The sequence below is a fragment of the Sylvia atricapilla genome, chromosome 9, assembly GCF_009819655.1.
Source record: "Sylvia atricapilla isolate bSylAtr1 chromosome 9, bSylAtr1.pri, whole genome shotgun sequence".
Lineage (NCBI taxonomy): Eukaryota > Metazoa > Chordata > Aves > Passeriformes > Sylviidae > Sylvia > Sylvia atricapilla.
The window spans coordinates 16,684,230-16,828,408 of NC_089148.1; the positions used below are offsets into that span (position 1 = coordinate 16,684,230).

The window sequence follows — 144,179 nt, forward strand, 5'->3', positions numbered from 1 at the left end:
ATTTCCCACTTGTAGCAATAACATTTAGATCAATCCTTAGCAAAACTATGTCAGCAGGGAATTTGCTCCCTAACTTCAGTACTTTTGTGTGTTTAACATTTACTTTGAATTTAAGTTTGTCTTTTGTTCAAATGATAAATTAAATATCATGTAAAAACCCACCTGCGTACAAAGGTTATTGAGGGGGCAGGAAGGAGAGCTCAGGAATGCAGACCTGGTATTTCCATGAGGATGTGGAAGGTGCAGCAAATACCACACTAAGTCAGACAGCTAGACTTTATCCTCCAGGAGGGGAACAACGATGCTGGTGCTATTCATCAAGCAGGAGAAGGGTGAAACCTAAATCCAGGTCCTGATGTCTTCACCTTCAGGCCTGAAGACACATTTACTGCAGGCCCCATCAAACAGTCCTTCACATCATTGCTTCATTTACTTGGAGTGATACCACCTGACTGAGGAGTAATGGAGTTCATAATTGTGGTGCCAGGGCACCTGAGCTGGAGTCAGGGATGCAGTTGTAGTGTCCCTCTACTCACCATCATCATCATCATCATCATCATCATCATCATCATCATCGCTCCACCAGGAGTCAAATGAGGGTTCCCTTCCTTGGGCTCCTTCACCACTGAGACCTCCTGAAATCTTGAGGATTGTAATATTGCAGCTTTCCTTCATGGAGGGTGTGATACAGAATTGTACGGGTAGTCAGACCTCCCCTGAAATGAAATCTGTCTAGTAAAATATTTAAATGTATAGCAGACATATGAACCATTAAAAGAGATTAATAGTTGCATTTTTGGTTCAGTGTGAGCTTAGGTGGTGAAAAATTAGAGTGCACACAGATTTTCCACCATATTTGTGAGCCCTGTGAAATTCAGCAGCATACCTTGGTGCAGTTAGATGTAGTCAGAAATTCCTTACAAACAGTTACATTTTTTGCAGCCAGGATGAAAGTAAATGCACAGCAGCAAAATAATACTGTAAGTGATAACATGCAAAACTCCTGCTTCGATCACCCTGCTTTTATGACACTGCTCATCAATGCCACAGCTTGACCTCTGTAGTAATATTGTGTGCTATCATATTGAGCTCAGCTAGCTCCATTCCACAGGACAGAATGCATAAGATAAAGTTTTTATTGTATACAGAACTGTATGAGAAAGGGTATTTATTTAAACATTAATAGCTCATTGAAATACTGTGTGAGGGACACATACATATTAAAACAGGACTATAGCATTTTTCAAGTTTAATAAAAGGTCTTATAATTAAGGTGTCACATGAATAAATTTGTTCTAAATGGGTACTGAAAATAATGCATTTATTTTTTTCTAATGAAGAACACTGAATCTACACTTACAATCAGCATGTGGGTACCTGATTGCTAAAATAACAACTGTAATAATTAAGATGGTGCAAGCTGCCATTTTCTCTTCATTTGCAGCATGAACTCTCTCTTTTTAATAACTTCTCTCTGCCAGGCTTGTTTTCTTGGGGGAAAAAAGAAAGTGATCTCAGAATTGTTGTACCCATTATTACTTTAAAGGAACTACCGAGTAAATGCAGTAAGTAGAGAGGAGACACAGCTAGAGTTTGAGGGTCACAGCACTGAGCTCTAATCCTTTCTTCAAAGTAGACACATCATTCCAGCTTGTTCTGAGGGAATAAACAGGAGATCTATCACTTTAAGGGTATGGATAAAAGGAGGAAAGGTAAGAGCCACACTTTTTAAAAGCAATTCAATTTTTCTTAAACATTCAACAGGTCATGTTAGTGAGCAAAAAAACACATGAAAAATAAATAATCCACAATCAAACAGGCCCTCGACGATTTCCAAGTGCCTAATTTGGTTGCAGAGGAAGGAAATTTAATGTGGGCAGAGGCTTTATACACAACCTATATCTCTTCCTTTTTTCTTCTTTTGGGCACAAACAATGAAGAAAAGGAATTGTTAAAAAGCAGTGGGAAATATCTTGGGATTTTTTCTTTTAAAGAAGAAGATATATGGTGTTGAGTGTTACAGGGAACGTGAGGGCTGTATAAGGAGTGCAGTAAGAGGAGGTAGACTGCTTTAAATTTACAGGGCACTTGCACCATAAATGAAACATGAATACAGCCTAATTAACCTGATTAGAGCTATTGCTTCTACACAGCAATTGTCTTTACATAACACATTCTGCTTGAGTAACAGAGTCTTATTATCTGCTGTTGTACTGCCGCCGATAGCTGTGCACTCTCCTGGCTCTGTGTTCACATTGCTGAATTATGGTGCAGTGATGCCATTTCCATCCTGCTAATGGATAGCCTAATGACAAAGCAGAGATTAGCCAAACAGCTCCCAAGCAACCAGAGAAGGTTAAAATAGATATGATCAGCTGGCTCGGTGAAGGGCTTTTTAGCCTTCAGTTTTCCTCATTTCAGAAGATTTTCAAAAGAAAACTTCACACCTATTTCATACTTAGCATTCACTCCTTGAATTTTTTGCTCCAAACATTCAGCATTTGTAAGTGTGGCATAGCCTGCAAGATAATGTTTGATATTCTCTCCAGAGACATCATCTAATGAATAAGAATGTGTTCTAGGCTGAGCTAAATAGCCATATGCTGGTTCTAGTACATTCACAAAGGGATTTTTTTCAATTAGATTCCTTTAAAAGTGCTTTTTATGATTTTTTGACTGTTATCCCAGTTTGATGCTGGCACACCACCAATGGAGTGATAACTGTGGGAATTGGATACAAAGTTTGAAAACAAAAACAGGTAGAAATGCTATTTATATATTGTCTAGCTTTTGATGCATGCATGGTTTGAAAGATACTGTTGGTCTAGATTTACAGAATAGCTGTAAAATTTTATTTTGATGAATTTGCTTTTTGCTAACATATGCTACTAAGATAAAGCCACATTATGGTGCATTTTGTGAACTAGTTGGTGGGACTAGGCCAAGCACGCACTGCCTGTCATTTCCAGATAAAAGAATAAAATTAAAAAGAGGAGTGTGGAACCTAACTCTGACATTCTCAATCTGAAAACAGATTGTTTTGATACAACTAAGAAGCTCAAATACTTTTATTAGTATTCACATATGGAAAACGCCTGATGGTCCACCGCCATGGCTATCATCATTCGCTCAGCAGCCAGCATACTGATCCAGTGGCTTCAGGGTGTCCCCTCCCCTTCCAGGGTATACTATTTCCCAAGTCATTCAGTAGGGTTAAATGTTAGACAACTTGCATCTGAGGTTTGAGTCACGTCATATTTGAGGATTGGTGTTTGCTATGTAATTCCATTGCACTAGAAGATAACTAATAAGTTTATCTTAACCCTTAGACTTCATGGTCACAGAGTGATTAGCTCTTGTGGGGTTGGTGCTGACAGGAAATCAGGTAGCCCTGAAATGTAGCTGTGCCAGGAGTCCAGCTGAGTCACTTTGGAGATGAAATGGTGATGGCACAGACAGGACACAGGGAGCTCTGTGCCCTGCACTGGCAGACCTTGCTCAGCAGGCTGAGGTGCTGCTTGTGACTGCATGCTTGGCTGCAGTGGTAACTTATCTAAAGGGAAGATAATAAAATATAAACTTGTATAATGTTTATTGTGATATTATGAACTGTGACTGTATAAAATGTGGGCACTGCAGCAGGGAGGTGAGGAGAATCCAGACCACCCTGTGTGGCTCGGGGCAGAGAGGGGAGAGGGAGAGCACTCTGTTTAGCTGACTCAGCATCACAACCCTTTTTCAGGAGGCACTGGGAACACACAGAACAGCTGCCACTTCAGAAAACAGCCCATGACCCTCTGCATGAGGATGCCTTTCTATCCCTGGAGGAACATTGCCCAAGTCAGTGGTGGAAGAATTTTAAAAAGAAGAAAATTCTCAAGGCTTTCCTTTTTCCTTTTTTGCATCTGTCCAAGCATATTACACTGCAAACCTTCAGAATCTCCCAAGAAAGGAACTGGGCTTATTGTTTTTTATTTTCAAAGTGTAGTCTTGTAAAAATATATAACGATTTCTCAAAATTGTTACTTATATAGTGGTCCCACCCAAAATGTGCAAAATTTTTTAAGAATGAAGGGGAAAACACAGATTTTTTCTTAGAAGTCAATATTCTCAGGTATAACTTGTTTTGTTTTGTTTTTGTTTTTGTTTTTGTTTCATGGACCTTCATCTTAGTAACATATTCCTTTATATCACAGAACCACTGCAAGAACAGTGGTCTTGATCATCCCCTTCTAGTGCCAGAGTAAGAGACAGGTTTCTAGTGTCAGGAGGAAGCTCACCATGAATTTACTCTCAGTACAGAATATATGAGGTGAGTGATACCTCAGTTTCACAGCACTAGGTCACTGTGACATTAGGTCATGGGTCAGATAAGATAAGCTGTGTATTATTCCTAAGGAAGGAGCAGATAATACCCAGCCAGTTTAAATAACAGGCATTGACTTTACCCTCACAAAGTAGGTAAAAAAGGCAAAATCACCTTCCAGTATTTAATGAATGACTATGACTTCCAAAGTATAAAAGGCCTAATCATATCCAAATAAGAACACATTTTGTTTTTTAAGTTAGTGTGAAAGTTAGTTCAGTAATAAATTGAGCACCGTAAGTTTAAAAGAAAGTTGCTACATGGTTATTCCCACAACAATATGAATTAATCATCATATTATCTGTATAAGACAGAGATGAAATATTAAATGGAGCACTGATTTTCATACCTGCTTATCAAGGACTGCAGCGTTGTGGTTCAACATTGCTCATAAAAATCAGAGGGCAAACTAACTCTAGAACACACCTTTGGCTTAGGCCATTAAGATTTAATTTAGTCCCCATAGTATAAAGAATTAACAAATTCTTTAGAAGACTGAACAAATTTAAATATCCAGGAGAAGTTGGATCTGGATGCAGATCCAGGCCTGCTTTGTTACACACTTGCACAACTGCATTTTCTCCCATCCTGCAGAAAATCTCTTATCCATTTGACTGGGAAGAATTCTAACACTTATGATACTGTCTTTTCCTGCAAGAAGAACATATATCACTAAAATTCTATTCTCTGGTGTGGTATGTGCTGCCTTGATGTGTAACTACTCAAAATCTATTAAATATAAATGTAGGAAAAAGTTAAAGGCAAGTCCCTACTCTCTACTCTCTGTATCCTGCACTGAAGTTAATGGTATCTGTTCCAGGAGTGTAACTGGAGCTGTATCTAGTATATAGTGTATGCTGACACTAATTTGCTCTTTGAGAATTCACTGTAACTTCAGTGCAAACACTCAAGGAATAAAACTGTTCTCAGTATGAATAGGGCTTGAAAATCTGCTCTAGCATGGGTAGCTCTCAGAACATTAAAAGGAGAACTTTATTTCAGAAACTATCCAATTTTTTAACTATTCAATTATTTTTAATAATAATACCTAAATTAATCTCCTTTTGCTCACCTTTGGAGACACACTAGGAAGATTGTTATTCTCTATATATTCAAAGGCAAACAACTGGGAAAGGAACATTTAAATTTAATTTTCAAGGATGCTTGCACTGATCAACAAATGATGTCAATCTCAAAACTTAAAATGGACATAATTAACCATTTTTCAATAACGGAATGAAGCCAGAGAGATCCCATGGATATCTTCTGCAGTTTTGTCTTGTTGGCTTTCCTTTCCCCTCCGAAAATTTATTTGCAATTCATTCATTGACTAAATTTCTTCTGGAATAAACTGATGTAGCTCAAATTAAATGGAATTGGATGAGTTTACTCCAGCTGTGTATTTAGTATTTTACAGTTTTTAACATAGGAAGATTTTGGTTGATGCTAACATTTTGTTTTTCTAGAGACTTTCTAACAGTCATCTAAGTTCCCTTGAACTGATTATTAGTACATAAACCCTCTAATTGAGGACTTATACTCAAAGAACATGAAGAACCACAAGTATAATCTAGTAAATGATTCAAGCACTTCTATTCATCCCAGAATTTCTGGACACTGTAACACAAGTGAATGGAAATTTGTCTTCCTCTTGATTTAAAGATTAAGATCTTTCCTACAGCAAATAAAACTATTTGCATTCATATATCTGTGAGTTCTCTGAAGTGAGTGTTAACTTTACCATTCCATTCTATATTTGTGTACTTCTAAATATATGGAGCATATACCACAATCAGGTGTAATATATATGTGCATTTAAGCATATATTTTTTAACTCCTAATTAATTATACAAACATTTTGTACCACTCGTGTTCTTGGTCCAACTATCACAGGCATGTACACTTCAGGGCAGGTGCCAGTGGCTGCCACCTCACACAGAGTCACAGCAGAAGGGCCTATTAACACAGCCAAGACTCTTAACACAAGGTTTTCGGGTCAATAAAACACAACTATCTTTCTTAGTGCAACTATTATTTATATAAGCACTAAAGATTTTTTCAGATCTGCCCATGTTTAGTCTCTCCAGACCGCTCCTGGGCTTTCTGTAGCAGCAGTGTGCTTGAGCAGATGACGGCAGTGCCACTGTTGAACTTGGAGTTAAACGATGCTATCCTTTTAGGTAGAAGTGGTGATGCTAAATAATTCAGTGTCTTTCTGGAAGGTAGCAGCCCCATAACCTTTCAGCTCTCCTCACCAACCAATCTACAAAGCAATGTTACTAGGAGAAACTATGGAGGAGTGTGGGAATAGCTCATCTTCCAGGCATAAAAGTAACTGCTGGTATCAGCAAAGGAAAATTAAAATATGAGACACACAGCTGTAAAAGAAAATATGCTTTACATGAAAGCACATCAGCAACTCCATCTGTAAATTTTCACTCACTCAACATGTTGGGAAATGTATAGAAAAAGATAAAAGTGCATGTGCAAAGACTTGGGCAATGTCTGAAGAGAAGGTAACAAATGTTCTGTCTTAATGAAGCATGGAAAAGAAACCAATCTCACAGTACAGTTTGAAAAGCCAGACCAGTCACCTGGGAAACAAGAAGAAAAGGCAAACCAAGAAAATAGGCTATCAGCCTCACAAAGCATTCACAAAATATAAGTACCACAGACTTGTAAGTTAGTGGTTAATAGGCTCTAAAATTATAGAACTGTCTATTGCACACGTGGAACCACAGGTATGTGAGCCAACCTTATCACTGAAGATCACTGGAGCAGCAGGCTCAAAGCACATTGAAATGAAGACCATTATAGGAGTTTCTAGATACCTTTCTCTGACTCCTAGGAGCAGTTTAGCAATGGGTTTGAAACAGTCTGCCTTTCCATCCTGAAGTTACAGCAAATAAGATTTCATCGCTTTTTAATGGCTAAAATTCCTCATGCAAGAACAGTTAGACCTGTGGACAGTTCTTTAAAATGGACCTAGACCGAGATGATGAGCCTCTAGCTATAAGAAATAAGGTGCAAGGACTGAAGGCAAAAGGAGGCAGTGAGATTCTTCAGAAACAGTGGGAAGAATACCCCTGAAACAGGCTTGAGCTGCCTGCCATGAAAGGTGGCACAAGCTATGAGAAGATTTGTGACAACTGTATGGAAATGCAGGTTCAGAGAAGCATCCAGGTTTTTCAAGAGGGTATTCCCTGATCACAAGAGACAAGGAGAGTCTATTTTGCTAAAAAGCATGAGGCACACAAGAAGCTGACAACAGCTTCAGATTGATCTGGGGAGCGGGAAGGGACAATGGACTTCTCAGGGAAGAAGTTGTTCGATTTCTCATCAGAGCACTTTGCCCTCACTGTCACTCATTTTGCTCTAGAGCCTTATAAGAGCTTTAACCCAAAACAGGTGGTTTTGTCCTACTAATGAGACTTAATTGGAAACCTATTGTTTTTACAGAGAGACTCTTCGGTCTTCTCAATAGGCAGATCGAAATAACATGAGGGAAAAAGGGATTTAAACTGAAAGACAAGAGTGACATTTTGTCCATGTTATTACCTCAGTATTAAGTAGTTTATTTCTGTCTCTCTGTCTTGGGGAAAAATGATTTGGATTTGCCCTTGAATACAAAAGATGATAGAGAGGTTTTAAACAGTTTAGATAAATACACAGTAAAAATTACTCTGGAAACAAATGAGAATAATTTGAAGCTACACAATGAAAAAGATAGAGATATATAGAGAATACTACTTTTCCATTTTGAAGTCCATTTAAGATACTTCAGATTAGAAGGCTGGAAAAAGGTGTCTACTTCAGTCTCTTATCTGAAGCCAGGAGCAAGTGTACAATGCAGAAAAAAAGGAACCAAGGAAAACTTTTTATTTTTCTCTTTGATGCCTTCAGAGATCCTTCCGAGCAAAATAAGAGAGCCTCAGATATTTTTTTTTCTTAGTCTTACACTTCTGGAAGACGCCTGAATTTTATATATTCTGTTTTTTCCAGTTAGCTTTTCTTTTTTATCTAGAAACTTTATTTTAACATCTCTCACCATTTTTAGCATGTCTTTTGTTTTGTCACTTTATAGACACAGTGACTGTCTCAAAGTCAAAGGAGGGCAACAATATTCCTCAAATGGCTTTTTGCTCTCTGGAAAAGCCCATCCTGCATTTCTCTAAACCTCTCACTAATATACATTACTTCATGGGGGATTCAGGAAAGACTGAGTAAAGCCAGAGAGAGATGAGTACTCCTGTTAGATGTCCAGACAATGGGAGCTCCATTTAAATCATCCTTTAGGTACTGCTCCCTCCTCCTGTGGTGCTCTGACTATTCCACTGTGACAGAGATTTGGACCTTACCACTTCCCCTCCCCACTTTGGGAGCTCACACAAGCTGTGTGAGGCTCTGTCTTCCCAGACTGCTCACAAGACTGGTATTGTGTTCACCATAGGCATTGCTAACTAATGAATAAGCAAAAAAAACCAAAACCCAACCCCAAAAACCCAACCAGAGAACCTCCAAAAGACCAAAGCAGAGTTGGCTTCCATGTGTGTGTGCTGGGGTGTTAATAGCTGCCACAGAGATGCTAAAAGGCAAAAAACCCCACCTCACCTCAGCATTATAGCACAAGGGATAAACAGAAAGTGAGTTATATAATAACAAATATATAAGAAGAGAGTCCAAAAACCTGATTCATTTGCTGGTGGTAATTCATGTGCTGTGGTGGGAGGAAGGTGCTCTAAGCAGGGGTGTAAGGAGAGAGAGTAGAATGCTGACTTCTGACCTCCACTCCTACAAATACATCAGTTTGCCTGCAAAGTACCACCTCACTACTTGAGGTATATCTGTTGAAAGAGGTTAACAGGAATGCCATCTCTCCTCACATTTCTGTTTCTCAGTCTATTTCATTAGGTAAGATCTCCCCAGCAACAATTTATCATAACCCCATTAGCAACCTCTGACAACTGCTTTCTCTCCAGCTTTGTCTTCTCTCAATTCTCATGATGAAGAAAGACACAGTTCACAATTTTCTCTTCCCTGGTTTTCTTAGTTTTTCTTTCCTTTTTTTTTTTTTTTTTTTTAAATGAAAGCCTGCAGTATATAATGAATGATTGCTGCCAGGAGCACATTGCAAAGTGTCTATGTGATGATTATGTGACTGGCTCACAGTCTTTCACGTTCCATAGTATAGAAGTGAGCCTTTGGGGCAACTCAAAAAGTTTTAAAACACTTGATTTCATTCAGGGAAGAATCAAAGAGTTTCACCAGAAGAAATTGTCTTTGCACATATAAAAAATGAAGGTTTCTAAAGGTATCTTTTGGTTAGATGACAGAAAACCTGCATTTTGTAATACCGCAGGGGTTCTTTTAATAAGTCACTGAAAAGTTCCATTTGACAAGTCAAACCTTGAATTTTTTTTTCATACTTATTATAGCCAAGGAGGTGCTAACCTAATACAATGGGCAAAGGAGTGTCATCACAATACAATAGACCAGACAGAGTTAGTACAATGCTGGGCAATAAGGGATCTCACTATAATGAGTGAGAGAAGCAGTGTCTGCAGCATAAGAAACATGCTTCAGAAAAGAGAAAAGAAATGTGTTTGGTTTGTTACTGGTCATTTATAGCTGCATTTGTAACCCAATGCAATGACCTCTAGATGCTTGAGAGTCTTTAAAAAGCAGAATGATCATTTCAAAGGTTCACAGTCCAAAAGAAACCATTATGGTACCTAACTGGGGGCCTCAGTAACATAGCCTTATAGATTTCTGCACAACGTTGCCTCTATCTAACTTGATAATTCAGAGTTACATCAGTGGTGCTAGGCTGAGGCTCAGTTTGGCCCTCTATATTGCTCACACTGATGCACTGTGAGAGCTTCAAAAGTATTAGAGGATGAGATGAGAGAGTTTTCTCTTGACTTCCATTTAATATTTGACAAAAAATTGCATAAATTAGGTCAGAAATCTCCTCTTTTCCTGTACTTTTTTGGTATCCATTTCCAAAATTGTTATTATATTTTTGGCCCTCAAATCACTTTATTCCATTTATACTCACTTCCCAGCTCATGTTCAAATTTCCAGCTGCACTAGCTCTGGCATCAGTACAATCCTATAGACAGAATTGACACATAACTAGAAGAACATTCCCACTTACCACACCATTCTAAAGCACAACACGGGCAAAGGATGTTCAGAACAAATCCATACAGTATGCTATATGTAAATCTCCACAGGTTTTCAGCAAACTACACTCTGCAAATTTATGTGACCCACTTTTTCAGATTGCTTAGAGCATAATAGCATCCTTGCTGTCAATCACATGGCAACTGCAAGTATAATATATGCCCTTGATATGGAAGGAATAGAATGAGGCACAACTGGAATAAAACTTGGGCAAGGTGTAGAAGAAAATGACGTAGGTATGAGTTCAAATTTACAGCCTAACAATACAAATGCTTGGTTGGGGAAAAAGTGCTGCTCATTCACTGGAGACCAGAATGAAATACATGGGGTAGAATGGAGAAATTGTAGTATACAGAGATACAGTTTGGATCACTTAGATATGCATATGACAGGCATCTGAAAGTCCAAGCAACATCTTTCCTGATAACCCAGAAGCTCTGATGCCAAGCTTCATGCAAAAGAGTGACATTACAGAAACTCAGCATAAGCTGAGTTGGAAAGCACCCTCAAGGATCATTGAGTCCAACTCTTGCCCTGCAGAAGAGTCACACCATGTGCCTGAGAGCATTGTCCAAGTGCTTCTTGAGCTCTGTCAGGCTGGTGCTGGTTCCACTTCCCTGGGGGAGCCTGTTCCAATGCCCAACCACCCTCTGGGTGAAGTACCTTTTCCTGATATCCAGCCTAAACTTTTCTGATGCAGATTCGAAGAGAGAAGGCAAACACAATGTGTTGGAGTTACTTGGTACAGTACAGTTTAAGGAGGACTGCATTTCTGGACCTGATTTTTAAAATATTTTTAATAGTTTAATACTAATGAAAAATGGCATTCTCATGTAGCACAGAAAAGCTGTAGTGACGCATAAGCTTTAATTCAAACATGGAAAACACAGCCAAGCTGTAAACATCACTAGAATGAAACAACACTTTTGACTTCAGTAAGACTCAATTTACAGCTACTAAGAAAAAGAAACTATGAAATATTTCTGAGTTCCAATTGCTAAATGGCCTTCAGGAGTCAGAAAACTTGGTTTTGTGGTTCAGGCAGTAGATAAAGCCTGAGAAGAACTGGTTTCAATTTATGGATCCGTGTTGGTCTTGAAGCAAATCACACTTAATACGAAATGTGGATAGTATGTCATGCCTGTTGGACTATAAACGTTTTAAAGCAGGGAAAATCTCTCACTAGGTGAAGACTCGGCATCTACCTCAAAGAAATATCTATCTTGACTGAGAAGCTGAGGGATTCCTATATTAGAAATACTGATCAATAACAAAAACAAATATTGCTGTCTTTTCCCAACCTCCCCTGGTTGCTGGAGCTTATCTATGATGTGAGATTGGGTACACAGATTTTCTTCTGCACTTAGCTTTGTTGGGGGCAGACAGTTCCTGCTTCCTGATAAAGATCAAGAAGGCTGGCAAAGAAGAAAATGAACCAGAGTTGTGAGGGAAAGCAGAAAGAAGGAGGAGCTGATGGAGGAAAATATACTGGTGGAGATATTCTGGTTGGCAGATGGTGAAGGGCTTATCCCAAGTGCTTTCCACTTCACCATCTGGCACTAGCTAGAACAGAAAGTTCTCAGGGAATTAGAAAAGGTTGTTTTCACCTAAAAAATAACCCAAATATAGGGCTAATGATTAAGGGAAAAAAATGATTACGCAGCCAAGTATCCAGAGTTCAGAATGCAGGGAGAAAGCATAAGCAAGATTTCATAAGAGAGCTCGAAATCTATTTTTTCTTTTTTTTTTTTTTTTTTCCTAGCCAACATTCAGGGCAAAACCTAACCCTTGCTCTGAATCCTCTTCATGTTGTTCCTGTGTTTGATGCTTCATCCATCCTACTTCTCTCATCCATTACTTTCAAAAATCCCTGGATCTGCAATATCACTGTGACTTGCTTTTAGGACATAACCTGGCACATGGGATGAGGGCTAATGGTTTCAGTAGATATATATGCTTTTTGTTCTTAAGGGAGATGGCATAGGTTAGAAAATGAACTGCCCCCTCTCTATCAGTGTTATATTCTTGCTTCTCTAAGGGACATTTGGGGTATAATGTGATGGGAGGACATGTTACAGATGGATAAAACATGGTGAGAAGTTGGTTTTATCTGCCTCAAATTAGACATGGAGACAGAAAAGACAGCAGTTTCTGGACATTAGGAGGAAAGTTTGTTTGGCAGGGTTTTTGAAACTTGGTCACATACTTTTGTTTAACAGCTTACAAGATAGTGTATAATAAGATTGAGTGAGTGTTTATGATCTGTGTTGGAAAAGGACTATGGGATGTAAGTTGTTGGTGAATGGTTTCAGCTTATGTCTGAAAGGCTGGCAAGGGTGAAGGAGGCACTGTTTAGGGCCCTGAACCCTGGAGGAATGGGTGCTGACCACCATGCATCTGCTCCATGGCTCCTTCTGGGAAGGAATAGTAGTTGCTACCATCCCATGGGAGGATTTCAGCACACAGTGATTACTTCACTCTAGTGTTTTTGGAGGAGGACAGCAACTTCCTTCAGTTTATACCTTCTTTTGTATTTATTGCTAAGGGAATCTAGCTTCCCATTAAGTGCCTCTGCACTCAACTCCAATTGTTCTGCCTTCCTTTTTGTGAAAGCATGTAAGGAAAGACCTATACTAGCAAAGACAACTCTGCTTCTTGTTCTGTAAAGGTTTTGCAAAATGTTCTTATTAAATAACAGTTATCTTTATGTAGTAGCTGGATCTTTTCATAAGCTAATAGTTGTAAAGCATTGTCTGCTTTGCTTAATGATACTATTTTCCCAATATAAAACAGGTCTAATGGGTGTCAAATGTGAAAGCAATATTCCTGCAATTTATCACTTAAGCCTTCTTTCACTCTTTTGGGGTGAATTGTTGTATTTTTAAAAGGAAATTGATTGCCTTGAGTGAATTCTTTTGTTCTTCTACATTAACAATTCATGAATGAAGCCAATAGCTGCAACACAATCTTCAGTTCCTTGTCCCACCAATAACCTCAGCTGTATCCTGGAGGGTAAACTCACACTGCATCAATCAGCTGTCTCCGTGGTCTGTAGCACAGCCGTGTGAACTGTGCCTTACACTATGTTCTCTTTTGCTCCCTTGACTTTTGGCAGTAGGGAACTCCACAAAAATGAATTAAGTGCTACAAAGTTTTCTGGCGTGCTGTACTTTACATGATTGGAAAGTTACGCTACTAGAAAGAATATAGACATTTACTCTGAAGTTCAGAACCAAATGCCAATGGTCAAATGATCCTGTGCACCTTTCTTCTCTGCTCTCCTCCTTTCTCTATCATTGTTAAGCATTGGGCCAGTCCAGTTAAAAAAATTCTGGGAGATTAAAGAGGTTCCTCTTAGGGAACATTTTGGACCACTTATTTTTTTAAAATAACCCAATGACAGAAAAATAACCCCAAAACAGCCCTATAAAAATGAACTGGGAAAGGCGAAGAGGGTAACAGTTTAAGAATACATTAAGATTGCACCTGCAAATGAGTTCATTCACTTCTTTCCATGAGCAAACCCTGTGCTTCTATTCCCAAATGTGAAATAAACACCCAGGGCTGGTCAGGCAAACATCCAAATGCCCAGACTCAGTGTAGCTGTGTGCCCACGAAAATCATACAGACAAAATGGAAGCTGTGAATGTGGACTTCAGCTTAACTTGTAAAGCAGAGATCTTGTGCAGGAAAACTCATCAAAGTCTGCTGTCCTAGCTGGCCTTCAGTCGCTGATAAAACTTCTCTCTGGCATGTCCTTCTCCTCACTGCTGCTGACTCCTCTCTTGAAAGTCACCTGTACTTAAACACATTTTCCTCCTTTACCAGCTTTTATTTTGGCTCAGAGTCTCCACATAAGCATGGATGTGCATGTGCCTTTTGCTGTTTTAGTTCCTCTGCAGCCAGATTTGGTGTCTCTATGCAACAACCTGTACCCACACACAGCTCTGCACACCCCAGGCTGGAGAAGGGCAGGTTTCACCCAGGAGTAACACCTTGGGCTCCCTGGACACACTTATTTCTATCTCAGTTTTATCATGGCATTTGGTGGGGCTGGTTATAACACTCTGTACAACAATAACAACAACAAAATCTCTGCTGGTTATCAAAAAAACAACCAACCAAACCAAATGTCTTTCACTGAAAAAAAAATTCTTTTTTGTGACCAAAACCCAATAAAACTTATAAAACAGTTACTTTATTTCCTCAAGAAAACAACAGATTAAAATTCAAATAAGTAAATCCCCCTTTGTTGTTGAAACTATATTTAAGAGAAGCTCCTTTGGTCTAGTTGCTTTAGCATTTTACCTCAGTGAGTTAGAGGAGATGCAAGATCATTTGTTTGCAGATTGCAAGACAACAAGCAGTACATCTGAAAATGCAAAGCTGAGATGACTCTTCTAAGAATGATCCGGGAAGAAGGTGAACAAGTACAAGAAAGTGGAAAAAAAAAAAAAAAAAGAAAGAAAGAAGCAGAGAAATTAATGACAGACCTGCAGGTATGAAGAAAAATCTAAGAAAAGGCCAGTGAAAATAATTCATTCTTCTGATTCAACACAGAAATTTCTTAAAAATCTCAAGAAATCTGATGTCCACCTGAACCTAAATTTTTTTTTTGCTAGAATTATCCACATTTGAAACGAATGTTTCCTGGGATTAAATAAAAATGCATATTTTAACTTTAGTACTTTTTTTTTCCCTTTAATGCCATTTTTCCAAACAAACATTGAATAAGAGTTTATTTACATGCTCATTATTCAACGTGATACAAAATTATATCTATAGACCCAAGCTGCAATCAGGGTCCCATGCACACCAGGGTGAATTAATGAGATGACCTTACATGGTGGAGAGAGAAGATCTCTGTTCTTAAGCTGTGGAAAGACACAGAAAGGCTAAGTTTTCTTGTTTGTCCAAAGCAATCCCTGGAAAATGGGATCAGAAATTCCAACTCCTGGCACAGTGGCTTTTCTAAAAAATGTTCCACAAGACACACTATAAAGATTCTCTCTAATGTCCCTCTGCCCCTTCGCTCCCTGAACTGGTTGTGCTGAGACTCCAGGAAAGCTCTGACCAGATAACCTTGATCGACAAAACATTTTACAAAGACAAGGGCAAGGTAAACTTCCCTGGGCTAGTCTGCAGTGTCATAAATGTTTGCAGAATTGACTGTTCCCTCCAGAGGCAGCCCCATGCTTCACTGTCCCTGCTGCATACAAATGAAGTCACTGCACAGCACAACCAAGTGCATATGCTGTGGTGTGACCTCCTGTTTGGTGACATCCATCAGTGAATTGCTCTGTGGTGGTGGCTGTCTGAAAATCAGCTGGTACATGAATTTCTACTCTGATTTCACTAAAACCCAATCAATAAGGGCACATAGCTTTAGTGTTCTCACATACCTGCTCTGTGAATAAAGTAAATGAAATATTTGCACAGACTTTTGTGATTCTTTTTAAAGGGCCTGACCAGAAACTGGAACATGTCAGGAGCTCTAAGGAGGGGACTACAGACAAGCAGCATTGTATGAACAGGAACAGCAAAGTCCTCTCTTCTAGGTGGAGGAAAAGGAAAATCAACCCAAATATCAATGAACACATAAAAAATCCTGAAAGATTAATTTAGTATACATTAGTAGTGCTGACTCTCTGATGCCGGACCCTTGTGAACAGGTAATTCTGATACAACTAAAGAAGCATTATGTTAAAATATAAGCACATATCACACTATATCTGTACTTGCATAGAAATTTGTGAAATAAAGTTCTCTTGGCATGATAATTGCAAGGATATTATGGGAATTTTTTTTTCCGGTAAAAAGCAAAACCATTAACCAACCTGATTATTTTGTAATTGTGGAAAGATTAGGTAGCAAGTGGAAACAATGGCCCACTTTGTATTCTAATAAGAAAACTTATGCGAAACATACAAAAGTGTAAATAGCAGTTTCAGAATGAAAGGAGATTCCTGTGTACTGAGTGTGTCACTAAGCACAACACGCCCCAGCTATTGAAAAATATCCATGACTAATTGGAAATCTTCTGAAACAAATTGCTACTAAGGCTCACACAGAGCTATCCCTCTTGGGCTAAAAAAGACCCAATGCTCCTGGTGGCAACACTGAGAAAATATAAATACTTGTTATTTTCTGAAGTTCATTCTAAGAGATTGTCTTTTAGTTACAGACAGTACGTGTGGCTTTGTGAGTAAGAACAGCAGTGCCAGCATGAGACAGGGGGGTTATTATTCCTAAATGTTGTGTTATTGTTTTTAAAACATTCTTTTGCTAAGAAACAGTACAGCAGGATAAAAAACAACGGTATTTTTCTCAGGAGTAAAAAAACAATGGCTCTAGAAAAAGCCAGCTCTGGGAAATAGAGAGGAGGCTTTGCAAAAGAGCTCTTGTTTTGCTTTGCAAGGGTTTACATGGGACTGAACTCACAAAATGGCTAATAGCAGACACCAAAACATTTAAATGAGCTTTTCAGAAGTTTACTTAATAGATACGTCTTACATCAGGGACAGGTGATAACAACTTTCCTTGCTCTGGTTTTTCATTCCAATAAAGGTGTGGGTAAAAGATAAATATATCTGCTTATGTTTATTACTGTTCTAGTGAGAGAAAGATATTTGATTAAAACTGTTATTTACTTTTCAGCTACAGAAGTTATATGCTAGGCTTTCGTGTTCAATAAGAATTTTGTTATGTCACCTCAAGCATTAAAATTGGTTGGTGTCCTGTCTTAAAATACTTCACCTCCTTCCAGTCCTCTTAATTTTTGTTCTTATCTTATTCCCTAACTCCATTTCCAGCTGTCCACAATTATAAAAGTGAATGAGTTCAATATGATGCAAAAGAGTAAACAAACCCTTACCCTGCAATTGTTCTAGGCACTGTGAAAGAACAAATAATCATTTTGACAGGTAGACAGGAGACAGGTCAAAGTGATCTGCTGAAAGTCTGCGTTTAAGAAAGGGCAGCAATGCAAAGCTTCTTTCCCTTTCTTTTCTTCTACCTTTGTTTTCTTTCCTTCCCTTCACTCTCCTTAATTTCAGGGTGACCCAAAAGCATTCATAGGTGCTGAGTTAAAATAGTGACTTTGTTCAGAGCAAACCATTTCTAAAGCAGACACTGCAGAAATATATGATCTTTTCTGCATCTTAAAGTAGTAGTATGAGATCCCATTGCTTTTGCATAATGGTATGGAGCCATTGCCATTTTCTCAATCTATTAAAAATATAATAAAATATACTCTAAACTTTCTTTCAAAAGGAAAAGTTTGGACATGGGAATGGGAAGGGTGAAGTCAGCAACTTTTTTTTTTTACTTTTCACTGGAAGAGAGATGTCTATTTCTACTGGAAGAAGACATCCCATCCTGTTAAAACAAGGCACATTTAAAATAATAATTTGGAACTCTAAATTATGGACCTTAAAAAATCATGCAAAATCTGTAAAATATTTATAGAGACATCTCTATATATTACATATATATTATATATATGTAACATTATATATATTACATATATAAATTACATATATTAAACATATTTAATTACATATATAATATATTAGTTATTTTTATATGAATAATGCATTTTAAAATTCTTTTTAAAGACCTCCTGTGTCTTTTCCTGAAAATTTATTCATGTTCTCAAGCTTTGGCCATCTCCCAGGCTACGGAGATTAGACTTTTTTTCCCCCTAATGACAGCTAACACCAATCATCACTTTCCAGCAGCTACTCTGGTAGTATGTGGACAGCCTTATCCTGCCCTGGGGACAAAGGGCAGTTGGGACAGCAGTTCTGGCACTCATGGCCTTGTGTGATTCACGAGGGACTGCAGTGGGAGCTGGGGCAGGGAGGAGGCAGGTCCTGGCCACAGTGTCCTGGAAGCAGGGTGGTGGCTGCAGGTCCTGATGCCCGTGTGAGCAGGGCCATGTGGGTGTGGAGGTGTCAGGGTGCAGTGGTGGCCCAGGGCTGGTGACAAGCTGTTTCTGCCTGTGCAGGGAAACGGGCTCCAGGAGCCACCACTGACCCCAGCAGAGGCTTTTGTATTCTGGTAGCTCTCAACTACACATTTTGCTTGGGTTATTACTTCTCATGCTGGCAGGCTTAAACCACCAAGGGTAATCCTGGGACAAGCTACAATTACAACTTCTTTCTGTTTTGGAGACATGACCTTTGACTGTTTGATTGCAGCTGGCTTTGGATCAGGGCCTGTAGCCAAAGCTGTGTCGCTAGCATAACATGCAACACTCTCTGCAGAGCCTCTAAGTATAAGCCATCACTTCTCTGATCTAAAATACACATAATTGCAATGAGCTGTGAGATCCTCCAGCATTTCACAGCATATAGAAGAGATTTATTAACAAAGATTTTCTGTTTCCAGATAGAGAATTATACAGAAAGCCAAATTTTTTTGCTTTCATGAAGAAATGGAGCCGAGTGTGTGAAGAAGGGGCAAATTCTGGGGGGTGTGTGTCTGCACATGGGGACACACCTTTTCTATGTACCACTTGGTAGTTCTGCGACAACAGACCTTCAAAGGAGCCAGGAAAACCTGACACAATTGTAACTTTCCGGTCCAGCTTAGGTTAAAACACAACTACTAAAAAGGTGATATGGGCATTCCACATTCTCTTGCTAGATAAATTTGGTTCATGCCTTTTACATACAGAGTGATGGGAAATTATTATTAGTAATCCATGCACACAACAGAATTATACTCCTGAGTTCATGAAGGAATTGTGGTTAAGACTAGTTTGGCAGTCAGACTGCTACAAAGGTTATGTTAACATCTCAGCTTTAGGCAGAACACAGGGCTGGTCTGGATCAGTGAGATTCTGCCTTCTGTGCCATACAAGCTGGGACCAGCCTGCTCTGACTCTGACAGCAAAGGGGCCCATGAGAGGAGCACTGCAGCTACCAGTGCACTGAATATCACTGAAGCTTCCAGCATCAAAAAACAGCCCCAAAAAACTTGCCTTGTCAATCTCTATATAATCCAGTTTATCTGTCACACATGTTTTATAAAAGCATCAGCCTGTTAAATTCAACAGACTCGACTTCAAACTTGCTAAAAAGGGAACAGGGCACAATGAATATATTTTGGTCAGGCACAGTACAATATTTGTGGCCTTTCTTCCCCACTACAATTATGCTACAGATGCATTTTATGTGAGTAGATCTTGTTAGAGAAGCAGGCCTTTGCAAAACATTACAAATGCAACAAAGAATAATGAATACACTTCCAGAAAGGATCTTCTGCTATGCTCCAGGCCTTGATTGGGCAGCTTGTTTAAACATCAGGTTAAATCCTTTTAAAATGAAGTGCCTTATAGGGATTGTGCAGCACTCCTCTTAACGACTTAAAAAAAAAAAATTCTCAGGAAACAGAATAAGGCCAGCTCTCATTTTCTTTCAGCTGACTATTCCAACAAATCTACCCCAAATATTTTTTTTTTCACACACATGATTTCTGCGTGGAATTAGCGGGAATATGTGCGTCCTTTTTCCTCCCGATGCTAGCCCACCTCCCTTGCCGTCGTCCCCGGGCTGTTTTGGGCCGTGCCGGCTGTTTCCAGCTGCGGCCCCGGCAGGTGGCACTCGGGCTCCGCGCCTCGGGCTGCGGCCGGGCCCAGCGGCTCAGCACGGGCCGGAGCGGAGCCTTTCGGCCCTGGGTCGCCTCCAGCGGCTGAGCCCCGGGCTGAGCCCCGGGGAGGTGACAGCGCTGCCGGGGACAGCCCACGGGCCGTGCCCTCCCCGCCCCGCAGCGGGGGCACACGCGGCGGCGCCAAAAACCCGCCCGCGAGGAGGATTTAAAGCGCTCTTATTATCCCCCGGGGGAAATGCTGCACGGAGAGAGGAGTATGTATGTGCATACTGGAACTCCTACTAGTGTTAATGGGCATTATGTGTGTAAATCCCCAAATTCCAGCGTGCAAAGATGAGAGTGTCCCTGTAAGGGTCTGAATTATGCATTTGAATTAAACCTGACTGTTGGGAAACTCGTAGTGCTGTGGCTCTTATTATAAATTTATACTTAGTAGGACTAAGTCTCACCTGAAACAACAGAGCCTGAAGTGTTATTTGTTCCAGCACGTTATTTTGTTAGATGTGATAATCAGCTCACAGCAGGACTGTGAGAGGCTACTCATCTTGTTGACAATTTGGGGTCCCATCCAGCTTCAAGCAGCTTCTGAAGCAGCTCCAAAGGCTACAGAGGGGGATCCCAAATCTGACTTTTCAGTAAGATGTGGCCTGGGTATTGCTGACTGTCCACAGTCTCTTCCCAGGACATCCCTTTCCCAGGCACAGAGTTACCTGTTCTGTTCTGTTTCTTGTGCACTCCCACCCCAAAGCCAAGGCTAAAGAGGAGGCTCAGCAGAGGTGCTGCTATTCCCAGCCCCCTGTATTTTGCTGGACGGATGAGATTTCTTTCTTATGAGCTAAGAGCCTGAAAAAGCAGTCTGAGGTGGAGGAGGAGCTTCAAATCAGTTCTCCTTGACTTACTGGGCTACTTTGTAGATGATTTCAGGAATTATGTGACCTAAGGGTATGACTTCCATTAGCATTACCTTTGAATTTAGAAGGTGCCTTTCACAGGAGCTTTTGTCCCACATTTATCATCTCAGCCTCTGATTTGTTTTATTCCCAAGGTATCCCTTCTCTCAAGGCTGCACATTTTCCATCTGGTCTGAAAAGAAGGAAATCCTGTACTGACCCTCACGTGTCAGCAGCTGGATTTGGTGAGTAGCCATGGTGCTGCAGGAGGGATGCCATGGAGTTGGGGGAGTTCCTAACAGGGAAACATGTCTAAAGAAGCCATGTCCATGGCTTCAGCCTTCCCTATCTTACCCTCGTTGCTTATTATATGGCCCAGCACCTACAGGAGGGAAAACAGAGGAGCACAGAGGACAGCTGAGGGGGGCCTGAGGCAGCAGTGGAGGTGTGGCAGGGAGAGGTTCCCTTTCCAGGGGTGTACAGGTCACGCACCTCAGGGATGCAATGGGTGCCAGTGTGATCTCTAGGGCCACTGCATACAGGGATGGCCACAACCATGGAGCGAAACAAATGCCAAACTGCCCCTCACCCCTCCCAGGTGGTCATATTTTCTCCTCCTTCCTGTCTCTTTTTGTTCAGTGCTCAGACACTTCATTCCTCTCAGCTACCCCATGCGAGAGCAGCCATGCGTGCACTCTAATCCTGTGCAGTCCCAAGGTTAGGCTGAAGCAGACCAGCACTTAATGCCACCCTAGATTTAAATACCAATCATGGAGACAGGGAATTGCTTCATTGTGAGTGAATCCTTAATCTATCGAGTTATTTGGAACAGCACGGTTAATTATTTTTAAACCTCGCTCTCCTACCTTAAGCCTGGGTGTGTCTCCAAGAAATTCACTTTCAAATCTTGTAATGTAATAGAAGTATTGCCAGTCCTCATTAAAAACACCACAAAAGCCACAGCAGCAGTGCTGTGTTCCTTGTAATGATTTGTTTTACTGATAGATCAAACAGCCTGTTGACAATGTTTGACTGCAACCGACAGCCTCTTCTAATAAGATAAAGAAGTTGTACATTTTATTGATTATAAAACAAATTGGGGTTTTGTCCCTTTAAATTTTTTATTGACTAAAATTGGGGAACTTAGGCCTTTGAAACTGCAGCTTGCCATAACATTACAATGAATTATAATCCTAACCTATTCATGCTTCCTCAAAGGACTGACCCGTTTGCCTGCCTTGCAAGCATGTTGTAAAATGCCCTGCATTTACATACATATTTTCAGGAACTTTTTATTCAAGAACTGTGGCGGACTGGAGAAAGGGGCTGAACGGGCAAGAGTCCTCGAGATCCTGGAATTTTAAGAGTCTTGCAATATTTTGTCACAAGCTGAGAGCTCGAGACAGACATTTTCAGATAAGGTTCTTAGTTTTTCATTACACAGAAGTTGAAATTTTTAATCCTTTCTGGCTCTGAAGATCTATGTTCCTGAACATCCTGGGGATGGAGCCCATATTGCTGAAATAAATCTAACACTTTCTAGATCAATTTTTAGGGTCAGATCTTACAGGAGCTTAAGGCAAATCAAGATTTTTAAAGACCAACTGCCAATATCAGGATTTTAAAGACCAACCCCCAATCTGCTCTCAGCATCTTTCTTGCAACCCCAGATGTCTCCCTGCCTGAATCCAAGCTGTGCCTGTCTGTTTTGCACAGAGTGGAGCAGGTAGATGGGGATGTGTGACTGAGTGGCACTCAAGTCCCCTGTGTGGCATGATTTGAAGGGGGAAACCAGTGAACACCTATGACCACCAGCACAGAGGGCCTCAAAACCATCATACATCAACTTTACTCTTCTAAGAAAGAGAAAGGGAAGGAGAAGAATTGCTTGTCCCTTCCCTGACACATCTTTGTGAGTAGGAAAGCTGGAGCATCTCTCAGTGAAGCTGCACAGTTGAGTCAGCAGCAAGAAGGAGCCCTGACTGCTGGTCTCCAGTCTCAGGGCTATTTCTGTTCTGTCGCTCTTCCTGCTCTTTTCCTGCTCACCCGTAGCAGTGACAAATGAGGAGCTGGGGGTGGGGTGGGGGAAGTTTTGGAAGGAGCTGTCAGAGCACAGGCTTCCACCTACTGTCTCATGCACTTCCAAAGGGAGAGACATTCAGACCCCTCTCGGGCCCATGATTTCTTGCTTCAGTTGCTCAGATTTGTCAGGAAAATTTCCCCTACTGTGATGAGTGGCAGGTTTCTGGCAAACACTCCCAAAAAGTCAGAGATTTAGATCTGAATCCTTACAGGATCTGGAGCACATGCTACCTAGACCCACTGCCCTGGTTAGGAGGCACTTCAGGATAAGTGGATCAGTGTCACCATTGCAGTCTGCTATGAAATAGGAGTGTAAAAAACAAGCCTTGCTGTGTTATTATGCAACTGGATGTAGGTTATATCTCCCAGAAATGCTGAATCTAGCACACAATGATACCAATTACCTTCCTAATCATATCTCTGTTAAAAGGACAGACTACTCCTGTACTCCTCTCTTTCTAAACTAGTTCATATATATGAGAAAAAAATACAATGTATCAGATACCACACCAACCTGAAAAACATCACTCTGGACTGAGAATTTTGTCCATATGACCCTTTTCGTGTTCTCAGCCTCAACCTCTTTCAGTAAGGAGGAAACACACACTCACACACACACACACAGAGCCCACAGCAAGGGACAAAGGAAAAGTGAAACTCAGTTTCCAGTTGCTTTAGGGTGAGCAATCTGTGAGCTGCTGCCCACAAAGTGACGAGGCACCTCAAACCTCTGCTAGTGGTCTGCAACCACGGTGACACTTTGACTTCTGATGAACCTCTGTTCCCCGTGTAAGGACCAGCTCCTCGCTCTGCACGTCTGGTCTGTCAGCCTGGAAACTGGATTTGAAACCCGGTATTTTCACGAATGATGACCTACTAATTATACCCACAGTTTGGTGCTTAACTCTTATTTTTTTAAAAAAATATTGTCTGAAATGATTTAGTAACTCCATAATAGATTTCAGTGAGGTGCTTGAGCTTAGGAGACAGGTTTGAAAATTTTGACCCAAGTATATGGGTTATAACCAGGTACCATCCATTACTTACAGCGAGGATCAGTTAAAAGCAGCTTGCAGTGCAACAGTTCATGCTATCTCTGTCCTACAGGGTTGAAAAGTACTTTGGTTTCCTGTTTGTTGATCGGGTGCTTTCTCCAGTGCTCAAGTCAGTCAAAGGAAGAAAAAAAAAATTAACAGAGCTTTATAGAAATATTACATTTTTTCCCCGGAGTGGAGGCAAAACAAACAGAAGTTTAAAGTAAACAATCTCTACCAGCAGATCTTTTCCCCTTTTATTGCATGAATTACAATGCCCTTCAGCCAGCAGAAGGCAGAGAAAGTTCTGCCAGGAAAAAGAGTTATTTGAAAAAGTTTCCTTTAAACTTTTGTTTGCTTTGCTGCACGCACACACACACACACACACACACATAAATAAAAAAAAGGAAAAAAGAAGAGAGAACCTTTCTTCTTCCACTTTAGTGCTGGGTAAAAAGAAAATGGATTTCTCTTTATCGACTGGTATGTGATTGGCAGAAGTAAAGGCAAGTTTCCTCATGGTCATGCCTCTGTGCTCAACCATGACCTGGAAGAACATTGTGAGATATAAAGCAGGTTTGTCCTGTTCACCAAGGACATGCAGAGCAGTGGAAAAAACAAAATGTGAGTATCTCTGATCATTCCACTGATATAAACAAGCACAAAGCAACCAAAGCCAAACAACACAATTTTATTCTAATATAACTGCTCAATGACTCTTTTTCTTGTAAATCTCCGTCCCTTTTGTAATGAGGACAAAAATTGCACTCTGTTTTCATTCTTACTCTTGTAAATCTGGAGTAACTGGGAAAGAGATAAAAAAGCTCTTTGTTGGCTAGGACAAAAATTCTCACTAAAATGTGAAGTGTTCTCAAAACAAAAACATCATCTTTTGTGATAAATGTTCCCATTTCTGATCGGTTCTAATGTTTCCATTTGGAACAGACTTCTTGATCAGAAGTTAATAAAAGTGTGTTGTGAAATAGTCAGAGCATTTTATAAAATGTATAACAAAAATAAGTGGTTTCGTGAAGACTTTATAAGAGACAGAATAAGAAAAAGAGACAAAGGGAGATAAAAAGACATTTCTAGCAATGTATAAGCAGAGGAGGATAAAGCTGAATAGCAGTTGGATTAGTGCAGCGTGAGTTTGTTTTTAAAGTACATCCCTTTTTTGTACTTCCACCCTCTCCTGTTTGCCCCACAGCCCTGACCTTGTTCCTCCCCATTTCAAAAGAGCCGTCCCTTCTTGTTTCCCTTCTGACCTGCATTCCTCACTGCTGGCTGTAATGTGGTGATAAAGGCACCAGTAAACCCAGCCAGCTTGCCTAAGATCAGAAGATATGGAGGGTGATGTTAGCAAATTAACTGATTGGTATAAAACAAAGGGGGGAAAAAAGTTGTCAGGAAGCTGAGAACTTTTGAACCCATTTAAACAAATACGTGGCAGAGGAGCAGGCTTGTCTGTTACAGGAATAGCGTCTGCAAGAACCAAGCCAGAGCTTGGAAACTACAATCAGATGCAGCCTCAGAGAGCAGCCCCTGGTAGGGGAACAAAGCTGTTTAAGAAAGGGGAGTTCCTGCCTTGCAAAAGGCGGGACACAATAGGATGCTCCTCGCTGCCGTTTGTGCCCTTGCAGACCTGTGTTCCAGACCCTCCACTCTGCAGCGCCTGCAAAGAGACAGTGAAGCCTCTTTGTGCACTCGCCTTGTGACTGTGTTCAAGGGCTGGTAAAGAAAGCGTGCTGTACTGAAAATAATTGTAGTTAAGGCTTTGAGACACACCGAGACTCATTTATTCAGTACTGTTAACTGGCTTTCATGCTTCTACACCAGCACCAGGAGGGTTAATACCTTCCTCCTGGGCTGGCCTCCAGAGATACTGCTCTCTGTGGCTCCATCTGGCTTTCAGAAATCTCTAAAGTTTGGCTGCCCTCATTAGGGACAGATGTGGGAGCTACAATTCGAAATGTAGGGTCCCTAAAGTAAAGAACAGTGAAATCCCAGGAACACACGGAAGCACTCTTAACTGTGCCAGTGGTACAGATCAGAGAAAACATGCCCTCAGCACCAAGAGTATCACTTTCTTTCCCCCCCTCCACTTTGTCACAGAGTTCCAGTGCAGCTTTCCCTGGGAGCCTCCTGCTTGGCTTTTGCTGCTCTCCCAGAGCCCGGTGCCTTGCTGTGGTGGCACACTGGGAATGGCCTGAGCTGCAGCCCAATGGCCTCCCTCTGTCCTGACAGCACAGGCACAGCCACCTGCCCCAGCCAGAGCTGGGCACTGATTCTCTCCTGGAATCAGCCCTGCTATTCCAGTGCATTTATTACAACTGGCACCTAAAATAACCTGAACCAGAACACATTTCAGCCACTGCTTTTGTCATGAAAGTAGACAAAATTTTTCATTATCTTCATTCAACATACTTGAGAACCGCTTCTGGAGCATGCCTTTGTTACAAATTCCTTTCCTCTCTTCCTGATATGGAAATGGGAGGCCTGAAATGTGGCTGCACTCCTGGAGAGGACATTTGCTTTGTCAATCAGTTATATGCAGAACCTGACAGGTAAAGCCTCTGAGGTCAGCCTGTACTGGCACTGTACAGGGCCTGGAGAAGAGGTTCATTGTCACCACACACAGCCCTTCATCAGCAGCTCCTGGGCAGAAAAGAGACTTGGTACAGCTGTCAGTTGTACCATCCTCTGTTGGTATTGCTTTGATTTTGGTCTGGAGAGGTAGCCTAAAATAGCCAAAAAATATGGGATCGCTTCTGAATGGGCTTGAAGTAGACAGTACATAGTAACGAGAATCAAACTTTTTAGTCTTTCAGATAGTTGAGATAACACTGACCACTTGAAAGGATACTTAACTTGTACACTATGCATGACCAGAGAGCACATTTCTGTTCATCCTTCTCTGCACAGGCATACAGCTTGTGCAGAGAAAATATCTCTGAAATGGATGCAGCCTAAGGTTGCTAGGTTCAGAAGGAATACTCATTTGTAGCTCACAACACATGTATTCTATGTACACAATGTCTTTCTGAAGAAAACAATTGTTTTAAAGGAGAATAAACAACTAAAGATGACCACTCAAGCCATGCAACAGTATAAGCAGATGTTACAGGCTCACGTGGTTTCATGAAAGCTCTGCAGAGCCACAGGGTCTTTCCCTTTTTCTCTCTTACAATAAACTTTCCCCTGATTTTCCTGCAAGATTATGCTGTCTGATTCACTAATGCATAGTATTTTTAGTCTAGAGTTTTTGCACACAAATAATTCATTAAAAAGATAACATATGGGATGTAATTGGGAGTTGCTTCAAGGATCAGTTGATTTTTTTTTTCACTTTTGTTTAGCTTCAGGGAAGACAGTCTTACAAAATTACCATTTGATGCTTCTCTCATTTTCCCAATAATCCATAATCTGTTTGTGCTGCCCCCACACTGTGAGCCTTGTTTGAGTGTTACCACCTCCTCTTCCCCAGCACTACTTCCCTTTCCTTTAGGCAAATACAATTATTCAGGTAGGGAACCATGAGATCTTCTAGATGATAGCTCTCAACTATCTTTTTTGTACCAGAATTTATTCTCTTCCCCCTCCTCTTTGAAAACTTTACATATTAGGGTTGGGGCACATTCATGCCTTTGTTTTGCTGCTCACCAAATACCACTGTTTTTACCTTTGTTTCCCTTTTGCAGCACTGGTATCCCTTACTCACTCCAAAGCCAAATGTTGCACTCCAGCCTTCTCAGCTGTGCTGGGGGCTTAGACTGGGGCTGGAGGACAACTGCAGAGCAGCTATGGGAGCTGGGTGCACCACAGAGGGAGAGTCCCTGGGTATCTGTGTCCTCATCAGTACCTGCCAGGGAAGGGTGGACACCTGGTCCTGCCCCATCCATTTAGAGAGAGAGAGTAAATGCAGTACTGCTTCTGAGAACAAGGCATCAAACCCCAAAGTCTCTAGGAGTTGTATTATAGGTATTAAGTGCTAATTATAATGAAGACAAAGCAGAGCTGAGCATCAGAAGGGAGATTATTCTTCAGTAGGACATGCACTGTAATTTCAGTGAGGATATACTTAATTTTTTCTGCTTCAATGCGACCCACCTGCCAGAGAGGAGTACAAGCTGCCTCTCCCTGAGCTGCCTTCTGTAAAGGGGTTACAGCTGCTACTCACTTCATTTAGGGCCTAACCCCTTGACGACAGAAGCCATGACTTGTGCACAGGATTTTGATGAGTCCTAGCTGGGTATTTGCAATTGATATTTCTACAGCTCTCTTACACAGCAAGGAGCATATTTTCAGCTTAAGAAGTGTGACCTGATCTTTCATCTTGAGCATAGATGAGCTCATACTAACATGGCTAAGGTGGGCATTTGTAAGTGGAGGTAAAAACTCCCTCATATGTTAAGACAGGGACAAAATAAAAAATGGCTGAGGAGCGGTAATCAAAACAACTTGGAGTTCACAAAAACAAAACAAAACAAACAAACAAAAAAAAAAAAGAAAAAAAAAGAAAGAAGAAAAGGCTCATAAACATCATGAAATGAAAAACAGCTAAATTAATTCCACTAGTGATAATGAGCAGGAAGCCCAGTGCTTGGGATCATGAGTTTATGCAAATCTGTTATTACTGCAAATTGGCATCCTAAGACCCTGATCATACAACACTTGCACATATGCTTAACTTTATGCACATGAGCAGCCTCATTAACGCCAAAGACTTAGTCGTGCATAAAACTGAGCAAATACATGAGTGTTTGTAAGATTGGGATTTAAACACAAGGGAGAGAAAACAAATTTACTGTATCATCAACAATTATTTCTGAAACCCAGCAGAAGACAAGGTGATGCCAGAAGTCTGCATAGTGCAGAAACATTCAAAGAGAGAGAGGAATAGGATTTTGAAAAATGTTGCCTTTAACTCAATCCATTTCACCAAATAATGGTGGGCCAGATGCAGGAGGAAAACATCCCTGCCCATATTAAAAGATAACTAATTTGAACAAAGTAAACTGGATTGTCTCTCAAAAAACATAGTTTTCAAACTTAGTTATTATAAAGAAGAACAGTTTATAATCAACTTGGATTTGACTAATTTATTCAGCAGAATCTCACAAAACTCTTACAAAATTAATTTAAAAGGTGTTAGGTTTATGTGGATGCAGAGCTGACTGCAGCAATTATATAGATAGTTGCAATAAATACAAAGGCTTACATTGGAGGGTGGTGCCTACTGTGTGCCTGCAGTGAAGACTGATGGTCAGTCTTAGAGCTAGTTTTATTAGAATATTCAGCAGTGCTTTGGGAAACAGAGGAGCTTCCCTGTTTTTGATGAAAATACAGTTTTTCCTTGGGAATCCAGAAGAATAAATACAATAAAATTTGAGTACTTACGAGCAAGGCAAGAAAAAATCCAAGGAGCTGTAAAACCACATCTGTAGAAGTAAAGATTCTGCCAAATTTAAAAGAATAGTTCTGGAAAAGGAATTCTGGGAAAAATGCAACCCTGCATTGAGAAGATGTAAAATAAGGCCTCTACAAAACAAAATTGTTATCATAAATGGAACCAGTAATAATTTTTGTTTCATGATCATTTCAGTGTGCTTTTAAAGCATTTTTTTTTTCACTTAAAAAATAAAAAAGGCTACATTCTCAAAAGTCATCTTTCCTGTTACTCTTTGATGTGTATGGATTTTTTTTATACTTTCTGTTCTTCTGGCCCAGTAGGACTTTCTGCTGTCAATATTGCTGTGTAGCAGTAAAGCTGATGGAATAATTGTATTTCATATTAGTCACATCTTGCAGTTTGTTTTGAAGGAGCAGGTCTGGAGCCTCCAGGTTCCATGAGTGGCCATGGACCTGACTCCTGGCAAAGTTTGGATGTGTCAAGGGCTCTTGGTTCTCCATAAGGTTTGTTCAGGAGGGTTGCCATGGAGATACAGAGTCTGGGAACTGCAGTCCCCTCCTTCTGTGAGTGCATCTCCATGGACAGGCTGCCCACAGCGATGGCCGTGAGGGCTGAGCTGGCTGAGAGCCAGGCAACTTGAGAAAAAGCTTTAGCACATTTGCACTTGACAATTTGGTTGTGTTTACATGGACGATCAGTGCATTGATGATCAGCTGTTTTCAAGTCTGCATCCATCTTAAGGGCTTAATTTTCTATAAAAATTGCATGGGGGTGACTTTGGTGAGTGGCACCGTCGCTTCTGTAATCTGAGAGCACAGCACAGAATGTATGAGAACCCAGGGAAAAGAGTAACACAGACTGCAGGAAGTTCTTGGCCAGTGGCCCTCCTCCTACTACCTCTTTTCCCAGAGGAAAGAAAGTTTTAACTTTCTTCACAGGTTTTGACTTTTTAATCTCATCTATAGAGATTTCTAAGAAGGAGGTAGGGCTTTTCCTGGGATTAACTGGCACATGGAAAGATTGTGACTATGAACTGGCCTTTAAGGAACTATTATGATAAATATATAAAAAGTGATATTATTGATGAGAACAGTGATGCTGGAGGTGTAGCAGCTGGAGGAATCAGCCCTGAAAATATTTGTTCTGATTCGTGTAATCATGTGCAGCATTGCTTTTTATGTGTGGTCAACAAGGAGCACAAGTGTCCAAAGTCCTGGTTTCTAAGCATCACTGTGACCTGAGCTGAAGGTCTGGGACAACTGGAGACTGGAGAAAAGTCTGAAGTAAATTTGCACTATATTTATCTTGTTTTAAATGACTACTTGTTTCATGCTAATAGCTAAGAGCACAGAAGGTCTGTTTATTAGCACAGCTCCAGCAGATGGAACCTCCCAATGGCTATGGGGATAATATAGCAGTTTCTTTGAAGTACAATTCTATTTTTTTTTTAGGGAATATTTATTTCAGAATAGATGAGTCTTTGAGTCTTTACCCTATTTATTTATTTATTGTGGTCTGAAACACACCTTGAAATGCAACACTCAACACAATTGTCTGTTTGGTTTAATGGATAAAAATTCTTCATCAAGCATTTACTTTCAGAGTTTAACCTTAACATTTTACTCTTTATCTCTCTGGTGAATCACTGATTTGATTTTGCTTTTTTTTTTTTTTCTTTTTTCCTGTTGGCCCCACTGGACATGTCACATGCCTCTAAAAAGTGTGTAATCTTAAAAAGTGGTGAACAAAGTTCTTAGTTTTCAAACCTGTCTGCTAGTTGATCTGATAAACAGCTGAATTTACTTTTGGAAAAACCGTTTGCATAGCACTTGAGTGCAAGTTTTCATAACAAAATTGTGACTAATGCCTGATTATTATTTATCTGATTTGTTACCATAGACTAATAGAACAATCCAGGCTGGAAGGGACCTCAGAGGGTCATCTCATCCACCTTCCTCCTCAGAGCAGGGTCCAGTTGAGATCAGGTTGCTGGGAATTTTATACAGTTTTAAAATCCTCTGAAGATTTTAACACAACTATACAAACTTCTGGGCAGTCCTTTCCAACACTTGACTGTCCTCATGGTGAAAAGGTTTTTCCTCATATCTTGTGGAAACCTCTCTTATTTCAATTTATGTTCAGTGTCAGTCTCTCTGCTGGGTTGGGGTTCATGTAACTAAGGGCTGTGACAAATAAACCCTTTAATTTCTTGTCAGTACATCTGCATGCTCTAGGAAGGACAATTGCAATGTCCTTCAGGGTCTGAGGCAAGGAATCTAAAAAAAATTTTTCTGCTCTTTATGTACTGTATTAAAAGATGAAAACTCATCCTTGTTTGTAAGGAAAACAGAGTTTCAATGAAGATCTGACCCAGAGACAGGAGAGCAGTTTTCCTATAAAAGATGTTCTTTCATTACAAAGACTATTGTAGGCTAAACATTTATGATGTATTTTCTTTCCAAGGAACTATTTTCAATCTCCCTGAGCATGCTGAAGTCATTATATAGTTACTAAAGATGCTTTGTCCAGATCAGCTTACCATAGGTTACAGTTCTGCAGGAGATTAAAAATGATGGGCTGGTAGATATCCTTCTAAAAATACTCTTTTAAGTAATATGTATCTGCATTTCTCAACCTTAGAAGAACATACACAACAGCAAAGGAAATACAGCAAATAATTGAGGGCAAATGATATATAACAATAAGACCTTTTACCACTGTATTTATTTAAATGAATGGAAATGTCAAAATGTGAAAGCAAAGCGCTCCTGTTTATTCACATTTTACATTCAAAGGACCAGGAGATTTCTTCAGTACTTTTTGAAAAATAGACTACTCTTTTTTCAAAAAACTTGACACAGGCATGGAACATACTTAATGAAGCCTACCATTGCAGTGCAGACAATGAAACCCTTGTGTATAAGGAAAAAAAGATAAAACCCAAAGTTGACCATTACTAAAAAAAAATTTCCTTTAATATAAATAAAATTCAGACTAGTGCTTTATTTTAACAGACAACACAACAGTGGGATTTATTAACAACTACATATTTACAGTGCCTCACTGGCAAAAATACTGGGCTTCATCTGAGATCCGAGACACTTCCTGAGAAGGCAATGTGGACAGGAAATTGCTCAGCGTTTCATATAATTTGGGTGCTAAAAGGGTGAAATTACAGCATACCTTTCAAATGAGTCAGATGCTATTGGTGGAATGGTTGATTGGTTGTGTTTATGGTCTGATCATGCACCTTGATACTCCCTTTGATTTTAGTAGTTCAATACATACTCCTAAAGTCAATTGCAGGATTGTTCCAAAGCCAGGAGCCTCTTAGGAAGACAACTGCTTAACTTAAAGATGCTATGAGAAAACTGCAGTAATTGGAATTTTACACAGTACAGAGGCACATCAGCTTGAATTTAAAACTGTGTTCCTCTGCATGGGTGATTTCTACCACTTTAATTTGATCCTACAGAGTCTGGATTCCAAGTATCTCTATGAAGTGACAAACCTGTGAAAGCATCTTCTTCCCACAGCCTCCAAAATCATAGTGTCAGTTAAGCAGATCTCAGTCTTTTTGGCAATTAAATAAAACAAGAACCAGATCTTTCTCAAAGTATTCACAAAATAATCTTTCAGTTATAAAATGACTGTCCCACCAGTCTTGTATCAGATCTGACCTCAGCTCTTTAGATCTAAACAGTTCTTTAGAAGTTATAAAAATAAAGGCTTGATTAATATACAAATATATATATTTCAGAGTGATAAGAGAATAATATTAAACAAATTCCTTTTTTAATCTACTTTAAATTAAAAGAAATGTTTTCAAAAGTCTGGGCTGAAGCAGATCTTTATCTATTGACTCTTTAATGGAACCCATTCCCTGCAGATGGTCACATACAACTAAATGTATGAAGTTCATTACTACAAAAGGATGGTGAACTTGTTTCCACTAGCAAAGCACTTCATAAAATCTGCTGTGCTGGTTGGTTTTTGGTATTCTGCTTTCAAGAGCTGCAGATATTTTTAATATTAGAAACAAAACCTCAGTCATGAAGTCTTGAGGTTCTTTGGAAATTTGCTTCTTTCCCTTGTCTTTATTAATATTTGTTTTGCAATGATCCAGTTTGTTTTGTATACTGTTAGTATACAAAATAATACAGATGTTTCGCATGAATGCACAAGTATGTACAAAACCAGTAACTCATTTAAGAGATATGCCTTCTCACTGGGTCATGTCATGCTCTCACAATACCATATTTTGCAGTAATATCCATTACAACACCACGTACGTTGCTTCTTTTTTTCTGCTGAGGTGCTTTTGGGTGTTTTCCTTCCCTTTATCTCAAGCAGCCGAAACAGCAAGGAACATTTTTGAACAATCTGTAATACTCTTCCTGAATCTGAAATAAAAATATTGAATTTGACTATGAAATAGATTTGTTAATAGGTCTGTATGTCTTTGAACTCATTCTGTACTGCTACTGGCACTAGATGTTTTAAAGTTGGGCTGACTTTTTCTTTAGGACAGAACACTGAAGGAAGTATCATCCCAGGGTAATGAGGGCGAATCTTGCTCCTAATTGAAAAGACTGGAAGGAAGTTTTATTGCACACATTTGTATCATTTAATCAGGTTAATGACACTATAACTAAGCAGTTTTACAGTAAAAAAGCCCTATTTTCCCTTGTTTCATTCTTCAATTTTAAAGCTGGAGAAAATATGTGAGAAAAACTAGACGGAGGTTCTGCCTCCACTGAAGGCAGAAGCTCAACTTCAGGGCACCTGGACAGAGTAGGGAATGAGTCACTTCCCACAAGGAATAGGATACTTACCTTCCTAGACAATACACAAAGAAATATGAAGATGAACATCCCCTGGAATGCATTGAAGATTGTAAAAAGATAGGCAGTAACCACTGATCCCTGGACCACATGGAGGACCCCAAAAATCCAGGTAGCCCCAAGGAGGAAGAGGAGAGCAAGGGCGCCTCGGGCACAGGATCTGGACAGGAAGAAAATATTGTGATCAACACACAGACACATGCTACTTGTCTTTTTCTCCAGTTTGGGTGGTGAAGGCTGCCTTGGAAATTTTTTCACAGTTGTGAAGGTCTGAGAAGTGTAAGTGCAGGGGCTGCTCTTCAGGGTGTGCTGTAGCACTGTAGCATGAGCAAAGTCACATAATCACTTCAGAAGAGCAAAAGAGTAAAACTGGAGGGCCTTAAAACACTGGCTTCTTTAATCTTGAGATATGTTTTCTCTGGTGTACTGCAGCACCATATGATTTGATTTAAATCTACTGTTAGTGTAATTCCCCAAGGAAAAACATATGTCTGTTATGAAGCATTCCCCCACTTTTCCTCCTCCCCCTTATCTTCCTCAAAAAAATAACCCAGAAAAACGTTCAGTACGCTCTTAGGTCAGTGCATGTGCATGACATCAAAGGATTCCCAGGCTGCCTCTCAGGTTCACTGCAGAGGACAGTGCAAGTTGTAAAACTAGACTCTTTTTTAAATTCTGTCTCTTAAAAATAAAAGAATAATAATAATAAAAAAATTAAAATTGTTTTTGGAACAAAAGTACTCTCGAATAGTTCCTGGGCCAGCATATTGCTGCCTTAAAATTGTAGGACCTGATTGACTATGATTCTTTTTTTTTTCCAAGATGCTGTAGAGCAGTGTTCACAGACTTGAGCAAATTACAGCATGTTGTCTTGGAAATGAAGCCACTGATTACTTTCTTATTCATTCTCAGCTCAGTCCTTGCAGGACTTCCTTTGAACAGCAGACATTTTTAGCACTGTTTCCCTGAAAATGAATAATTTTCAACTTCATTAGAAACAGGTCACCACAAGAAGCTATGAAAGGTGAGGAATAAGAGAAAGTAATCAATCAAACAATTGCTAAATCCTAACTATAAATCTAGTGCAATGTGTTGAAACTGCAGGAGTGTTCCTAAGCAACACAAACAGTAAGTTGTTTTCAATGTTCCCTGTAGTACACTTCAGCTTTTCCTGCACAAACGATTTTCAAGGTCTCTATAAATCAGTTTTAAAGAGAGTGAGTTGATGGAAAAATCATAGCAGCATGCAAAGTAAAGAATCTGCTCCATCCCCCCAGTGCCACAGAAGCATAATGTCCTATGCAGACTTTTCCCAAGTAACATGAATGGCTCCAATCTCTTTTCCCTTACTACTTCAAGGTAAATATTTTGGTCCCATTTCAGGCATAGTTTTGAATTCTGTTTTGCTGTGTATAGAGGCTGTGGAAAATATTTAAGAAAAAAGGACAATTGCTTCTTTACTCTGCCATCAGCCTTTATCCTCTGGTTGATATGGGCCACTTGTTTTCTTTGTGCATCTTTCACACACCACACACACCTTATCAAGGTATTGCTCAGTGGGAATAGTGACTGCAAAATTTGCATCCGTATATATATATATATAAGGTCATAACAGAATTTTTTTTTCTTTTTCTTTTTCTACAAATGTCAGGATATTAAACTGTTACTTTTGAATACTCACTATCATCTCTGTCTGTATTTAAACCTATAGAAGGTAGAATTTGTACTGAATGGCAAACTTACCTTATATTTTCATAACAACTGACTTCTGGCTTTAGCATTGCAGTGTGCCGAAATACTTTATAAATAATCACTCCAAAAGCCAACAAATTAACCTGAGGGGAATGAAGAAAAAAGCTTTTCGTTCAAACCAGGATACTTTTTAATGCCAATAACTGTTAAACATTTAAATGGAACAAATCAGATAAAATTTCTGTGTATCTGAAATCTGTAGAACCCCATGCCAGGAGGGGAAAAAAACCTACCCTGTTCTGGTTCAGTTCTATTAAAAAAATATGAGCCCTGAAATAAATATTGATCAGACAGGGGTGCAACCCTACCTTATCTCAACAGTATCACTACCAACAGTCTGAAAATGTTTATTGATTTTATTGGCAAATCTTCTCGATTTCCTGCTGAGATTATTTTTCCTAAGTAGAGATGAAGAAAAGGAACAGAATGCGGAGGAAAGGAAAAGAAAGGAAAGGAAAGGAAAATTGAGAAACTCCCCCAAACCCCTCTACGCTGTGAGTTTTCTATTGTACTGTATCATGTTGATCTTGAGATATGTGTGTGTTTTGTTGCTAATAACATTGCTAATAATAATATTATTAACATCATATGTTTTGAGGTCTTTGGGGTGTGAAAACTTTCAAGTGACACAAAAATTTTGGAGGCTAACACAAATAATTTTAAAAAATCTAGCTTTAGTTGAAAGGCTTCTGGCTGCATATCTTCTCTTTTATGTTTTTTCATAGATTAATAGTTTTGGTATTTTTTAGTTGATTTTTGTACAATGACGTTGCTTGATTTGAGTTTGAAACAAAGAAAAGCAATTAAAATGAGCAATTTTGCAAATGAAGCTGAGTTATGGTTCTGATCCTCTCTTGGCTTGGCTAGGTTCACTGATCTTTTAGTTACATTTATATTGCATTTCTTTAAAAATGTGGGTGGTTGCCTCCTTACTTTACAGCATTTAACATCAGAATATATTTAAAATGTTAATAAATGAATAAAATTTTAGCTGCATGTCATTCAGGTACTATTTATAAATACTTGGTTGCAATCCTTTGGTCAGTTCCTGTGGGCTTCTAGCTGTAGAATGAATAAAATTAATGCCTTCCCTGAGTTGTTTCTCCAGAAAGCCTGTATGGTTTTCCTCCTTCTTCTTTTTCTTTAAAAAACCCAAACCAAACCCAAAACCCAACCCAAAATAAAAGCAAAACAAAAAAAGCCAGTGAAATATAACCAAAAAGCTGTTGGAGTACAGCAGCACTTGAAAAGGGGTCATTTTCATTTGTTAACATTTGTAAGGTATGTCCTTAGAACATTTTTGCTGTGTCGAGAGGGGAGTATCTGATATTAAAGCAGCTTTAATTAGCTGCATGCTCATAGTTTAATGCAGCATAATATATTTACAATTTGATAAGATAGGAGATAGAGCTGATGAGCAGTTTAGGGAATTAATCCTTCATTGAATACCTTGTACTAGTGCTGATAGTGAGAGCTATTCTGAAGCTCCTTATATTTAAAATTGTAATCTATGATACCTCCTAAACCAGCAATTTTTCAAAGTTAATTATTAGTCAGTCAGCAGTTGTGGATAATTATATGCAGAATTACTTTTTATCTTATATTTGTTGGTGAATAATATATCAAATAACTTCGTGCATACACTGTAATCTGCATAACCCACCTAATGTACTTATTAATTTGAAAAAGGTAGCGGGAAATGTGATCAAAGTACCACAAGCATGGAGAACACACTGCTGCTTCTTTAGAAACTGCCAGAAATAGGTTCTGTGAGAAGCTCTACGGGCCAACCCCCCTTACTCACAAAAACAGCTGCAGAACTGGCAAGGTTTTGCTGAACAAGGATGGGGTGGGCAGCAGGCTCCATTTCTCCTCGTCCCAGTGGGGCTCCTTTACACAAATACTATTTGCACTGTCCGTTTCACAGGATAATAGGATTTGGCCTTCTGCATTAGAGTAATACCCATTAACTATGATCTTTTCATTCACCAAGCCATTCTAATGGGAATAATCTGTATGTATCAGGGGAACAGGAGAGGTTAACACCAGCTTCTTGGAGTCAGCTGCCAGAACACAATTATTGTACAATATGTCTCAGGTAGCCTCACAGGAGGTAGTGTTACAGGGTAATGAGGGTGAACTTAACTTCTGAAACACCCGGTCATTTCCAAGATTTATTAAAGTCTTAAGTCAGCCTTTGCCCCACTTTTAAGCACTCCATTAATAAAAAATTTCTCTAGCAAAGTGGAAGTGCATAGACTGGCTTTACACAGTGCTTCAACCTAACATAGAAGCCTCTGGAACTGCATTTTGTCCTTTGAGGAGGGATGAAATGGATAACAAGAAAGTTGTAGTATCTATCTTGTGACACAGAAATGAAGCAAAACTCGAGGGAAAACAGTAGCATGAACTCATGGGTAAATCCAGGAGAAAAAAACTAGCTAATGTAAACAATGTGTCAAGTGTGGTCTTTGGAGAAAACTGGTAATCCAAAAGATATCCCAAAAGGTATCCTAAACTTAATGCATCCTGCTTCAACCTGATACGCTGCGTGTTCTTTGCTATGAACATACCAATGGCCTCAACTATTTCTGGGAAACGTAAAGTAAAAAAAGTTCATATTGGATGGTAGGACTGAGTATGAACACTAATAAATTGGACTTATTAGGACAAAAGGGGAAACAGAACTGATATCCCCCAAGAGCTATATGGGTTCCAATAAATGGAATGAAAAGTCAAATCACTTAAAATTCCTGGCCAAAGATACAAGCACTTAAGACATTTGAATTGGTATCCAAAACTGAGTTTCAAACAAGCAGAAACTGAGGTAGTAGGCTGTAAAAGTAATCTAAAATATAGATGTACACAAGAAATCCTGGATCCCCTAATTTTCCATCTGTCACAGAGGGGCTTCTGCATGAGAGATGCTGAAACACCTAAAAAGTTTCAATTGCTCCTTACAGCCAAATATTGTTTTATACTTACTTTGGTTGTAATCATGTGTTTTCGTTTTTGTAATTAAACCACAGTCTTAAGATCTTGTTGAATAAACCTTCAATGATATTGTAATTAAGACTGCCTTAAGGTGACAGGCAAGGTGAATGAGAGCGAAATGGCAAACACGAGGCATGCTGTCTCCGGAGAGGGAGCGAGCTGCAGCAGAGCAGGATGTGCAGGCAGCTGTGAAACCGAGCTCAGGACAGGCTCTGCTCGGGGCTGGGGAGGGCCAGCCTGGGGACCAGTTACCTGAATAATGAGCACAGTTAGTCTGCAGCTTGGGGCAAACCCGGAGCGTGAGATGTTGTGGCATGGCCACGGTTTTATCGAGTGAATAACGATGTTACAGTGTGACACGGCAAGTTCTGGTGCCTTTGTTTTCAGTGCTATTACATGGCTGAGCAGTCAGAGAAACTGCTGCGTGTCCTGAGAGGGGCTTCTCAGCAAGTCTAATAGACTAGAGGGGAATTGCATTGATTCCAATCCCTGAACTGAATAATTTTTTTTGTATTTTATTTATTTAACAAACCACCCCAGACTGCTATTGGGCAAAGAGTGCACTCAGTCCTTGCCATTTTACAAAGCAAACCTCTGACTTTCTCCCTACCAGGGCAATTCTCTGAAGTGCATTCTCTGAGCATCCTCAGCCCTGCCTCCTCTGCAATTCAGTGGGAATCATGTTTCACTCATCATTGCTCAGGTGCACTACAGGACTAATTTTAATAATTAATCTATTCCTTTTTTTTTTTTAAGTGGTTAATCAAAGTCAAGGACTGATACAGAAAAAAGCTTCCACTCACAGCATCTTCAGGGAATCAAGGCTCCCTAATGATATTTGTTAAAGTATTTTTAGCCTTCTTAAATTCTAGAGATGTTGTAGTATATTTATGGACAAATGAAAAACTTAAAATACATTTGTATGAAATAGGCAGTGGACAGGAGCAATTATTAGGATGCCATGAAATCAAGATTCTGTAGATATGGGCAGCTACATTTACTTAGCTGCATAACCCTGGATAATTCCTAAGGAGACACAAACCTGCATGAGCTGGGTGATATTGTACACCCAAGATGGAGTTTAAAGGAAGGATGGTAAGTGTTTGGTACATCTCTCTCCAGGACATCACATATGAAAAGGGTCAAAAGTATTTAGAGTTTTGGAGTGACTTCTGGCCCCATTAAGCTAATAAGCAGAATGCCAGTTAAATGGTAAAACTCCAATGGCACCACCACTGTCAAGGCTTTATCAGTACACGCCACAGAAAATGGCAGGCCCAAGATGTTCATAAGCAATAGTGGACACTGCTGCAGGTTTTGCTCTGCAGATTAGCACTTAGGTGTGTCATGGATGCAAACTGTGGTAAAGAGTAGGACAGTGAAATTTTCCTGCTGCTGTTTAAGTCCATGATACAGTTCCCCCATTCAGAACTGTGATGGTGGTGGGTTAGGTCCAGCAGACACACAAAGAAGAATTCAGAGCAATCTGGAGTGGTACAAGTGCTAGGGTCAGATCTGACCCACAGCACTGATCTGGATAATTTCCTCTTGAAGGAGAGAAAAACCAAGCTAGAATTCAAAGAAAATTCCTAGTGCTCTTCTAATCATCTTGTCAACAGTAGGGAAGCTTTGCCAAAGGAATTAGCCTGGGGAGCTCTGTTCAATCACTCATATGTATTTTAGAATAGGATGGGAAAAGCAGTGTGTGGAGTCAACCTACCTCCACCTACATCTAGGATAGCTCTGAAGATCTGCTTGTAGGTTAGCATCCCTCCCTCTGCCTCCCTACTACCATGGCTACCTGAACAGGTGCTTCTGCAAGAAAGGAAAGCTGGGCATGGACAGAGCAAGATGCTGTTTCTCTGGCTGCTGCTCCCATCAGCTCTGCCCAGCAGAGAGCCCTGAGGAACAATTTCATCTATTGTCTAAGCAAATCACCAACTTCTCTGTTGATTGCTAGTATTTTGGAAACTAAGTAATAATATAAAAAATGAGCATGTAGGTCCTAAAATTCGAAATGTTCCAGGCTGCTGGAGTTCTGCTAATAACACATTGCCTAGCAACAGCTATATTTAAAATAGGTCCTTAATTCCACTCTTAAATGTACGTATTTTACGTACTGGAAGAGTAAGTTAGTGTTCTGTCCTCAAGTAAATATGATGTTAGTGCTTCACAATGCATGAAACTCTCTCTGTGTAGATACAGAATGATAGTTTTTGTTAGTTGAAGACTGAATAGGATAAGCTACACAAAATTTAATATAACTTGCAAATAAAAATATTTGCACTCATGTTGAAGAGCTGTAATTTCTTTCATAATTAATTACAATTAAATTGTAAGACACTGAGTGAAGTGTTCTATCATCATTTTGCCCCATCAAGGCAGCTGAAAGCTGTCAAATTTGACAACTAAGACATCTTTTTTCATTCTTCCCCTCCTTCCTTTTTTACAGCAAGACAAAGAGCACTTGAAAGCTCAGAGGGGAATGGTCTGTCTTTCATGGAGGTAGCTCAGCTAGCACCTGGACTTCTGATGAAATTAAATAGATCAGGACAGGGCATTCCAAAAAATTTAGTCCAATACATTTTTTCTTGGAAAATGTCAGTTCATTAGCACTAAAAGACATTTACTGTTTTAGACTGTGTTTTCACCGGGAAATGCTTCCTGACTAGGATGGCTTTTCTGAATAAAACCAGAAAGGACACTGCTGAACAATGAAAATCCCTGTGGACAGCACATTTATACAGGATGTTGGAGACGTGGGGCACAATTTTCTGTTTTACTTAATATTCAGACTAGGCTATGACCCTTGGTTTCTCCACTCTCTGTATAGTTATTCACTGCTACTGCTACTGCTGGATCTATTCCATGCCATATAAATAATTAAATATTCACTGGAACAGAAAGACCTGGATTTCCCTCACCCCCCAGTTCCTCACCCAGGGTTTTCTAAAGACAGTTTTGTTTTTTAAACACTGCTGTAATTATTTAATATGACACTGAGGTTTTGAGACTATTTCCAATACACATTATTTATAGAATGAAAAAGGAATTTGGAATTTCATGTAGGATATCTTTGTGTAAAAGATACACCCCAGCCTTTCAAAAGTTATTAAAAATTTCAAATACCAGCCTTTAAAGGCTCTCTAGTGTTACAAAGAAGAGAAGGTATAAGAAAGAGGCAGCTAATTCTAAAGACTCAGACATACTAGTTCTGATTCAGTCTGAGCACTTTACATTCAAACTTCAAAAATGAAACCCCCAAATCATTCCCTTTTCCTTTCTTAGTCTCTGTCTCAATAATTGATGAAACCATCTATATGCTGATGTCAGATCTCACAAAAAAGAATGAGAAAATTTCTCCTGCTGCTCTCTTAGGCATATACTTGAATTTTTTACATATATCATATTGAATTTGGCTCTTTCAAAAAATGTCTGAAGTTCAGAGCAGCTGTATCTGTATCAGTCTGTACAATGACCCTCATTATGAGCGTTTGAATTAATGAGCTTGTGATGGTCTGAGTTCTGCCACAGAGAGCAATACATTTCTGTCTTTCTGGCTGGATGGCTAATGGCTGGGTAAAACCACAACATTCAGCAGGTCATCGTTATTTCAGTCAGGGGAGAACAGAATTAAGCTATTAACAATAGTACAGTTTAAGCTTCAAAATGAAAATGTATGCTATATTAATTGCATAAAATTGGACACAAGCTGGCAGTCAAACAGTCAGGGTTTGTCTCCTGACTGATTTATCTCATTACCATGTCCCCAGTGAATATATCTTCTTGAATGCTTTAAGTATACAACAGCAGTCTTATCTGGGAGTAAGAAATGGAACAAAAACATTAATGAACCCCCTTTAGGCTGTATTTTTGGGAAATAGTTTAAATTATTCAGGAGTAGGATTTTATGCTTCTAAGATTTTAATGATTTCACTTGTTTTCAAAGTTAAAACATAGCCAAATGAGTTTATTACAAATCCTGACTCAGGGAAAAAAAAAAGTTCACATAGGATTGCTTTGTATTTATGAATACCTCAAAGTTTTCTGTTGCATACTTCAAGCTATATATTTAGACTCACTTAAGTGTTTCCTTTATATTTTTAGAACACTTAGAAGAAGATGTAGATAAATAGATAAATAGATGGTCTTTCCATGCTTTTCATCAGGGTAAGCGGCTTTGCAGACTTGTGGGTTCAAGGTTACTTCTTATTGGATATCAAAACTAAATGCATTATTTACCATCAGTTCTGCACCCAAGGGCAGGAGGGATGAACCAACAGAGCTGTACCTGACCTCAGCCATAGATGTTATCCCAGTTAGATCCAGTGATAGGATGGGGGGGGGGGTGTCTATTTTTTCCTCACAGTGTAAATAATTCCTAAGTTTACTCTTCTTTTTCAAGAAGCTTTTGAGAAGATGTATTGTCTTGTGAGTTGGGAGTGACATAAATCAGGCTGTTTAATGAACTGATTCAAGGTGCATCAAAAAGTTCAGACTATACATTACTCCCATCCTATGGTTTCCTTGCATACATGGAAACCTTTCTTAGGCTGCATCTGGAGCCTTATGCAGCAGTCTTGCAGAAGGAGTGTTACATGGCAAAGATAAGTGAAATAATTGTATATCATCTTTTATTACAAGTAGCTTCAGTGACTGGATGAGCTACCAGGAAGGAGAAAGTATCAGGAGCATGACTGAGATGTGAAGCTCAAGAAAAAGCTGTATTTTCCCTTTTGGAGATGTGAATATTTGGCAGAAAGATAACCATACCTTCCACAATTTCCCAAATCCTCTTGAAGATTTGGCCTTTTGCTTTTTCAGAAATATCTACGATTCTGCTGTGGATATAGTCACAAAATCCCATGGTGTTCTTTATGCAAAACCACAAAAACTTCTTTCAGTGTCCAAGTGAGATTTCCAAGTAAATTATTCCTGTGCAATTGCTATTGTGAATTTAAATTTACCTCTCTAAATGCCTGTCAGGGATGAATCAAAGGGGCAGTAGAATAGTGGAAGAAAATCTGATTCAAGTGAGAAAATATGTCATGTGCATGAAGTCATGATGAAATTGCTAAGAAAGTCCAAAAGACATCATCAGTCTATGTTAACTAGATAGTTAACGTATAACTTCAGATAGTTAACTATGTTAACAATCTAAAGCTAACCTATGGTGTCCATTCAATGAACAGTTTAGGGTAAGTGTGTATGTTTATAGTAATTGTGCTTATAACAAGGGAATGTACAAAAGCACCAAGAAGATATTAAACAATTAAAAAACCCTAAAAATGCAACCCAACAAAACCAGCCTATGTCAGTCAGTTGTGTGGCTTTCCTGAAAAAAAAAATCCACAAAAGCTGATTATACATGGGTTCATTAAAAGGGTGGGTACAGTCTATCTTTCTAGAACTGAAGGAGAATGTGTGAGACATCAATCTGCACTGAGCTGTGGAACATCTCGGGAAATCTGCAGCCAGCTGGCACATGCAGGTGCTCTTCTCCTTTGACATCCACCTGTGCTCTCTTCCCTGCTGGTTCTGCTTGGTTCACTCTGGGTGACAGAGGACATGCTTGAGTTTCAAGTCTAGTGTCCTTTCAGTGTCTGCAAGGGAGAACTTAATGTACTTTTTCTTACAGAACTACTAAGTTGTTTTTTTTTAAAAACAAACACTTTTGTTTGGAACATCCTTCAAGGACTCTTTAGCCTTATGTGATGAACTTGTTACTATGCAATAACATAGGATGAAGTAACTTGTCTAATTACATTACTCTGATATGACTAATGGATACACCCTCTTTATTCTAAGTATTTCCAGGGACCATAGCATTGCAGAATTGAGGCTTTTCTGGCAGAGAGAAGGAATATAAGCCCTTGATTAATGTGAAAACTCTGGTCTTGCTGAGAAATTGCATCAGTTTGGTTTGGCAATATGGAAGCTGTGTCTTGGAGATTTAAGCTGATCCTGTCCACTGAACATGGCTAGTACTTTCTGACTCAGTTATTATTTAGCACAGCAGGTATTGTTGCTGAACAGCACTGTGGCTTGAACTAATCTGTTTCAAGCAAAGTTGCAGACTCAGTCTTTAATGCCACTGTATAATTAATTCTCTCCACTTTATCCACAATGGCATAAGAAATGCCATGAGGACACCTTTAACTGAAGCCACAGAGGGGCTAATGAAAAGGGGACTATTACTCTTTAAAAAAGAATAATAAAGGCATTGCTAGTCCCTGTAGGAATTTATTTCCACTCAAAAGGCGGATTGAGAAATAACAGTAGATATGAAAAAATGCTTAAAATGGCTGTTTTCTGAAAAACATACAGTAAGTGTAGAGTATACCTTTCACATTATCTAAGAAACATAACTAAACATTTATCACAAAAAAACCCCATAGAATTTTTCAGAGCGTAAATATTCACTGAAAAATGTGAGATGGTGCTGTGTTTTGTTGTGGTGGAGGTCAGAGGTCAAGCAACATTTTTGATAGTAATTCTTAGAATATCGAGAAACATCAGGAATATTGAACATGCAATGTTTCACTGAAGAGTAGTGATAATAAAGTGAAGAAGCCCAAAGAGGCAGTGGACTTGGTGACATAAGTGTGATGTGACTGGCCTCAGAAGGGCTGCTTATTTATTTATTTATTTATTATTTTTTTAAAATTGTTATTTTTAAATGTTAACATTGATTCGTGAGACCATGTTCTTTATTGAAGCTTGGGGAAATGTAATATCTTAGATTCTTTGAATATCTTTTTTATAAGAATGATGTTCAGTTTGAATAGCTTAGATTAAGTACATAAAATTTGTGAGTATATGAGAAAACAGCACAGTAATGGATTTGGCAGGAAATTTTTCTGCATTGATTGCAGCAGTATTACTAATCCTGAATCAACCTAAATGTACAGAACTGAAAAAGTATTAGAGCTGTCCATTAAGATTTGAAAAATGCACTAGTGCATTAATTTTACCTTTTTTTGTTGAATAAATTATTTGACAAATAATGGTAAAATTCATCAAATAAATTATCTGATGAATGTATTTTTTAAGTAATTGACTAGCTCTAATGAATATGCAGGCAGTTCCTTAATGAAAAGCATTACTCTACTGTTAGCCTGCTTTCATCACTCATATGTCACTTTTTTGTATTTTGCAACTGCAATCTGTATATTTTATTCATTTACCCATTCATTTATACAAGAGAGGTTGAAAACAGTATGGTTAATCAATCACTGAAGTTTGTAGAATATTTTTTCTTTACAGCTGATTATTCATTACATTTATTAAAAAGGGCTTGGATTTTCTGGGGACACCACTCCCAAGGATTATTCTTTGCTTGTACATTCCAAGTCAAGTGCACAAGAATGCTCTGAAAATTGCAGGGTTCATGTATAAGCCATTTTTGTGTTGTAAACACTACAATTACCAATTGTTTCAAGAAACTGGAACTTGAAGCCTAGCCAGACACCTTCAAAGTCCCTAAAAACACTCATTAGAGGAGTAAAACAAGGAATAGCGTTCAGGAGCTACCTCCTCACTGCACAGCACTGGGATGTTTGGATAAAAGCCATAGAGAGGATTATCTGGATGATGTTCAATTTTGGAAATGTTCCAACCTCAAAGAGCAAGTCTGTATTTTTTATTAGAGAGGTGATCTCAACAAATGATAGTGATAGATTTATACTGTCAAATGGCAAATTGCACCCATTAATGTTACAACACATCACACTTCTGAGTCCTGGTTCCTCACAGAGGTGTGCCAATTTATTGTGGCAGTGACAGTAGGTACAACAGTCAAGTCTGCCTGACTCTGTCGATACTGTAAAGGTACAAATCAAGTTTTCATGGGTGACTTTGAACATGCTGCACAAAGCTCAGCTGAACAGATTTGATGGGAGAACATTGTGGGAGACAGGTATATCAGAAGAGTTGGCTGTAGTGGCACTTGGAATAGCAGTGATTCTTTTCCAAATTTTCCTTTTAATGTCTCATAGACTTTCATAACTACAGCGTTAATAGCCCTTGGCCAACCCTTCCAGACATAATTTCTACACCCAAATGGATAACTAATATATAGCTGAACCTCAAAATAGGTACAAGTGGAAGGACTTAAGCTGTGTGCAAGAAGTTTAAAAGAAGAAGTTGCTAAAAACACCAGGAGTGCAGAATAAAGCCCTAACGTAAGTTTACTCCCACTCAAAAAGCTGTGATGCCAGAGATGGGGAAAGCCATGTTGAAATCCTCCACGATGGGAAGGAGTTTGTTACTGACTGATATTACATGCTAATCAAAACTGCAACCATCACCCTGACAGCAAACAGTCATTTCCATTCTACACACTTCTACACACAAGGAGATTATTATTGTACAAGTGTATTACAATAGAAAATAAAGTTCTTCTATGGCTTCTTTTTAATATCTTTTTTTCCCCCATTTTCATACCTTTTTTCTCTGGGGTTTATATTTGTCTTTGCCTCAATCAGTCTTGGCTTGCCATGTGTATGAATGTTTGTCCCTTAAAGCTTGAGATAAACTCACGTTTCTATTAAAAAGTTTAAATACATGTTATAAATAATTTCTCCATACTTGTATGCTTTGATCTAATCTACTGCTTAGTTTTAGTTAAAATGATTGTGGTTCTAAAGATTACAAGTGTTAGGAGGAAGAAATAAGTTGTAGAAATTATCTTCAGTTTGCAGCTTGTTTTATAAAGGTTTAAAATACTCTTTCTTTGCTAAGTCCATCTAAAGAGTTTCTGACCCACTTCTTTTCATGTACAGTCACCAATCTAATAATAATAATTATAATAATTCTTAGATGGGATCAATAAGGCCATTGCTTTGCACTTAAGACTTCTAATAGAACCTTAGTATTAATAAGCAAACACCTTCAGAAGTAGCGTTTCTGGTTAGGCAATCAGAGGAGAAGCTAAGTTGTACTCCTGATAAACACTTGAGCTCCCTATGCTTCATTATTACTACAGATTTACAGCCCAGAAACGTGTCTGAAATAATGTGCCCTGAGACAGCTGACCCATTGGTACAGGAGGGGTTCTGTGTTCTGTTCTTCATCATTTGCATGCTGGCTCAGAGGCATATTACAGTACAATCCAAACCACAAATCTCCTGGGCCCCCACTCACAGAAATGGAAACTGTCATTTGGTACATGGGCATTTGTCCTGACAATGATTTAAATATTTTTGTGAAAGAATTTTGTGGTGAGTAGCCCTCTAGAGAATTGGTATCCATGGTCTCCCAACTATCTTGGAAAACCTGCAAATTTAGTGCTAGTAGTAGATGAAGCTCAGGATTAACAGTAAAGTAGAGCTACCTGATTTTTCAGCTTTCAATATGATGGTTGCAGTGCCCTATCTGGTTATCCCAGAACAAAAGGGATATTTTCTTGTCAGAGTTCTTAATTAATATTTTTTTTTCTTCTTTCTCTTTAATTAGCTGTGGGCAGAATGGAAATATTGAGAAATATTTGGCTCCTGTAATTAAAAGGACTGCCTGAGTGGCACTATTTTGGAAAGAGTTTAACCTTTGTCAAGTTGGAGCCCATGCAGTGTTCTCAACAGGAGGGCTGGACAATGGAAACAGAATTGCTACCAACAGTGTGCTTTCCATGGAGAAGACATCTGACACCAACTTCATCTTCTAATGTCAGTGTCTATTTTCGTGGGGTTTTCCATATTTTCCTTAATTACCTGGATAAAGCACAAGCAAAATACCTAGGTCCCTGCACCCTTAGAAAATGTCCCTCTTGCAGTTCAGGCTTCATTTTGCTATCACTCCATCAAAACAAGCTGTCCAAATCCTCAAAAAACCCTGGAGCAGCTGAAGCACCTTGCTGAAATCTGATTGCATTTCCCTCCATGGTTTAGTGGCATATTGTTATGAAGAGACAATAAATAAAAGTATGCAACTACTGTGAAAACAACTTAGCATAAAATTCTTCTATAACATAGAAAAAGTAGCTGAACAACCACAGGGTTCTTTGCTGTTCAGCTACAGGTGTTTTGCATGGTTTCACTTAGGCAAGTGAGTAAGAGAAAAAGAAACTATCTGGCTGCTCTCCTCATCCATAGGAGGGCTGCACTGGCACACAGGCCTGGATCAACTTCTAGCACCTCCCTTTTTCCTTTTAATTTGCAGGGATTGCTGGAAGATCTGGTGTGCTCAAAGAATGTCTGTAGGCTCAGAGCCCAGCCTGCAGGATTTGCTTCTGCACCCAGCCAGATTTACAGCAAAGCCACTGCAGCCCTGCTCTGCCTCTGTGCCATGTACCTGGGATCCCCGCTGGGCACAGCTCAGCTGGAGCTGGAAACAAGGTTACACAAGCATGCACTTGGGGCATTTTGTGTGTTTTGATAATGCGATTTTCCTGTGCTAACCGCACAGAGATACATCATTGGGCATAAATCTTTACCTGAAGGCAGATGAGGAACAGGAATGAGAGTAAGAACAACAAAACCCCAGCCCTGCTGCCTCCATGGAAGAAAAGATAAGGTCCAAAGAGGAAATAGGAAGCTGTAAACTTAAAGCTAAGAATTGTAAGAATTTCCTAGTAAAGGATGATGTCTTGCCATGATTTTATTCACCTTAGTAACCTGCTGGACACCAGGGCCATCTGACCCAGAAGCATAGAGCTAAGGGAGGTCATCGTGCTCTGCATATCCAACTCTGCTGTGCCCACAGGAAGGGTGAGATGGGGAACCTTAATCTTACAGCTATATCTGGCAGGTTGTTTCCGGCTGTACCCAATATGCAGTGAGAATTTGGTGTAAAATTTGACCAGAAATGTACGTGATATTTATTAAACTTTGAAATGAACGATGCCTTGAAATAAAACTGTTTCACTACCAAGTCATATGTGTTAGGATCTTCCACTTTTTCTTTTAACAAATCCTCACATTATACCAAATAGCGTAAAACGCAACATAGTTGTCACTGGCTTGACCATAGATGTGAGACCTCACTATTGCACCTTCTCCTTCTGTTAGCTCCAGCTATCAGTGTCAACACAGTCTTACAGAATAAAGCCCCATTACAGCTAGAATGGTTCCTTAAACTTTATAGCACTCAGAAATGCTCCCGAGACACCAAAAACATCTCAATTCAGAATTGAACATGTAATACCTGCCAAATTCGCAGGTTTGAAACCACTTCCAATAGGAATTAAAAAGGCCCTCTTCACAGCTGAAATAGGGCTATCAATACTTGACTTGTCTGCCCGTGTGAAATAGCGGGTTCTTTTCTCTGACGTCGCAATTTAGTTTAAAATGGCTTTGATGATGACAGGGTACATGCGAATGATAAAACCACAGAGATGACAGTCTAATCTTACAAAGATGACCGATCACTGATAAGAGATTAAGTCACACAACATTTGAAAAAACAGATTATCTGTCTGCTAGGATGGTGTCTGTGTACACCTCCTGCTGAGACGCCAGCAACATACAAAGACACTTCTCTGTAAAAACCAGAATTACTTCACAGAATTTCTCAAACCGTTGGGATAAAAGAAAGAGAGCAAGGAAAAAAACTCCTCTGATTTTATATTGAACTTTTTTTGTCAAACATTCATTTTTCAGACTAGTAAAGTATTTAGATGTACAGCATATAAATAATTTAGAGGTACTATAAAAAGGTCTAAATTAGTCAATTCTGCCCTATAATTAGCACTCACAGCTATGCTGGCAGTGGGTGGGTGATTATTAAACACCTTTTATTATTGGCTTTATGTACTACAGTAAAAAATTAAAATTATACTTACAAGAATTATTAGACATGCTGGTCCTATAAAACTCCATATAAAGTTATTCTTAGTGCTGAGCCAACATCTGAAAATTAAACAGCAGAAAATGCCTTGAAATGTGCTTTTGTGATTATTGTCTCCTTCCGTATGATGATTTGGACACAGAAATGGTGACTTACACTTCTGTGGTGCCATAGTACTTGTATCCCAGTGCAGCAGAGATTCCAACGACCACGGCTGGACTGACATAGCCAAAGACATAGAAATTCTTGTGCAAGAAACCCTTGTTGTAGATGACTCCCACAACTATAAGGTAGAGGTGAATGCCTTCAATGCACATCCATGCAAAAGCAGCTAGGAGGAAATAATGGAGTAGTCCAGCAGTAATTGAACAGAAGAGCTAGAAATTCAATCAGAGAAAGCATGAGTCATGATTGTATTAATAGGCCTTTGTCTATATGTATAATAATGCACAGCCGCTGAGTGGCTCTAAAGTGGTGATTCAGCCCAGTTGTAATGCTGGTTAACAAGAACTTGGCCTACACCCATTTGCACATTCATTCATTAGTGCTTTCTGTAGCAAGTGGTAAAATAAAGTAAAATAAAGTTAAGTAAAGTAAAATAACATTCAACTTTTAAATTTAGTGTATGACTTCCCAGAAAAACTGTATAAATGGTTTGACTAGGTTGATCCTATTATTATAGCTAAGCAGTCTATATGCTTGATCTGCACAAAGTTAATTTTTATTATTTTTATGGCTTTATAACTAGACATCACAAGGAATTGTTTCTGAAATAGCTTTTGTTATAAAAAGTGTTTATTAAATGATATTTTTCAATCCATCAGTACTGGATTGCTACCTCAGGGATAGCGGCTCATATTTTTTCAAGTGATTTTAAATACTATTCAGCTACTTATTGTAGGCAATTTTGATAATTTTATGCATAATTTTATTTCCTGAAACTAATCTGACATACAAAAATCAACACCCTTTCTTTCTGAAAAGCAAAAGGGACAGATCAAGACCTCACATGGTGTCCTCCAGCTAACAGCTCAAAATCTCAGATGTCAGCTTGGGATTGCAGCTCTGGCCTGATTTTAGAGAAAACTGTCACCCTGGGAGCCACCAGTGTGCCTTTATACAGCATCCCAAGTGAAGTGAAAACGCTAAACACGTGGAGATCACAGCCTCAGTAAAGGTGACAAATTTTAAAAGAAACTCATGGAGCAAAGTCAATATACACCAGCTCAGATGAAGACTCTGCTTCTTTAAATGACCATTTTGTATTTCCTGTTACTGTACTGGGAAGTCAGGGTCACTGTTGTGGGTAGGAAATGTGAGGAGTAGAAGGAAGATCATATCTTATACTGTATATTTATTTTGCAATACAAAATCAAGGCACAAGAGAAAACTACCTACCTTATTATTGTTCATATTAATTCCAATCAGAAAAATAAGTTCCGCCAGGAAAAGGCTGCAGCAGAGGTTTTTGTGAATTGTCGTTCTAGTGCTTTGAATTTCACTGAAGAACCAGAATGTGAAAATGCACATGGAGAGGCAAATCAACGAAATAATTATTCCTAGCTGAGTGATTCTTGTAAGAATGCTATAATTTGTAACACCCTGGGGGAAAATTATAATATAGTATTTAAAAGAACAGCTTTGTAACTTCTCAAGAAAGATCTCATTCTATAATACGGCTCTTTTCTTATTTTCTACAAAATATTAATCAAAACTGTTTATTGAGTTTCACTGGAAATGTAAACTCTGGATAATCTAAAAAGTACTGGGTTTTTCTGAGAAAAATATAATTCCAGGGGAAATTAGTAATAAACTGTACATATTCCTGCTCTTGGATTTTCTGATATTTTTTAACAAAAAACTTTTTATTAACATCAGTATCTCCTAATAAGATTTTCAAAATCAGATCATTTTAGTGAATGACAAATACACTGGCAGTAGGACATCTATTAATACGACACAAACATTTTCTAATATAAAAGGACTTATCACAGCAGTGACTTAGATAAGCAAAACTGAATAACTGTCTTACTGAATTTGCAACATGATCAAAACAAGACTCTGAAATAACAATCACTTCCAGCAAATGCTATTCCAGATATGCAATATGAACTTTCTCCAGAGAAACACAAGATATTTCAATACTGGACATGAATATTTTCTGTATAAGAATACATTTCTTTTGCTGTTTCCTATTTGAACAAAGAAACTCTGAAATACATGACTGTACATCATCAAAAAGATAGCATTCAGCTGACCATAAAATGCATCTAAGTATTTTTTTACTAAATAAAGGATGAGAGATTCTTCACCTCCCAGCCTTTCTTTTCAAAATGACTATATAAGTACCTGCAAAGGTTTTAAATTTGAACTGAAGACTTAGGATGCTATTTAGCAACCAGGAAACAGCCTCTATCAGCATGAAATTCACAGTGTGAGAGAGCTGTCTCAATACAGTATATTCATGCTAATATTCTGCTTGCTGTCAGTTCTGATACCTTATAAAGCTGCCTCCTGAGGCAGGACCTGAGCTCCTGCAGATCCCCACCGAGATCCTGGAAATCTATGGGGCTTCTTAACATAAGAAGGACATAAATTGAATGGCCATTCTCCCGATTTTGTGCTGTCTGTGAGTGTCCATGTTTAATAGTCATAAACTTCAGATTGATTATGCTGCTGCAAACTCTCCAGAGAGAATTCAAAGCAGATTTTTAGATGCCAAGGTTAGACAAATGGGTGGCAAAGTTTTGAGATACAGAAATTCAGGGCCATATGGTTACTGACCACCAATGAATGGCAGATAAATCCCACAGCAGTCCTAAAGTGAGATTTAAAATGAAATGCAATGCTCCAAAAATAAGCACAACAGACTGTGTTTTTGGAACAAGATATTTTGCTGCATCACTGCTCTGTAATACTGCAGAAAGGACATAAGGAAATTCAAACACATATGGGAGGAATTTTGTTTGCTTTGTGCACAATAAATTGTGTGTTTGCTGAACAAAACCAGGAGACAACCTAAAGGGGGGGTGAGTATGCAGGTTGCACTAAAATAAAAACATAAGGAATGAAAACAGAAGAAAGTGTCAGGTAAAACACTAAATTAAAATAGCACTTACAACGGAGCCACCTGAGGACATCAAAACAGCAAAATGAGTCAGATGATTACATTTGCATGAGATATGAGTGGAGTTGGAATGTGTCAGCTCACAGCCTTCTGTAGCCCAGTTGCCATTCATTGTGTCTGAGTAGTTCCAAAATGCACATTTAATGTCTTTATCTGCAGTCTGGAACAGAAACAAGATGTTCTGCTGATGGCAAAAGGCAGGATATTTCCCATCAAGAGACCTTTCTTACGCTAGACTGCGCAATTCATTAAAAAATGCTTGTTATCATTGGAAGGTTGGGAAACAAAAAACACATTCTGCAAGGCCTATTCCAAGCAATTAAAATGTGGCTGGGGATGGAAGCAATTTATTCACACAGCTAAAACCCCACCAAACATGTAGTCTAATCAGATTACTGAACCCTTCTGGCACCTGCAAAGATGTTGGAATTTTTACCTATTGAAAACACTGTTATATATACACTTGCACCTGCTGAACATGGACTAGACTCCAAGGTTACAGCCACATTGCTTACCCATTCCAAATGAGCAGCTCAAAAACTGAGACTTAGTCTGTGCATTTTACAAAGCAATCTGGGACAAAGCCAGGGTCGTATCACACCTGCTCTATCACCTGCTACACAACAGTGACGAGTAAGACTATTAGTATTACTTAGTACAGTTAGTGCTTACTAAATCTAGTTAAAGGCTAAGTCTCCACTGTAATACAGGCTTTATACATTTATGCAAATTTATATAAAGGTGATTTTCAACTCAGAAGGGAAGTAATAAATTTAAAAGCTATGTGACCAAGGTTAGCACCTTGTCCCATTTCTCATTCCACTGCAGAGTTGCTTTCTTGTTATGTTTCTGATTATTCTTGCTGCCATGTAATGTGATTTTTCACATATGAGTGAAGCCAGCAAAAATCTGTATTTGCTGGAAATAAACCTCTCAGTTTTAAATAATTATGTTCAGATTTCAGAAATAACAAAGCTTCAAAAGTATAGGTTCTGCTATTACCCCCTAATTCCAGGTTACTTTTTTTTTTTTTGCATTAACCTTGAATAATTTCTTCCCTTTTTTAGTATACATGCTTAAGTCTTTCAAGAAAAAAAAAAAAAAACCAAAAAAAAACCCCACCTAAATACAGAACAATCAAGATCCTGTAATATTCTCTGGTTTACAGAGAATCTACATTTTATCCATATTACAACCCAGCAAAGATGGCATTATTGCCCTTGTTTTAGTCCCATAGCAATTTTCCTCTGTATCACGTTTAGTATATTGCACTTAGGATGTCACTTTTGAGATTAATCTTATTAGAGTAATAAATGGAAACCTCACATCAGCAAACAACAGAATTATGTCGTAGTTTATCATATGCTGCAGGTATGCTTACATCACATAAAATGATTAGCTAATGTTTTGTTTTACTCGAAGCTGATAATAAAACCCCCCCTTACCTTGGCATACTTTAAGGTAAATGTTATTTTCTCAAGCTCATAGAGCGTGGGTGGATTTGAGCTAATTGCAACAGCTATAACTGCTGAGCTGACTGTCTGTCTGTGCTCTGAGGGATCTTTGGAGGAGCTGTTTTTAGGCGAAGAGAGCAGAGCACCGATGTTGCTGTACCGCAGAAAGACAACTGCAACAGTGCCTATCAATCAAACAGACCAGGGTTAGTAGTTTGTGGGTTTTATAGAAGAACAAAATTGAGGACATTAAGGAAACAATAAACAATAGACATTATTGCTGCTATTGCATAAAATATGCAAAACAGATGGAGTCTTTGCGGAATACTTATAAAAATGCTTTAGAGACAGTGAAATATAGCTTTATTTAAAACAATGTAACTGGCATTAGGAATAAAAATGTGTGTTCGTACTGGCAATACTAATTAGATATATGCACATATATTTTTCCTAGAGTAATGTATGCTTGCTGCTGTTCTCCAACTGCTTACACATGTGGTGTCAACTCTTATAAAGTAAAATGTCTCACACCTCAAGTAAATACTGGACCTTTCTGAAATACCTTGCTTGCTTTGACTTCCATGACAGTGGACCCTGGATGGAATACAAATAGGGAAAAGGAAAAAGGTGGTTTTGGATTCAGTGCTGATCTTAAAAAATTTAGTGACTTCCTCCCTGGTACCACAATAAACCACATTTTTAGGTACTGTGTGAGTTGTGAGATACAGATTAGATGGAAGATGATGATTTAATAATTTTTTCCATGTTTATGAAATTATGTGGGTTAATTTCTGAGCTATTTAAACACATACCTTTATATTTAGTGAAGACAGTAGTTACAAGCCCTTTCTGTAGCACTTTGATGTACAAGCCAGATCTGGGTCCTGCTGATTTTGGTACTAAAGATTACTTGCCCCAGTGAGCTACTCTCTCAATGGAAAGATGCGCCAAAATTTGAAGGAGAATTAGCACAGAGAGTTGAAGGGGCTGGTCCAAAGCCATACAGCAGATTCATGGCTAAGAAAAGGATAAAGCTCAGATCTGTGATACCAATGCCCTGTGTGAAAACTCATTGGATACTCACTGTGCCACTGGATATGTTAGAAATATCAGTCTTGAGACAATAAAGGAGAAAGGGTGATAAAAATATCTTGTCTTTATACTTAGCAGTGTGGAAGTTCAGCCTAGGTAAATTGCATGTTTGGCTGTTTTCTAGTGGGTACAAGCCTACCCAAGGTGTTTATTAACCCACCTACTCTCCAGCCTTTGTTTCTTACCATTTGGATGAGGTTCCTTTCTCTTCTTTGGAGAGATCTTTATGTAATCTCCCCCCGTGTATACATGAGGGTGGATGTGTTTCATGTGGTGTGAATCAAAAGCAAAAGCCTTGAGTGCTGCAAAAAAAGAAAAATACTGTACAAATCACAGCTCCATTATAGCCTACCATAATTTAGAGTTGGGTTAATAAATGTGCTATTGGATTGCATAATTACTGTGAATTTTAAGACTCTATCCTCGTGCAAAATATTTCAAGAAAAATGTCATTAATATGTTTGTTTAAACATCTATGGGTTTTTTTATTTTCATGCATACATTTTGCTCTCATACTTTTTACTCTTTTCATGAAAAATATAGTCTCCTCTTTACCTTGCCTTAAATTAGGTACTGGAAAAAAACAATGTAGGTTACTTTAGGAAGAGCTATTGCTTTATTAAAAATGTATTTCTGAAAGGGGCCACAAATCACAATTATAAAAAGGAAAGCATAAAATTCTCCACTGAATAATAACATTTGATAAAAGCCAGTTTTTGAAAAGTATATATTTTATGGTTATCTATCCAGGCTACCAAATGCACATTGCACCATGAACTAATGATGTGTCTTGTCAAAAAGCAAACAAACAGGCTTCACCCCTTAGGACAAAAACTACGTTAGAGTCTATTGAGCTCTTTATTTGCTTCATTACGGTGCTGAGTTTCAATCACCCAGGATGGGAACAAAAATAATTTAATCAGGCTATTTTTAAAAACAAAACAAAACAACAGCAAACTAATCTAAAACTTGACTGACAGAGGAATATCACTAAGCTAGACCATCTGCATTGCTTATACCACAGCACACAAAAATAATATGAGCTATTCAATAGACCAGCTGTCAGAAAATGTTTGTAAGGGCATAAGAAATTGTTTTCTTTGTCTGGAGTTTTGAAAAGTTCATAGTCCAAGAGCTTGCACCGAAAAAAGCAGTGGAGAGAAAGGGGTGATGTCATAGGTCTTATCCCAAAATAGTTGTGGGTGGCGCAGGTGAGGCCTGTGAAAAAGTTATTCATGCTGAAAAACAGTAACAAAAAATTTTAGTGTTTGGGTCCAATTTGGAAACGAGCTCATTCAGTTTACCATTTGAGAACAAAACCAAGGAATATAATCATTAACCTTTCAACACAGGAATTCCTCTCCATTCTCTTAATCAGCTTCTTCTCTCACCTTGGTGACTGATATCTACAGTTCCACTGTGAGACTGCACTCCAATCCTCTCTTCCTAACTTTCATGGCCTCAGCTCTGTGGTGATGAGAGCCTCTGCTTTCAAGCAAGGGAGGTGTGGGGAGGGGGCACAGGGGTTTTACAGCCAGCACCTGGACCTGCTACAGCCCCAGAAATGCTCTGCAATAACAGAAGTCTGATTCTACAGAGTCTGTGTCAAGGAATAAATCCCTTCCTACTTTTTCATCACTCTAATTTATTTTCAGAAAGGTGAGGGAAGGACAGGTGGTTTGACCTGCCTTGAGATCACAGTAGGAATCTTTCTCATCAAGTCTTCATATAAAACAGAAAGATAGTGAGAGACACTGAAGGACTCTACTAAATCTAAAAGAAGAAATAAGATCACATACAGTTTGGAGACATCCAGAAAAATAAAGATGAAATTGTGGCCATTGACAAAGGAATCAACCATGCTTTCTCAGGATTTTCAAAAGTGGCAGGTGTCAGCCTTAGTCTGTTCTCAGTGAAGGAATGGTAAAACTCTTATTACCTCAGCAAAACCAGCAGGTGTTGGTGGGAAGACACCAGCACACAGGGAAAAAGAAGGTAAGTGAGCAAAATGGTGCAGTTGGGACTAACCAATTCTCCTCCTGGGGAATTCCTCTTAAAATGAGAAATTCCCGTTGAGATAAAGCCACTCAAGTTTAAACTCACTAGGTACAATCCTTATTCCAAGTTCATTTATAATAACTACACTGAACCAAAAAGAGTAAAAAAAAATCTGTAGAGTGCAAATCCAAATTTTGTTCCACTGGTGTTTTTTATGCATAAGATGCATAGGATAATTTTTACAAATTAATCTACACTGTGTGAGTATGCCCATAGTCAGAGATTTAAAGAGAATATGAAAAGAAGTTCCCAGAGACTCTTGATTTTTTTTTGCTCTGGACTCAAATATTCAGTCTTTGAAAATTATGATACCTACACTGAAAGTCAGGTGTTAGCTACAAAAATCATACAAATTAACACCTGTGTCTTTCACATAACACCATTTCTAATCTTCATAATAGTGCTGAAAAACTCCTCAGATTAATTCACATCTAAAGTATATCTTAGAATAATTTTCTTTATCTTACCTATGTCACTTGCATTAGCATCCAGCTGGGCTGTCTTTTTGAAGCTCTGGGACATGACAAGTGTTGCCTGCTCTGCAGTGTGCAGCAGCTTAGTCAGGCTCCTCCTTTGGTTATCCACAGGTAGAGCTTCCCAGACTGTCATTTTGTCTTTTTGTAAAAAATTGTTCACAGTGTTGACCAAAACCTGTAAGTAAAAGCATGTGTTTGGGAAGAGTCATACCCCATCTTTGGAAAAAGGATAAACCCTAGAGCTCCAAGGCTTGATCCACTCACGTTAATGGTGGTGTTGTGAAGGGCTTCATTGTCAGAGACAGAGTCACTCATGGTGCTCCACGATGAATAAGACAGTGCTTCAACATATGAAATCACTTCCACAGGTAAAAGCGGTCCCAAAGTGCTTTTGTTAATTTCTTGTAGCTTCTCCAGAGGTGTTTTTAAATGACTAATCTGAAAAGTGCCAGAATTCATATCTTTATGAAACAAGTAAAGCCATATTTCTGCACTTGGAAATAAACCCAATAGACTGATTTCTGTTAACTAACATCCTGGTTTATAAGACATTAGTGCATAAACAGCCCTAGTCGGTCAACAGGTTGACCTATAAATTATTGATATTACACACATCTGGTATAACATTCATAAGTAATCATGATTAAAAGAACTGTGTGCTATCATTACATATTTTTCCCTACATCAGCTCTTTTATTTATTCTGATGATCTAAAGTCAACTAGTAAAGGTTCTGCAAAAAAAATTAAATATCAGTCATATGATTATTCTGTTTCTGTATTAATGTATTGACATTTCTTTTAAATTTTGACTGAAGAGGTGGGAGCAGATGGGAAGTATTTGTAAATTTTTTAGTTGTTTTTTTCTCAAATGCAAATTATAAAGCATGTAGTTGAGTAAACTCTACTGCCTATTTCAGTGCTTCAGCTTATAAATTGCTAAATGCACTTACATAATGCTACTAGTTTAAAACTATAGCAAGTAGAGAGTGAGATGAAGATTTACCTTCCACATTTCAGTCTCATGGCTGAACAAGAGATGAATTCTTACTTCACAATACCGGAATCTAATTAATAAAACACTCAACATCTGATTTTGTATGATCTCTACTCTTTGCTGTTGAACAGCTTTTATGGGGCTTGCTTTGTCTTTGACTGCCACTGAACAGAACTAGAAAACAGGCTAAAAATCTGACACTTATTTACACAAAAGTATTTTGAATTATTAATTTAAGTTTAGTTTGAGCATATCCTTTTAAAAATCTCACTCTAAGAGTCTGCTGCAACATTTACTACATCTTTCCATCTAAGTGTGATAAGCAGGTATTATATTTGATATAATGCATTATATGGCAAGTAAGCATAAAAATATGTGAACACAACATAAATATAATACTAGATAAATAAAATTCTTAAAAAAATAGCCTTTTGAATCCAGTAACTTAATCAAATAGCTTAATATTAAATGCAAACATATGCAATTGCTTTTAAATTATTTATGTGTATGCTTGATTTATATTTAAAATTAAACAATGCTGTAGTTGTAGAATAATGAATAGTGTATTCATTGATATATTTTTAATTTGCTTCAGTAATCTCTGTTTCTGGTGAAAAAAATATTTTTTAGTGAAAAGTACTCTGGCCACAGAGTACTTGTTTCTATAAGTCCTGTATCACTTTATACACTTGCCTTAAAGGAGTAAATAAACATACCAAGATGTTATGGCTCCCTTTTCTATTTAGTCACTTGTTGATATTACTTTTGTAAACTATCTTGCCTTCCTTCTGAACAAGCAAATAATTGCACATCAGTAAATGCAGCAGTGTGTAACTCCAGAAATTACAGAAACAGCTGAGTGATTACCACACTTCTGAATTTTTCATGCATCATGAATCACTTTGCTGGAAAGAGAACACGCAGATTCCCAGCAAGTTATTATCATGAGTAGAACATACGACCCAGTTCAAATAATTTGAAATTATAAAAAAGCCTTCTGTAAACATGCTTAAGTTCAATTTTATGCTTCAAGCCTTTGTTAAAAACTGTTTAAGAACTATTATAATTGAAACAGCAGTTTCAAACAGAAACAATTAAAAGATTTGAAAATTAATCTACAAACCAATGCTACTTACTCTGGCTAAAGTTCTATTAATATGTTCAGCTATGCAGTCTTTGAATAGCTCACACTTGGCCTTTGGATTTTCTGTGAAAATAAGAAGGGAAACGAATTATACATTGCAGTTCAATCAATATTCAATACATACTAATTGCAAGAGCTCTTGTCTAGGTCATTCCCCAAACTGCCAGCATTCTGAATTTATGCACATAAAACACAGCATTCCATTGTCAATCCACAATTACAAAAGCTTTGTCTTGGCCAAAGTTATAGCATTGGACTGGAATGAGCTGTTTTATTCAGGTAGAGAGTTTGGTCCCTTTTAGGGGACTTCCACTGGTGGAGTAGAGACAGCTCAAATTTACAGAGGGGAGTACAGATCTGACAACTGTGAGGAGGTAACCATTATTTCAAATGGATCTCATCACACTGTTTAGCAAAAATACATCTACAAAATTATTCTATTCTCAGGAATTGTAGATGCCACAGCCTTGCCTCTTTTTCATGTCTTGCTGATTAATCTAACTGAAGATAAATAGGCACTGGTGGGCTTCTCAGAAGATGTATCTCTATAATAACACATAAACCTTTATAATATCATGTACCTTGGCAGGAAGTGCCATCATTTGGCTTAAACTGCAATTTTCCTGTGGATGGTTGATAACCTTCCTTACAGGAGCAGTTAAACCCTCCATCCACGTTTTCACATTTTGCATGATCTCCACAGGCAACAGTTCCATCATTGCTGCACTCATCTACATCTGCAAATATTATGAGAAATTGAATTTTTATTAAGTATTTACAGACTAAGACCTTGCTGCTTTGTTGATAATAGCACCACACACTACAAGCAGTTTTGTAATAAAATTTTGTGTAATAAAAATGAGCAAAAACTAAACCCACAGTCTCAATGGCAAAATCTCTGCCAATTATAATACTTAGGGATTAGAAGGATAAATCATAATTGATCACATTTTTATACCACCACTTTTATTTCTATATAATACTACACTGCTCATGTTTTAAAACCATATTAATTCTATCATAACAAAATGGTTGGCATGATGCAAATAATCTGAAATCCATTTTTCAGAGATTAAACTAAATAGATTTTCTCAGCTCAATTAGAAAAAGAAAAAAACAACCTGCAGACATGTCTTTTAAGGTGCAGCATTGAAAAGGCACTGCAAAAGCTCCCTCTGTCCATCCTTTTAATCTAAGAATTAAACTCTGTATCCTTTAAAGTGCTTGGCATTTCCTTTTTTTTTTCTTTTTTTTTTTTTCTTTTTTTTTTTTTTTCTTTTTATTTATTTTTATTTTTTATTTTTTTAATCCAGATTTAAATTACATTTACCTAAAATGTCTTTTGTGCTTCTAAATGAATTGCCATTAGGTAGACAAATTCAGTAACTGGGTGAGGCATAGTCCAAGAGAAAAAAACAATGAATTCCAGTAAGGGAATCCATGAATTGATCAATTTAGGAGAGCTGAGTACTAAATCCCTGGCTGGAGTACTGATTATTTTGCATTATTTGGCTGGCTGAGAATAAAGATCAAATAACTCAATGGAGAAAGCAAACTGGGAACTATACCAAATAATTCTGGAGAATGAAGTAATGGACTGTGAAGTGCTGTGCTGGAAAGGAAAAAAGAATGAAGAGCTTTGGGACAGGTATATCTGAAAAATGAAGTGGCACATGAGTGGGTTTAAAGTAACAGCCTGAGGACTTAACTGAAGGAAAGGAAAGAGTGCAGGGAATGGAGGAGAGAGGATGACAACTCCAGTCAAGAAGTGGCATGATGCCTAATTTCGGAAAGAAATTGGTGAACAAACAGAAGTGGTTAATTGATCAGGGGAGGAGAAGAGGTATCTGAATTGGTAGGTAGCAGCCTCAGCTCAGCCACACAGGGTGTTAAGAACAGACAAGCAGAAAGCAGATATGGAGTGGCTGGAAGTACATTATCAGCATATATGTGGAACTAGCTTCACACTCTGCTTTTGATACAAGAATCTCGGTGGTTTTCCAAAAGGAGCACAACAGGAGCAATAATGCATGTGAAATATGGTTATTATTGCAAAATGGAAAGATATACTGCATGTATATGGATATATTGAGGGAATGAATGCAAAAAAATACCTGAAGGCTACCTGGGGGCCATCTGTCTGTTTGGACAGAGGTCTCCCTGGGATTCAAGGTTGAAGTCCCACCTCACTTTCATATACTCTTTTTTCTCAATGAGCCATTGGCTCTGATTTGCACACTGGCATGCTGTGTTTTAAGCCTGAATTTCAGAAACTGCCATGGAGAAGCCATTCCTGCATGGACAGGAAGGAGATGTGGGGCTGGAAGTGCATTTCCTTTCTCAGCACAGCCACTGCTGCTCTGCAGTGAGGACCACCAAGAAAGCAATGTGTTTGAATGGCTTGGTGCCAGCATGGAAGTTTAAAGCAGGAGGTTAAATTATGATTTTCTACACTAGGCCAATTTTTTTTCATATTTAATGCCCCAAACTGCTAATGTTTCTCTTTAAGGAACTGAGTCTTGCATTATCCATATTTGTATGGTTTCTGTGACCTCAGTGTTCATGTTATGGAGCCAACCACATTATACATGAACCAATCTGGCAAAAGGGAAGGAAAATAGCATGCTGTAGTGCTACACACAGGATGTCTCATAATTAAGTGCTGTCATTTAAAGACATAAGGCTAGAGTTCTTACTCTTTGCATACAAATAACCTCTCACATCAGTAAATTGCAAAGCTCAGTTTGAAACAAGTTGGTGTGTGTCTGTGCCTTGGTGTGTGACTCTGTAAGACAGAGAGAGGGAATGAATTGAAGTGGCAAGGGTGAAAATCATGACAAAGCCAGTTTGTCTAACAAGAAAACACATCACCCTTAAACCAAAGATTTCTTTGGCCTTGTCAGCTACATGGAGGACATGTACATCTGAACAAGCCATTCATCATTTAATGCAGTGCTGAAACATCAGCAGTTGACAACAATCTTTGCCAAAACTTACAAAAACCTATAGATAGAAAAAGTAATATTTGAATGCTTATGAGAATACTGTTACTAAGGGTCAGGTTTCCATATGATTTACTGATACAAGTGGTGCAAAATTTTCCTGAAATTTTTCTTTTCATAAACTTTTAGATCAGTAAATAATTTATTTATTATTATTGGGCAGTCATGCAATTTTTTTTGTAATTATGTCAGATGTTAAGTGTAATGGAGATTTTAATGAGAAGACAGGATTATGCAAAACAACAGCAGAAATTCAAGTATTTTGGCACATCTCTGGCAAGAGGACTGCTATTTAAAGTCTGATAGAAACACCCTGTTGAGTATATGCAAATAGATTTTCTGCAGTTGAGTTGTCCATATGGAATGAGTCCATATCACGCCTGTTTAATTTACTGTTTCCAAAGGAATAAAACAACTCCTGGATGACAAAATTAAAAGGCAATATGCCTGATCTTGCAAGGTACTAATCAGCTTTGTATCCTTTTTAAATCAGTGAGATTGTCAGGGGCAGCCAACAGTTAGTGACAGTTGCAAGAATGCAGATTTTAAGTTCCTGCTTTGAAATGCTGTGCACAGTAACTGTAGGCTTTTGTTTCTTTACATTCTGTAGTTAGGCCTTTTTAGCCAAATACGCAATTTTTGGACCACACATGGACAACAGCTTGTCAGTGCTTTCAGCAATCCAATTTTAGTGGATCTTTGGGGTGAGGATCCCAGACTCTCCTTGAGCAGGGAGCAGGAGAGCAGGAGTGGGCTGCCAAGGCTTACGTGAGCAGTCTTCACAGACAGCATTGCTGAGCAAAGGCTGAAGAGCAGCAGCTTTTTAAACAGAAGAGCATTTGCCATAGGTCTGTAAAAAAAGCCCTGGCCTTTCAGTAAATATTCAAAACAAATCCTGGAGCTGAACTTTGAAGCTTTTATAAAAAGCTGCGATCAGAAAAATAATATCACCAACACCACTTAGGCTAGTGTGAAAATAGATTTATTGCCTTTTATTTTATTTCTGTGCTTTGTCACTCCTCATTTACTGCAGCAGGCAAGGAAATTCCAATTAAATTAAAAGTACGGAGAACAGTTATTATGTTCAGTCTTGCCAATTACAGGATTGTACCTACATGGCTTTGATTCCTCACCAGCCAGTCAAGACAGCTTGATGTCTACATTATACCTTCTGCTTATTAGTAGCTTGCAAGTGATTGAAAAGTCCAATTGCAAAGGAATAGATGTTCCCTTCCACACTGTGGAAGGCAGCAGCACACACAAAGTAGAAATGAAAAAGCCTATGAATGGCAAAGGCAAAAGAAAAGTTAGCAATGTGGCCCAAAGCCAGATTCCATCCACTATACAGCTCCCTTGTCACAGCAAAGGATGAGAGGAGAATGGGTGCCTTCCCAGTGCTCTCAGAAATACCTGAAGAGAACTAATAGCATGTTCCCAGAAAAGGCAGAGTGGCGTGGATGTCACTTTCATTTCACAGGTGGCCATTTTCATGTTTTTACTCTGTTGACTGGGGTGAAAAAAGTAGGTTTATATTTCACATTTTTATCTGCAGCTGAGCATTCAATAAATTGTGAAGTCTAAGGAAAAGTATGGCTTTTACACACACCAAAAAAGAGATTTTAATAGCTCACTCAAGATAGCAGAAAAATGTCTTCAGGAATATCACATATCTGAATCCTTATTTTTTCTTCTCCATTTCCTTTATCCTTTTCTTTTCCTCTCTTTCCCTCCCTACCATCCAGCTCCTCCTCTATCTGCATCTTTCTTTGTCATATCTTCACCAATTCTACTTGATAACATGGGTAGGAAATACTTTTGACCCTCAACTCAAAACTCAGCGTTCTGACTAGATTAAGGGTGAACCAACATTTCTCAAAGCTATTGTCCCAAGATTTCCTTGGATCTACTACCTTGGGAAACATGATCACTTTTCACTTGGGAGCTTTTTGTGGTTTCCAAAGTGGGAACACACATTCATGTGCAGGGAAGTGACTTGCACACTCACAGGTATGAGCCACACTTGCACTACTGGAAACTCAGGTAGGTTTGAGGGCATAAACAGATAGGGTTCATGATGGCGTAGTCTCCAAAATTCAGCCACTGTAGTTTAACAGTTACTGCTGTGTACATATGTACATATATTAAAAAGAAGATTTAAGACTTTTAAAAATATTTTGTGGGACCCCATAAACTTGTGTGGGATGGATATCTGGTAGTTCTGTTCTGTGATGTGTATGAAATAACTTGCACTCTATTTATAATGGATTGTTGAGATTTGCTTCAGCCCTCACCCCGAATACACAGCTGTCAGCTGCTTGTGTGCAAGTCATATCTGCTACCTGTAGCAGAAAGTCCATTGGGTAAAAGATATCCTATTATGGTCTCCCTGATGGATACAGTCAAAAATTAATTGTGGACCAAAAGTTTGTCTTTAGGACTCACATCTTGGTAAAGTAATTGGTACACTTGTTTAATGACAAAAGGTGCCCACTGGTAATTTTTTTTTTATTTCAGTGTGAATTTTAAAAGCTCTTGGCTCCTCCATGTGGATTTTCAAAAAGAAGTACTAAACTAAGCTTTAATAGAGGATAAAAAAGGCTAATCTGCCCAGTAAAGAGGGGAAAAAGAGAAGAAATTATCAGGCTAATGGTAAGACGTTAAGGTGACACAAAACCAGTCAGAGGAATAATTTTGAAGACAAACTTCTGAAGCTGAGGAAATATCATAATGCAAAAATCAAAACCTGGAGCAGAAATGGTGAGAATATTTACAGCTCAATGTGCTAACTGTCTCCATCCCAGCTAATTTAAGAATGATTCATAGCAGCTGGATAAAGCAGAGCACTCTTAGATGGATGTGAGCAATGGGCAAGAAATGTCGATTAGATCACTTTCTGGCTTAATATGCAACCACTCTGCTGATATTAAGAGCAGGGAGAAGAGAGGTTGTCAGCACTCACAAGCTCACAGGAGGCATACCTAGAATGAGACACAGTCAGCATAAAGGTGTAAAGGGCAATAGATTTATTTCTCATTTTCCCATTCCCTGAGGACTTTTGCAACATACAGAGAAAATTACCAGGAGTTAGAAAAAAGAGAAATAGTTACAGTTCTTCCATTCAGAGGAAATCCTAAAGGATTGCATGGTTGTTCAGAAAAAAACATTTTTCCAGAGAACTTTTCCTCCCCTGTAATCTTAAACATGTTGTATCCAACAGGTACAGAAACAGAGGCTGGTGAATGGAACAGGAAATAGGATAGCCACTAATCTTGCTCATTGCTTTTGATCAGACTTGAGAAATTACCAAAAGTATCCCAACCAAGTTTCCAAACAAAAGATATTTGAAGTACACTAGTTCAAACTTACAGAGAATTTTGTTGATCCACATATGAATGCAGAATATTTGGTTACATTTTTCCTGGGTATGTGACCACTTTGCCCACAGATCAGTGAAACAGTGGCATAATTGGTGATTTCTATATTTCCTTAACTATATATTTATTGTGTAAATCTGTGACATGTGGATTTAAATATATTGCAAGCAGAGTCAAGATTCAAGTGTTACTGAAAGCAATGGCAGCAGCTCTATTGTCAGGGAGAAGCGTGGACCTGAACTGGAATATTAAGCAAGCCTGTTCCAGTCCAAAATGTGGAAATTTTATACCCAGACTCCAAACTTCACAGATACAAAAGCATTTTGCAGATTTCTGTAATTAAGAAAAGCTGGAAGAGAAGAGTGACAATGTAAAGCTACTTGGCAGACAGCAGCAACTTACCCACGCAGGAAGTTCCATCATTAGGAACAAAAGTTTGTTGACCATTGCTGGGTTTGAAACCAGACATACACGTGCAGTAATAACTTCCCTCTGTGTTTGTGCAATTGGCATGCTCTCCACAAGGCTGAGTAGCATTTTCACACTCGTTATCATCTGCAAGACACAAATTATGGAGAAATATATTTACATTTGATGGTTGAAGAAAGCAGTATTGTATAAGTTTAATTTGGCTCTGGTATTTCACTTGTATAAGTCTTGAATGCTGAGCTGGCACTTTTGGTGTTTGGTTATGTAGTTTTCCCATTGCCAAGGATGTAATTAGGTGTTCAGCAGCACTCATCTGCCCTCATCCCATGTGAATCAACAAGTGAGAGAATCAGTGGGATAGTGAATAAATGATTTAATCGGATATACACTTGGAATAAAGGATTGAGAAAAATGCATGTTCTCCCATACTGGTAATTGATAACATTTTTTTCCTGTCCAAAAATCTACAGGTCACTCTGTAGGATGTGTCTGGGAATTCTGAATTATAAAAATACACATTTTTTTATATAAATACACATTTTTTATGACCTGTTTTTAAAGATCTTCTGTGATATTCCTCAGCATTACTGGAAAACAAACTCAAAACTTCATCCTACTTACTGGCCTCAGTTTCCAAGTATATTGTTTTTTCTTAGTTATCCCAAAGATCTTAACAAAGAGATTAGCAAGGTTCATGTCTTGAGCCTTACCTCTTAGTAATTGCTCTGCAAGTCATAGTTTTTATACCTGCAAATTCTCATGAACAATTTTACCAGGCTAATCCCAGGCCTCCAATGATACAGTGAAAAGGAGTGATATACACAAGTTTGAGACTCTCATCTCTGCAGAGCCTCAGCACGTGCTGTCATTATGAGCATGGGGATCAAGAAATCTTAATCAAAAGTAAAAAAAAAATAAATCATAAACTCATGCTTTGAACTGCATAGTTGATCTCCTGCAATGACTCAATAAAACCATTTCCTCTCCAAAATCTTCCAAGGTTGCTATTACCTGTTGAATCATTTTTAGACCAAACCTGAAAGAAATTTCAAAAACTTTCTTATCCAGCCACACTACTTATCAAAGTGAGAGAAACACTAACAATACTGATAAATCCACCTTTCCAATAGCCCATTCCTTTTAAAGTATCCCAAAACCAAAAAAATCAATGAAAGTCTCCCAAAGAAGGTGACACTTGAATGGAATTCTCTATTTTCTACATCATGAGAAAGGAAGAGTTAAAGACTTCCTTAAGTGTACTGGGATTTTGTTCCTGTTCTCAAGCAAAAAGTACTCATAACATGATGAATGGCAGGAAAGAATTCTAACAGGGAGAGAAATAACAATTTATTGCAGAAGAGAAATGATTAAGGAGCATGACAGGGAGAAGAAATATGATTTCAGAAAAGACACCCAAGGATGAGCTTTAGAAAGGTGCTCCTGCTTCCTGATGGTCAGAGTCCTCATAAGCTGTTTACAGAGATAGGATGCAGATAAGGAAAGTGTCACGTAGGCTGGGGCAGTGACAAGATTAAAGTACAGCAAGAGACATAAAGTCTTGCAGGAATACATTTCTGGAATTTAACTTAGTCACAACCCTCAGCATAACTTGAACAGGACATTTTTTGAATTTTGAAGTCTGACATGATTTTGAATGTGACTCAGTTGACTCAGACATGCAAATATCAATTCAGAGCTGCAGTTTTCCTCAGGGGAATTTGGGTCAACAGTATCAAATGGATTAGGCTCATTAAAACTAAAATTTGATGTAATTTAATGAGGAATCCAAGTATAAAAGCACTGTGCCAACACACGTCAACAATATTTATTCTACAGCTTTGGTATTCATGAGAATACAGCAGAGGATGTGTATGATTTGGATCTTAAAGAATGCCAAAGTCAAACCTAATTAGCCTAAGTGGAATTACGATAGAGAGGAAAAAGTGTGATGCTGATCCCAGTTCAAAAAAAAGCATGAGAATATGAAAAATCTGGTTTGTCACGTAGCATTGCAGAGACCAGGTCCCAGAAAACTTTGCAAACCTTGATTACAGGGCCCACTACTAATGTATTTTGTGTGTGTCTGACTCCTTTGCTACCCAAATTTGCTCCCAAACCCTAGCATTTAGTGACAACAAAAAGAGAGTGGACTACCCTATTATAGTTGTAAAATGAATTTGGTCTTTGGAAAATATTACAGATTCTAGAAAAGAGTATGTGTTCACTTTGGAAAGCTCGTGGGATTGCAGTCTCAGAAGATGAGAAGTAGAAGGTCACCGATGGTGGCAGGACTTGATTTAAAGTAGAAGAATAACAGATAAGGAGGCTAAAGGTTACATGCAAGAACCCTTCTTTTGGATTGTTTATCCAAGAGTTCAAGCTCTCGATATCCAGCAATATTGCCTTTTTCAGGTAGTCCAAAGGATTTATAAGCAATATTAAAATGACTCATAGAGTGGTTATCAATAAATTCTCTACAATTATTCCTAAATAACTTCACTGGATTATTGGTTATTTTTCCTCAATATTTATGATGTCTGCAAGGGGTTTAATGGTGACCATATGGCCTTGGTAAGCTTGCTTATTGAGAGATCTTTCAGATCACTACAGAAACACTTTGGGCATTGAAGAACAGCAGTAGCTTACATTGCAAACATAAGAAGGAATATTTTAAGGAGTTAAATTCGTATGGAGCTTTCTTTTCACTATTCCCATGGTCTAAAGTAATACTGAGCAGAATGTGCCTGGGGATAATTTACTGGACCACATCCTGCTTGCATTGAAATTAATGACGTAAAAGTTGCTGACGTAAGTAGGCTATGGAAAACTACCAGGTTAATGACAAAGGCAAGAGAAGAAGTTTGAAAAAAGCAGAAAATATTTTCATACACAGTCTATCTAAACATTTTTTTACACAAAATATTCTACAGGATAAAAGATGATGGAAAATATATTATCGAGTTCTCTGTGTAAACAACCTGAATTTCTTTTTTAGACAGCACTCCAATGAGGAGCCCAGGGCCTTAAAGTAATATTCCAAATTTTACATGATTTATAATGTCCTTGGATTTGTGAATGTCAGGAATAAATAATGGGATTTATGGATAAAAAAATGTTTTTTAAAAAAAATTGTGCCTAGTCAGAAAGGATACTTTAAGCACTCATGTAATCCACCTGGTTTGTTGTTACCTAATTTAATTACAGCCTGTGCATTTAATGCTGCACAGACACTCATTGAGCACTGCAGGCAGTATTTTGGGAATACACATTGCTTTAAAGATTTTTTGTCTACAGTAAATTATGAAAAATTTGGAGATTTTAGAGACATGACTAGCCAAATGACAAGGTTAATTATCATGGCTAGATGGCAATGTTGCATTCAAGTCTGATACACAAAGTATTTCCTGAATAGCTGCACTGTCTTGAGAAATGCCAGTGGGGGGGCATGGAGCAGGTTGTTGGAGTTCTAGGCTTGGTTTTTTGGGTTGCTTTCCATTTTTGGTTAGGTTTTATTTTTTACATGGCAGTTCTATGATTTGGATTGCTCTAAAATCCCATAATTGCAAATCAAAATGTAAGGAAAGTTATAAATAATTTCCAAGGAAATTTGTGTTGAGTATCTCAAAGACATGTCAGGGATATATGTGTACCTGAATACTCATAGGATGTTTACATGGTAGAGTTGTATAATAAAATCCATTTTCCATTTTTACCTTAAAATTGCAGCTAGCATTTATTTTACTGTACATATATGTTATTATGGCTAGATAGAATCAACTACTGTTATAGTAATCGATGAAATGTAATCACACCTCTGCAAGTCTCTTGAGAATGTATTATGGATTTTCAAAATAAAAAACCCAAAACAATATGAAAAGCTGATATACCCCTCTAGAACTCTATTTTGATTTGAGCTAGTAATTCTGTTTTAAAACACTTGTGCTCATTATTATGAGTACATTTCTGTATAGAGAGCATTAAATTCTTTTAGAAACTTTAAGACATAGCAATGCAAAAAAGAAGAATTGTTTGTGGATTTTAGGGTCATGATGCACTTGGAAGCTAGAGGAATCTGATAAGATTTTAGGTGGAAACATTTCCTTCATTGTATTCCATATCCCTTTTAAAGTGCAAGATTTACCATGTCATATATGGTAAATATATGATATTTTAATAATGCTTATGAAATTATAACCTACAATTGGAAAATAGCTACAAAGTTACATAATTTCTTTTTTTCTTTGGCAAGCATTGGAAAATTCTTTGAGTTATCAATTCTTTGAGTTATCTTCTTGATAGAAGATTTATGTAATATTGTTTGAGTATTTACATGAAAATATCAAGAGGAAAAGTCTTTTGGTAGTGGATTTATCAAACAGCTATGAAAGATTTCCATTGCAATGGGCACATCTCTGTGATAAACTTTTTGATGACATGATGACGTATAATATGATGAGTTAGTTTTGGGGTGAAACATGTCATATTAATTCACAACCACACAGAAGTTTTTCATGTTTTACTCTTTATAAATTTTGCAATAAATTTTTCCTCCCTTCACTTCAGGTAACAAACAAGGTGGAAATCTAAAGTTAAACAGAATGATTTTTATTTTCAATCCTCCCCAATCCATGCAAAACCAAGAGTTTTGTAGAAATGAAGAGAATCTCCTGACCAGAGCTTGAATTTGTTAACCTGAGCTTTCCCACAGCCCCACTGGAACAAGCATCGGCCGAATGCTGTGATTTTTGTGAGTTTAGTGAAGCCTGATGTTACTGAGGGCTACAAGCAGCTCTTACACTGCAGTATGTGCATGTTCTATTTAGTGCATTCCCTGCATGACATAAAGTTAATGCAATTAAAATATCAACGAATAATTTTCCCCTTATCCACGGAAACCTATCTGTGGAAACCGAGGCTGGAGGCCTCTGGGGCATACCCATCTATCAAGATGGACACAGCATCTCTGGACACAGCAGCCGGAGAGGTGGGCAGCAGCGGCTGGGAAGGAAATGCAGCCGGGGTGGCTGGGGAATAAATACACAGATTCATCGCATCCGGCTGTTCTCTTCTGACAGGAGCCTCTGCTGCCAGAGCTGCTGTGGAGCCCCCGGGGGGAATGAGAACTACCCTTCCCTAGTGTAACCCTCACGGGAGAACAGGGCTTGAAGTGCCTCACTTAACCCCTCAAAAGCAAGGAAATGAAAGGCTTCCTGTAAAACAAATTCCAGTGCTGCTCCCCCCGCTGTGCTTAGCTTGTCTGGAGGTCTCAGAACAGTGGGTGATTTTACATACATTACTGCTGTGCTGCAGGACTGCGTCTACTGCCATCAAAGCCCGAGTTTAGAACAGCAATACCATTAACAACCTTGCCTTTCCTTTCTTGTGATTTGTTTCCATTAATGGCAATTTAACACAATTTGTTTACGATTCTCCAAAGATTCAGTATTCGAGCTCGGTCTAAATCAGCATGAAAGAGCAGATGCTTAGAATAACCACTTGAGACCGTAGAGACTGGGCTGGAAATCTCATTTAAATATGAATTGCTTTCAGAATGGGCCTGATTCATCTTTGTCCTACACCTGGGCAGGGAACCATGCAGTTGGCTGCATAGGAAATCTTGCCATTGCAAGCTCTGCCTTGTTAGGATTTCACATTTCCCTACCCCCTCAAGAGCCTTTCACAATGCCTTTTCGGGTGTTTTTGTAGCTTGGCAGGAGTTTTTAACTGGTTTTAACGTGGTGGCCCTGTAACTAGCTGGTCTCCTATAAGGTCTTAGTACAGCAAACATTTTCTCTCACATCTTCATAGGCTATGTGTATATAAAAGGATGATTTCAGATCAGCAGTTCTTTCATGTCTGCAAGAACTTAAGGGCCTCACAACAGAAAATTCACTTAGCCCCAATTTAAGGAACAGGACAGAACAGTTTAAAAGGAGGAAAGGGAAGTTTCCTACATATTGAAGTCACACTCAGGTCGAGTTTCAGAGAATGGACAAGGTTTGGAGAGGTTAATATATTACCTAAACAGTTTCCCTCATCTCTTGCTGATGTTTCCAGACATTATAAATTAAACATGAACAGCATTTATTATTGGGTAAGTGCCAGCGATGAAATTGTCATTTGTTTAGCCACACAGAACAACCTGCCTTTTCAACACTTGTGAAATATCAGAACAAGGAAATCTATAATTTGTGATCACTTCTATGTGAAGGATGGAGTTGTGGTGGGGTATATATCATTAAAGGTACTAATCCTTGACTAGAAACAAATCATTTACCCAGAGAGGCATCTGCAAGAATTTGAGGAAAAAAAGGAACAAGGTGCTTGAATTAGTGAAACAGAAGTAAAAGGGTGTTTAAATAATTGGAGGAGGAAATAAATATTGAATGGTCCTGTCACACTTTGCCCCCATCACATCCTCCCCTGTGCCTCTGGAGAGCAGAGGTCCACATGCAGTGCATCAACACCCTCCCATCACCCTCCCAAGCAGAGACCTCATTGCCTCACTGACCCACAGAGATTCAGCAAGAAAATTTCAGAGCTGCAAGTGCAGAGCATAAGTTTGGGTGCCCAGACCACAAATCAGTTATTTATTATCTGACTGACATGCTTTCCCTGAGTGGGTCACGAGGGGAGGACCTCAGAGCACTATGAAGATTCACCCTTTCTCCTGCAGGCAAAACTCAGAGCTGGTTAGGCATCCCCTCTTTGTGGAGAGCAAGGTCTCAGGTGCCTGTCAGGGGTCCGGGTGTTGAGCACAGCCCAAGTGACAGCTCAGGCACAAGGGACAAAGAGCTGCCACTCATTCTGCAGGGTAGCAGACCACGACCTCCTTGTGTCTGGAGAACTCCAGGATCCCCTTTGGCCTTTCTCCCAAGAACGTGGCATTAATTTATTTACCAGCTGGTCCGATAAGCTGTAAAAATGCAATGCTAAAGAAGGAGAGAGATTGTAGCAGAGTAATGTCAGAGACAGCACAGTGAGAAAAAGCCCCAAAATAGGTTGGAGATGGTCTGCTGGAGTGGCAAGACTGGTTTTTGAGGTGAGAAGTTGTGACTAGGTGAATTATTTGGAAAACTGGCTAATAGATACTGAATTGCAATGGATAAAAAATAATCCCAATTTCAGTTCCAGTTGCATGCAGCTCCTGGTTGTGAACTCAAACAACACAATGCTCCCATCTGACAGGATGTGAATGAGTGAGATGTCACCACACAAATCTAAACATTTTGGTCCCACGCAAGAGATTAGACAGAAGGAAAGCAGCTAAGGAAACAGTCTGATTAAGGAGGAATAAAAGCTTCCCTTCCAGACAACACTGTCCTAAATTTCAAGACAAAAATATATTTATTCAGAAAACACAGCCAGGAAATGCATCAGCACTTTACAACTTAAATATGAAATGCAGAGTGGGGCCATCATGGTGTGGGTGAGCAAGATGTGAAGAAGGTGTAACTGAGAGACAGCACAGCTTGACTGAGGCATGGGAACATTGAGCATTATCTGGTGAGCTTTATCAAATTTGCTACAAACATGCAGCAAAGGCTATGATAAGAAATGGTGCTGTTCTGTGTCAGGATATGGGCTTATCATCCTTCAGTCACTCAGGACTACATCCTGGGGTCTGGAATGTCACATGGCAACAGCAGCACTCTGTTCCCACTGTGCCAGGCAGATGGGGCTGGAGGCACCCAAATGCAGCTGTGCTGCTCTGGGAGCCTCTGCAGAGCATAAAGGGCAGTATCAAACATTTAACATCAGTGACACTATGAGGTGTGTGAGCTCATTGCACAGGTAGCACACAGTGATGGACACAAATGAGTAAGTATGCGGGGCTCTGCAATGGTTCATAAAATAACTGCTCAGGCACAGAGCTAGCTGGTAAAGGTAGTTTTAATTGGAGTTGATAGGATCCATTTGTTTGGGGTGGTTCATATTATGCATTTGGGAGCCAGAAATTAAGACCGGGTTGCTGAATTCCTCTCTGGGTTGGGCAGACAGGTGTGCTTGAACTAAGGGACAGGCTCAGGTTCATATTAATTCTGAAGCGGGCTTTCCCCTAGCTGACTTGCTCCATTGGTCCTTGTGGCAGGCTCAGAAATACAAGGACTGCTTCTGCATTTCTTTCCAATGGAATACACTCATGTTTGGTTTAAGTGTGTGAAAAGTCTGTTTCCATAAAAGAGCCTGACCACAAACTCAGAAATGCCCAGGGAGTGACTCCCATTAACCTACACCATTGCTATTACAGGAGCAAAGGGGCAAAACCTGCCAAGAGCAGAAGTCAAGAATAAAGACCACATTGCTCTTCCTTTCCTCACCCCACACTAATTTAATTACAGAATCCAACCTCAACATCCTGGCAGACACCCTGTGTCAAGCTTGCTACTTCAGGATTAGACAGAATGTAATTGAGACACATCATTAGTTTCTTGGTTCACCTTCTTCAAAAACAAGGAATTAACACAAAGTGAAGTACAGCTAAATGGGGATATGCTGGATTTGAACTGCTGGCAGTGTGCAGGTGTTAGTGTTTTTCTGAATGCTGCCAGCAGAAATGTTGTAGAAAGTTCATGCTATTAAATAATTTCCCATTGAACTTTCATTTTTGTTGCTAACTTGTGTGTTTTCATTGAAAAACATCCTTTAACTGAAAACTAAAACAAGGCATGCACAATCAGAATATTTTTGCCTAAAGGAAAGTGAACAGCACAGCAGTCCCCTACTGAAAGAGATTTGCCAGTAGATAACCATGTCCCCTCCTGCAGAACTGAATGGGAGCCCCAAGTAGAAGTTCTGTTTTCATCACAAATAAAGCTGCATTCAAAAGAAACAACAAAGAAAACCAGAAATCCATCCAAACCCAAAACAAACTACAGCCAGAAAATATGTGCATTCTAATTTCTCACAGATTTCCCATTTTCCATAACACTGGCATAGAATCAGCCCTATCCATGAAAGGAGATATATCAGAATGTGAGAGTGAAGTCTTGAGTACACTGGCGATTTCTTCAGAATATTTACTTTTCCTGTGTACACATATCTGTCCAATACTCCTATAGCCCCTGTAAAATAGTATTAAGGAAAATAAAACTCAAAGTTATTCAATTACCAATGCACCTAGTTCTAGTTATTTCCAGCACTAATTTCTCAAAACTCTGCTTGCAGAACTTTCTCAAACACTTAAACTCAGTATGACAGGATGTTTTTGCATCTTACATCATCTTACATCAGAATCATAAACTCTTTTGTAGAGGACATAATTCTCCAGTAGCTTTACACATTACCATGCACCAAATCTTGTGATCTATCTGATCGGCACGCAACAGATGTTAAATGCATCTAAAGAAAGACAGTGTCACCACATCAGGACCACTCTGTTCACATCCAAATCCCAAAAGCTACTCTCCTACTCTACTCTGTCTCCTACAGACAGTTACAGAGGGTATCACTCAGAGTCAGTGATCTCTCTGATTTACTCAACAGTGACCCATGAAACAGCAAGTGAAACACAAAGCTAGATGTCAGGGTGAACATGAATTCCTACATCTCACATTTCTAGACTACCTTCTGGGTCCATGGGAGATGAACTCTGTCCATTTGCATTTACCATTTTATCAGCATTTTTGGAAGAGAAAAGAGTAACTGATTTTTACTTGGAAGCTTTTTGGTAAATCCTAAATTTAGAACCATAGCATGAAGATTTTGGGCAACAAGGACAGGGAGACATGTAGAAAGGACAACTGGGTTTCTCAGTGTTCAGCTTTTGAATTTGATGCTTAAAAACATTATGAAGCCCAGGTGTCATTGTGCTACATTATTTTCTAAAGAACAAATTTATTGCAGTTAATTTTCTGTAACGTATATGAAATGGTATTAACAACATCTCTTGCTTTTGAGATGTGTACTATGCTCCATTTGGGATTTAAAAGGCAGAATACAATAAAAGATGTAAAATTTCTTTGAGAGAAATAGTAACTCAGATAACATGGAAGGCCATAAGACAGTGACTACAGAAGCTAATTTTTTCCCACAGTGGAACAGTATTCATTGATTTCTGAAACCACGGCCTAATTATACTCTAAGTGGATGAAGTACCTTAAGGAGTCTGGTCTGGGCATCAGAAACACAGAGATCACTATTTGCTATTGTCAAACCCAACTTACAGTACTAAAGACAGGAGTATCTTGACAAAATTTGATTGCCACTCCTCAGGAGGTTAAATGAGGTGACCTAATCCTGCTCTATGAGACACTTGGACCTATATTGCTCTAAGCTAATATTAGGGTTAGGTCATTAGAAGAAGATACTACAATAGCGAATAACATTTTATTTATTTTATTTTTAAAGTCAAAAAATTATATGTGAAATATTAACCTTCTACAGTGGCCCACATAACTTTCATTTGGCTTGATGACTGTGTTTTTTATATTAGTCTTATTTGTAAGTTATCCCATTTAAATAAGAATTTCTGGATTCAATAGCTTCACTTCTGGATAACAGACTAAATCACAAAAGGAAATAATTTCAATCTATAACCGAGAAAAGACATTAATTGCTGGAATAAATCCAGTCTCCAAACCTGAAGATATCAAATATGGTCTGGCAAGGAGGAGACAATTAGCCTGAGGAATTCTACCCAGAGATAAAACATGCCAGCATTATTTCAGCTGGACTAATGACTACGACAATAACCACTGAAGTATTTCCAGCTACTATCAATGCTGTAAGTATTCAACTCCATGGTCAAAACATCTGAACTACTGACAGTGATACTCCCAGAGAATGACCCCAGTGGATGATTTCAGAAGAAAAAATCACTATAAAATTGTACAGGTTTTGATGTTGTGTACTTCCCACAGCCTCCCTCCACTTTTTTTTTTTTTTTTTTTTTTTTTTTTTTTTTTTTTTTTTTTTCCCTTCTGATGTTAATTAAAGCTAAATGTAATGATAGAAGTGGAAGAGGAGGTTATAAAACTTAGGAGAAATTAGGTCTGTGGTACTGCTTGGCTCAGTTAAAAGGATGCAGGTATTTGGATGATTATAATAGCTTTCCCATATAATACCCAGATATCATCTCAGTGGAATTTGCTAATTTGAAAAGCATCTAGCTCTCCTCCTTTCTGTAGCAACCTCTTCCAAAAACCAGACTGGTCTTAAGGCCAAATTTCCCCTTTCATCTCTCCTTCCTGAAACATACAGCTTTGAAGTGATGGAACTCATGGTCTCCTCATGCCAAATAGTCTGGGTAGCTTTTTCTGGACCTTTTTCTAAGGCATAAAATCTGGAAAATTTTAGCTTCATGTCAAAAAGCAGAATGAGTTAACCTGCTCTGTTCTCTTAATTAATTTTGAGTGTGAGGGAAGTACATGGCATCCTAAATCAATCTAAAGTAACTTTTCACTTGCTAAATACACTAAAAACTCAACTCTTCATTAGTTAATACATCCTAGGTTGAAATATTCTGTTTATTCATAATCACTGTTGTCTACATAAATGTCATTTTCTAGTGAAGGTTTTTTATTCTCAGAAACAGGGGCTGAGGACTTTATTACCCCAAAGACACTTAGTAGGCAAAATTATAAAATTCCATCAAAAACATATCTAGAGTCTGGACAGAAGTAATGCATACACCATGGAATAAAGTTGAAATGTGGCACAAGTCAGAGGTGAAAATTCTTTTAAGTTTGTTGACCATAATACAGCCTGCCACAAAAAGTGTCATTATGTGCATTTTATGCCTGAGTACTGACAGTTGGGAGGGTGTGGGTATGTGATATAAAGGCTGTGTATCTTTTGGCAATAGGAGACAGGCTGTGTGCCACACTGAGGGGCTGCATGAGCTCAGAGGTGTGTCCTACCACAGGCAGTCATGCTACAGTAGTGCTGCTCTCTAGCCAAGTTAATTTTCCCTTTAAATCCAGCCTCTGTTAGGCTGGCCATTGCAGCACAACCATGACACTGCTCACTGTCCCTTGACCTGGTTTATCCAGCACTGCACTTCCCAGCTCAGCAGACACTTGGAGAAAAATCCCAGTTACAAAGCACAGAGAAAACACTGGTGCCACTGGTTAAAGTGAGGGGTACAATTCACGTACTAAGATGGCAGAAAAGGAGGACTGTCATAAGGTGCTGAATAAATGCGTGTAAAACACAAGAGATTTCCACAGACTGCCATGCTGAGGTTCCATCTGAAAGGAAGGCACTGCAGAAACTTTCACTAGTGTTGTTTCTCAGCTTCAAAGGTTCTCAGCTGGAAAGGCTGAAAATATGTTTCCCAAGAAAACCATTCAAAAATACAAAAAGAACCTTCACAAATTGAAATAAACCTCTCAAAGTAAGTGCCTAAAACTAAGTTCAAGCAAAAATAATCAAGATAAATATTACGATTACTGCATCAACTGAACTTGTAGAAGCACTGGGTAGATTTCTGCAGCATGTTAAGTATCCCTGAAAACTGGGCAGTTTATTAGAAATGCGGTGAACTGCTGCAAGCTGCCGTAAAGACGGTTACTTTGTTTTCAGTCAAGGAAAACTATTATATAATGTATCAAAGTTTTATTCAGCAAAAAGAAGTCATTGCCTTTTGTCCTCTGCACCTGTCTGTGAATGCATCAGTACAGGCAGTTCTCTAGGATAGCCTCAATGGTGCTCCAAAAGTCCTAACATAATCAAAGTACTGAAAACCTCAGTTTCAGTTTCTTGGGATTCTCTGTGCTTGGAATTGTTGCAAATTTTGTGTTATTCTAAGCATTAAACATTTCACTTAGAGTAGGTTTACACCTCAAATCTAAATTCAGACTATGGAAGCAAAAAGTAGTGTTTAAAAAGACATTAATTTTCAAATGGTCAAGCTGTTATATAAGAAAATAGTATATTAGAGCTCAAATTCTTATCCCAGCTGCCTTGGCTCCAGATCAGGCACGAAATTAACCTCCAGGACCTCCTCCAGAGACTCACTGAAAGATCTGGGATACAGAACAGCTGGAGCCAGGGAAAAGGGCACATTGAGGATGGGTCAGCATGCCATGGTTTGGGAAGGCTGATATTTTACAGAGGGCTGACTATTGTTCAGAGGAGTGTTTTACCAGTCTTAAAATCTACATAAGAACTTGAGTGAAGAAAGGGCATGCCTTTCCTCTTAACTGGTGACATCCATGTTACAGCTGCTAGAGACAGCTGGCAGAGTCACCCTGTGAGTTAAGGCTCAGGCAAGAAGGAAAAACTATTTTCTAAGCAGGCCCCACTTTTAGGCCATTAAACTGCAAGATAATGATGGGTTTTTGAGGAGCAACAAATTTCCTTAGAACTTCATTTGGTGCCTGTTTTAGCCAAAGGCTGCTGTGTTATGATATTTTATGTTTAAACGTACTCTACTCTGACAAGCTACCAAAGTCTTTAAAGTCTTCTCATCTTTATTGCAGACAGTACTTTGATCTCAATGCCAGAAAAGGTCAACACAAGAACTTCAGAATTAGACTTGTTTACATCCAACATAAAATACAAATATATGAATGTGGCAAGGACATCTCAGGCAGATTAAATAAGGCCACATTTCCCCACTTCCACTCAAAATGTTTTTGTTTTTGCCAACCATTGTGCAAGCAATATCATCATCAAATCCAATTGAAATTCACTTTCCCCCTCAAAAATGTTTCATCAATCATAGCCCAGAAGGGCTCTGTCATAGGATAATTGCAACTTGGCGTACCAACAAAGAGCATCCCAACATCGTCAGCTTCCTTATCTATACAATAGGCAGGGATGACAGCCATTTTATTAGTTGAGATATTGTTACCCCCATCAGATAAAATAGCATGTTTTGTTGCTTTGATGTTTTCTGTCACCAGAACAGAGCTGTCGTTTCCAACTGCATGTTTAGAGAACGGCTGTGGTAGCAGCTTATGCTCCCTCACAACACCCCTGCCCACAAACATCTCATAGAGTGAGTCAGGGTTTGCACTAATTGCACCTTATCAGAAAGGAATTGGAAGACCAAACAGAGTTTCTGCCATGGTAATTTCTAGCCAAGACATAATTGTGGAGTAATTTCTTGTCTAAATACTTTTCCTTGAGGAAGAAAAAAAATCACCAGAGAGTGAATTCCCTCTGAAAGCAGCCAGCTGAGAAGCCACACAAAAAATTATTTCAGCCATTCCTATTCCACTGTCTCCACATAGTGTATTGTTAATCCACAGAATATTTAGTGAATTAAAATAACATTTGGGGTAACTACTTACCTCTAACAATTTTTCACAAAAACAGAAATTATAGCACTCAGAAATGTGTATCTTGCTTCCACATGCTTGGTTAGATCGTGCAGACTTTGAAGGCTAACAAAAAATCTGTCATGCAGAGCAATATGCAGACCCATTTAATTTTCTATTTAAATTCTTCCTGAGAGAGTGGACTTTTCTTGAATTTCAAAATAGCAAGCCTGTTAACCAAACTCTGAAGGTGGAAAAGTCTGCTTGTCGACACTGGGCTTATCTTGCTGTACCATCACTTGGGCAATAATTATATGAAGTGCTGTAGACATAATTTAATAATTCAACATTTGCCTACTGCTACTGAAGACTTCCCATCTATACTAAGCACAGGGAAGTGCCCTGGACTGTCCAGTGGACTGCATGACAAATACTGTCCACGATACTGTCCACGTCTTTTATGCCAGCATTGCTATGCCACATCACTTTCTGATGAGGGGTGGTGTTGGAATGATAACATGAGCAGCACAATTAAAAGCCATTAAACCAGCAGGAAATCTCATCTTTGGTAGGTACTCTGCAAGGGGTTGCCCCTGACAGCAAGGAGCAAAGTTGGCAGGTGTTCTGGCAAATACCAGCATCTCTGTTGACCTTCACAGTTCTACCCATGCCATGTGCCTCTAGAGAGTCAGGAATTTCCACTGATGCTCAATCCAACAGCCCTGACATAATGACACCTCCTCCTGATACACCTCTACCTCCCAAACCCCCAAGACCTAAGTAATTCCCAAATGAAAAAGGTGCATTGCTTCCTTTACACAGCAGTCTCCTTTGCTGCTTTTCCACCTCCATACATGCTCCTGAAGCCATCTCCACAACCAAAGGTTGTGAGCTGGATGCACCCTTGATTATATGACCTTGAGAGACCCACAGATTTAATTTTCTTTTATTGACTGCCCTATAGACTGTGAGTGGAAGCCCGTGGAAGCCTGTGGAATCACTTAGCCTGCCTTTGTCTCAGTTCCCAATCTACAAAATCCTTTCATTTACCTTGTCTGTTTTGATTTAAACAAAATGAGCTAAAACCCTTAAAGGTCACATTTGCTTTGATAGCAATATGAACTCATTTGGTACCTTGATCTTGTTTGGGTAAGCTTAAACCACATAACAAATCTTAAGAAATGAAACAAACTGAAACTTCCTTTCAAACACTGCTCTCCAGAATGTTTTTACTTCGAGGGAAGGACGGTGCAAGATTAAGTTGCATAGTTAGAAAGGTACCTTATTACCCCACTAAAAAGCAGAGCTAAAAAGGAAATTCTGTCATGGATTGGAGCGGTTGGGAGGTTTAACCTTGAATACCCTCTCGGTATTGCAGAGAAGTTGCACGTTGCTCATGCTTGTCTCTAAGCCCCGTACTGTTGTTTCCCTTGTTGAGCACTGGAGATGATTTGGAGACACCGAGGTCAGGTCCTCCAGCCCAGTCAGCAGTGCCCTCCTCCAGGCAACCTTCTCAAGCAGATTAAACCCTGCTCTAAAGAAATGTTCCCTCTCCTATGAAAAAATGCTCTAATGTAGAATCTAAGGTCAAAATTTCAGACAAAAAGAGGATTGTGATGGTATATTTTGAGCAGAATTGCTTGTTATTTTTATGCACCAATGGGCACCTTAAGGCTAAAGTGCTCAGTCTTTAGAAATGCCTCCAGTATATGAAATGAATACTTTTACAACATTCAGTATTTTTTTTCTTAAAGCTTTAGAAAAACTTTAAGAAAAAAAGTCTGAAATCACATTAGCAACTCTAATACTTGAAACATAAACAACACCCCTACCCCCAACCCCAAGTATCAGCAGCTCCTAGCAACAGAAATTTTCATCTATTTTAAATAAAAAAACCTCAAATATTTTCATGGTTCCACTTTCCTGCTTTGCATGATAATGCATACATCATGTCTGGTTCACAGATACATAATTTGGCCAAAAGGTTCTACAAATCCAGTGGTTCTACCATTTCTCTTATAAAATTCTTTGGTTTTTCAATTTTGCAGACACACCCTGGGCATACCACCTATTGAATCTCTTGAAAATTAATAAAATACTGAGTTAAATGATTGTGTCTCCTTGTTCTGGTGGTGCATTTCTGAAAACCTCTTCACAAGAATGTGACACATAATAAACCAACAATAAAGAAGACAGAGACCAGCAAATAATCAAGGGAAAGACAATGGCAGGGAATCACTCATTTCATTACCTGTTTACTTTTCAAACAGCAGCTTCTGACACACTTCAGTCTTGCAGCTCTGACTAACGCTTTCTGACAGACTTAGCTCATATCTGTCTACCTGCTTCACAGAGAAAATAACTGTGTAAGGGCCCACCTTGCTTTCTGCATTTAAAAACACGGAAGCACTCACCCTCCTTGCTTTTTTTCTTCCTTCTGCTGCTGCTGCTCCCTGCCATGTCTGCCTATACCCTGAAACAGACTGTCAGTGGAAATCTCAGTGCTGTTTCCACTTCCTTCCCTTTTAATAGCTAGTTCAGGAAAGAGGTAGTAGATTGGCAGCTGGAGTATTGGGGCCCAGGAAACCACTCAGCTAAAATTGAAATCTTGTGCGTGTCAGGTGCGATGAGTTCTGAGGAAAAAAAGTCAGAAACTTCCATAAATGAACTGCAACTGCCTGAATCACAACATGGTGATAAAAGAGGCTCTTCAATGAGTACTATCTTGTTGTTTATCAAGGATTATTCAATTATCTAATAATGAAGCCTTTAGATAATAAATATTTTTTTGAAAGGTGGGGGGAGAAAAAACAACAAGGACTTTGCTGAAGCAGATGTAAAACTGACACATCTGTTTCCCTCGACATCACCAAATTGGCTCTTTCAATATGTTTAATTTGTTCTCCTGCCAATTGGTGATCTCTCATCAATTTACTTTCAGACTTGGAAGAAAATTAAATGTTTTGATGACATATTGGTATTTTATCTTTGAAATGCAAAATATATATTTCAATGATCTTAGAAATGTTTCACTTCTTTGAAATGTTTGCAATTGTACAATGTTGGATTTGATCTCCATCTGGAACAAAAGAGTATAACTCTATCTAACTAAATGAAGCTAGGCAGTTTAGCACAGCTGGTGATCTTGTCCATGTTTTTTTCATTGATTAACAAAGAATATATCATATACTTACTTAGAAATATGCAGTGTGAAAGGTGGTGAAACCCTATATGCTTTAGGCATGCTTGAAAATACCTGTACTAGATGATTACCTAAAAATGCTTCCTAATAGCCTTAAATAGTCAAAATGAAATGACAGAACTGTCATCACAGCAAATCACATAGGGAAAGAAAAATGATGCCAGCATTAGCTGCATCAGCCACCTGCTCTATATAGGTTATTAAAATGATGGAAACAGTATGTTGACTATTCCATATATATGCAGGCTAAAACTCCCAGCAGGTCCAATGTTTCATAATACTAGTTGTAATTTACATGCCTATAATTTATACTATACTATAATTTATACAACATTTCTCAAAATGCTGGCTGGAAAAGACTAGCTACTGACAGTACCCTACTACTGGAGGACTCTAATTCCTTTCTCTGTGACTACTTCCTTCTTTAATCATAACTTGAAAAAAGAATTTTGGCACCAAAAGCACTTTGACAAATGTCTGTGTTGTGCTTCTTGATATGTTCAGGACTGTCTTGACCCTGTCAACAATAACAATAAGTGTAATGATGCCTCAATTCCTCTGGGAACTCTTTGCCGAAGGTTTGGGGTCCTATAAACACCTATGGGAGCTTGTGCTATGATCAACACAGTCACTTTTATTCAAACACAGGAAAAAGAAAAGAAGAAAGCATGGAGGTAATGGCAATGTGCCCTTCGTTAGCAGTGTTTTAGCATGAAGGAGTTTAGAGGCAGTCCTAAACAAACTTGCCCTCCTCTCATCCTCAAAAACACGCTGCTCACCCAGCTGCAGGCAGTGCCTGGGCAGAGCTCACCCCACCCCTCCTACCCAGGCTCCTGCAGCTGGCAAGAGCAGCTCAATCACCCCGAGCCCAGGAGTGCATCTCTCCAGCTGGGCAGGTAATGGCTCATGTGCCAGTCTTGATTTCAGGTTCCTGCCCTAGGGATGCCTAATGTATTTTATCCAAGAACTGTTTAAAGTAAAATAATCTGTCATATAAATGAATGGAAAAAGGCTCATTTTAGGAGCCACTGCCTCTATGACTGACCAATATAGATGAAAGTGCTTACATTTAGGCTTTCTTAACTCAAAGCAGTGCCTTCCCTCTCTTTATGCTAAATTTACCCATCTGTAAAGCAGACACATTACAGTTTACCTAACTCAGAGAAATGAGATAATACAACTTTGGCAAAAGGAAGGCTCCACCACATTGCTTTACTAGACATAAAAATGTAATGTGAATATATGATTTTAAATCAACATTAAGATAGTGTAGACTCTGGGACATTCCTGATATTGCTTTGCCTGGATAATGTAATTTATTTTCAAACAAGTTTCTTGATGTGCTTGATATTCCACAAAGTCAGCTTGTGTTACAAGATGTTCATAGCTAATCTGCTGAGAAAAGAAATAATAAACAACACTTTATCCTGCATTATTTTATTCAAGAGAGCATTTTTCCAATTGGTGCAATTTAAAGTATGGATTGGATCTTGGGATCCCATAGCCATGCCAACACACTCTTAAGTTAATCTGCTTTAAACGTTCTTAATTTCCAGAGGAGGAATGTGGTGCAAACTATTTAAGCCTAGAATATCTGGTCTAAAACATCCTTATATTTTCTTTTCTTTCTTCTTTTGTTTTTGCATATTTTCATAAAGGAAAAAAATCTCATTACACTATTAGCCATACTTTCCTATGTGAATGTTCTGAGCAGGACATTAACTATATTAGCAGTTGTTTTCCAGGGTGGAAATGACAGCATATGCCTCTGATTGTCCCAGCACAGGAAGTATGACTTTTGGGACCTCTCAGAGCAGGCACCCACCACTGCCCAAACCAGGAATCTCTTGAGCAAGATTATATTGCCTTTCCCCCACCTCCCCCCCAGGGGCTGGACTGGAGTTTTTTTAATATGCATAAATTGTCCACACATAACTTACAAATCAGCCTTCACTTATTTTCAGCACTATTGTTTTCACAGGATAATCCTTGGTGATGTATGAGACTAAATCTGTTATGTCTTTGAGGAATGCGTCTTAAAGTCCAAGTCACATGGGTAAGTGACACAAAGAAGAAGGTGAAGATTTGCAAGCAGTGGCAAGAGTTGACAGGAAGGAAAACTAGTATCTTTACAGGTGGCTTCTCGGAAGTCATCTTCCCCAAAAATTTAACTCTTCTTATCCACACTTGTGCAATACATATAAATTAATATAAAAGCTTTATTAGTTACTATCCCTATAAATTATTTAAGAGAAGTAGATGCCAAGATCTTGAAGACATTGGCCAGAAGATCCTGCTAGATTGGATGCTGAGAGCTGTCTCCCATGACAGTCCTGGATACTAAGCCACTGTTAAATGTCTGTCTTGACAGAGATTTATTTTGTATGTGCTTGAAACTGAACCATGTCACATATTTGGCAGGAAGTGTAATCCCTTCAGAAAGAGGATTTGATCCTCAGTGTGATCTTGCCATTCTCAGGCAGGAATTGCTCTTGGTAAAGCCAACACAAGGTCTGTCCATGCATTTCTGTTTTGAGTAAGGAAAAAGTCCCAAACATGGGGCTATGAGAGCAAAAGCTCCTGTCCCCACCAATCCACACGGAGATGTCCTACAGATACAAACTGCACAGTGCACACACAAGATGCGTCCACCAGAGTTCTTGCAGAGAATTGCTGGATATTTTTCAAATTGTTTCCCAAACCCCCAAGTAGCATGTGATGCAAACAGCAGCAGAAGAATTTCTATGAAGTAGAGTAAGGCATGGCTCCTGATTTGAACAGAATCAAACAAAATCACCAAATGAATGATGGCTTAGAGATCTTCCCTTAGAGCTGACAGCTCCGGAGTTCCCCCATCAAGTTGATTCCTAGTTTTGAGACTCTCTTTGTGTTGCCCTTCTCCTTTCTTCTGCTCAGACCATTGTGGCAGCCCTTCCCCTGCTAAAGCTATACCATACCTTTCTGCCCCTTCCTTCTGGCTGTGTCTCCTAAATGTAGCTATTCCCACCTCTCTGCCAACCTGGTGTTCTGGTGGCACCTCTCACATGAGATTTCCACTGCTGAAATATATGAGTTGGACTGCTGAAATATATGAGTAGGGATTTACTACACCCTTTGCCTGAAAACCTTAGGTGTGGATGTCACACAATGGCTCAGATCTCACAATGGCTGAGAGTACAGCATATCTGGATGTAGCATAGCTTTTGATACAGTGGCTCACAAAATCTTATTAGAAAAATATCTTTTAATGCCTTGGATAAGAATGCTGTCATGGGGACTGCAAACTGTTTGCAGGAATGTAAGCTAAGAACAATGGGTCATGACAAACAGCTCTGCCCTGAGCTGTGAAAGGGGTATCCAGTTGGGTTTCCCCAGGAGCTGGTATTAAGTTTAATTTTAGAGTTTCATTTTATATATTTCTTAATGCTCTGGAAAAAAAAAAAGATGAATATTCTGAGAATTAAATTCATGCATGATACTAAATTACTAGATGTTTTTAGTATCAATCAGAACAGAGTTATTCTATAGAGGGAAAGCAGAGAGGATGGGAATGGGGAGAATCTGTGACCAGACTCAGCTATACAAATATGTGAGGGAAGGTTTTTTATGTCCCAGCTGATAATAGTGGGATGCCCCTGGAAGTCTGGCCAAAAGCAGATTACATCTTGTCTGTCAAAGCCTGGAGCAGGGAAATAACAACAAAATCAACTAGTAGGTAATTGTTAATTATAACTTTTCTCCCAAAGATGCCAGATACTAATGCTCGTTTTCTAGTCTCAATAAATTTCAGTGTTTGTGGTTTCCTAAGATTTTCTGTGGTTTCATGCTACAGAGCAGCATGTAGCAATGTAATACAAAGCCATATGTCTTCATATAAATATATAATATCTCTTTCCTGAGGAGAAACCAGTGGTAAAAATATTACCATTTTCTTTGTATGACTTCTTTGCATATACTATCAACACGATGAGACAGAAGTAGCAAAAAATGACACAGAGGCATTAAGCCCTTTTAGGAATTTCCCTCTCCACAAGCAAAACAATCCACTCAAATGGAATCTGCCTAGAGATGTAAAAGCAAAAATTAATTCTGCACATGCCCAACAGGTCATGTGTTACATCAGAATCATCAGCGAGTGGTTTGGGTTTGAAGGGACCATAAAGATCTAGTTCTAACCCCTCAGCTATGAGCAGGTTTTCACTAGACCAGGCTCCTCATGAAAAATAAGATTTTTTTCCAAGCACTATGCTCTCTGTGCCATGGAAACACCCATGACAGTATACCACTGTCCTTATCTATTTTAGTGGCAATATGTGCAGAGTTCTTAATCCTACCATAGTATTCCATAACAGATTGTGTGTGTCATGCTCAGCACGTATAGCTGGAGGAGGAAGGTGGAAGGGGGAGACATTCAGAGTGATGGCTTTTGTTTTTCTAAGTTACGGATGATGGAGCCCTGCTGTCCTGGAATGGCTGAACACCTGCCTGTTCATGGGAGTGGTGAATGAAAGGAATGAAAGCATTGTTTTGCTTTTCTTGTGTGCATGACTCTTGCTGTACTTGTAAAACTGTGGGGTTTTTTCAGCCCACAAGTTTTCTTGCTTTTACTTTTCTGATTCTCTCCCCTACCCCACTGGGGAAGGCAAAGCAGCAGCAGTGTGGGGCTGAGTTCCTGGCTGGAGTTAAAACATGACACACTGAAAACCTTAACATATCAGCTAAAAGAAAGTTTTCCATAAACATTATGCCATTCCCTGCTTTCCTTCCTGACTGGTAAACACTTGCATGGGAAACAAGAGTAAAATCAGCAGTAGGAAAGTGTACGTAACACACACAAGTGTCTTGAGGTTGCTTTAAGTCATGACAGAGGACAATTTCAGCAGAGGAATGAAGACCGTGCCTGGCTCCAAGTACAAATCCCAAATGTTTGAGGAGCTGATAAGAGATGATTTTAATCCACCTTTTGAAATACCAATCACTGCGAGTGGCTTCTATTTTTTTCATGTATTGCCGAAGAGACTACTTAGGGAGCAAGGTTAAAAATTTCCAGGAGTTTAGTTGAGGTACTATCCAAGTAAATATAAATTTTGGTTATATGCAATGCAATTACTTGCCTGACATACAACATTAGTGTGTAGATGTTTTATTTTTTAAGCGAATGTTACACCTGAAAATTCTTTGGATGGGCAAGGGGAAAAATACCTGGGCCTGAACCTCATTTGTTGAAAGCTTGTATAATTACTTTAAATTTAGAGAATGCCTTTCAAATATGATAAAAAGTGTTTTTAATGGGTTCTCTTATATTATAATATTTTCTCTTTTATCAAGAATTTAGCACATCTTTTCAGTGGAATATTTGCAGAGACTCTTCCTTCCTCCAAAGCTTCTACAGAAGTTAAACACAAATTCGCCTAGAAAAGTTATGTTGAGCTAGTTTCTGCCAGCAATCTGGCAGCATCTTTATATCTCCACAGCATTGTGATTATTTCACAAATTCACAATACTTTAATTTTGAACCCTACTGTTTTCCATGGAGGCAATATCTTTAGTACTAGTCTGAATGCCCTGAATGTTAAGTGTCTGGCTCTGGCTGGATTCCCTACATTTTTTGTCCGTGAACACGTAGCACATGGCTCTTGATTACTACTTTTAAATTGATCTGTGTCTGCTATGAAAATATATTGCTTCATAAAAGTCTTTCAGGGTATCAGCTTCCAAATTAATGATTTTTCTCTCAAGCTCTGACTTTGAGAGCTTACAGTACAGATTCATGCAGTCCAGCTACTTGAATCAAATTGAAATCCATCCATCTGCAATTCAGATCCAAATTCTTTCAGTGCTCTTGGCTCATCTCTAGGTAAAGAGCAGCTGTTGTCCTGTTAAAGTGACTGTAAATAATTCTAACTTCAAGCTTCAACAGTGAAATTCACCCTACCTCACTGGGGACCACTTAATCCCCAGGATGTTCCTGGTTTTGGTCTTCAGCTGGTGGAAGCTGCACACTGGTGCTGCACACTGGTGCTGCTTTACAGGCTCTGGCCCCTGCAGGGGCAGTGCCCAGAAGTGCCAGGAGGTGTGGCAGCCCTGCAGGGCACTGTGCCCTCCTGGGGACACCACACCGAGCCAGAAACCCTCACTTGGGATAATTTCATGGGGTGCTTGCACCTGTGCAACACAGGTGAGTAGGGGAAAAAAGCTAGGATTTTTTTTCTCTTGCTATTTTCTCCTTTTTTTTTCATGCCAAATAAGCCTGTCACCCTGTTTTTTAGGGGTTACATGTGTTCTGCAACACAAACAGCACAGCACCAGAGAAAGCTTGTTTACAGCAGAGATTCAGCAGTGTTTAAAGAAAGAATTTTCCAGTAAAAAGAGATAGGCCCTAACCAAGAAGGAAGGCACTTGTTAAAGCAACTCTACCAGAATAGCAGATGAATCACAATGTGATAGAGCACTATCTGAAAGGATGTTTTGAATGGAGCTGTCAGCAAGTATTTTAATAGCAAGTCTTCAATTTCGTCTTTATGGGGTTTTTAACCACCAAGAAGAAAACATAAGTAACAAGGAGGGATTTAGGAATTGTTTAGTGTTTGGCTGTTCAAAGAAAGAAAAGAGCCCTCCACATGCATTGCAGCTAATGAAAATTGCCATTATGGGTTTTTTACTCCGTTTGTGAATGCTAAACACTGTAATAATGCAAAGTCCTTATGATTTTCTAAATCTCCTCCATAAGGAGGATATTATCTACTTATTTAATGACCCAATCTCTAATGGCAAGGAGCTGCTACCACCAGCAGCTCCAGCTCATTCACATAGTTCCTCTCCCTAATTAAAAGGTCTTTACAGTTAAAAGATAAAGAAATAAATCAATCAAAAATCCAAACTGCCATCACTTGATAGGAAAATAAAAGTCATTCAGGGACAGATTTTCAATTGCTTGACATCTGCAACTGGGAGTATTCTTCTGAAACAACTCAGTCCTCCTTTAGGCACCTCAGATAGAGCCAGACAGTTCAAAAGTGCTCAACACATATTTCTTTGGAAAATCCATCCCTAACTGTGGCTTTGTGTCCTACAGCCATTGTGGCTAGCAAGACTCAATCGTAAAGTCACCTACCTCCCTGTTGGGGAATGTCATCAGCATCACCCCTTCTGCAGGAAACTATAATAAAATACCTGACTGTACTCATCCCTGCTCTTGCCACTGCCTGCTGCTACAAGAACAGAGGCAGCAGGTCTATTTTTACCACACTGCCAGTGAAGGCAGCAATAGACCTGCTCCTGGATTTCCCTTGCAGCACTCAAAGCCACATGTCCATGTTGCAGCACAGACTCCTTACTAGCCTGAATATCAAGTTCAAAATGGATTGTTGCTGTCTGCATGGCATTCCTCGAGGGTAATGTGCCATTGCCTGGTTAAAAGTTTCCTCTATGGTTATCAGTCTAAGGGCAAAACTTGAGTAATGATGCAAGAACAGTTTACAGCTAATGAAAGCTGCACTAGCTTTCTCTAAGAACAGAGAATAAAGCCCAGAGGTCTTATAGCTCAACCCTCTGCTCAAACAAGGAGAATTTGGTGGTATTAACATACTACCTGTTTATTCAATAGAAAATACAAAAAGTTCAGCTAACAGTTCTTTTTCTCTTCAGTCTACAGCTGTGTAAATATTATCCCAGTCTCTCCTTTGACTTCCACCTGAACCCCAGACCTTGTGTGTAAAGTGATATAAATTGAGCTCAACACTTGTGTAACCCACTGCTGTGTCCTGACATACCTAGGACTGAAAATTTGACTTCTGTGAGACCAGTGATGCCCTGTGATGCATCCCTGAAGTGACCTCATTTTCTAAAGACAGCTTTACTATGAGTTTCCCAGGTTTTCACCGTAGAGCTGAGTATAATGAAAGAGTTGTGGAATCACCATACCAAGATTTGCATGACAACACTAAAAAATAAGCCAAGTTGTAGTTCTGCATCGTTTACAGCTGCTGCCCTGCACAATTTCTATTTTGATCCACTCATATGAAAAGCTGGGTTAAGTTTTAGAGACTTCTCTTCATCTCTGCTTTTGAGTCACTTTTGAAGGTTATTTGCCTTTCCCATTTTCTCCATGGTAGTTAAGGAGATGAAAGTCTTCCTGTATGCACTAGATATTCCTTACAGAATGGGAGAGAAATATTGATATTTTTATATTGCACAGTGGGTCATATTTATGAATTGATGCATGCTTCATCATAGCTCTAAATAATGGAATATTTTGGATAGGAACAAAGGGCCTGAAATTGTCTGTCTGTCTGAGTACCTCCAGCTTCCTCTCACTTCTGAACTTCTTCCAGGCTGATTTTGGAAAGGGAGAGCTTCCTCAGGATCAATGTTGCCCATGAAAATTATTTATTCAAGAGAAAAAGTAAGGCAAGGCCTTCACTGTAATACAGTTTTCCACCTACTCCTTTCCCATCACAACAAGGAAAAAATGCAGGACTCAGAGCTCCTATTTAGGCCTGCAGAGATTAGCTGAATTTCTCTTTCAGTCCATGCCAACATCCTGAAGTTTCTCTGGCATTTCTTTAGGGTCTCTGACGTTACAGGGGTCAGTGATGAGGACTGTCATGTGATGCAGAAATTATTGCTGCAATATCTCCCTGACTGCCATGACACTCCTGATGCAGCCTGTGAGCCAAGGCTGTGTTACCTCAGCCCTTTTGAGCTTTGGGGACACCCAAAACCCACTGTACCCCTAGGAGGGCAGTGAAGATTACTGTACTCTGTCCCAGCAGGGGACTGAACATGAGAGGACAGGACAATGGCTGTGGGAACAGACTCACAGCTCATCTGCACAGATGGGGCAGGAGAGAAGCAGTGGTCTCCTGGTGCAGGATGAATTCACCTTTTCTCTTTGTCTACCATTGGAAAAATTCTGGGGATGAAAACTGCAATACCTCAGGCTAATTTCACGTTTTTTAAAATTGAGATTCAGACACTTTGCAACAAATAAAAAGTAAATATATAAACATGCAAGTCACCATCCAAGCTTATGTTCTCCTTCACTGTAACTTATGTAGATTGCTGCCTATGTGCATAGCTTTCATTACAAATGAAACATAAAAGCCAGTGCATATCCTGAAGAACTATTTTTCTTTATTGCAACACCATTACACGAAGCCTAGTAACATAAACAAAGATTAGACTTGGCTGTTTTGAACAAACAACCATTTATTGTCAAGGCTTTTCAGGAGCTTTCATTTTCCTTTTTGAAAAACAAGATCCTGTGCCAACCTAGCAAATGTGTAACATTAAATAATAAGCAAAATAATGGGGCACCCTACCACACTAGTTTATAGACAACCTCAGTGTCACAGTTGTGCATAGCCAAGCTAAGGCAGAAACCCAGTTAAATTAAGCAGACATATTCAATCAAAGCCCCAGCAGCAGAGTCCCTTGGGACAGAGCTGCTGTTCTTTAATGCTGCAACCAGCCTTTAGAGAGGGAGGACACACAGGAGGAACCGTCCAGGGACAGAGCACTCCATGCCACTGGAACAGGACACAGCAGAACACAGCCAGAGCACCTTCTCCCGGTTTCCTGTCCTGCTACAGTGCCGGAGAGCACAGGACAGAGCTGCCTCAGCCCTAGAGGAGCAGGTTTGTGCTGGGCAGGTGGAAGGAGAACCCCCTGTGCCTGGGCTGTGCATCCTTGCCTGCCTTCTCCTGCCTTCTGTGGCAAGGCAGCTGCTGAGGCTCTGGCCTGTGGTGCTCCCTGGATGTTAATTCCAACAGAATTCTCTATTTTAAAGTAATTATGAATCTCCTGAACCCAGCCAGAAGCAATCACACAACAAGCTATCCCTTAGACAAAGAGCAGAGATTATTCAGCTTCCTTGTACCCCAGTGGAACTGCAGCTTCCTTCCTGCCCCTGATTGGGGCTGTGATTAACCACGCAGTTCAAGGTGAAAGAAGAATGCGGTTCCAGGCATAGATGGCTTCCTTTAACCTCAGCAAAACACAGTGCCAGATATTTCAATTAGTGTGTACCAAGGTCACAAAATCAATTTCTTATCGCCGAAAAACACACATACTGTAAATTTCATTTTCAAGCCATAATCTCTAAATTAAATCTGTGTACCTAAAAAATATACACTGCAAAATTGCAGTCCTTCAGCCCCCTCCTTCTCTTGCATCCCAGCAGCATTTTCACAAACATCACCTGGCTTTGTGCTCTATATTTAGAGCACAATGTTTGGTTAGATTCTAATCTTCTTGGAGAACGTCATTATCTCTTTCTTTGGCAAATAGAGGTCCAAAGTGTCAATTACCTTCTTAAACTCTCTCACACACAAAGGGCTGAGCTGGGTTTGATATTCTGTCTGCCAACAGCTCAGTCGGCAATTTTTCACAGTCATACACAGAAAAATTGTGCACCAGCATATCATCCTAGATAAATTACACATTTCAAATGTGGTTACGTACAACTTCACCACTCCTTGCCAGTATATTATGACAGAAGAAAATAAAAAGCAACAATTAAAAAAAAGGCAAAAAGCATTCCGAAGAGAACACTTTTCTGCAATTGAGCTCTATGAGCTCAATATAGAGTTACAGAGAAAAAAGTAAAATGAGTATAGGACATTAGCAGGCTATTATACATAAATCAGTGGAGCTGTGAAGAAATGACATCATCTCTTGTGTGCATAATTCCTCATGATACATCCCTTGTTCTGTGGGTGACACTGACTTCATAGCCCCAAAGGCAGCTGCACAGTCTGATGGCTGTAGCAGCCATGGGAGAGTCCAGGTTGAGAAATCTCAAGGAAGTGGAATGTATGGAAGCAATTTCTTTACAACATATCATGGTCTTTCCTCAAAAAAAAAAAAAAAAAACCCAAAAAAAAACAAACTAATTTGAATATACAATCACAGAATGAGTAAAACTGACAATTTTGAGATTGCTTTTTTTTTCATAGAAAAGTCTGCTTTTTTTCACATGACGGCTTATACAGAGGTTCCTGTGTATGTGGTTGTGTGCATTTAACACACATGTATGAGTATACATGTTCAGGAAACACTTTTCCTCCTTTTACTTCAAACCAGCAAGTGAGAAGAACATATTGTTACTGTTGGACCTCCTGGGACTACTTCAGATGTTGGAGACACAGGAAGGGAATCATATCTCTGGTAAACACAAAGTAAGTAAACTCTGAAATAACAAGTTTATAGCTCCTTAAATGAATTTTCCCACATCCTCTAAACACGTAACATATTGATTCTTAGTACCATAAAGCAGGATGAAAGGAACATTTTCTCAAGAAAGGAAATTAGCGTTATTTGGCAAGGGTTAAAACACATTTTGAATTAAACAAGTAAGAAACCATCCAAGTGCAGATGATCAGCCTAAAAGTTTGGGTAAATTTTTGAGAGAGACAAATAACTCTTTTCTACCACATCATCTACACACATTTTAAAAACTCTTTTTAGATGCAAACAGGACTAATTTAAAAGAGAGTCTGGATATGATTAAAGATTTAACAAGAGGAAGTTTTGTTTCTTTCTGGTTCTTTCAAAAATGCATTACTGTATTTTAGTCATGCTCAAAGTATCATTCCAAGAAAATGTAAACAAAGCACATGAAAAAAATAGAGGGCTCTTTCCCCCCCCCCCCTTTTTTTTTTTTTCTCAAATCTGTGAATGTAATTAGTCTATCTAAAAAGTCCCTAAAATGATCTCAAAAGTCCCTAAAATGGACTTTGTCCAAGACTTCCTAAAGTTAGGTCAATCTAACAAATGGTTACTGTGGACTATGTCTTTAGCCCAGGTAAACTGTGTTTTCTGGCAGTAAGAAGAAGAGCTAACCCTCTGAAGATCCTTTGTCTCTCTCATTTCAGTGGGAAACTGGAAGAGATTTCTCCATTTCTGGATTTGATACTTTGGATGCATATAATGCTTTGAGTCAAAATTTTATGGACTCAGTCATTTCCAGAGGTAAGACAAGTGGAGTGAGACAGCCTCCACCTTTCGTTATTCAGCAGGGTTGTATTGTTACTCCAGACATCCTGCACTGCTTTCCTCCTGACTCATGTTCTCATGCATCATCAGGCACTGTTGTACCACATGGTCCCCTTTCAAATTCCTGAACTACTCTTAAAAAATCAACTAAAACATAATTTGAATAGTAGCTATAAAGTATAAATTCAAGGCTACAGAAGCTGTTTTGACTAATACTGTTAGCCGAGGGTATGGCTATTTTGAGGAACAAAAATATAACTCCATCTTTTGTGGCTGGAAGGCAACCATACAACAGCTGGTTAGTCCCCAGCAGCCTACAGACATCACAGCCATCAAGCCCTTCCCAAATTCACAGAAAAGTGTGACATCTTGCACATGAAAAGGCAAAAGACATACATAAAGCTGTAGGTCCCCAAATGCTTGGGAACCTGCTATGTTAACATTAACACCAGCACTTTCCCAGCAAGTGGAGTGTTATGCACCAGAAAATCAAATCCTCCCAGTTAATTTGTCCAGGCTTTTCACTTCCATGATCTGCCTGCAGGTTTAATCTGGAATATGAAATCAAGGCACCTCAGCTGGGTGACATCTCACAGCCCAGCAGTCAATCTCTGCACTTCATGAAAAGTAAAAAACCATTCAGCTAGATTATTACCAAAGAAGACACGAGGAAAGAAAATTTTCTGTCCCCTGGAGAGAACCCTGAAGCCATGGGCTCAGTTAAATATAACACCTAAATATGCAACAAACAGAATGGTGCCTCCGAACAAAGCTTGGGATCACCCAAATGCCCAACACCTAAACCTGCAGTAGGAATTCTGAATTCAAAGGTGACTCCTGCTCTTTCCCTGAAACCATGTAAAAGCTCCACCAGAATATAGAGGCAAAGCAGTAGAGATCAGGAGATACAGGAAGAGAAAAAGGAAAGGAAAATAGGTGAGGAGCATGTCAAAATGGCTGGGAATTAGTGATTTTCTTTGGCTCCCTGTTTAGCACATCCCAAGTTTTCTGAGTTGTCACACGCTGAGTTGAGCCCTGTTAGTGCTTGGCTAAGGCATATCCTTCTCCTGCTGTGCTGTTAGAGCAGCTGCAATTTGCCTTTTTATAGCTTGTGGTAACTGATAGCAGTGAAATGAATTTAGGAAGTGTGTGGATTGGATCTTCCATATCAGTGATTTCAGACTATTTGGTAAACACAGAAGTGACATCCAGTGATGCATGCCTGCTGTTGAAAAAAATAAAAATAAAATTCTCCTTTGGTGAATCAACATTTGGATTATATAGTTTTCTATTGAAGAACAGTTTTGGATAGAAGAAAACTATTATACACACTGGTTTTACAGGGTTCTTTTAATTTGAAAGCAAAAATTCCCTCTGTAAAAACTATACACAAACTATACAGAAATTGGGTGTTGCAGAATGGCAACAACGACACCAGTGAATCCAAACAAATTCAGTGACTGCAATAAAAGTCAATGGTGGAACTCAGCAACATGACATTAGAACAAGGAACTGAGGTCTCACAGGAAAACTCCTTTCTATAGCTGGCAAAAGCCAGAGAGTTGGTCTTTTGACCCTCCATAAAACAAGAAAATATGTTTGTGTTCAGATATTGAGCGTGCTTTCAATTTGATTCAGCTGGATTTATACAAATTGCCTCGTGCTCTAACATGGATTCTGTATTTTGATGCAAAATGCCACTTTGCAGTGATGTATTTTTTACCTCTGTAAAATGAAAAATCCTCCTACACTGCACTTCAGAAAGAGAGTTACTGCCTTGCTCCAATAGAAAGTTTCCCTGACAGCCTAAGTCCTTGCTCAGAATTTCTGGAAGAACTGTGGCTATTTTACAAGCAAGACTGATTAATCTTGCAGTATAATTTGCAAGTGACATTTACAAGGGACTAATGTGTAGGGATATCTGGGAGGGATATTGTGTTCAGGCTTTTCCTGCTTGCCTGCCTACCCTCCTGAAACAAACAGCACTGTTTCATTTTCCTTCCGTATTTTACAAAGTTAAAGTAAACACTGTGATCACACTGTTTACTTTAATTTCCTGCAGTGTGCCAGCAAAGCAGCAAATTGGCAGTCAGCAATCAAGAAGCAGCCAGCATTTGAAACAGCAGAGCTGCTTAGGAAAGCATCACTGATGCCAACTCATTTTCTCCTTTGTTTTAAAAATAAAATATTGGCTTCTATGAAGTTTTACTTCTACCCTTATCTTTTCTAAAGAATCTAAAATTTTGTTTGTTTCCTTTAATTTTCTCTTGGAAGAGGGCTGGAAATATGAACAACACCTAATTTATATGTTCAGCTCTTCTTATATAAAGAAATACATTTACAACTGTGGCAAATATATTCCATTTATCTGTAAAAAATCCGTGGCATTTTTGCATGAGAGGAAGTTAACTTGTCTATAAATCAGTTGTTTCTGGGTATATCTTTATTTTTTATGCCAAGAGCTTTAGTCCATGTTACTTCAATTAGGTGTATGATATTGTGAAGCTAAAGCCTCGTGCTTTACAAGCAGAATACACATCTGCCCAGGAAAAGTCCTAAAAAGCAAATAGATGTACTATCAGAGGTCATTGTCTATTATTTAATACTACATAAAGCAAGGAATATAAATACAAAAGAAAAAGTAAGGAGACTAGGATAGTATTTTGTACCTAAAGGTGTAAAGCTTGACAAGGTGACTCATTTATGACTTTCTGGAAGATACTGTACGGGGGGAATTTATTGCTATGTAGGTTATAATTCCAATATATAAAAGAGGCCAGATACCACAATCAGTTATTCTCCTGACTATGTGCATTCCTGCATGTATTCTTACTGAAGACAATGAGATTATAAGGAGGATTAGCTTTTTGTTAGAGTGGCCAAAGTATGCCTTCAGAAAGTCCAAAACATGACCTAATTTAAAGTAGTTGAAATCTTGTGGGAAAGATTGTAAGAGAATAATTATTTTAAAAGCCATGACTTTGACACCAGGAAATTAAATTCATATCTATGTGTCTTTATCTATACACAGCAAATCCAATAATCTTGAGCTCTCTGCAGTCACTTAGCCAGCTGGCAAAGGGAGCAAAGTCAAAACTAACAAACCCCATTCCTAAGGTATGTTGACATCAGTGATTCATGATTCATCAATAATGGTGCTAGGAAATAAATGTAAGAGGGCATTATTGCCTTTTGCAGTACAGAAGACTCAAGGGAGAATATCTAAGTGTGTCATAGTGAGAACACAGGACTAGCAAAGAAATAACTTTAACAAGTATTTAAGAGGTGTTAAAAGCAAGTGAAAGTAGAGAAACAAACGTAAACCTTTCACTATAAGAATGTACCTATAAATAAAAATGAAGAGTTTCTCAGCTATGAAAGCTTAGGAGGACTAACCTGAAAACTCACCTTAACATTTTCTGTTCAACATGTTTATAAGGAGAAAGAATTTGAATTGCTTGTTTCAGAACAAAGTCTAAAAAGAATGACTGCTGTGTTTTAATTGTCCACCACTATAAGCACAATGAAGAAGTTGGTTCTATGTTATGCAAAATTACTAACGTTGACAGTAATTATGACTCTCACAACCTATCTAAATAACTAAAAGGGCAAATATGGAAGTACATATAGGGTCTTTTGAAAATGCCTGTATTAGCACATAATTGATGATCTCCTTTGAAGGTGACTGCACTATCATTGTAAAAGCCCAAGATTATTAACTGAATAAAAATGGGTAGCTATCTCTAGAACAGCAGATACACCTGCTGCTTTTGCCACACAGAACAGCGAGATCTCATACATCATTAAACAACTGAGGCTTTGCTTTACGTTTTCACAGCTTTAAACTATTTATGATAGGGTGTGGCCTACATTTCTAATCCCATATAGAACCTACCCAATTAAAATTCTGGTTACTTTTTTATGCTGTTAGAGGACTACTGTGCAATATTAGTAATGCACCATCTTTCATGCTGCCCTAGAGAAACATTGTCTCGCTTTCAAGGCCAGCAGCCACACAGCTCTGATATAAGCTTTGCTGCTTTGCTGGAGGGTAAGTGACTTTGGTGGCTGTTGAGGTATTTTACCAGAGAAAATGTTGGTCTCCAGACATGAGACTTGCTTCAAACCATTGCCACTTGCAAAGCACCACAAATGCATCTAGGATCTTGTTTGCCTGGACTGACATTGGAAATTTTATTTTAAAGACTGAGTTTTCAAACTTAATGTAACTCTTAATATACAATGAATGTACAAACAAGATTTGTGAATGCATATTTCACTGCACTGAATTTTCTTTAAATGCTCAATAAATGTTTTTATGAAATTTGAATGTAGATTTCTCTAAGAAAATACAGGTAAAAGAGAAAATAAGAAAAAGGTATTGTATAAAAAAAACAAAACAAGGAGCATGGAAGGCAAGATAAATCTGTCCTCAAAAATTTGGATTGAATAACAATATAATAGGTACATATATAATGGATGGCTTAGGAACATCAGTCATGGCAGTGAGAATAACAACAACAGGTATCTTTACTGCAAATTTAATAGATGATTCATAATCACAGACTTTCTAGACAAGTACAAACAATGTAGTGGGTACCAGATGATGCTAGGTAAGTAAATGCTTAATTTATTCCAAGCATTATTGCTAAAATTGACTTGTTTTTCTTGTTTCTCTGCATTATTCACAAATGTAGGCCCTTGACCCTGCAAACATGATGTGCACTTATTGTTCAAACCAGCTGACTTTCATGGCACTAACACTGAACAAGAGCAAACCCAGTGTTGTGAAGGCCATTTCTTACTTTCTTTTGACCAGCTTGACAGAGAAATAATGATTAACCTATCATGGCAAGGTTAGCATTGAATTCAAGCAATAAATTTAGAAACTACATGACACTTTGGTGCAAAGAAGAGACTGACAGAACAGAGTTTTCCCAGACTTTAGAAGGGAAGACAAAGGGCAAATAATAATATGTTCTACACGACCTAATGGGAGGTTATGAGGGCTTATGGAGGAGATGTAGCTAAACTTTTATTAGAAATGCACAGTGGTAAGTGTATACAGGAAGGAAATATGCAAGCTGCAACTGGAGAAATCTCAACCAGATATCAGAAAAAAATGTTTTCACATTTATGGTGGTCAGACACTGAAAAAAGGGCCCAGAGAGGTGCAGGTTTCATCCTTGGAAATACTCAAGACTCAGCTGGCCAAAGCCCTAAGCTACCTTCTCAAGTGAAATCTGCTCTGGGTGGGGTACTGGACCAGATGACCAACACAAGTCTCTTCCAAATTAAATTATTCTATGATTTTGTGATCCCTTGGTTTTTTTTTTTTTTTTTTGTTATTTTAACCATCTATATTTCTCTTTAAACATTCCCACCTCATAAAAGGGTAGACATCTTCCTTAAAAAAAACAGGCCTTTACATTCTAAATTTTCCTAAACAAACATACTTCCAAGCACAGCCTGGCAAATGAGCTATAAAAATCCATAATACCTGTGGGCTGTTTTCCTAAACTCGTACCAAACCAAAGGGTTACTGTTAAGTAGTAACAGCTAAATTTTCCAAGATGCTTGATACACAAAAACTGACCTGGTGGATGTTTACTGCTCATAACTACTTCTCAAGATACTGAAAACTGACAAGATACGTGTGAATTTCAGCCTGTCTGCAGCTGGACATAGCCATACCTAAGAGTGAAAATAAATATTACAGCTATTCATACTGGAAGACAACTCAAATATGAAGGTGGGAAAAATATTTTAGCTTACTTTTCTTTAGATGAAAGAAGATCATCCTAAAGAAGATCCCTTAACAGGATTTCTGGCATATTTCTCTTGCAAGAAGCTGTTGTAGAAAAATCAACACTGGCATGTCTCTGTGGCATACACACCTCCTTGGTTTTCTAGAACAGCCCAGGAGCTGTTATTTGATGGTGATCACTCAGCTGCTGGGAAGAGTGGCCAAGTGCTGTGTGTGTGAGGCAGGGAGCTGAGGGCTCTACAGCAGTCACCACCCCAGCCCTAACTTCAGAAATCCTGAGTCACAAGGGAAATTGCTGAAGGTAAATCAGCAAAGATTAGTCAGCAGCTCTCATGAAAAAGAAAAGCTGGAAAACAGGTCATACTCAAATGAGATACGTAGCAAGTTATGTCAAAACACCAGGCTGAGGGTAATTTGTACAACTTATCAGAAAATATTAAAGTTCTTGGCTTTAAAAAAATATTAGGGGGCTCTTGGGTAAGTTTTTCAAGTGAGCACATAACAAATAATGCATTGCTAAAAGCAAAGGTAAAATATCTTTACCTTTACAGACTGTTATGCCGTTTCCTGTGTATCCTTGTGAACAATAGCAGCCTGTTGTCCCACCCTGAACTTCACACCTGGCATCTTTGTGGCATGTCATGTTGCAGCTTGGAGAAGTGCAGCCATAGTCCAGCAGACTGGAAATCAGAACTGGAATAAAGGAAAATCAGACTTGTTTCATTATCTAAAAACTTTATTCTGAGCTCTAAAACAAGATCTGGGCCAAAGGTTTCCACAAAATGGGAGTACTCCAGTAAACAACATCACAGACTCAGTTGCACTGCAGGATAGGGCAAGGGCCACCAGCTACAGGGGCATCTTTGATAAAAGCAGTAAACACCACAAATAAACAACTTGAATGTGTTGTCAACCAGTATAAAATTGGTAAACATCATAGAAGTTACTCAGTGATGTGGGGGAAACATTTGGATGGCTTTCAAAGCTCTCTAGGAGTTTCCAGTAAAGCCCAGATATTTATTTGCACTCCGAATTATGTATGGAGCATAATCCAAACTGCCCTACAAGCCCGATGGAAAAATACCAAAGAGGGTTCCCCAGATCAGACTTTTTACTCTTATAAGCACTCCCATACTTCTGTAGTAAACACATAGGCATGGTCTGGTAGATTAAGATGAAATGTCACATATTTAAATCATTATGACAGCATGGTTTAAAAGTTATTTACAGTGTGGCAGATTATTTAAATTTAATCTTTTAAAATACCATAACTACTTTCCCATTGTGTAAATGCATATGGTTTTCAACACAAAGAAAAAAGAAGAATCTCTATCAAACACACCCTGTAATTGGTTAGATATAAGGCAGTTAGCTCAGAAAGGAAAGTAAGTTTTTTAATTTGTAGTTTACAAATTGTTAGCAGGATGTAGTGAGAGTTGCAGAACACAAAGATCCTTCTGGGTGCTGTCTTCCCCTGCAGTTCTGCTTTTCTCTATCTAAATGTCATTCTGGGTGTTTGCTAGACTAACGTTACAGTTTCATTGCCTCATGAAATCTCACTGAGGTGTTGTTTTCTTGGACAAATTAAGACTTCAGGAAAAATTCAAAAGGCTAAAAATAACACACAATTTTTAAATAATTATGTATAATCCAAGTCAACTTAGATATCAACAAATTTCACATTTTCTCTGTGTTTCTGAGCGGAGAGACTGTGTCCCACAGAGATTAAGGCAGAAACCTGTGGGATTCTGTTGTCATTTTACTGTTTTCAGCATGTGAAATGTAAGTTTCCCAAGCTGATGGAGAGAGAGAAGGAAAAAAACCCAAAACAAATGCACAGAAACTCACAATGCTTCTGGTTGTTTTTTCAGTACAAAAGCCACCGTGAGATAAAGTCAGGCATTTTGGCGTTTGGTTGTGGGATGATACTGACCAAGCAATTAGCAAATCCAGCAGCAGCACTGATCAAAGCTACAGGGACTTCCAGCCCCGTGTACCCAGCAGCTTTCAACCATCCCCAATATAATAATTTCTTCTTGTCAGATCCCACTCCCTTCTCACCTGCCACACACTCCCCAGAGACAGAGATTTCACCTACCTAGGAATGGAAGCAGTTTCATTGGTGATGCTGTTGCTGTGCAGTGCCTGGTGCAGAGCCCCTGTGTCAGAGGAAAAAACTCCCTGCTTTAAAATATATGACCATGTGCAAAATATGCACATACGACTGTCAGGAAAGCGATGTCCTGGTACAGCCCTGACACTGCCCTTTGTCCCAAGCCTCACGCTTCCAAGAGTTCCTGAGGCTCTCAGGCAGGACAGGAAGGGTCAGGAGGGGCTGAGGACCTGGTCTTCTGGCAAATAGGAAAGCAATGAGAAAGCAAAAGGGAAACAAGAGGCTGCGTCTTGCAGAGGATAGCACAGAGGATTCCGGGGTGAGGAGGTTAGAGGAGCATGGAGCTGTTTGGGGCAGTGGCTGGGGCAGGGTGAAGCTGGAAGGGGTGGCTGCAGCCTGCTGGCAGTACAGGAGCAACAGGTGGAGCAGATGAAGGAGGGTGAGGAAGAGCTGGAGGAGAATAGTGACTTGCTCGGTGTTTACGAGCTCAGAGGCAACGGTCTGAATGCTTCCTTCCACCTTTTCCTGCTGACATGAGTATGTGTGAGCCCTGAGACTCTCTGTTTGGAATCAGTCTTGGCTAACTGCTGTTCTTACTGCCTTCTTCAGTTTTGAGGTGGATCTTTACTGCAGTCAAGCAATGTTGATTTAAGGGTAATGCGATGTAAGGGAAGCACAGGAAATCACTGAACTCGCTTTGTGAGGAAAACAAAGACAGGCAGGGAGGAAAGAGGCAGGAAACTCAGGAGCTGAAGGAGACCCAATTTCTATGAGTTCATGGGTTGTGTAATAGGGCATGTTCTATACAGCATTTGGCATGTCTTTGTGTTTAATGCCAGAGCAGTTCTATTCTCACTGCAGCATTCTGATGAGACTTCAGCATGCACTTATACCATGCATTGATAGGGCAATATTTTCTCTAATCTTGCCAGGGACAGTGTGCTTACAGCAATTTCCCAGCTTTCTGGAGATGACAACTCTCATGTTGAAGCACTGTAAAAGTGAAGGAATGATGTGTGCCTGTCTTTTTAGATGCAGGCTGAGGGACATGCACAAACAGCCATGCTGCTGGGAGAATGGAGAATCTCTCTAAGGTAAATAAAATTATGAGGCTGTGGAATATCACCATGACAAAATCTATCACGTCTGACCAGCAAGTTTTGACTTTGGTATGTACTGAGGGGAAAGTGTCAGTCTGCTCTTGGGAATTGTCTCTAGATCTGGCAACATTTTTTTCTAGTCTTTTTAGGAACTATTTCCTCACCACCATTTTCCAGCCTCATGATCACTGCTGGCTGGAGTTCAGCGGGTAAAACTGTGCTCAGTCCAGGGAGGTGTGAGGAGTGTAGAAAGGGCACGTAGGTGTCTGGGTGGCACCAAGTACTTCTGGAGCACCTTTGCAAACAGAGAGGAAGCTCCAGGAACCGGATGTTAATTTCTGATGAACAGCAGAATAGTGAACAAAGGGTCCAGGTGTAGGAAGACTTTTTTCCTCCTGTTTGACTTTGTGATGGGGGGAGGACTTAAAGGGTGAGGGAGGAAGGGGCTAGGAATTTGTTTTGTTAAGTTTTCCCGTAACCTAATGCATGGAGACACAGAGGAACAGAAAATCAGATGACCTGAGGACAGCTTTGATCTGCACATCCTGTCCCTTGTGTTGGCATGTGCTGTAAGTGCAGCTGGTCTGTACTAACTTACAGATCCTGCTGCTAAACTTCAGTGGAATAATAGGGGCTGAAAACCTGTAATGCAGAAAATATATGTTATTGTTCTGTGTCTTATTGCTCCCCAAAATCAAGCTAAAAGATTTTAATAGTAAGCAAGAGAGCAAGAAGTTATGACCTAAGATTCAGGTCTTCAGAGCTGGAAACACATTTTCACAAGTCGGAAATGTACATTTCAATTTTGTCTGGATACCAGCATTCTACAATATTGTCCAGATAGACTGGTTGGAGAGCAATTTCATTACCCCAATGATAGTAAATTTATAGTAAAAACCTTTAATTCCGTTTCTGATTCAAGGTCTAAGGATAGAGGAGAAATTGTGGATGACTCAGAAAAATCCCATAATCTTACTACTGAGAGACAAATGCCTCCTTTTCTTTTTTGCTAAAAAAGAACATGATAAACTCCTTTTCACTAGCCAAGAATTCCAACTTACATGGGGGACTATGCCAATCATGTCAGGGTATTTTCCATCTGGAATAGTGCTGCTGACCTCCTCAGTGCACCCACAGGTATCGTGGGTGGCATCGAAGGCAGTGCACGGGTCTAATTGGCAAGTGGTTTACACTGTGACTGGCAATGGGGGAGCAGGGAGCACATAAAGAAGAAAGATGAGGAAGAACAGAGCAAGGACAGGAGAAGGTAGGCTAGGTCAAGAGCAACTCCGTGATAAAAGGAGCTTCGATCAGATTTAGAAGGCAATAGGGAGACAGTGAAGAAGAGGGATTTAGGAATATCTTAATGAGATCTCAATACTTGGAGCAGTGGATTACTTTTGCATTACACTCCTTTAAAAACTGGCTAATGTGAGTGTCATTTAGAGGCTGAAGACAGCAAGGTCGCAATAGGGATGGATGTGGAGAAGGATGGACTTGACAAAGATTTTATGGAGAGAATGAAGAGGAAAGAAGAGATTTCTGAGACATTTTGGAGATTAAACCAGGAGGATTTACTGATAATATCTATTGGCATACAGGGACAGGAGTTAAACAAGTGGAGATGAGCAAGTGAACACATGAAAAGGAGACATTTTCAAATTTGTGCTGTCAAAAATTTAAAAAAATGCTGAGAAAAAAGTATTGAGGTGTCACAGAACTGAAGTACTGATGGGTGCCTGCCTTTTTAGGCAGGAACGAGGGACATGCACAAACATGCATATTCCTGAAAGAGTGAAGAATATGTCTAAGCTAAATAAAATGGGCACAAGGATGTGGAATGTCAGTACTGCAGGATCCATCATTAAGAAACATTAAAAATAAATGGTTTGTGGAAATATTTCAAAAGTCAGTGGTTTGACTTCAAACCACACATTTCTGATTACTGATCACTGTGATTACAACATCTTACACGTGACTGTAGAATTCTCAAGCTGTTGTTTTTTGGGGATTTTTTTTTGCTGGTGAACTGATAGGAAGACATCAGCCTGCTTTTATAAATTATTGGGTATTTTCCAAGCTTTGTATAATGAAAAAATCTATTTATTCATAGTGGTTTTAAAGGTAATTGGGATGCTCATTGTCCAGACAATGCTGTGAAAATAACATGCACAGCTGATGGGTTTCTAGAGCTCAATCTTATGTAGCTTTCAAAAGATAAATATAGATAAATACAGAGCACTGCCTTCATGCCAGAAACTGCCTACAGTGCCAACAAAGGAGCAAAAACTGAGCAGAGCTAGAATTAGGTGTGTTCTTTTAAATAAGCAGAAGAATGATCGACTGAATTAAAGATATTGTTTGGTGTGATCAAATCTGGACTACTACTGAAAATATAAGAAAGAATCTCACCAAATTTGCCATTTACCATGGGTTGCAGACCCCACTTTCAGACCACAACAGGTCATCCTCAAAGGAGATGGTGAGAGGATGTATCAGGTTGAGAGATCCTGAATGCCCTGGGTAGGGTTTACACATCTTCAGCCTCCTTGGTGTTGAGTTCTGTGTATTTTCGGAACACCCAAATGCCAGTATGTAACCCATCACAGTGTGCTCCAGTATAAATCACCCTGTGTGTGCACAGCAGCCAAAGGGATGTGCATGCAACACACACACACCTGTCTCTATCAAATAAGTACATGCATGTATCAGTTACTGAATTAGGATAATAAATTTTAATATCAATATTATAATTATAATAATGATAATATTATAATTATAATAATGATATTTCCTTCCCATCTTTTTTTTTTTTTTTTTTCTGACAAATGACTGTTGAGTTGATCAAGTTTCCCGCCAAAAAGAAAATATGATGTTAAACAGAGGATGGACAAATGCACTGGCTAAAAAGCTAAAGCTTTTTCTCTGGTGATTGCTGCGGTTTTTTATATCAAATTAATTTATTGGTTTCAAATCAAGTCCTATCACTTCAAAAATTTAGATGGTCTTCATAATACTTCAGAAATGTTTCATTTATCCTTGTCACTAGGACATTTATAGTGTTTTCTTCTTCTAGTCACTGAAATCTGGATGCAATTGAAAATGTACATAAATGTCAGATCAAAATAATGAATTTCCATTATTGGTTAAAATTATTTTCAAATAAAAAAATCCATGGAAAGTATTTTTCAAACACAGGCCACTCAATCATAGAGCAGCCTATCTCAGAGGGCTCTAGCTCAAAAGTAGTGTCAGCATCTGTTTTATAACTGTCTCACCTCACCTTCCTCTCTGAGTGCTTTACAAATCCTTATCATTTTATGTGCAAACATCATTTTCCATCTGAGCATACAGGGCTGAATAGATCTCTTGGGATGATGTAACTCTAGGCAATTCTGAAGCAATAAACACACAAACTCACATAAACATATGCATGCACACATCCTCCTAAATCTGCGTAGCTATGTCCATCTGAAGGAAATGGCACATTTCAGTGCTCAGAGCCAGTTCCTTTCTTCTCTTTGTTTTACCTTGGATGAAGTCATGAAATAAGGGAATTTAAAGTGAATGCAATGTTTCTGAAAGCCAGATTAACTGCCCTGGAACTGGGCTCTGTTTCTGCATGTGCTATAATACAGCAGAGATGTACAGATTGAGTATAAAGTTCCCCACAGCTAAAAGGGATAAAGTAATTCAGTTTCCATGTCTGTTTGTGTTCTCCTGGTCACGCTACAGTGAAATTGTAACAATAGTCACATCTCTGCAGGAGAAATAGAGTGAACTCCATGAATAATTACACCAGTGAAATGCCAGACTACCAGTTTCTTTTAATACACTCATTTTATACCAGAGCATCAGATGCGAAGGGCTCTTACAGTGCAGGGATAACATCTGAGCCACCAGAGAAGCAGACTGAGTCCTACAGACCCACAATTACATCTTTGTGTTTTTCACATGGCAGTAGAGTTCTGACACTTCTCATTTGCCTACCACTGAGTCCTGGACTGGCAGTGCCTGTCCTGACATGTCCAGGGTTTACCCTCTCAATGCTACAGTCAATCTCCCAGCAGAGCAATGTCCCACAAAAGCCATCTTGAAATTTTTGACCTCAGATAACACTCTGAAAACTGGCTAAATTATGACATAGATTTGGGGTCTTATCTATTAACTTCAATGTCTATTGAAGACTGACTGGATCCCAAGCAAGGATATCAGGATTTGGTCCTGCATTCCCCAGAACTTTGGGGAATTTCAGGAGGAGCTGATAAACTCCACTCTGATGTGCCATGGGGTTGTATCTTGCAGAAATGCAGGTCAAAGGGAGCAGAGGAGGTGTGACCAACTAGATGTGACTACAGGGATGGACAGACCTGTGGTCAGAATGAGGTATACACAGTACTGGCAAAGAAGATGCTCTTTTCCATCCTTTCAGTCCCTCACAATTACAGATGTCCTGGATAACAATTCATAAAAGTTCTGGTGCTCGGCTGCTGCCGTGCTCTGCCTCACTTCTCACAGTCCTGCCAAGGCCAGAGCCCTCCTCCCCCTGCCCTCTTTTCATCCTTACCACCTTTCCTCTTCATCCTTTCTCCCAGTGACTCCTCAACAGTTTGTTCATTTCCTATCTGAGAACACTTTCCAGAAGGAAAAATACTTGAGGACCAAGACAGGAAACAAAATAATACTCAGAAAAGGAAAATAATGAATGATCATTTAAGACTGAGAGTGGAAAGTTCATCGTATGAACTGCCAAGAGTGCTTTAAGTCAAACCCAAACATCTGCCTTACAAACAACAGTCATATAATCACTGACTTCAGGCATTATCCCTTCCCAGGAAGAAAGTACTCTGTGGTGCATGGGCCAGTAAAACAATTATTCTGTAATATTCCTTCTCTGTGATATCATCTCCTTCTTTGAAGGTTTCAGGAACATGAGAATTTGCTGGGAAGTTGTAATGTTTGGAGAAAAGTTGGCTGTAGCACACAGAGTGTAAGTGAAGCTTCTTCATTGAATGACAGCATGGATAATGCTTTGAGAGAGAACATGGACAGGAGGGACAGGTCCTCAGGCAGCCCTGCTATTATCCACTGGCTTTTCTATCATACCAGTCACTTGGTAAAGCATGTTCTTCATGTGATCTGACTCCAGAAGGGGCTTTCTCTTGAGCCCAAAGCAGGGTTCGTAGCAGCTATGGAAAAGTTCAGACTTTTTTGTTTGTGCCAGTGCCTTTGAGCCGTGTTCCCTCTTGCTCATGCTACAGGGTCATGTTTCTTTGGTGTTGGGGCACTACAGGCTGAGGGCTGGCAAGTTGGAGCAGTTAAAAGTGAAGCCTGGAGTATGCTGAAAGGGTTAGCATCCATATGTAAGCCTATAAACTCATTGCTAAAACTTTCTGTCTGTTCTCTCATGCCAGACATTGGATTCTGGCATGTCTAGAAGAAACTCAAAAATATGTCCCTCACAGAGTTGCGTATTTTGTACACTGCTGGTGCTCTTGATGCTCTCTTGACTTTGAGAGTAAACTTGCAAGTTTAACTTACATCCGTCAGACCCCTTCTCACGTGTCCCTGCCATTTCATCTGGAGTTGTTTGACTCTGCTGTCAGAGTTGCCTTTTAGCTAAAATTGATGTAATTTTATCCCCAAAAAGAGAAATTAATTATAAATGAATAAATCTAGTGATTATTGTTTCCCAGCTTGTACTACTTCTTGCAGGTAGAGGGGTCACTGTTTCTATCTAACATTTGCCCTGCACATGGCTGGAGCAGGACTGAAGAGATATTTCTGCTCTGGACTTACCCTCCCCCCTGGCTTACAGCACTTTTCCTTCCTCTCTGCTGCTGGATAGTGCGTCCATCCTAACCCAGAGGTTAGAGCTAATTCACACCCCATCAATAGGCACAAGTGGTTTAAATGATTTCCTACAGTGTTCATTATCTTGTACCTGTCTGCTGTGAACTTCATCTGGTATCTTGTTAGTCAGTCACTCAGGTTTTATTAGCTCCTCCTGAAATTCCTTACTTTGCTCCTTGGTTTATATTAACTTAAATAATTGTGTATTGTCAGCAAATTTCAGCACCTTGTTATTCATTCCATTTCCCATATCATTAAATATGAGCGGTGAGCAAATAGTGGAGGAAATTATTCATGAATATTCATTTGAAGTTAAAAGCAAATTCCATTTTCACAGCATTCCTGACTAGCCCTTGTTCACTTTCTGCAAACAACTGAGTGCTAAAGATTTATTGGTGTAAATGCATGCAGAAGATTCACATTTTATTCCCATATACAAATAATCCCTCCAAAAATTTCCACTTGCATGTTTCTAGACAAAATTCACATTTCAGGAGTAGAGGAGATACCTCTAGAAAGGGGACAGAATCCCAGAACCTAAGAGTATATTTGAAAGGCTCAATCCTTTCTCATGCAGAGACATCTGGCACAAGACAAGTGAGGAGAGAATTGCGTTTCTGACACATCGCATTCAACATCTGCACCGGTGTTCACCCAACACCAAGCAAAGACCTGCAGCCTTCTGCTGCCATCTGCATGGGCTCCTGACCATATTTCCAGCCAGTTTGGCTTGTATATTGGCTGTTCCATGCATCCTGGCATTCTGGTCCAGTCTGGTAGGGCATTGTGGACTCTGTGCCAGCATTGGTCCTGCCTGGCCATGGTCAGCTGGGCCACTGGCAGCTGCTGGCCAGAGGCCCTGCTCTGCCCTGCAGCTGCACACCCAGACAAAGCTGTGGGCAGCTCACTGCACCTCTTGGGTCCTGGCCACCTTTGCCAGGTGACAAGAAGAAAGAGCCTCCCCCACCTGTACAGCAGAGGTTGCACTGCTTACACCAAGCACAACTCCTTTTTAAACATTACCCCGTGCATTTCTGAAACAACATAATGAGATGTGCCATAACTGAAGACCATAAAACTATGAGCTATTTTTATAATAGCAGTTAAGAACCCATCCAGTCTGTTAGAAATTCTGTTATGAGTTGCACAGGAGGGCTAACCTAGATCAAGGTTATCTTTGGGATCCATGTACATGCTGAAAAGAGAGAAAGAGAAGCAAGGCTTGTGAATGAGACAGGCAATCTGCAATACTGTGACACAGTGCATGAGAAACATCTTTGTAGCCAAGTGATTAAATTGATTTGTCTTCCAAATGCCAAGAAGAGCTTGAATGCACGTAGCTGGTGAGCAGTCTAATTTGATTGCCCCCATACTTTATTCCTTTTTTTTTTTTTTTTTTTTTTTAATGGCATTTATACTCTGTTAAGCGTGCATATAAGGAAAAGAACTCCTTCGGCTGTACATTCAAATCTATCCTCCACATTTAGCTCCACATGAACACAATGTCACAAACACACACACAAATAAACACACTCATAGTGGACAATTTGGCCTTTTGGGTGATTAGCCTAAATTGTTTTAAGATCTGCTCCGTGCATTAGTATAATGACAAAACCAGGATGGAATGATTTGCAGTACTTAAAAAGCAGCAAGAAATATGTGCCTGCCTCAGTCATGTGTAGTTCTCTATGTGAACACCCAGGTGTGGCAGGCATTTCCTGAATAAACTCCTGCCTGCAAGCTAAATTTAGTGGAAATTTTGTTCATGCATAGCTATAGGACTTATTCTTTAAAAGAACTGGAATACAATAAGCCCGTTCATGAACTGCTTTCACTAGTACACTTAAATCTTCACTTACTAAATCAGATGTTTTCAGATTAAATATTTAAAATACTTTCAAAACATGCTGCTGCTGTATGTATGTAGCCAGTCAGCGCTGATTATACCATATGATACAGCTTTTTTCATAAGACTGCAGGAAAGGAGACGTGCAGATAGTCATATGCAACTTCCTTCACAGAAATGCTTGTATTTAAAGTGGAAAAAGAAAGGAAATTAAAATGGGATTCCATTGTTTAGATGAGAAAGTGCAAAGGTTCATGACTAAATTAATGTAATTCTGACTCTGACCTTTAGACAAAGCATTTAAGGGCTTTCCAATAATGACATCATATTTACTTGGTGCCTATGCCTTAGTTTGCAGTTTAATTACCTAAAGAATAAACCAACCATAGATTTATAGTATATGCATTATATAATAGTTATGTAGTAACCCTGACACTCATCACAGTTGCTTAAATTGATTTAAGTGATGATTTGCTGAACTTCAGCTCACCAAGCCCTTCCCTACAGCCTCACAGCCATGATCCTAGAAACATCTGGGTGCACAAATGGATGCTGGTGAAAAACTCCAGTGTGTTTCAGGGAACCACAGTGATGCAGAAGATGAACGTATACATTTGCTGTTCTATATTTCACATTGTTTGTCAATATTAATTTTTAAAAATTATCCCCTAGGTATCTTGAATTATCCTTTATTTCAATATTTTTGAAGCCTCCTTATCAAGAAGAGGGGTTCCTTGGAGATTTTGAGATTTTGAGTTCACTGAAGTCAAGAGAACTATGCTGCTTTATGCAAGCTGGGGATTTAGTCTGATAGTCTCATCTTAGTGAATACAGAGCAGATTGAATTTATCCAAACTTATGAAAGCCACATGAATAACTTTGTTTGAACAATACTGTTGTATCCCCTCTGTATTTACAGTGCAATTTAGCAGGCTGAAATTAATTTTTCCTCCCTGATTATGTTTTCTACAGACACTGGAAAGGTTGATGAGTACAATGTAGCTTTAAATGATGTGCCTTATTCATGCTTTTTTCCTTATGCTCCATTACTGTAGGATTTGAGTGGAACCATATGATTATAGTCTTAGGCTGTCATGCAAATGGACTAATTTTCTTCCATTTCTCATTCCCCTCACCATCCTTGTCAATGCAATGGATAAATCTTACTCTGTGTTCTGTTCCTCATAGACTTGCAGGGCTGTCATCAGAGTGGATTAATCTACTGCCTCTGTTATCACAAAATTCTCTGTCCTAACAATGACTTATCATTGAATTTAAAGCTTGATATACTTTATACTCAATCTGTAGACTTAGTCTTGCGACAAAAATTGTAATGAGAGCTAAAAATGGTACAAAAATAATCCATTCTTATCACTGTCTTTGAATTGTAATTTCATGGATTTCCTTGAATACAGTATTTTACTGAACAATACCAAGAGTGAACATGATAGAATAACATACTTGAAATTTCAATTTTAAATGTCACCTAAATTAAGCTTCCAAATTGTTTAATTAAGTGACCATTGCTGTATTAGAGGTTATTGTCAGCACAATCTCTGTGCAAGCAGTTCCTTTGATAAAAGGCAGGGTGTGGACAAACTATTACTCAACAGCATATAAAAACACTGCTAAAAACAATTATAATGGTGGGACTTAAACCTAAAATAATACAAATTTTAAAGTTACTTCTTGCACACATAATCCTTTAACTCCCCCCTTCATGCTTGGCTATTGCATGGTTTTTAAACTGACATGTGTTTGTTATATGTGCTTGTAATTTATTCTTTTCTCAGGGTTCTTACACTGGGCTACATTATAAGAAAAAATGTTTTAAGCATTTCTTTAAAATATGTATTTCTCTGTGTGCTCAAGACACTAGATGAAATATAATTTTTTTATTATTTTTTTCCTCTGATGCAAGGTACAAAAGGCCAAAAGAAACTCACTTAAGCTACTCTACATAAAAATAATGCCTGCTGGACTTTAAGCTATCTTGTTATTCTTTTACCATATTAGGTTTGTCTACATGGGAATTTTAGAGTGAGGCAAAGAAGTCGAGGCTAGATTATGTTAAACAGAAGAAGAGGCTTCCACCCCACTACCTAGAGCTGATTTACAGAAATTCCTATGTTAACCATTTCATTTACGGATTCTGTTTTTTTTTTTTTTTTTACTTCATAGTTGGCAATTTTGGCAAGAAGCCCAGTGCAAACTTTTGCGTGTCAGCTTCGTGATTTTTCTCACCGTGCTTTAGGAGACGTCTCCTACAACTGGCAGTAGGCCTGAGACTGGCTGAGTTAAACTGCCATGATGCTTTCCCCATAACTCAGCTGTCTTTTGCCAGCTCCATTTCTAAACTGCCATGAGAGCAGCCTGGAAGACACACTGCTCACTTGCAGCAGCCTTTAATATAAACAGGATAATGGCTTGTATTGGCACTCATGCAGTCAGATGGATTTGCCCATGTAGCTTTGGAGGAGCAACATTACGATTTCAGAAGAAAGAAATCTGGAGGATGAAGTAAAAAGAAATGTGTGGTTTGTTGTGGTTTTGGTAGTTTTGGTTTTGGGTTTTTTGTTTTGTTTTCTTTTTGTTTTGGTTTTTCTTTGGAGGCCTCTCTCTCTGCAAGTGCATTCAGAAAGTGCAACACTGCTGCTTTCCTTGGCAAGCTGTCAATGTCTGGTAGGATGAATTCCTGGGAGGAAAAGTGCTGCTGAAGAATTTTATGCCAGAGAAGGTGATGATCCCACTAAGCTGTTTGATGCTCATTTGAAGGTACAGAATATCCACATGAAAACCTTTTTCTCCCTATAATTTAATACCCTTCTTGCTTAAAATGCTGAGGAAGCAAAAGCTTGAAATGCAGCAGCAACAAATGGGGAATGTACTGAGTTTTAAGAATGTCCCCTACAGAAGTTAAGGACATTTGGCTAGGTCTGGAACATACAGTGGTGCCCCCTGGGTGAGGAATGGCTGTCTCAGAAATGGAAGACAACCTGGACAGCTCACAAGATAAAACCTGTCTTGAAATGAGCATGCTAAAACAGACTGTCTGTTTTGCCATGAGCTGTCCTTTATGACATCCACTCCCACACATCTCACTTTGCACACACAGTATAAAGAACTTTTTAAAATTATAAAAATTTCTTAAGAAGTGCACTTAGAACTTTAGCCCATTAATGCAGCATTTCAGATCCAGTGCACTCTATCTGGACTCTAGCACTGATGCACAGCTCAGTCTTGAGAGTGAAATTCCAGCCCTGATTTTTACAAATTTCACAAAATCTACACAGAAATTATGTGCATGAAGAGCTCTCCCTGTCAGCAAGGTCATGTAGTTTATGAACACTGTTAAAAGTCTCCTCCTGGTCAGATCTCAGCATTTATGTAGAAAGGTTGTTTTTCTCTCATTATGGTATTGTGGGATTTTGTCACCTTTTCTTGTGTTCCTTTTTGTCTTCAATAATTTTTGAGAAACTTTCCAGTGTGTTGGTAAGCACACTGGGAGTGTGCAGTGATAGAACATCTTGCCAAAGTGCTCTCTGTTTTCCAAGAAAACAGGAAAGTATTGGGAGCACTGACTGAGGCTTTGTCCTATCTTGTCTTCAGTCACTACCACAAAATATTTTTCCTTTGACTTGGCACAGGGAGTAGGAGCAGGAATTACCATCTCAGTTTTATTTATTCCAACAACATCTTGTAGACATTTGCTTTTGTGACACCCTTCCAGATGGGACTGAGCATGCAGCTATTTGAGTCCCAGAGCTCTACAGATGTCCAGATGGAAGACTAGAGTGCACAGCAATCAGTGAGTAATTGGGTAAGTGATAGACCTGCTGCAAAGCAGCATTACCTCAGCCTTAAGGAGGATTAATTACAAAAGACCTATGATGCCAATTAATTCTCTTTAAAAAGTTGTGTGTGGATTCAAGGCACTTTAAGTCAAAGAAGCTGTAGTTAATTTAACATAGTATGCCTACATAAATAAGCAAGTGTTGAAAGATATTAAGCACTTTCTATAGCACACTAGCAAAAGTATCTGAATTTTTTTTTTTTTTTTTGTAAACGTGTTCTGGAGACAGTAAAAAACTGATCCTCCTGTCACCAAGGTGGTCTTCCTAAAGCATAGTGTAACCTCTAGTTTTGTCTCTCACACAGCACCCAGTGCTGAATACTGAACATGATGTTTCATCCCAAAGTGCTGATAAAATACAGCTGATTTCTCAGCTTAGGCTGACAAGATTTGTTCATGCTTAAAAAAATAATGCCTCAAGTGACAAGCCCTCAAGATTTCAAAGGAACCCTAAGAGAGTTTTGTTCAATCAGAAGGTAACAGAGATGCTCTTCCTGACACATTGCTGCAGTCTCAGTGGAATAAGATAGACACCAAGGAGGGGGAAATACTACTGATCAGGTTAACATGAAAACTTTTTTGCAAGCACTAATTGGAATGCAAATCTTTGTACCATAAAAAACCCGAGCTATGAATAGAACACTGGAGTTTAATTGATTAAATCTGTCAGTTTCTAAAAAAAAGCCAGAGATACACACTCTGATATACTTGACTCCCAACAGTTTTATTAATAGCTATATGGTGCTTCAGCTTCTTTAGAGATGCAGGTATAAAACACTGTATATTTTTTCACTTAAGTAGATTTCCTGTGAAAGGCACACAGCAGAGTGTGACTCACAAGGTGAGCAGGAATGTGCCTGCCCAGGCTGCAGAGCTGTACAGCACCAGGAGTGAGGCTGACAGTCACTGAAGCCCGGGACATGCTGAGGTTTGCCATTGTCCCACGAAAGAAATGACAATCAGTTGTACCAAACACAGGATGTAAAATACCAGGAAATCAAAGGGAAGGAATAAGAGAAAAAAATGAAGTCCAGCTAACTGCTGCTTTAATTTCATCACCATTTCCCCAAATTTCTGCTCTAAGAAGCTAAGAAATTTATGAATCCTACACTGAGAGATGTGCTGTATGACAGTGTATGGGTGTATGTGTGTGAGGAGAGCCCCTCTGCTTATCAGTATGCTCAAGCTTAATGCTTGACGTGACAACTTCCCCCACAGCTGCTTTCTCATTATAACTCAAGTAGGTTAGTTTCAAAATTATATATCCAGTAAGTCACTCTACAGATGTTCATTGTCACCCTATGAATCCTCTGCCTTATTTCCTCAATGTGAATTATATTTTTTCTCAAATCCTGGATCAACATTTATCAGAAGATATATTGGAACTTTTCAAAATTACTGTAATTAATTGAGAGTCTGTAAATTCCTTACCCATCCAAGGATAAAACCCTACAATGAAATGCCATTAAAAATTATGGAATAAAATTAAAGCCAAACTAGAATGGTTTTGTTAATCTTCCATCCTGCCTCCAAACCTTAAAAAATATAAAAGACTGCATGATCCTATGATCCAATATAACAACACCCATGTATACAGCACGACACATGTATGGTGCTTTTTCATCAGTAAGACTGCTATATTACTGCAATAGTATTTAATAGATAGTTCTTGCACTTTGCATTGCACACCTGGTCTCACATCGTGGCTCAAATATTTAGTCTTTAAAGAAGAGAAAATGAAAAGAGGAAATAATAATTAAAAAAATGCAATAGCCTTATATTTCTACTCTGTGGAGAACCAAATGAACATTTTCTGATTTTCCAGCAATTCCAAAAAGTCTGAAACAGCTCCAAACCACCTGAGTCAGAATGAGAAAGCATGAACTACCTGAAAACATAAGATAGCAGTTTAAAAATTAAAATGGTAAAGAAAAAAGACCTTCAAGTAGAAAAATCCTTTCAATTTGGAATACTGGGATATCAAGATATTGAATCTGAGCAAAGCACTTTAACTTCTATTTCAGTTTTTATTTAAATCTCCATCAATCTCTTCTTGACCCAAACAATTCAGAAAAATTGAAATGGAGCCAAGGAAAAATTCATTGCCACCCAATCAGTGTTTTCCAGCAAAATTTGACCTACCCCTACTTTCTCCTGGTACTTGGCAAAGAAATTAATTTATTTATGAATTTTTCAACTTTATTTTTATATTTTTCTACAGAAAAAACGAACACTACTGGGGAAGAGGTTCCAGCATAAATATATTTGACAGCTCATGGAGCAGCTCATTGCTGCTATTAATCCTGCTGGCTAATAACAGCATAAATTCACCTTGCAACAGAGTCCTCCTTCTAAGGAATGAACACTCGAGTTTTGACATATTAAATAAAAAGGGAGTGACCTGTTGCAGTGCAGGTGCACTGAGGCTGGGTGGGTGTGGCAGCATCACAGGGAGCAAAGCCCAAAGCTGTGGTGGGGTTGTGGCACCTGGCGGTGGGTGATTGTGGGCAAGGCTCCAGCCAAACTTCCACGGCCAGAACAACTGCAGCAAGTGAAATTGGGAACGGTCACACCCCCAAGAGCTCATCACCGACCTCAGTCAAACACACCCTGAGGGGTCAGGGGAAAGGAGTCCCCTGGGGAGGTGGAGGTGGGCAATGGTGTGACCTGTTCCATGTACAGGATATGTAAACCACTCGTCCCAGGCAGAGGAACTGGGCCTGAAACCTGCAGGGTGTGGCTTTGTTCAAAATGTCACAGCAGCCAGCTTCAGGGTTCAGGGCATTTCAGTGGAGGAGCAGAGATCATAAATAGTGCCCTCTAATTAATGCTCTACAATATGTTTCCTATACAGGCTGACATAAATGTCTGTATTGCAAGTGGTACGTTTATACAGCAGTGGTTGGAAATGAGCAGATTTACTGCAAATATGACCATAAATAAACTTTCCTGAACCAACATTGGTAACACAAACAAATGATTATGTCTGTTGTCTGAAATGCAGCAAAAAGCAAAATTGTGGCAGGTGTGACACCTGATAGCTAAATTGAAATTTATAGAATGCATATGGCAGAACTTCATTTTTCTTTTTCATTTAGTGATCAAAAACTAGATGACAGACAGTGTAAAATGAAAACAGATGAAATGAATTTCCGAATGGATCCTGCCAAGTTTCATTTTCTCCACAAGTTCTTGGAAAGCCCAGATCCTATTCCCATGTGCACAGCCAGAATTTGCAGATTCTGCTCTTTACCTCTTCATCCTGCCATCTGACAGTTTGCCAAGTCCTGTGTGCTGCAGAAGGATTGTGAGGAGAGGTCTGTTTATTATGGTACCAAGATCATTCTGTCAGACTTGATAGCCTAATTTTTATATGGAGTACAAATAAAATATAATTATATATATATATATATATGTATATATATGTACACGTGCATACATTAATTGTAAAAGTTTTCAAAGTCGCAGTCATTATATTTCTTCCTCTGATGAAAGCAGAAAGACTGGATAATAAACGAAGTGTAATGGAAATTTGATATGTGTTTTTAAATGTGGGCTGAGGTAAAAGGTGAACATAAGCAACAGATCCTTTTACTCGTCCAATATGAAACAAGATTCTCTGTGGAATAAGTTTCAGACAGGCATGGAGAATTTATTTTTAATCAGCTTTAAAATACAGTCTATAATAAGCATGCCCCTGGGCAGTTATACTGTGCATGCCATCATAAAAAGAAGAAGAAGAAGAAAAAAAAAATCTTACAATGAGGCTTAAGAGAAATGGTCAACTGGGTGCTAGATTTTTTAATCTGTGGTTGTCTTTGCCCCTGCTGAGGACCCCTGTATCATCTTTTCATCAGGATAGTTTGGCAAAGCCACTCAGCGGGTGCTGAGTGTTGGGAGCCACAAAAATCAATATAGGGAATATGAAGGCAATTTTTAAAAGCTAATGTGTGAAACATTAAAAATCCATGCAGTATAAACCATGTATAATCTTAGCAACTCTCTGGCTCAAACAGATCAAACAGCAGAAATTGTGGTATATTGCACACTAAAGTGAAGTAACCTTTAAGGCTGAAGATTGATTCTTTTGGGAAAGTATTTACAATACGGTGTATTAAGCACTTTGGATAGAAATAGCATGTCTTATGACAGGGATACACACTTGTGAAAGAAAACAACTGGACAGTGATCTCATGAGCTAAAGGAAAGGGTTCAGGCTTACAGGGGAAAAGCTCAAAATGTATGCCTTTTCATTAGAAAATTATTGGATAGTTTTCATTTCAGAACATAACACCATTCAATTACCACTTTTAATTAGGACATATTAGTTGCAAATTTATGTAGTGTTTTCTTGGAGACAACATATGTCATATAGCACTGAAATTATTTTCTATGAAGCTTTATAAACCTCTTAAGCATCTAATGAGGTCCAGTGCTAGGAAAAAAATTGCCTTTGGCAGAGTTTCCATGCATCAAAGATATCCCACTAAAATTGAAGTGATTGTTCTTGGGAAAAAAATTGTGCAAAACACCAAAGCATGCTGCAGTCTACCCCAAAGAGATGAGATATGGAGAGTATTTCTGTCTTGGCTGGGTAGCTGGAAACATGAAGAACAGAGAGATGAGGGGACATGCCAAGGTTATGTACAAAGTCTTTGTCAAGGCAGGATCTAAATATACATCTTGAGTCCTAGAGGGCACAATATCATCTCATTTTGAATCGAAGTACTCTTTCTAATTCAGTGCAATCTTCCAAAACAATTATAGCCTACAGCATATGCACAATATCCTTGAAAAAAATTAACATGTGTTTTGTATAAAATTCCCAGCACAATTATTATCCTAGCACACTAGTATGAAATCAAGAATAAAAAGGTAGGTAAAAGGAAACAGCAATACATAGAAAACACTGAAAAAATGGTAAAAATGGAAAATCTCCACCAAACCCAAAACAGAGAACTGAAGCAGACATTCTTACCCTCAACCCCACCAAATTGTCTCTGTTCTGGCTGACCAGATTAAAAGGGCAAAGAATGAAAACGTGAGCCTAATTGGAACTTGTGTCAGTTTCTGTGCAAATGCATACTCAATGTCTCCAAAGAGATGTACTTTGCAACTTTGCCATAGGAATAATATATTCCATGGCTCCTTTTTTAATTATTTCATTGAGACCAATGGAAGTCCCTTGATAAAACTTTTGCTGTGATGTGAATTCACACTTTTTATTATTTAACATTTTTGTATTGTGAATTTCGTATTTGAAGAATTTAAACAAGAACATTAAAAACCTTCTCCTTCAAAACAGAAGTGTATTAAGTACAGAGTAGATTTGCATAAAACTTCTTAAGTGAGAGAATGTGATTAAAAATGCTCCTACAACGCCTAAAAGAGATTAAAAATGCTCCTACAACACCTAAAATATCTGCTAGCAGTCAAGAACTGAAGGAGGAAAATTAAATTTTTCGAAATAGAATGAACTCCTGTGCTGTAAAATTAAAGAAAAAAGAGCAGAATTTTCAAAAATGTCCAGGGGAAAGAAAAACAAAAGACTGAGTAAAATTTTTGAATAACAGAGAAGGAGAAACAATCACTAAGGACTTAAGCATGACAAAACTACTGTGTAAACACTTCTCTTCCTACTTACAATAGGAATTAATCAGAAGCAAAGATGTATTGGATGCAAAATCCAAGAAAACAAAGGGAAAATGTAAAATTGATCTTCAGTGAAGGGAAGGTAAGCATATACTTAAGTTACCTGAAGAATACTTTGGGATCTGAATAGTTTTGCTGCTTGGGGACAAGGAGCTATCAGAGATGATAGCAGGGGGCATCTGACTGATTTTGCAGATGAGGCTCCACCACCCAAATGTTAAACAAAATGTAGAGCTTGAGTTTGAACAGAGAGGAAAGAATGAGTGACTGGGACATGTAAACTTTTAACCTGGCTTTTGTTCCAGGTGAAGGACTTGAAAGGATCACAGAGGAATTAATTTATGAGAAGTGATGGAGTGGAAAGCATCTCAGCAGAGTCAGCTTGCGTTTGCTGAACTCGGGCTAACATCACCGATCGACTTTTTCCACATGCTGAACTGGGTAAAAAGGATGAGGTAAAATTAATCTGGACTGCAGCAAGATGTTTTGATCTAGTTGCAATCAGAAGAGCCACTGAGATAATGGAGATGAATTGCTGGCTCAAGATGATGATATGGTGGATGGTGATTAGTTTTCAGATAGAGTATTATCAGGCTGAGTCATGGTTCAGCTCAGCCAGCGCCATACTACATAATCTCTAGTGATTTTGAGGCAGTGATTAATTTGGTCTTGGCCAAATCTATTGTTGGAATTGGGAGCAGCAATAAATATTTTCTTAGAGTTACTGTTACATATATATTAAAAGCATCTGAGGGGGACTCTGGATATTGAGGCAGCAGCAGTTATGAACTCTTATGTCAAGGAATGGAAGAGATGGTGAGTCACAATTTATAAAACATTTTTTTAAGTGTTACTTTGAAAATTATTACAAATATAGTGATAGGAGAAAAGCAGTGGGAAGGAGAAGAATACACATAAAATGGCCATTGAAAAGCCAGTTTTCTCCTGGAATGAATACAGGGGGACATAAGCTATGCTTATTGCATAGTAATGTGCATTCCACTTGAGCTGAGAGCACAAAACCACCAAGTAGAAGAACTTGCAGTTTCTCACCACTTCCAGGAGTGTGACACACAGTGTGTGGCACTGAGTGGAGAATTCAGGTCAGCAGCATTCCCAATTCAGAGAGAAGCTTCAAAGCAATTCTAAATGGCCTCAATTACATTTAGAATACCACAAAATATGCATTTTATGTCCAGTGGATTTTTTGTAAATGACATCACAGAGGGAAAAGTGGTTCCTGAAATGGAAATTTAACGTGAAGTGCAGATTTCCCTAGTCAAGATGCCATTGAGCCTCCTTCTCCACAACAGTCTTACAAAGGCTCTACTTTGCCTGCCAGCAGCACCATTCCACATAGCCCTGTTCTTTGTCCTCCACTTAATGCCCAGGCATAGAGAAGAGCAGAGCACATTACTTTGGAGATTGAAATAATTAATTTACATTTGGATAGGGGGAACATTCAACAACCCTGACATTTTTACTTCTGCACTGAGCCTCAGCTGCTTCTCCCCAGGTAGGGAACAGCTTCTGGACTCTTTGTTTTACTATTTCTCATGCTAGTCACCATTCTGGTGTTCAGGATACTTGTAGAAGAAGACATAACAGCTCATAAAAGAGCTGATCATTTTATGAATGCTCTGTACCAGCCCTACTTTCTTACTTCTGGGTTGGTTTGATGGGGGAAGAAAGATTTCAGACTCAGAAATGCTGGCAGTAGCAAAGCTATGCTGATTTGCCTCAGTATGGCTCATTCAGAAATCTGTCATTCCAGTTCCAGTCCAGATCTGCTGGGACTGGAATAACAGTCTTTGTTGTTCAATGTTTTCTTGATTTTTCCTTTCGACATACAAAGTTTTGTATTCCCACACCTCTAACAGGATGTGTTTTTACTTTTTCCTGACTCCTCTTCCTGGCAGGAAACTTGATCAGGCTCTCTGTATTTAGTGTAAAAAGAGATAAAAGAGTCAAGACGGTGACTTTGGACAGTATTTTGCCATTATTTATTTCACAGAGCTTTCTTCTCAACAGTAGGTACTATTTCCAGAGTATTTTCCCCTGCTTTTTTAGTCTGTTTTCTTGGAAAATGAAGAAAAATAATATTTTTTTGGAGTGTCAGCTATCCTGACAATGAAAGAGAAAGAAATCAAGTTGGCTTTATTTGAGCAAATTAACCATATGCCTCATATCAGTGGGAGATGTGCCCCATTGAGAGGAAATAATTGCCCCTGATTTTATGGAGATCTATGCCAGGCTATGGGCTTGGCTTCTGATCTGCACACAGAACATTTATCAATATTTACAGGTTTGTTGGAATTATCGCTCCGTGCTTATGCTGAGAGACACCAAAGTAGATGGAAAAATGCAATATTATTTTAGACTTCCACAGAATGGTCCTATATCACAGCATACCATAATAGAATTTCAATAGCACAGCAAAGACAATATTGCAAGATTATGGTCCAAACACAGCAGTGTTCACATTTATTGATACAGCTTAAAGAGAAACATCTCCTTTTCCTACCTACTGGAATTGACAGCACAAAGACTCTGACCCATGAACATTTGTGCACAGGTTCAACTTCTACTTCTAAAAGTAATCAAACCTTTCCACTGGCTTCATCACATATTTAAAGTTGAGTACAAGACCTAAGAACTCACAGGGCCAGAAATATGAATCAGAGCTTACACAGAAAGAATTGAGGTCCAGAGGGATGCAGTTGCCAGGAAGTAACTATATATCAGAAGAAAAATTGAATTCAGGCCTCTGAGATCCAACTAAATCACAGGAGCACGTTTCCACTACTTAATCATTAGATAAAAAGTGAGGTGGAAGAGAAACTCCAATTTGTTTGGAAACATTTTTGCCTCCATTTTGGGACCAGATTTCAAAAACTGTGCCTTTATCAAATTCAGAATGGTAAATGCCCACAGAAAGTGCCAGTGGGAGACTGCAATATCCCATTTGCTTGCTGCTATTTTTTTTCTCCCCTAACAAGAATTCTTAAATAATCTAAAATATCTGTTGTTTATATCTGAAGAAGACAACAGTTTAAAATATGCATACCTGTTTCTAGTGAGTTGAAAGCACAATGTAACTACGATTTTATTACCATACCTTTTGTTCTCTGGGTTTCTGTTCCAAGGGTTTGATCAAAATTAATGTGGTCTCTCTACCCAATGGCATTTATTTTGGTTATAAGATTAGAAATGTAAATTTGCAATAAAAGATGAAAATAGGAAGCTGTTTTTAATGAATATTTTACACATGACTAATTAACAGAATCCCCTACAGGAATTTGGAAGTAATAAGGAATTGACTGAAAATAAATTAAAAATTAATAAAGGGGTCTCCAAACAACTTTGTTTATGAGCATTACCAGTTGCATTCTTAGTTATGAATATTTCAGGCTGCTTTACTATTCAGGATGTTTTATTCTTGGAGTGTTCATAATTTTAGAGGTGATTAGACAAAAAAGGAGGAACAACACAAAACAAAATGTCTTGAAATGATAAAGTCTACCTGGGGAAAACTTGCTAATGCACAAATAATGGCTTAATATCCATTGCTTTTGTCTAATAATACCTGTGGTATGATGTTCCTCTTAATCCTCATCTTCTAAATGGAGGGAAGAGAAATGCTCACTAATTCCTTGAGAAAAATGAAATGCTTTTCCCAGATAGTGTCTTAAGGCAGGAGCAGCAGCGAGGCAGCTGTGCAGCCATTAATGGCTCTTGGCTGAGCCTGCAGAGGGCTTTGCCCTGGGGCTGCAGCCTGGGAGCTGCTCCAGCAGCAGGGTGGGGATGGGGTGAGTGACACCCGAATGCTGGGGCGTCAGGCAGTGGTGTGTGACCTGCACAGAACTACTCACACACTGCTGATGGCAGAGAGCATGAGCACCACCCAGCTATCCTGCTTCCAATTTCTCTGCTAAACCTATACATCAAAGCACATTGTAAGATAATGGTACAAAAAATGTACCTTTGTATGTTTACAGTGTATCTTCATTTATATCAGTATGACAGAAATATTACTTGGGGAAGGTGGAGGGGAGGGAGAAACACACAAATGCCATGTGTTCTCATATGCCTAATGTAATGTTTTAGCTAAGTTAAAAGTCTTTGAAATAAAGTGATTTAAATTTTCTGGCATTGCCCTTGATACGAAAACTGATATAAAAATTCCTCAGAGAACTTAAGCTAAACCATCCAACACCTTTAGCTGAGGAAGGTCAGAACACAAACTTGAAGAATAGAAAAGGAAAAAAAATGACCACTTCAAAATAAATAAATAGATCCCCTTCACTATTAGATGATCTGAGATGGTCCAATCAATCTAGGTATCCTAATACCAAAGATAAATTACAGAAAAAAAAAATTGAAAAAACAATAAACACAGATTAAGGGTGGGTGGGTTTTTTTAATTTAATTTTTTAATTTAATTTTTAAAAAATTAATTTTAAACAAATGAAACCATGGCAAGTTTTTCTCTGATGGTCATGTTCTTCTCTCTGAACTTTAAGGACTGAAGCCTCTTCTTGGGTCATATGCACCAGGAATGGAGTTCCAAAAACATGACACTGGATTTTTTTTTTTTTTAAAGCAGTGGTGCTTCCTGCTGATACCAAATATTTACAGAGAAGATATTTGGTATGTATACTTCAGAAGTAGAGAACCAATTCATTCAATGTAATCAGTGAAGACTGTGTGAAGGTTCCCTCAATGAGACCTTGGTGATCACTGCCCAGAATAAAATGAACAGCACAGTATTTTTGTAACCTTGTCCCCTGCAAATAAGAACATGATACTACTAGTAATAAAAAATAATACATTTGGTCACATATGGAAAGAGAAGTCACACACATTAATGTAGGAGATTCTAACTCCAATGATGCAGTTTCTCTGTCCAACAGAGCAAAAAGCTCTTTCCTAGCTAAGTGTTTGGGCAAGTATCAGTCCCATTTTGCTTCAGTTTCCAGACAAATATATCTCACAGAGGGTATGTTTGATGGCTCTTTTCAAAGCCTGTATCAGACAGGATGTATGTGTCTTATTGTTCTCCTCCCTGCCCAGAGAGACAGAACAGCAAGAAGAATTCTGCTACCTCCCATGATGAAGTTACCCATAGAGAAATAAGATTAAAAAAATAGGAAAACCCAGTCCCATCTTTTAATTCACTAATTGCTTTTTACCCTGCTACTGACATCTGAGAACTTTAAGGTATCTTAAATCATGAATTAACATTTAGGGTGTGACCTTCTCCCTTGGAAAAAATCTGCAGATCTCTTGGGAATAAAGAAAATGATGACTCCATCATCATCAAATGCAAAATCCCTTAAAGTCAGTAAGAACCCATAACACTTCAGGCCTGGCAGTTCTCATAAGAAAATTACAAGTTTCTGTTCCAATCCACAGAGGGACTAGAACTTCTCCATAACATAGAGGAAGACCAAGTATTTCTCTGATCAACAGCACAGACTAATTAATTTTTTAAAGTTTTCTAAAATAGAAGTACTTCCCTGTGTCTTGCAGGATGAAACCTATAAAATTCATGGTCAGATTTGATCTTAGGCAGACTCCAACAAAACCTAGGAAAGCTTCTAAGTCTCTGAATTGCTATCTGAACATGACAGTCTTCAGATATTCTGTGCTAGTAATTTAAAATAACAATAGGTACTCTTGAAAGGTCAAGGAATTCTCTCCAAGTGTGAAGTCACTCGTTAGCCTCTGATCTTTTTTTCCATTGCCCTTGTCTAACAATGAACCAACTAAATAAAATTTCAAACAATTTTCACCAAGCTGTAAATGTGATGTGTTTCTTAAAAATAAGTAACTGATTACAATGATATAGTTATCAGTAAAAGCTTTTAAATAAGACCTAAAATATATCCACATTGTAAAAAGAAATTGTAGCTTTTGAGGTTTATTGATAAGGCCATTTATTAAGGACTTTGGAGCTGATTTGCTCATTTGCAGATAAGCTTTGAACAACATTTGTTGGATATTCATTTAATTCTCCACAGCCTTTGTTCATTCCCCTCTTCCTAATGGAAACACTTTTTTCTTCTTTTTCTTCTTTTTCTTTTTCTTTTTCTTTTTCTTTTTCTTTTTCTTTTTCTTTTTCTTTTTCTTTTTCTTTTTCTTTTTCTTTTTCTTTTTCCTTTTCTTTTTCTTTTTCTTTTTCTTTTTCTTTTTCTTTTTCTTTTTCTTTTTCTTTTTCTTTTTCTTTTTCTTTTTTCCTTCTTCTTCTTCGTCTTTGTCTCCTTCATCTTCTTCTTCTTCACAGGTGCACAACCAACAGCACCAACAGCAGGGCAACAGCCTGGCTCACAGATGCCTCAGTGTGGCTAGAAAGGCTTGTGGTGAAACTCGTGGGTGTTGTACAAATAACAAACCCATACCTGCTCCAGCTGTGAATAATCAAATCGTGATTGATTATCGATTAATTGATTATTATTGATCGATCGATTTGATTATTCAAACTGTTCGAGGTTCCAGGCTGATTCTCCCCAGAGCTCCAAGGCAAAGTGTGTGATTGCTGTGTGTCTGCAGTGCTTTGTGCCCAAAAAAAGGAGTGGTGGAAGGGAGGAGGAGCAGCCTCTCCTCCCCTTGCTGTAGCACTACACACCGTGCACAAAATTCAGCACCAAATTCAGCTGTGTCTTTACACAACCAGCCGGCAAACTGCAATCATTTTGAATGTCAAACTTTTCAAACCACTCTACCAAAGAAGAAAACTGTGCCCTTAGAAAAATAGAAGGATCAGATGCACACCCTGATTTACACTTTGCAAGAGTTTTTCTTCAAAACAAGCCCCCCAAACTCAAAAGAGAAATTTGTATATATTTCCCAAGATTTTGCTGTACTAATTCTTTAGAAAATTCTGGCAAATCTTCCTCACAAGACCCACATAATGGGGAAGTAGACAATAATCCAGACTTCTCAGGTTGTACTGTTCAGTTCAAGAAAACTGGAAACGAATAGAACAAGAAGTGAAAAGTGAATGAAAATTTTAAAGTCCCTTATGTATAATTTCTTCAGGTTCTCATCTCACAATGAGTCTTTAGAGCAGCTATTAAAGGGTCTAACTCTATAATTCATGCTTATAATAAAGCAGCAAGCAGGTGAGCAGTAGAGGTAGCAGTAATTTCCACTAGCCATCATGGAAATACTTGCAAATGATGGCTCTAATGAACTCTGATGATTAAAAAAAGAAATTATTCAATGCTAGAAAATGACATGCAAAATAGTCTTGTGGGGGCATACTATTTGTGTATACACTGAGTCATGCTCCATGGGAGAAACAAAGTTCCTTTACTTAAAAAAAAATAAAATAAAAAGAACTGGTAATGATTTGAAAGCAGAAGTCTGTCCATTTATAAAGAACTAAAAACTATAAAAAACAGATTGAAAAATGTGTTTAATTGACATTTCTAGCATCTGTTTTATTTTCATCTTCAATTAGGAGCCAAATCCAAAGAAAAGAAGTGTTTTGGCTCTGAGTCAGGTGAAATTTTTCCAGATTTAGTTGACTTTTATCAAGTGCAGTTTCAGTGCCTTTTATTTATCTATTTATCTATTTTTTATGGTTCAGTCTTTTACAGCACATCTTGCCTACGTGGGTGAGTCTAGATCAAGAATAAAGTAATATACATTGACATTTCCAGTAAAAGCTATAGAAATGTTATGAAACTCTGACATGCCTTCCTATCCTCCCCAGTTCTCCCTTCTCCAAACAACAGTAACTTCTGGCAGTTATTTGGACCCATTGTCTCTCCAATGCAGGAAGAATTTTGAGCTCTGGCAAAAGCAATGATCAAAGTCTTATTTTAGTCTCCCAGCAGAACTCTTCCTACAACAAACTGAAGAAAATTTCCTTTCCTATCATGAATCTAAACCATGTTAAGTTTCTCTCTGCAGACACCACCCTAGCTTCTGTCCTTTCCCTAAATTTCCTACTTGCATGCTGTCAAGACCAAGAATTCAGGTTATTTTTGACTGGTGGATGCTTTACCTTCCCCTGTCTCCTTCTCTGAAGTCTGGTCACTCTTGTGGGCTCAAAATTTCTGGGGATACAGGTGGTGCACGGCCTCTGACAATTGCTGTGGTAGATCACACATCCCATCAGAATTACTCCAAACTCTCACAGAGCTCTACATAAAAAAATTCACACCCAAAACAAGTTAGGGTGCCCATAAGAAACCACTACCTGAGATCTACTTGCTACCTGAAAGGCTTGCTAATACATTTCTAAATAAGATTTAGCTAAGATACAGCTGTGTAGGATCCTTACTTGAAAAGAAATGGTTGTAAGATGTGAGCGAGTCCCAAGAAAATTTTGTCTTTAATGTCAGCATGCTGACAAGGACAGAGCTTTTTAAAACAAAACAAACTCTTCACTGTAGCTGGGAGTTCGAATAAGGTGTATTTTATTGCTTATTTTCCTTGTTGCATTACCCAGGGACTGTAATGTAATTTGCTGGTGCCACCTGCCCTATTCAAATACAATAAAATAAGGATTCTTTGCTGCATTCTGAAGAACGTAGCCACTTCGCCCTTTGATCTCAAGCTTGTATTAAAAATCATGTTTGGATGTTTGAATTTTTTTTTACAATGAGTAAGCAGGCAGTGTTTTGCAATGGGTTTCCATAATCAGATATTCACTTCTAACAGGCACTTTTAAATAAAGTATAAAGTGTTGGCATGGAGGAAAAGTACAAAGCTATTCTAAAAGGAAGCACTCTGATTAAAAATGAATAAATATGTTAAAATAATGAAACACTATAAAATAAGCCAAAAATCTACATTGCAAAGCAGGCAATGTGTGAGGATCAAAACATGTTTACCTTAAGTTTCTATTTAACTCTACTGACAGGTATTCCCAGTAACACTGAAACAATGATAACACACCTTTCATTCTCTTTCCCTAACATATTTGCATATATATATGTGTATGTGTGTGTGTGTTATGAAACATTAGATAGTATTACTAGCATTTCTTCTGTAAACTTAACTATGATTAAGGCCTCAGCCCCGTAGCCTGGGAGATTGAATTACACCATCCCAGAGTTTTCAATAAATGACATTTCTGTGCTCACAAGAGCAGAATCCCAGGTATTAAATTGAGAGAGAGGTTAAGTGCTTACACCTGTCTTGCCTGGGACCCTCCTGCTTTGATACCATTTTTAGATCCTTGTAAGAGATAATTAAACCCCAAAAACACTTTCATGGAAGACCTTTGAGCATTCATGTACATCAGATCAGAGCTGGAATCTGTAGATTGCTGATCAAGACCCTTTCTCTTATAACATCAAAGTATTTCTTTTTTATTTCATGAAGAGTCCTTGAAACGGCTCCTCTATCCACTAAAAAACCATACTAGAGCCAATTAAGCTGTCATATGAAATTGATTGGGCATTAAACTGAAAAATCTATGTTTAAAGCCTTGCCTTTATGCAAGCTGGCTTAACAACTGGTGTGACCTATAGCAAATAGTCAAGACCACCAGAAATGGCATGATGGACCATTGTGTAAATGCAAACTTGCAGTCAGTCAAAAGAGTTTGCACTTCATTGATCAGCTAAGATGAGACAGATGTGTAAATGCAAGTCTGAAAGTAAGAGGAGTTCTTACACATTTCCAGAAATGGAAATGCCTGGATTCCTCAAACCGTGGAGCTGAATTTAAAGATTCAGTAAACCAAAATACACCCTGTAGCCAAAATCTCAGAGAAAAGAAAGGGCTCAACATCTCTCATGAGCGTTTCTGAATCAACTTGTTGCAACAAAACTGTTTGTATTTCACACACACACACTCAAAAAAATCCCCCAAATTACTTTTTCCATGAATATTGGCCATTCCAAAGGTACACAGGAGGTATAAATGTTACCTACTTTTCAACATAAATTACGTTATCAGTCATATATAGCAGTTACAAATATATCTGGAAGAAAAAGGAGAATTCCATGTAAAACCTTTATAAACAGCAGGATTGGATTTTGGCCAGTAACGTCTTTTATCCAATGCCTTATCAGGTAGAAAGCTCTCCTTCCTGGTGATGGTACCCTGAGGGAGGGAGGATGGCATGAAAACTGAACACTGTAAATACACTGAATGATTTCTTTTATAATGACGTGTTACTAATGACTCCCTAGTTAAGATTGGGTTGAGATTTGCATTTAAATCAAGGCTGAAACAGCCTTATTTCACACTTTAATGGTTGAGTAGCCTCTAAATTTGGCACAACAAACTTCAGAGTTGAATTTTGCTAGCTACTTTCTTTAGTAAATATTTACTACATAGTTATTAAATATTTGCAAATGAAAGTTGCAAAGGAAACAGCTTTCTTTTGTGTCTCATTTCCTTGTAGTTTACAGTCCTCAAGTCCACCAAACTTCACAAATATTAAGTGCATGTATGTGTATATGCACACCTTTCAGTCCTTCAGGTATTTTTTACTTGCTAAATTACTGACAACATAGTCTGGAAATTCTGAATGAAATTCTGAATGACTGTTTTGCCAAACCAGCCAACCAACCTACTGGAGCTGTAGGTAGAGGAAATGCTTTATCAAGGCTCTTGTGTTTAAAATAACCGTCTTGTTTCTTGGGTTCACTTGTCCTTTTTTTCCTGTGTGGAACTGGGCAGCTCATCGCATATATCATATCCTCATTATTGTACTAAAACTTGTTACAATCATGGATTTTTATGATTGTATACCTTGATCCATAAAAGGACACAATCAGCTGTAATGGGAAAACAACACTGTTTTGTTACAGGGATGCATAACAAGGTGATAGAATTAGAGAACTTACCCAAAGCTAATCACAAGGACTGGAAAAGTGGATTGCGAAATTGGATAGAATCTGAGTGAATAATGTAGTTCTTAATTCCTGCTTTGAATCTTTCATTGCAAACCTCCTGTTAGCTCCATAACTCCTTCACTTCCTCACCTTTTTTATTCCAGGGGCCAAACTCCCTGCTGCAGGACAGCCTCAATCCTAGGTGCTTCACCACTTGGATATGAAATGTTTCTTTTGTACTAAGCCAGGAGAAATTCACCAGACTGAAGACAGGCAAGAGGTGAGAACTTGAATTAGACTAAGTTTAAGGAGGGTGGGGTTAAGGAAGAGGCCAAGGAGAGAAATAATAAATCAAATGCCAGCAGAATATCACGTAACTTCAGAGCTTATTTGCCTTTCACAGCTGGTATTACTGGGATGTACAATCCAATAACCCCATCCATGGAAAAGAAAGCAAACAACAAACCTGTATGGACTTCATACAGTGTAGCAAATATTTGGTTTAATGTATAGTATTACAATTGGATCATGAATAATGGGTCGAATTTCTCTTTGATTAAATAGAGCTGGATTAGGAAACGAGTAGCCTCAGATCAAACAGCTTGTGGAAAGAATTAACACAGTCCTTGAGAAGCCTAGCAACTAGCAAAAGGTAAAAAAGACAGACAGAAGAACATTAAAAGAGTGCAACAAAAATTTCCCAGCCCCAGAAGGGCAGGGAGACTCTAAGGAGCAGTGAACCTTGGGTGCAAGTGAGAGGTTGCCACATCCCGCCCCAGGAGAAGCACTGAAAAGCTGTGCCACAGGGATTTTCTCCTCTGTCCATCGTGTTTCCTCCAGTCCCTCTACTGTTTGTCTGTGTGAAAGACCCCCTTTTTTTCAATTACATAAAAGGACAAGAAGAGATAAAAGATGGGTCCAGGAAGTTATGCTGCCCAGATAATGACCCTTTCTTTGTTAAAATTCCTAAATGTGAAATCCTGAAGCGAACGAATTCAGTCTCTCATCTTCTATTTCCCTTCCTCCTTTTGTCCATGCTGCTGTCAGTCTCTTTGACACATTATTCTTCAAACACTCCCTATCAACTCTAATATTTCCCAAGAAGGAGACTCTTTTATGTTCTTCATCATCATGAAGACACCATACATTTCTTTGGGTCAGTGAACAACTTTCTCTCTGACCATTCAACCTGACAAGTAAATTACACTCAGACTTCAGAAGAAAATAATACATCTATGACCAAGATCAAACAAACCCCATACTAACAGTATGTGATTCACCATGGGCCCTTTACTCAATTCACTGTTACTAGAAATATAATTTATCAATGTTAACTAACCTAAATATTTTCATGCTTTTAAAAGCAAATGGAAAATTAAAGATTTCAGTTATCCCTAGTGTAGAAAGCTTTTGATTATTTCTTGCAGCTTCCACTGACACAGCAGCATTTAAAGAGAAAAGCTGCCAGGCCAAGCATAGACCAAAGGAACATGTAAATTATCTATTCAGAAGCCCTAACTGGCTGCAAAATAGACACCACTGGTGCACTTTAAGTGAGTGCAAATGACAATAAAATGCTGCAGGTCATGGAAGGGAAAGCAAGTGACTGTCAGAAAAAAGCCTGGTGATGCAGTATAGGCAAAGTAGGAGACAACTGAAGTGATGAATATTTAGATACAGGACTGAAAAAAATATTTCCATGGTAACTTAATTTAAATTCTTTTTGGTGGAAACATTTGAGAATTATTATGGCTGCAACAGAAATTGAACTATAAGTTTGTCTTGAAGCCTTTATTTAGGCTAGGGCTCATAGTTTAATTCCTGTCCAGTATTTAATTCCTGTCCAGCTCTTTGGTAAAGAGCTAAAATGAGTAAATTTTGCATAGTTGTCTTAATATTTGAAGGATTAAGTGTATAAAGGGTGTGGCATACACAAGTAGGTAAGTAATAGGAATCTAAGAGTTCAAGGTGTTATATTTGAGATTTTAAGTTTGAAGTACATTTCACTGAGATTGACATAGCTTACCTGTCTACTGCATAGTACAGCAAAAAAGCAGAAGGCGATAGGAAATTCCCTTTGAAAAACAAGAGAGACAGTGTCTTTTCTAAACTACTTCAAAACTAAACAAATTCTTAGATGCCATTTATAACAGTTTTCTACAATATTACTGATAAATAAATCTTTAATTTGTTTTACAAGAACAACTGTTCTATGCTATAAGCTGAAAAAATTAGCATTAAACAAGTAACATTATAGAGCTCCTTTGCTGAAGAAGAAAAACAGCCTCGTATAGGCATTTCACACTGCTAAAACTAGGTAACTGGAATGCAAAAAATAATAGGAGGACTTATCATCAGATTCTGTGTCTTCCTGCTATAAGAACAACAATAACAACAGTGATTCAGAGTCATGCAGAGAGATGCTTAGCTGCTGAAACATCCTTTTCTGGTATTTTTGGTCCCATAAAAATTTTGAAGATATAAGTCTTATTAAACTTTTTAACTCTTGGAGATCTGTGAGTAATTTGTACTTCAGGGAGATTTTTTTTTTTTCATTTATTAAGTTTTTTTCATATTCTGGAATTTCTATTTTTTTTTTTTTCTGTACACAGAAATAATACCATACACTACAATCTGTGGGTAAAAATAGTGTACAGAATACACATCCCTTTTATGGGCAAACTTTGAGATATTGAGTTATGGAAATTGAAACTATTCAAGGGGTTTGTTACCTGCCCAAGTATGTAAGATGCTTTCTGCTCTTACTTTAATAATCAAATCATTCTGTTGGTCCATCTCACCCATTTTCTTTTTCACATCAAGCTTTCTACCTTAGTGTAGAAAGTAGGTTAATGTACTTTTCCTTAAGTGAAATAATATTTTCCTCCTCAAAAACACATGGAGTCAAGGGTGGAGCTGAAAAGAAAATCAAGGATAACAAATTTGCTTAAAAACTCATTAAAACAAACAACCCTTCTTCCTTTTTGAGTGGGAGGAGAGAACTTATTAGCAAATTCAGGCTGACTTATGAAAATATTTTTACTCAAAAAATGAAACATTTTGTTTTGACATTTTTTAAAATTGAAATATTCCTTTATGGAAATACCAAAATATTTCACTTGGACATTTTCTAAGAGAACATTTCTGAATTTTTATCTTGAAATTGACTTTTAATTTGAAACAGGCTCAAAAAATGAAATATGATTTAAATGAAGCAGAATATTCTACCCAAGTTAAAAGAAAAAAAAAATCCTTATCTTGAAGAGAACACATAAAAGGAACATTTGTTGCCTCAAGTTTGCCTGCTTTTCACTGTTTGCATTTTGTTCTCATGCAGCTTCAAGTAAACTATTTATGTTTTTAGAAAATAATCTCATGTTTACACTCTTCTCCTCTGGGAGGAGAAAGATGATTGATGGTGATGTTCACCAACGAGGTCAAAGAGGTGGCTACCTGTGTAGTCAATCTTGGCCTGTCTGTAAATTTGTATATATATGGAGTCAGAAAAATAAAGTAGAAGCTTTCCTACTTGACCTCCTGCTGGCCTGCGTCATCCTTTCGTGCTCCTAACAGCAGCCTTCTGTGTGTCTGAGGTCACAAACATTTTCCAGTTTTCAGTATTTGCGGAACTACATTTTTTCTCTAATTTTTAGTTTGCTTAAATCTGTTGCTTATAGTCAGACCCTAAAACAAATACTATGGTTCATCCCATTTCATCGATTTCTACCATTTGATTTCAACTGGACCACAGTGTTTATTGAATGAACAAAACTCTATATTCTCTGCTTAGAAAGGGGAAGACCACAGGAAGAGAAAGAGAATGCTGCCATCAGCAGTGTGCCTGTGCCTGTCCCTGGCTGTCCATTCCTCCTTCCCTCATAGCCAATTCCCCATTTTCCATCTGTTTAATTTGCTTAAGCAATTAATTAATTTATAGGCAGCTTGTGTCAATATGTTTAGTTAGCAAGTAGCTGTCACAGGAGTATCTCATCTCACTAGTGGGAAGATGATTTTTAATTTTCAGATGAGAATTTAACAATGTAAATGTTGGTATTTTGCCAGAAATCCTGCTTTACATCAAGGGAATAAGCACAGGACATCTTATCTACCTTTAGTTTATAGTGGAAGGATACAGCCCTGTCTTCATGGGAGCTGTCCACCAGGGAGGGAAAGGCAATTTACCCCAACATCTACAAGACCTCTTCAAAGCAGGCATACCAGGGCAGGATTTTTGTTGTTTTTACTTTTTAGAGAAAAGTTCTAGAAACTGTCAGTGCCCCTGTGAAATACAAGTTGTTTTCTTTATGTTTTTACCAGCAAAGGAGAAATTCCCTCATTGATTCTTGTAAGATCTTTCCTCCCCCTGAACTCTGGTCCCATTTCATATTCGGTCATTTCCTATTTCACAGGTACTTTGGGTTCTCTCACTAGAGTGGGCCATTCACGCTTGGAGACATTTCTTGTCAAATCAGGCTTGAAATGCCACTGCACTTTTGCTTTTATTAACCACCTTTACATGATAATCATCACCTTGCTTGCTGTGACTCAGCACTGAGCATTAGTGATCTATGTGCAGCAGATCACTGCTGAAAAAAAGTGGGCTTTTCTCTCTCCTCCCTGATAATTGAGGCTTTGCTTAGATGGCGAGAGGGAAAATATTAACACCTGGAAATGAGGGAAAAACAAACAGCATTGTTGAGCTCCATTATAACTAAGAGCTTTACTAAAAGGAACATCAGTGCAATTAGAGTGTAATCCAAAGCCCATTAAAGTCATTGGGAATCAGTCCACTGAATTAAATAGACCTTGGATCAGGCTCGCACTGCATATCAGAAGGCAGTGCTATCTGAAGGAGATTGCACTTCGAAGTGTGAATAACACTGCTGCACACACAGCTTTGCTAATAGAAATTCCAGCTCTGTCACATTTTCTGTTGCTGGCATCCTTTTTTCATCAACATTTGTCTTGTAGCAGATTGTGGTTATTATTCTAAATCCAAAGTGCTTTTTGAAAAAGCATCATCATCATCTGGGCAGATCTGCTGAAAGGTTCTATAACATAGTGGGTATGGCCATGGCCGACACAGAGCAACAACAAAAAGACACCTTGGAAACATGTCATTTTAATGTCCTATCAGTTTTATAGACATTTTAAATGTTTTGTAGTTATGACCAAAACTGGCTCTGTAAGCAGAAGAAACAGCATGATTGGGGTCAGTCGCTCAGAATGCTTGAATTCTTCTCATAGAAGCCCCGTGTCAAAATGCCTTGAAATAACCATACATTTCTCCCTGTGATGCTGCCAAGAGAGGGACGGTGGCAGAAAGTATTCTAATCATTAGGAACAATTTTGTCCCTAAATTCATTGCTGGTATCCATTGCTGGCCCAGCTAATAATGGTGCGTCAGGACAGGACAGGACAGATTTTTGCATTTACTGAATTTAAAATGAAAAAAAAAAGGAAAAAAAAGTGCTAAGGGAGCTGGCATTAAACAAAATTCCTTCATTAACATGTAGGACACACTAGGGTGCTGGCTCTCGTCTTCCTCCTTTTGCATGGATGAATGTTTTTGTAGGGCTTTTGCACCATCTCTGCCAGCTACACCTATGATCAGACATGGGCAGGGGATTTGTGCAGAACCATCATACCCAGGACAAGCTCAAGGCATCCCTGTACTGCTGTGCTCAAGAACTCTGCCTCTTACTTCTGTGGCTAACCTGGCTTTCAACACTGGGGAAAGGAAACACAAGTCTAGATAGGCTAGAAGGAAGGGATTTCTTGACTAGGCCCATTTTTCTCACTAGAGACATTTCCAGGATTTTTACAGAAGCTGCATTTGAAGGAGAAGTGACAAGAAGGTGAAACAGCAATGTTTATTATATGTCTTACAATGGATGAGAGGAGATGCAAGAAACCCAAGTAAAACAGTTAATTAGCTTGATGTAGGAAGCTGAGGGCATATGTCTGCTCTATATCACTCAGTCTGGGAGGGAAGAGAAAATGTGGTGGCTCTCTGGGGTTGAAGCAGGCAATGAGTGGAAGAGTCCATCAGTCTCTAAACCAAAGGCAACTTGTGCAGCTCACAAGAAGACAATGTTCTTTGGTGGAGGAGGTTGCAGAAAGCCTTGAACTAATTTGTTTTTATATTTCAAGCCTAATTAGGCAATATTATTACTGTCAACTAATTTTGGTGTCTTTTCCCATTGGTAGCCTTCAAAGAGATTTACAAATAAATTCTGTATCAACATCTGACACACAGGCAAAACAAGGCAAAAGTACACGAACTACACTTGAAGAAGCTGGACACTTTGAACAAGGCAGGGAGAACAGATAGAAATGATGGGGAACAGAAGACATATTTATTTTTCACCCATCTATGACAAAATAAAAGGCAAAAATTAAATCAATTAATAAAAGCGGAAGAACATTCCTTTATCAAATTATGGGAAGGAACTATTAACTCTTAGATATGAAAGTTTAGAAAAGCCCTCCAAAACGTCCTAGAAATGCTGTTGCTGAGAGCATTGAAGTTTTGCTGGTGGCAGCAAGTAATAAAATATAGGAAGTCAAGACGTAGAGTTTGCTATTCCTGTTATAAATATGCATCCTCCTTCACCCAGCAGAGAAGATAAATTTAAATTCTCAGTTCTTCAATTCAGCTGCATCATTTGGAATTAATTTCCCTAAAGAAAAAGCAAGGGATCAAACAAGGTTGATCTCTGTTACAGTAACCAAAGAAAATTGAACTTGATGCCAAATATTAATAATCCTTGGTCATAACCAGTGGTAGAAACAGCAAATTTCTGACTGAAGGCAAAATATGTTAGCTCTAATGAAAAAGGCTTGGTTTAAATTTATGATTTGCAGATGAAGCATCTAAAACAATTATATTCTGATAAACTCACATGTCAGAAAAAGGCCAGAATATTTTGTCATGATGCCCAGTGTCTCTCTTGGATGAGGTATGTGAGAGTTTGTACTTCTGTAGCTGCATTTTCTGAAGAAACCAGAATGACTTACGAGCATCACTTCACTTATGCAAACAACGGAGAATGGATAATTACAAGCTGAAATAGAACTGCCCTGGTGTGAAAGTCGAAAATAATCCACAGAAGTTTAATCAGGTGGGAGGACTATTCTACACTGGAAACAAGCAACAGCACTTCGGAGATGTAATCTGGACATTTATGCAAAGTGGTCAAGACCTCAATTTCACATTTCGCATCTTCACATTCAATACATTATTACCCCATATACTTCTCTTCATCTTTAATTTAATTAAGATTGGATGCTGAAATGATGTGCTTTGAATAACTGGTGCCCCTTCCTACAGCCTATTTTTCTGCATTTAAAAAGTCTGATAGACTTACAGTAGAATGTGGTGTAACAAAGTGTTATCATATTGTGAAGTGAAGGAAATAAAATCAAATTAGCACTAATTTAATTTTGAATACAAGTGTCCACAATGAAATCTTAAAGTGACTTAGCTCCACTATTTAAATGGACAATTCAGATTAATGATCTTGTAATCATGCAGATAAGCTCTTATTCAATAGTGACTGGCTTCTAACTTCTGGGGAACCATTCCATTGGCAATTTAAAAACAGGAAAAGATGTTCATTACAAAAATGACACAGGAAGAAACCTGTTAGCTGTTGACTGGGTAATTTAACTAGGAAGTGACAACAAGAGGATTATATCCAGGTTACATAAAATCGATATTAAGTTCAACAATCATTGGCAATATAAGAGAGAGCGGATGAACTAGCATAAACTTCTTGAACTTTGAAAAAATATAAAGGCAAGGACTAAATGTATCAACATACAAAGCTTTCAAACATGGTCAAGTCAGAGTGCGATCATTTTGCAATTTTAAACAATTTTGATTTCAGTTAAGGGCAGCTTTCATCTTCTATTGTATCCAGTCTGAAATAAGGTGTTTGTACCACGGTGTCAGGCTTTGCCCTTTTAGAAATGAAATTTTATCTGTCAGATATAAGTAGAATATTAATATGTGCCCACATTCTCTCACACTGGTATCTTGATTTTGTGAAGATATTTTAAGTCATGCTTAAACAGAACAAAATAAAATCAGCTCATATATATTCTCTGTATAATAGAAATCGATTTTAATGTTACTTTGGAGCACAGACATCACACTGCTTCCTTTGTATTTTCTGAAAACTCCATCTTCTCTCTAGCAAAATCAACAAATATAAAATATTGCTCCTTAAAAGCACATCATAAAATGTGTCTGATGGACACAGCTATCATATGCTGAATGGCTGAATTGCCCTACTTCCAGATGCTGGTTTGGGTAGATCTTTTTATTCACTGTGCTTTGCTATTAGCATCATTGAGTTTTCTGTTTTCCAAGCATTTTGCTTTTAATTTTAAGAGTTTGTGCTCATGCTTATCTGCACAAAGATGTGGTAAAGGGACTAAGATGGAGGTAGAGAAAGGAAACCAAAGCAGACACCTTTTATTTTTTATTCATCAACATTTCTATGTTAAGTGGTCTTTGCTGTATTTCCAAAAAGCAGCACTCTTGCAAAAACATAGAGAGAAGCAACTTCATCTTCCTGTTTTCCTAAAATGTTTCCCTGAGGCAGCTCAAGGAAAGCAGTAAAGATAGACATATAATTGTTTTGATTTCAATAAAAGGAACCAATTTCACCTTTCAGGTCAGGTGTTATTGTGTGATAATACCATTTAGATGCAGAGTCATTTCTAGAGCAACAAGCATTTTCATAGCCCAAGGAAGAGTGGCCCAGCTCTTTAGCTGGCACAAATCAGCGCAGCTGCACTGAACCAAACGGAGCGACTCTGATTTACATAAACCAAAAACACGGCCCTGTGTTTCCAGGACCACATTTTGTAATATCCTGAGGACATGCTTTGAAATAAATAAATAATTCAGGGCTGTGTAATTCACCTGGCAAGCTTGACTTGCTGCGCTGAGCCAACACTCGAGCACAGCCCTTATGGCTGACAGGCGCCGTTAACTCAGAATTTCACAGCAATATCCACAAATATCCAGTTTGACTCAAGAATATTATGGAAACCACTTTCCCACCCCAGATCTCTATTGTGGGGGAATATCAAATCTCTACTTAGCACAAGAGTTTCTTCTGAAGAAATTGGCCATTAGATAGACATCTCATCCTTGCAGAGACCATGAGACTCAAAATCCTACTTTAATTAGTGTTTGATGAAGATGGAACACCCAAAGCAGGGCACAAGGAAAACAGAGGAGCAGTGTTATAAATAAAACTGTTTTTATGTCAGTTATCCAGTGCTGTAATTTAACAATATGAGAATTTTCTATACTAAACATTAGGAAGTATGTGGCAGCCCCTGGTAATTCCCCTCAGGCCCACCTGTATCCCATACTTTAAATTAAGGAGAGAGAAAAATACACTGGTTTAAATTTTACAACAATTTTGGCCTGAAGCAAACCTCACATTTTCCCCAACACAAATCAGCTGCATTTAATTCCCCAGACAGCTGGCATGAACACAGCCTCTCCACAGGACACCTGAATTACAAAATTAGCACATTCAGAACTCTAAATCACATTCCATTACATTAAGCCCTAAGGTCCAACGTTATGGAGAAGGAGAATAAATTGCAGAACTTCTCCTGAATTAACCCTCTTAGCACACTCTTGGAGTTAAAT

General features: G+C 38.6%; 1 protein-coding gene across 2 annotated transcripts; it reads right to left on the bottom strand.

Moving 5' to 3' along the window:
- Positions 1–32,322: 32,322 nt before the first annotated feature.
- ADGRL4 (adhesion G protein-coupled receptor L4) lies at positions 32,323–105,832 on the bottom strand. 2 transcript variants are annotated; one of them, XM_066325111.1, is made up of 16 exons: positions 105,380–105,832; positions 103,825–103,974; positions 68,082–68,234; positions 61,885–62,040; positions 61,296–61,366; positions 59,429–59,602; positions 59,156–59,339; positions 56,816–56,932; positions 55,530–55,723; positions 54,077–54,244; positions 52,356–52,559; positions 51,114–51,334; positions 50,953–51,019; positions 36,171–36,262; positions 34,419–34,587; positions 32,323–33,986 (listed from the first exon to the last, which is right to left on the bottom strand). In XM_066325111.1, the coding sequence occupies exons 1-16, from the start codon at positions 105,399–105,401 to the stop codon at positions 33,924–33,926; spliced, it is 2,205 nt and encodes a 734-aa protein (XP_066181208.1). In that variant the 5' UTR covers positions 105,402–105,832; the 3' UTR covers positions 32,323–33,923. The 2 variants fall into 2 exon arrangements, with proteins under 2 accessions (XP_066181208.1, XP_066181209.1); XM_066325112.1 differs by lacking the exon at positions 61,885–62,040.
- Between the last annotated feature and the right edge of the window lie 38,347 nt (positions 105,833–144,179).

Excerpts from the sequence above, each read along its gene's own strand:
- ADGRL4 (XM_066325111.1), bottom strand. The coding sequence starts at position 105,401 with ATGAAACTGCTTCCATTCCTAG. Across the intron at positions 68,235-103,824 it reads CGGCATAACAGTCTGTAAAG|ATGATAACGAGTGTGAAAAT; the intron begins GTAAAGATATTT and ends TGTGTCTTGCAG. Across the intron at positions 55,724-56,815 it reads AAAGGAACCTCATCCAAATG|GCACTGTTGCAGTTGTCTTT; the intron begins GTAAGAAACAAA and ends TTTGATTGATAG.